Source organism: Microcebus murinus, chromosome 19, assembly GCF_040939455.1.
Source record: "Microcebus murinus isolate Inina chromosome 19, M.murinus_Inina_mat1.0, whole genome shotgun sequence".
Classification (NCBI taxonomy): Eukaryota; Metazoa; Chordata; class Mammalia; order Primates; family Cheirogaleidae; genus Microcebus; species Microcebus murinus.
This window is the reverse complement of record NC_134122.1, coordinates 20,969,456-21,110,377: the sequence shown is the minus strand read 5'-3', so window position 1 is coordinate 21,110,377 and position 140,922 is coordinate 20,969,456. Positions and strand designations below refer to the sequence as shown.

General features: G+C 56.6%; 2 protein-coding genes across 2 annotated transcripts; both read right to left on the bottom strand.

The window, feature by feature from the left end:
* Window positions 1–68,665: 68,665 nt before the first annotated feature.
* Window positions 68,666–70,033, bottom strand: FOXL3 (forkhead box L3). The gene is made up of 3 exons (XM_012758883.2): window positions 69,927–70,033; window positions 69,461–69,629; window positions 68,666–69,219 (listed from the first exon to the last, which is right to left on the bottom strand). The coding sequence occupies exons 1-3, from the start codon at window positions 70,031–70,033 to the stop codon at window positions 68,797–68,799; spliced, it is 699 nt and encodes a 232-aa protein (XP_012614337.1). The 3' UTR covers window positions 68,666–68,796.
* A 16,670-nt stretch (window positions 70,034–86,703) lies between these two features.
* On the bottom strand, window positions 86,704–132,932 carry FAM20C (FAM20C golgi associated secretory pathway kinase). Its single transcript, XM_012759361.3, has 10 exons — window positions 131,640–132,932; window positions 129,741–129,919; window positions 120,809–120,887; window positions 93,017–93,109; window positions 91,402–91,517; window positions 89,757–89,937; window positions 89,488–89,597; window positions 89,131–89,212; window positions 88,442–88,501; window positions 86,704–87,780 (listed from the first exon to the last, which is right to left on the bottom strand). Exons 1-10 carry the CDS (start codon window positions 132,242–132,244, stop codon window positions 87,531–87,533), a joined length of 1,755 nt encoding a protein of 584 aa, XP_012614815.1. The 5' UTR covers window positions 132,245–132,932; the 3' UTR covers window positions 86,704–87,530.
* Window positions 132,933–140,922: the final 7,990 nt, after the last annotated feature.

Here is a 140,922-nt window from a genome sequence, read left to right as displayed (position 1 = left end):
ACTTGGAGTACCAGCAGGGCCGTGTCAGGGACAGGCCTCGGGAGAGAGACGGCCAGAGCTCTCTGATGTGGCAGCCTCGAGTCTCTGATGTTCCCACAAGCGGCCCAACGCCCTGTGGGAGCCCAGTGTCTGTCTGTCGACACCCAACCAACCCAGCGACGCTCTTGAGGGCAGACAGCCGCGTCCCAGCCCAGGCTGCCGGCCCCACGGCCGTCTGTCCCCATCACACAGCACCGCGTGCCGTCGGGAGGAGCCTCCTGGTCACCCTGCTTTCATCGGGAACTGAAATTAAGAGATACGGGGGAAAGTGACACAGCCCTCCCCAGGGCTCGGGGCTAGAGAAATGGAAGCAAACTTGGGCTACATGCCGGACTTGGCCCTGTTAGGTGCCGAAACTCAGGCAGGCTGTACCCTCACGAATCCCAGGCTTCCTCATCTGGATTGGGCTCCCCTCCTGGACAGCAGAGGGTTGAAGGACAAGGAGAGCCACGGACAACCTGGGATAGGGCAGGAGCCCTGGACAACCCAGGACAGGGCAGGAGCCCTGGACAACCCAGGACAGGGCAGGTGCCCAGAACAATGGCTTTGTTTGATTATTTGCCTGTTTGTTTCTGGATTTTTCCACCTCATTATAATAATAATTATTATTATTATTATTATCATTGCTAACCTTGAGACCAGTCCTGTTTACTGGGGCCTGTCGCTGGAGTCATTGGAGTTGGTGGAGTCTGGCTGGGCCGTCTCGGCAGAGCTCCCGTCCAGCCCGGCTGCAGGACCTGCTGGGTGACGGCCCGATGCTCAAAGCCCTGTTGCTTGGGTGGCTCTGACACCACATCTCATGCTCGGTCACAGTTTTCCAAACCCGTAACTTTTATGACGCTCTGTCCTCAGACATGCAGTAAAGTTATGTAACGGGAAGGGGAAGAGCAGAGAGTCTTTCCAAGCCATTTTTTTAAAATAAATTTTTCAAATTTTGAGATTACTGTAGGGCCATATGCAGTTGCAAGAAAGAATATGAAAGAAGAAAGAACGTGCTCCTAATTCTCCCCCATGTCCTGTGACATCTCATGCAGTGATAGTGCCCTGTCACTACTCGAGTACTGACGTTGCCTGAGTTTCCTCGATTACTTGGACCTGTGTGTGTGTGTGTGTGTGTGTGTGTGTGTGTGTGTGTTCAGTTCATGTGGTTTTATCTCGAGGGTGGGTCGGGCTCCCCAATCACAGTCAAAATGCAGACCCTCCCCATGAGGACCTCCATGCTCCCCCGTACCCTTAATCCCCACGTGCTACTCTGTCTTGTAATTCTACAATTTTGTCATTTCAGGAATGTTGTGTAAATGGAATCTTACAGCAGGTATCCTTTGGGGATTGTTTTCACTCAGCATGATCCCCTAGAGAGTCATCATGCATCAATCATTTGCTGTTGCATGTATCAATCATTTGCTCCCTTTTAGGTCTGAGTAGTACACCTGGCACAGGTGCACCGCAGTTTGTCAACCACTCATCTGTGGAGGGACATCTGGGCTGTTTCCAGTTTTTGGCTATTACAAATAAAACTACTTTAAACTTCAGCATACAGGTTTTTGTGTGAATGTAAGTTTCCCTGGGATAAATGCCCAAGAGTGCACTTGCTGGGTCTCATGGTGGTTGCATGTTTAGTTTTTTTGTTTTTTTTTTTTTTTTTGAGACAGAGTCTCGCTTTGTTGCCTAGGCTAGAGTGAGTGCCGTGGCGTCAGCCTAGCTCACAGCAACCTCAAACTCCTGGGCTCAAGCAATCCTGCTGCCTCAGCCTCCCAAGTAGCTGGGACTACAGGCATGTGCCACCATGCTCGGCTAATATTTTTCTATATATATTAGTTGGCCAATTAGTTTCTTTCTATTTATAGTAGAGACGGGGTCTCGCTCTTGCTCAGGCTGGTTTCGAACTCCTGACCTCGAGCAATCCGCCCGCCTCGGCCTCCCAGAGAGCTAGGATTACAGGCGTGAGCCACCGCGCCCGGCCTCATGTTTAGTTTTTTAAGAAACTACTGAACTGTTTTTCACAGTGGCTGTGACATGCACTGATACATGCATGCATCGTTCCCACCAGCAGTGGAGAAGAGATCGTTTCTCCACATCCTCACCAGCACTTGGTGTTGTTGCTGTTTTATACTCCAGCCAACCTGATGGGTGTGCAGTGATAGCTCATTGCGGTTTCAATTTTCAGTTCCCTGATGGTTAATGACATTGAACATCTTTCCTAGGAGGAAAGCATTTGGTCCTTCACCGTCAGGTGTGAGGGTGGCTGGGGGGTTTTTTGAAGATGATTTTCACCAAGTAAGGGTAGTTCCTACTATTCCTAATTTGCTGAGAGTTTTTATTGGATGGATATTGGGTTTCATCAAATACATTTTCTGCATAGATTGATGTGGTCACATAGCTTTTCTCTTTCAGACTGTTGATATGGTGGATTTTAGCCTCTGGCCTTTCAGTGTTGAACCAACCTTGCATACTTGAAATCAATGTCACTTTGTCTTGGGGTATAATTCTTTTTATATATTATTAGATTTTATTTGCTTATATTTTGGGAGGATTTTTGTATTTATGTTCATGAGCGATATTGGTATGTAGTCTTTTTTTTTTTGTACTGTCTATTTAATTTTGATATCTGGATAAGGTCAACATCATAAAATAAGTTGGGAAGTGTTTCTTCCTCTTTTATATTCTGGAACAAATTGTGTAAAAATTGGTGTTGCTTCTTCTTTAAATATTTGATAGAATTATCCAGTAAACACATCTAGTTCAGGAGATTGCTTTTTAGGGAACTTTTAAAGTATAAATTCAATTCCTTTAATGGTTGTAAGACTGTTCAACCGTTCCATTTCATCTTGGTTGAGGTGTTTTTGTTTTTATGTTGACAAATATGTGTCACTCTGTTACCGAGGCTGGAGTGCAATGGCATTATCGTAGCTCACTGCAGCCTTGAATTCCGAGGCTCAAGCGATCCTCCCACCTCAACCTCCTGAGTAGCTGGAACTATAAGTGTGCAGCACCACACCTGGAAAATGTTCCTATTTTTTTTTAGAGATGGTACATTGCCCAGGCAGGTTTCAAATTCATGGCCTCAAGTGATCCTCCAGCCTCGGCCTCTCAAAGTGCTGGGATTAAAAACGTGAACCGCTGCGCCAGGCTGGTTGAGTTTTGATGGTCTATGGTTTTCAAGGAATCGCTCCATCTCTTCTAAGTTGTCAAACTTGCAAGCACAATGTTATCCACAACAGGGTTTTTCTTTTATCCTTTTAACAGCTGTGGAATCTACAGCGATATTCCCTGTTTTATCCCTGATAATTGGTGATTTCTGTCTTTCCTTTATTTTTGTCACTTGCTAGAGATCTATCCATTTTATTGACTTTTAAGGAAACAGCTTTATTTTTATTGAGTTTGTCTATTGTTTTCCTGTTTTAAATTCTATTTCACTTCTGTTTTTAACTTTATCATTTCCTGCCTCCTGCATGCTCTTCTTTTTCTAGTTTCATAGAGTAGAACATAGATGATTGATTGGAGAAATTTTCTCTTTTCTAACCTAAGAATTTGATACCATACATTTCCCTCTGAGCACTGCTTCATACGACTAATGTTGAGATGTATTTTTATTTCTGTCCACACTGTGGGTTTATGTCTTCCATCAAATTTGAGAAGTTTTCAGTCATTTCTTATGCAAGGACTCTCTTTCTGAAGATCGATGGGTCTTTTGTTACTGTTCCACTGGCCCCTGAAGCTCCGCTCATTTTTATTTACTTATTTTTTCCTTTTCTGGCCTGTTTTCTCTCTGTTGCTTGTATCGGGTCAGCTCTGTGTTCAAGTCACGAGTTCTGCCCTCTGCCATCTTCACTTCCCTGAGGAGCCCAGCCAGTGGGTTTTAATGCCTGTTATTCTATATTCAGTTCTATGTATTCCGTTTGGTTCTTTTTTATAATTTCTGTTTCTTTGCTGAGGTTTGCTATTTTTTTTTTCATGTGTTTCAAGAGATTGTAATTGCTAGTTGTAGCATTTTTATGATGACAACTTTAAATTCCTTGTTGATATTCCAGCGTCGTGTTCATGCTGGTGTTGGTGCTGGTTAACTGTCTTTTCTCACTTAAGTCGTTATTTTTCTAGTTCTTGGTAGGATGAGCGACTTTTGCTGGCCTCCGGGCATTGTGGCTCTGATTTAGAGACTCTGAGTCCTCCCACTGAAGTGTTTTATTTTAGCTTGCAGCCACCCTGCAGGTTAGCACGTGGGGCCTGTCATGGGCTGTGGCTCAATGACATCGATTTTTTGCAGACGCTGGGGCTGTTTGGGCACACTTGGGTGGTCTGGTGTGGCTAGGGCTCTCGCAGGTGCTTCCCGAGGGGCTGGTGACTCCCAGGTTGTGTGGGGCCAGGTGTGGGAAGAAGGTTTCTGCCCCGGGAGCGCTTCTGTGCCAGCCCACCCCTGCGGGATTCCCCTTTTGAAGCCGCCATGTTGCTTGGTGGGAGAGAGGATCTCAGGGCACGGGACGAGGGGCTCCCCAGGCAGGTGTGTGCTCCGCTGAGCCCCTGCACTTGGACTGCCCGGGGTTGCTGGCAGACCCTGTTCCAGTGGGTGGAGGAGTGAGTCTCCCCGGGCCGCCTTCTCTTGCTAGGCTGCGGTCAGGAAATGCTGGCCTGGGTCCCCTCTTGTGTTGGGGGTTTGCAGGTGTCTCTCGCTGGGACACTCTCACCATGTGGAACCTCTTTAGCCTTGGCTCTTCCCAGGGTTGTAGCTGAGCTTAATGGGAGGTGCAGGAAGAGATGAGTCTGGTCCGGGTGGGTGTCTCCTGACATCTCCTCTTAAGCAAAACCCTGGTAGATCCCTTCACTGTGCTCAGTGTCCCCACCCTTGGAGGCCCGAACCTCCCTGGTGGTTCTGAGACAGTTCGCGAAGGCTTACTCTCGACAGCTCGTCCACCGATGCTGCCTGCCAAGCCCTGCACACATAAGGAAGTCCAGGAGGATGGGGGAGGAGGGGAAACTGAGGCAGCTCCAGGATGGTGGGAGGTGGGACAAAGGGAAGGTAATTGTGAACCAGGGGTTGTGGAGGGGCTCTTGCTGCCTCAGGGGTCCAGCAGTGCCCTAGCTCCCCAGCTGTCGGGAGCCTGTGGAGAGGGGCTGAGAGGTCGTCGCCCAGCTCCTGGAGGGAAACGTTCAGTCCTGGATGCAGAGGAGAGATGAAAGGGACTTCAGAGCAGGGCACCATGACCCCCACCCCCAGCCCAGCCTGGGCAGCCTCTGCCTTCCACATGGGTCCCTTGTCCCTGTGACCTCCTCTTGGCTGGAGCCCTGGATGTCACCTGCCGTCCCTGGCTGCAGCCACCTCCTGAGTGAGGGCTGCTCTTGGCACGGCCTTGGCGGAGACGTCGGTGGCTCCAGCCCTGGCTCTGACCCGGCTAGACAAGCAGGGACCCTGCCTCCCCAGGGCTCACACCGAGGGGCCGAGTACCCCACCTGCAGGGTTGTGGGTGAACACCCATGGGCCACCGTCACCAGGGGGACTTTGGGGGATGAAGAGGGGCCGGCGGACAGGCCAGCTGCTCTCCTGCCTCTTTCCCGGGTGACAGCAGGCCCCGAGTGGCCGCCCAGATTGGTCCCGAGTGGCTGGTAATTGATTGGCCGTTGTGTGGGGAGGCTGCGTCCTCCCCGCAACTCACCACCTGAGAACTCATTGCTAACCCAGCGCCCACTAACCCTCCGCCCACTGTGGCTTCCCACCCCCTTCGTCTCTTGCCTGGCTGCACCCAGGCAGGACGGCTGCGGGTCCGCAGCTTTGCCATGACATCCGTTTCCCAGGGATCCCGGGCGAGGACCCTCCTCTGCCCTCTCTGTCCTGAGGACCAGGCACCCCGGGAGACAAGCCCCCTCCCCACTGACCCCCAACACCTCTGCTGTGGTTGAGCTGCGTCCCCCCAGAAACGTGTGTCGGGTCCTACCCTCCAGGAGCCCAGATGCGACCTTATTTGGAAGCAGGGCTGCTGCAGATGAGGTCAGGATGAGGTCATGCTGGAGCAGGGGGGCCATGTCCTTAGAGAAGGGAAATTTGTGCAGATGGGGTGGGCCAGGGGCAAGCCCTGGGGAGGAAGGAGGCAGGAGCCCAGGGTCCAGCTGGCCTGGGGGGTCCAGGCGGGGCCCCAGCTCACCCGGAAGCCCTCTCCAGAAGCTGGCACCTGTGGGAGGCTTCCCCTCGGACACCTCCCTCGCAATTCCCGGAAGTCCCTGTGGCTCTCACCTCCTGAGCTGGACTTCCCAAAGATGCTTATCTCGGCCGTGTCCATGACAGCAGGGCCAGGCTGCCCTCCAGAGGGGACGCTGGCCCCGTGCAGCCCACACCCCTTGGAGGGTGCGGCCCCCAGCAGGGCCGCTGCCCCCCGCCCCCCACCCCACCCCTGCTTCCTCCCTCCCCCGCCACTCCGGGCTGGGCCCTTCCTGGGCCATTGGCCTCTCATTGTGCAAACGGGGAAGCTGCAGCCGGGTGGGGAGGGCCCACCCAAGGTCACCAGCAGCCACCACAGGCACACCCTAGTCTTTGGTCTGCCCTGAACCAGGGTCAGGTGCCACCTCCCAGACCAGGAAACCAAGCTCGGGTAGCATAGCATCAGGGCTGCAGCAAGGATCCCTCGAGTTCTCTACGATGTAACGGCCGCTTTTGGAGCAGCCTCTGGTCTAGGAACCCTGGCAGGCACCTAGCCGACCTCCCAACCCCCCAGCCCCGCCAAGAGGTCCTGCAGTGACTCCCACTTTACAGAGGAGGGGACCAGGCTCAGGGCAGGCATCCTGTGATGTTTGGTCCAGCTCTGGGTGACTCCAGGAGTGTCTGTGACAAGAGGCTAGCTGCCTCCTGCTCCAAACAGGAGGACTGGGCTGCACCTGCCGCCCATAGCAAAGGTCCTCGGGCCTCTCTGTTGTCCCTGGACCTGCCTGCATAGTGGCCCACACCTGGGCAGCCACCTCAGTCCCCCTCGCTCTGGGCCCCGCCTCTCTTGCAGTCCTGCTGTGATGTCCAGAGGTGGCGTAGGCACAGTGACCACAGCCAGCGAGGCCCGAGCCTGCCTGGTGCTTTGCTGTGAAGGACATGGTCCCTGTGGCCAGAGCCCCACGGGCTGCAGAGAGAGGAGCTGCCCCCACAGAGACCCACGTGACCTGAGGAAGAGTCTCAGTGGCCAATGGCCCGAGGACCCTTGGTGGGCAGGAGATTCTCCTGGAAAAGAGGATGTTCTTTCCCAGGCTCCGGGACTCGGCACCTGCTGGCTGTCAGGCAGCAGGGAGCGTGTGATCCTGCCTCGCGGCACAGGGCAGAGGCAGCCTGAGAACCAGGGTCTGAACCCCACATCCAGGTCAGGGGATGACTGCACAGCCTGGCTGGGTGACCAGGGCCTTCTCCTCTCTCGGCCTTGCTGGTGTCACCTGCATGATGGGCTGAGTCCTCTTCCCCAGTGAGACGTGGGTGTACCTGGAGCCCAGGTGTGCAGTGGTCCTGTGACTCCTGTGGTGGGCACAGACAGCCCCCAGCATGGCCATGCACATGGGATCCAGGGCTGGGTGGTCACCACCACTGGCCAGGCGGGAGCTGCCTAACCAGGGGCTCTGTAGGGCCTCGTGGCTTCCCTCTCGTGCTCCAACCCTGTTGCATCTCCTCGGACTTTCTGGAATGGAATCTAAATCCACGAGGAGAGGATTGTTGCTGCTTATTGCTGTGTTCTGAGCAGTAAGAATGACCTTCCCAGGGAACTTATGCTTTCTTCCCATTTTGTATATAGGAAAACTGAGGCTTGGGAAAGGTAAGTCACTTGCTCAGGCTCCCACAGCCAGTGAGTGGGGACCCAAGGTTTCCGGAGTCTGTGACTCCACACTTCAGCCTGTGGCCCGGAGGCTCGTGCCCAGGGGCAGGTCTTTCCTGCTGTGGATAGGTCACCTTTCCCTGGCTTTTCTGAGCCCCCTGGAGACGCCCTCCTCCCTCCTGGGCTCCTGTGAGCTGGCAGGAGGTCCGGCTGGGGGGAGAGTGGGCGTGGCCGGTGTGTGCACAGAAGCCTCAGGTCACAGTCCCCGCTGAGCCAGGAGAGGAGCCCCCAGCTGCCCCCGGCCTGGCCTCCCTCCCCTCTCATGGCTTCTCCTGTACCTGGCCTCAGGGGCACCCGGGTGTGGCTGGGTTGGAGGTGGCCTTGCCTGCCCTCCTGGGACAGGGCACCATGTCAGCCTCGCCAGCAGCTCCTCCTCTCGGCAGAGGCTGGTTACCTGTAGCCACTGCAGCCAGCCCATCTGTTTCCTACTTCTTCAAGAAGGCCACCCGCCCTGGCCTGGCAGCAGGGCCCTCCTGTCCCGCCCCAAAGGCCCCTCTGTGCCAAGCCGGATCCCGGCCGAGGGTGGGGGTGGGCAGGGGTGTTGATTGGCTCCTACAGCATCCTCTGCAGTGGGAGCTCCGCCCGCCCCCTTCCACCCAAGGCCCCAGCCTCCCATCCACATTGTCCTTGGCCAGGAGCAGGGCGTGGGCCACTTCGAGCCCCGGCCGTTAGCGCTGATCTGTCTTCCTGATGTAGAACAGTGACAATGACGGCCCCTCCCACGGGCACAGGGGACCACAGGCTTTCCCAATCCTCAACCCAAGCCAAGAGGTCCTCCTGCCCGCCAGGGAACGGAGCTGGGACTCTTACCCCGCATTACAGAGAAAGAAACTGAGGGGTCCGGAGCCGTGCCCACCGTGCTGAAGGCTGCACCCAGTGGAGCCCCAGCGAGCACGAGGCCTCCAACTCAGCCTGGACGCCTTCCTCTTCAGCGTTTGTTGCATCGGTTGGGAGGGACTTTTCATTCAAGGGTTAAAAGGCCCCTTTGGCCAACCTCAGAATTGAGAGCTCCTTTTGGGGCACAGCCAGGGAGCTCCTGGGGAAAGGGACAGGGCTCTTGGCCAACCAGGGGAGCCACCACAGACACAAGCCAGTGTGAAGGTGACTCACCCCAGCTCCATGGGCTTGAATTCCAAGGTCCTGCGGTTCTCTCTCTCCCGGCTTTGCAGACCCTGCCTAGCACACAGCATGTTCTTCTGTCACCCTGCAGATAAGTACAGGGCCTGCCCTGGGCCAGGCTGCAGACATGGGGTCACAGAGTGCCCTGGCTCATAGGCACCAGACCCCAACCAAATGAACACCCGAGAGAGACACAGCGGCTGTGACATGAGTCGAAGCTGAAGACTCAGGACTGGGAACTTGCGGCATGCAGACCTGACGGAGCTGCGGGTGGCTCCTTGTGGCTGTGACCTGAGCCCAGCTGTGAGGGGCTGGTTGGTGTTGAAGGGAAGGGGGAGCGCCCAGTAGAACTGTCCACAGTGATGGAACGTTCTGGGTCTGAGCGATCCAACACGCACCCAGCTGTCAGATGTGACCTGGAAATTGGCTTGTTCACTTTATTGAATTTTAATTGTTTCAATAGCCACACATGACATGTGGCTGTGGTCTTGGGCAGCGCAGTTCCTGCAGATGGGTGGCTGGGGTGAGGATGCTGGGCTGCGCCGGCCCACCAGCCCCGAGAGGCCGCAGTAAGACGGAGGGACAGGAGTCGGCGTGGCACCGTGCAAGGTGAGGTTGGTGGGGTCATTTTGATTCTTAGGGATGTGTTTTTGGTTCCTTTGGCTCTTGGAGTTGTGCCTCAGTTGTGGTTTGTCACCCTGAGTGATGGTAAGAGGCACTCAGCTGACCCTGACTCCAGGGAAGCCCGCCCCACTCCCTGGAAGAGAAGAAGTCAGGAGGAAGCTGTGGAATGGACATTCCAGAAGGCAGGTGCCAAGTTCTGCCTTAAATGTGCCAGCCAGGAGCCTCCCACCGCCCCTCAGCCGTGTGCCTCAGGCCCTGGGTGTCGGGCCTGTAGACCCTCTACTCCAGCCAGAGTTGACTGATCCAGGAAAGACAGCTGTCTTAGTCCGTTTGTGTTGCAAGACAGGAATACCTGAGGCCAATCTATAAAGAAATGAGGTTCATTGGCTCACGGTTCTGCAGGCTGTACAAGAAGCCTGGTGCCAGCATCTGCTTCTGGTGGGGGATTCAGGCCGCTCCCACTCATGGTGGAAGTGGGGGGAGTCGGCGTGTGCAGAGATCACACGGTGAGAGCGGAAGTGAGAGATAGGGGTGGGGAGAGAGAAGAGGTGCCGGGCTCTTTTTAACAACCAGCTCTCGTGGGCACTAACAGGCGGAGTACTCACTCATTATCATAAGGACAGGACCAAGTTATTCATTAGGGATCCACTCCACGACACAAACACCTCCCCTGGGCCACATCCCCAATGCTGGGGGTCAAATTTCAATATGAGGTTTGGAGGGGAAAAACATCCAAACCATACCAGCAACCAACCCAAAGACACAAGCCCAGAGGCCACCCAAAGACCAGTGACCAGTAGAGGGAGGCTCCCAGCAGTGACCAGACACTTGGAACCTCTCTGTCAGGGGGGTTGGACTTGGAAATGTGAAAGAATTTGCCAGCTTGGTGGGGGGGGGTTGCCCCTTGACGCAAAGTCAGGGCCTCCTGAGAGGCGGGGACAGGAGGAAGCAGAGGCCGTGAGGCGGGGACATGTGCAGACACGAGTCCTCACTGGGACCCAGAGACTCCCTGAGCTGCTTCCAGGATGGCCCTTCAGCCTCACTCAGACCAACCCAAGCTGCCATTTCCTCAGGTCACTGGAGAGACGTGAATACGCAGCCATAAGACTCTTCTGACGCTTAATGCGGTGGGGGTGGGGGGGGTGTCCACTGGACTGACACAGAGTCCACAAGAGGGACAGGGCCAGCTGGGGTCAGGCACTGCAGGCTAGGGCTAGACCCACAGGGTCACTCCCAGTGTCCTGGGAGACACTGCCTGACAGCTGCCCATCCTCCTCCCCGCAGCCTGGCCTGTCTGCAACACAGCCTCATCTCTGCAGGGCCAAGGGCAAGGCGCACCACAGCCGTCTGCCCCAGCAAAGGGGATGGGACTCGCTTGGTTGGGCCTGGCTCCAGGAACAGGTGAGTACTCGAGTGATTATTGGCAACAAAAGAGGCTGGGCTCAATCCTAAATTCTCCTCTGGAAAGTCTGTATCTTTCATTTCTCACAAAGATTTCCCCTGGTGTCTTGGACTAGGTGAATACATAGTAGATTATATGCACAGGAAATACTAATGAACTAAATGTAAGTATCCAACTATCCATTTCTAAATTTTCTGAAGTTCTGCTGCACCATCCACCCACCCATCCATCCACCCATCCATTCACCCATCCATTCACCTATCCATCTGTCATCCATCCATCATTCATCTGTAACTCACTCATCCCTCCACCCATCCATTCATACATCCACTCATCTACCCATCCACCCATCTATCCCTCCCTCCACCCACCCACCCACCCACCTATCCATCCATCCACCCATCTACCCATTCATCCATCCATTCACATAGCCTCTAGGGATAAGCTGTGTCCACTACCTTGGATAAGGTAAGCTTCATAACAGGCTATTGGCCCATTGCTCAGACAAGAAAGCTGAGCTTTGGGGAGAGGAAGGGACTGGCCAAGGCTGCTCAGGTCCTCTGATCCCAGGTGCTATGTGCCTTCGGACCTGGCACAAGCCCCAACTCCTCCCCTTATCTGGCTTCTCTCTAGGGCCCAAGCCTTGTGTCCTGCCATCCAAGCTGCAGAAGTGTCCCTCTGTTCCCACAGCCTACAGCAGGCTAGTCCCAGGGCAGACATCCCATTGTAAGCCTGAGTACCAGCTCACAGACCCCTTTTCCCACAGGGCTTCACCCTGACCTGCAGTGAGGACAGAGCAGCGAGATAGTAGAGTGTGGGTGTGAAGCCAGGAACCCAGGGTGTGTGGAGGTGGGGAAGCTGAGCCTGGGGTGGGCAGGGCCTGGGGCTGAGAGTAGGGGGCTGGGGGCGGCCGCTGGCAGCTGCATGTCCCGAGCTCACGGTGTTTGCCCAGCCAGGCAGCCCCTCCAGCTCTAACAAGCCACTGCCTGCAGCCTTCCTGCCTCCCGGTCTCAGCCTGAGCCCCTGCTGCGTGTGGGGGCCACAGGCCTCCAGCTGGCTTCCCTGTCCTGCGGCTCATGCCCACAACCCACCCTCTCCTCCTCCCATTTCCAGCTGCAAAAAAAGAAAAACATCTTCCACTGAAGGCACCCACGAGGTGGCCTGGCCCCCTGGGGCTCTGCAGCCACAGCAGGGCTCTTCACTGCTGGGGGCTTCCCAGGGCCATAAGGTCCCTGCGGGGAGCTGGAGTGCAGCCCCCAGGCACGCTGTCCCTTCCTCCATCCTCAAATCGCCCTCCACCTCCTGTCTGTCTGCCACACCAGGCACACCCCTTTGGGTCTTTGCACACAAGGTTCCCACGCCCGGCCTGGCTGTCTCCCTCCTCCCCGTCCTCCGAGGCCCTGTCAAGTGCCACTTCCTCTGGGAGACGCTGGCACTTGAGTGGCAGTGGGAGCCATGGAAGGCTCTTGAGAGGGGAGAGACGTCGGAGGGAAAAGTGTGGGGTCAGCGTAGGGAGGGGTGAGTGCAGGAACCCCCCCCCCAGCTCCCGGGCCCTTCTTCCTGGGGTGGCTCCCTGCTGGGTCCCAGCCAGCCGGTGGCTGGGACTCCTCCCTCTCAGGCCCAGGGTCTGTCCCTGCCGCCCTGTGGGTTCTCTCCTCCTCGCTGCGGTTTTCCCACGGTCCCCGGAAGCCATTCCGAGGCACAGGCACCGGATAGTCCGTGAACTGCAAGTGAACTTTAGCATCTTAGGCGGAGACATTCCTGTATCTCTGCGGCCGAAGCTCCGCATTAGCTTTTCAGGAGCTGCCGCAGGAGAGCAGCTGCAGGCCCCGCTGCTTCCCTGAGATCCTGGCGATGCCCTCCACCACCCCCGCCCAGTCTGATGTGTGGTCTCCGTTCTCCATCTGCAAAACGGGGGACCCCTGCTTGTCCCCTCCCAGCAGCTTGTTCCTGGGGGCTTTGAAAGATCCCAAGGAGGCTGCAGTCCTGTGCTCTGGGCCCTTGCACGACCAAGGAAGGAATCTCCGTACCTCCAAGCTGAAGTTCGGGTCCGGGTCACGGAGAGTCAGAGGTCGAGTGGCCACCCTGGAAGACCTGGCTGGGCCAGGAGGCTGCCCTGGAGGGCAGAGGGCCCGTCTCAGGGAGGGCCACTCCCAGAAGTTGGCTCAGTCCTGGGAGTGGGCACTGGGCTGTCCCTTGTACAGGGGCCGCTGGGGTTGAAGACGGCTTCTGCACCACGGTCTTCCAGTTTGCCTTGTCACGCCCGGGGACTGCAGCCCCCGTCACCTGGAACCCCACATGGTGTCAGCAGCAGGACCCACACCTGTCCCCCCACCACTTCCCACTCACACGTGCACTCCAGCTGGAATGAGACGGACCTCCCTGACCCTAAAATCAGCAGTCTGGATGGACACAAGAAAGCCAGCTCCCCGGGAGAGACTGCCTGCAATGGACAGGTGGGCCCTTCCGCCCAGTCTGTCCTGCTCCGGGGCCACACCTGCGTTCCTCCCCACAGCAGGGACCCCCAGCCCTCACATGTCACCCCCACCCCACGGCTGGGACCTCCAGCCCTTAATGTCACCCCTGCTTTGTGGCCATGCTAGCCGTTCTCCCTTCTGCCACCCTGGCGTCTGGGGACAGGGCTGATGTGAAGTGCTAACCTGACTTATAATACCCTGTTTCCGTGTCTCTCCCCCACCAGACCATGAGCCCCTGTTTCCAGGGGGGTCCCCCGCCTGGCCCAGGGCAGCAGTGAGGAAGGGTGGGAGGGGCAGCGGTGGGTCCCTGTGGTGGGTTCTGGTCTCAGTTGGCCCCGTTCAGCTCTGCACAAAGCCGCGTGTCCAATGTGAGTGCAGGAGGGAAAGGTGCAAACTGGATTCAGCAGAAGTGGGGGTGGCAGTGAGCTAGGTGTGAGGCTCGGAACAAGACCGCCATTTTTCTGAGACAAAATGTGTTTGTGAGAAACATCCAGGCCCCGTGCTTTGGGAGGTGGCTCTCCGTCGGGAAGTGGCTTTTCCGCTGGGAAGCCACCTTTCAAGGTGAGAGAAGGATCTCTGGGGCTCCCAAGCCGAGTGGGGTGTCCCCCGGGCTGTCCCTTTGCTCCAGGGCAAGGAGTGGGGCTCACACGCATTCATTCGTCCACCGACTGTTCACGCCTCTGGCCTCATCAAATAAGAGGTAGATCCTCCAAACTTCAAAAAGTGTCAATGGGAACTATTTTTTTGAAATTTCTTTCTCCTTCTTTGGTTCTTTGGTGAAGCATGTTCACAAGTCCCAGCCTGGCTAACGTGACCTGAGGCTGTGCTCTCTGAGACCAGGCAGTCAGGGAGGGGATGAGCAGGCACCCAAGGTCCCACGGCTGAGCCCTGGCTTCGCTTAACCCTCTCCTGATGTCCCCACCCTCAGCTGGGCGGGTAGGGGTCCTGCCTCTGCTCCCCACTTGGCTCTGGGCACAGCGTTTGGGGGAGGGCCGGGCACCCAGTCCCTGGGATCCGAGGACCAGGCCGGCAGTGGGTCAGCTGCGCTCGCTCGGGGTGTCCAACTCAGATCAAAGGCGGGAGGAGCGAGCAGCCCCAGCCCCGTCTGGTCCCTGCAGTACCGCGGGGCCCTCTGGTCACAGAGCACAAAAGGCCCTGCGGGAAGCCGTATTTACTCGCTCAGATAAAGGGACGGCACATTCTCAGGGCCACAGCCTCGCCACAGAACCACTTGTCACACATGAAACGGCAGATTAAGAATTTCCTATTCTATTTTTACTGCAAATTTGCACTGGGAAAGGGCGTTTGGTTTGGAAACGCTTTCTCCCCTTGAGCTGCTTGGCTGCAGATGAAAGGGTGGCCCAGCCGCGGTCAGGCCGAGGGGACATTCACAGCGTCCACAGCCTGCCTGGCTGAGACGCCAATACGGGATCAAAACCCCTTATCTCCTGTTTTTCTTATGCCCAGTAACATTAAAGAGGTGCTGGGGTGGGGACTGGGCCATTCCTTGAGTTGGGGATTGGTTTCGGGGGGAACTTGTTCTGTTGGCACCTGGGGAATCCTTGTGCCTAAGCCCAAGCTCCGCAGCCAGATGGGAGGAGGCTGGCAGCTGGGGTTAAAGGACACAGTGAGGATGCAGGGGGATGAGGACGCAGGACAGCAGGATGGGGACAGTGAGGGCAGGGGCACAGGTGATGGAAACAGGAGGACGGGACAGGAGAATGGGGACACAGATGATGGGGACACAGATGATGGGGACAGAAGGACAGGGACAGGCAGACAGGGACAGGAGGATGGCCATCTTACATGCAGCTCACACACTGCCTGCAGGGCTTGGTGTTCGGCCGCCCAAGCTGCAGCCCAGGCAGGTTCTGGGACTGCAGAGTCACTTTTCCGGGTCCAAACCCTGCCGGCAGAAGCCGATCTGCTCACTGTGGTTTCTGTGAGGGGGCGATGGCCTTTCCTCCCTTCAGGGCTGTCGTGGGAGGCAGCGATGCCCTTCATAGATTTGACCTCCTAAACTTCTGTGTGGAAAGCACCATTAAAAAGTGAATAGGCCGGGCGCGGTGGCTCACGCCTGTAATCCTAGCACTTTGGGAGGCCGAGGCGGGCGGATCGCTCAAGGTCAGGAGTTCGAAACCAGCCTGAGCGAGACCCCGTCTCTACCAAAAATAGAAAGAAATTAATTGACCAACTAAAAATATATATACAAAAAATTAGCCGGGCATGGTGGCACGTGCCTGTAGTCCCAGCTACTCGGGAGGCTGAGGCAGTAGGATCGCTGAGCCCAGGAGATTGAGGTTGCTGTGAGCCAGGCTGACGCCACGGCACTCTAGCCTGGGCAACAAAGTGAGACTCTGTCTCAAAAAAAAAAAAAAAAAAAGTGAATAGCTAGGTGTGGTGGCGCCTGTAGTCCCAGCTACTTGGGAGGCTGAGGCAGGAGGATCGCATAAGCCCAGGAGTTGGAGGTTGCAGTGAGCTGTGCTCGCACCCACTCTAGCCTGGGTGACAGAGCAAGAGCCTGTCTCAAAACAAACAAAAAAAAGTTAAAATACAGATGGTAGGATTGGAGAGTATGTTTGCAACAGAGTTAAAACTCCAATTATAGAAAGAGTACCTACAAATCAATGATAAAAAGAGAAAGTATACGCATGAATGGATTAATAAAATGTGGTATATGTATAGCATGGAGTTCTACTCAGCCACAAAAAAACAACGGTGATCTGGCACCTCTTGTATTATCCTGGATAGAGCTGGAACCCATTCTACTAAGCAAAGTATCCCAAAGAATGGAAAAACAAGCACCACATGTACTCACCAGCAAATTGGTATTAACTGATCAGCCCCTAAGTGCACGTATAGGAATAACATTCATCGGGTATCAGGCAGATGGGAGCAGGGAGGAGAGGACGGGTATATACACGCCTAAAGAGTGCCGTGCACACAGTCTGGGGGATGGACATGCTTGAAGCTCTGACTCAGGTGGGGAAAAGGCAATATATGTAACCTAAACATTTGTACCCCTGTAATTTGCTGAAATTAAAAAAAGAGAGAAAGGATAGAAGAGTGAGCAAGAGAGGGGGCCGTTGCCACCTGGAATTTGCTTTACAGAAGAGAGAAACGCTCAACCTCACAGGCCGTCTGGGAAATTCATATTGATCTCACAAGCCGCTCCCCAGCCCCTTTGCGAGTGCAGACTGCTAAATCTCAAAGGCGGAGACGGGGCTCTCACGCCACGTGCGTGTGCAAGTTGATCACGCCCTCCCGGGGGCGTTTCAATTGGTGCCTGTGGCATTGAAAGCACGAGTTCTCAGTAGTCCCATTTCTAGGGACCTATCTCACTGGGATTCGAGTGCACCAGGATATATGCCCGTGGCTAATCCCTGGGCGATTACTGATAAAAAGCAAAAGTAAGTCGGAACCCATTAGTAGGATGCTGGTTAATGAGTTTCGGTGATCTCTGCGAAGGAATACTGTGCGGCTGGTGACAGGAGTGGGTGGAGCTGCCCGTGCAGACGGGACGTGGTCAGGGACACGTTCTCAGGCTAACAGGCCAAGCTTGCAGGGCAGGGCCCGTGTAACGACATCCCACGTAGAAGAGTGCGCACGCACACCCGTGCACGTCTGGGAGGATGTACATCGGTACGTGCCTGGCGTGTTCCTTACTTGGCATCACACACAGTTGACTGCTTGGCTGGCTGTAGGATTCTAGGTGGAAATCGTTTTGCTTCAGAATTTCGGAGCCACTGTCAGTTCTGTCAACTCCTGTCCTCCCTTGTTGGTGCTGAGAAGCCCAAATCCATGTATCACTCACCCTGCATGTGAGACCTGGGTTTCAAGGTTGTCGTTTGTTCCCGATACTCTGAAATTTGAGAACCACACGCCATAGTCATGGCTGGCGCTCTGTGGGGTCTCCAGTCTCTAAACACATCCTTCGGTTCCAGAAAATTTCCGCAATTGTTTCTTTAATGATGTCCTTCTCTCCATTTTCTCTATTCTTTCATTCTAAGCTCCTGTCTGGGTAACTCACCTCCTGATCCGGCCGTCCATGGTTCTAAAAATCTTTTCCCTCCAGTCCAATGTCGCCTTGTCCTTTGGCTCTGCTCTCCGGAGATGCCCTCAGCATTACCGTCCAGGCCTTCTAGTGAGCTCTTCCCTTTCACCATCATAGTTTCATTTCCAGGAGCCCTTCTTTGTCCTCTAAATGTTCCTTTTTAGCGCTGTCTATCACTGCACTGTGACCACAATATCTTTCCTCCTGTTGGAGAATATTCCTGTCAATTTCTTTAGAAGGAAGCTACCCCACTGACTCTGTGTCCGTGTCTGTCCTGGTCTCTCGTGGTGCCTGGCAATCCCGGCTGTGGGCTTGGCGGGGGGCCATGGGGCCACCTGCCTGCGGTGCCCCCACGGCGCCTCCCTGGGGGCCCTTTGTGGGCTCTGTGTGCAGACTGGGCCACCCAGCAGCCACCCCGGCTGTACCACAGGCTCCTGTCCCACAAGCCAGCCTCACAGCCAGGACGGCAGGAGCTGCACAGCCTGCCTGTGTCCTACCTCTGCTCCTAACCTGCGCCCAGCACTGCTGTGTTGCTTTTCAAAGTGTTTTCTTTGAAACAAAGAGTCTGTTTATTACTTTTTATTAAAGGGGCGTGGACTCCGTGCCAAGAGTCCAGGTGGGCGTTGTGCCCAGGTGGGCCTGGGTTGAATCCAGGTTCGGCCGCTTTATAACCCACATGACCTTGGCCAGCCCTCCCTCTCTGAACCTTATCTGTCTAATGGGAGTGAAATTCCCACCTGGCAGGCTGTTGTGGGGCACCGGTGAGATAACACGCCATAAAGTGCTCGCGGAGGGCTTGGCGCACAGCTGGCGAGCAGCCGTGAGAGCCGCCTGCGTGGTGTGGCGTGTGCAGGTGTCCCTTCTGCAGGCGAGCTGGGTGGACGGTTCATCTCTGCCACCAGTGGGGCCGGGACAGGGTGTCTGGGGCTGACATGCTCCAGCGCAGCCAGCCGAGGTTTCAGGGCCTCCTCACCTGCTCTCTGGGGCGGCATGGGGCGGGTCCCCAGGAATGCGATCAGTCTCCCCAGCCCTGGGGGCTGATCCTCCGCCTCCGATAGGCCACCTGCAGCCTGGAGAGGCCGCCCTGGGCCGGCCTGTCAGCACCGGGAGGGGCCGCCTGCCCCGCAAGACCAGGCCTGTGCCGGGACCCACATCCGGAATCCGGCAGGAGCAGCTTCCTTGCAGCTGAGGCCCTGTCTGCTCTTGCCCAGGAATGTCTGCACCCCGCCCCCCTCAGTTGTCTGCTCCTAGGTACCTTTCCCTCCGGGCCCCCACTTCGGGGACAACTGGTTTAGGAGAAGAACAGTGCATCACATGTCCCTGCACAGCCCTCTGGGAGGACACAGCCCCGGCCAGCAGACCCAGCACCCGCGGAGAAGCAACTATGCCCAAAGGAACCTGAGAGAAGGGAAGGACCCTGGGCTGGGGGCCCCCTGGGTAGGGTGGCTCTGGGGTCACAGTGCATGGGGGGAGGGGCCCTGTGGATTCTGCAACATGACCCAGACCAAATAAAACCACACTGAGTCCCTTGGTGGCTGAGGCTCAGGGCCGCTAGCCTGGAACCACAGCGGGTGCCAGGCAGGAATTCTACTTCCAGCCAGACTCGGGACACTCCGCAGAAGACATCAATACTGCGGGGTCACTAGGAGGCGCTGTAGCCATGGCGCTCTCAAGGGTCACCAAGTGTCACCAAACGTGGCCAAGGCAGGAATCTGTGCTGGGCCCCCCAGAAAGGCTGCTGAGAGCTTAGATAAGGTCTCCTTTCCTTTCCACCCTCCTGGTGAAGTGCAGGTGCCAGCTGCCGGAGACACCACCAATTCCACGTGGCCAAAGGTCAGACCAGACCCAGGTCTGGTGGACACATGGGGAGGTGGGATTGCTTGGGGCAACAGTTCTCAAGCCTGGGCGCCCATGGAGTACCCTGTGAGACTGTGGACAGGCTGATTTGACAGGCCCAGGAGCCCCCGAGGTCTCTGGTGACCTGGTGGTCTTTTAGCCACACTCTGAGGCACTCTGCTCTGAGCCTTGGGTATGGGGGACACGGGGTAGGAGCTCCACTGTGGACTTTTCTGCATGGCGACAGAAAGGAAAAGCTGCTGGGATTTCTAACGCCGGAGCAGATTTGGGCAACTCACTGTGCCTCGGCAGATCCTTCTCTCTCTGTGCCTCAGTTTCCCTACCTGTTCAGGTGACTGAAGTGACCTCCGCAGCCCCTTTCTTCATGAGACCAGGTCTCTCTATAATAGCCGCTCTGACCAGGTATTCCTTGTGTCTGACAAGTTGTCCAAACCACCTGTGGAGCCCAGAGAAATATGATCAATTTTATGCTCCCAAGGTCCTCCTAGCTTGTTGCTGGGGCTCCATCTGGTGAGGGCTATGGGGTCTCCAGCCCCAACCTCCCTGTCCTATCTCCTGGCTTCAGAGCCACCACCTCCTGAAGGTCAGTGACTACTGCCCCCTGGCACAGCCAGCAGTCCTGGGCCCTGCCCCCTCCCTGGGTGCAGTGTGATGGCAGCCAGTTGGCAGACACTCTGCTCCAGGGCCGGGTGCCTCCCAGGAGCGCCTTTCTCACCTCTCCTTTCCGAGCGGCAGGGTCTCTGGTCCTTGTGTGCCCAGTGCCCAAGGCCCTGGGCCCATGTGCAGGTGACCGAGCCATTCTTGGGGCTTTACGAGGAAAAGATGAAGTTCTTAAAACACAGCGAGTGCCCAGATCAGCAGCAGCTGCAGCAGGGCATGGTGTGGGGTCAACCGTCAGACAGGAAAGAGGCACAGCCTTCCTTCCTCTTGGCCTGGGCGAGCTCCCTCCTAGGAAATGGGCGAATAATCCCCGAAAGGATGCCAAGGAGGAGGAGTCAGGTCGCCTTGTCAAGCTTGGAGTGCAGCACCCGGCCTGTGGGTGCAGCTCACCGAAAGCCCCGAGTGGATGAATGCGTCTTGGCTGACATTGCTGTTGCTGCAACCCGGCATACACCGGGGACACACGTGTCTTTGGCAGACGCCTGGCGTCCTTGCTCCCCCCAGACCTGCCCCCACACGGGATCCAGGAAGAATGGCGGACACACGGTGGCGCGTGGAACAGGGCGTGGGCGTCTCCCCTTCTCCACTGCTCACGATGTTGAAACCTAAGTCACATTGCTCGCGAACGTCCTTTTCACCGCAGTAGAACGCACGGAGGATTATGTGGAGGGCACTAATCTTAGCGCCCAGGTCAGTGAGCTTTTACAAGACACAGAACATCTCCGGAGCCCCACAGGGTGCCTCCCGCGCGTCCTGGCCTCTGGGGAATCGCTGCTCTGCCTTCCAAGTGGCCTCCGTCCCGGGCTGCTGGCTCCAGCTCCCTCTGCTCCTAAGCCCCCTGCGCGAAGCCACACAGGGCAGCCACTTTGAGGTCTGGCTTCTCCCCGCAGAGGAGGCACGTGTGGCACGAATCTGTGGTTGGCTCTGCTCGTCGACCCAGTCAACGCATAGGGACATTTGGGGGCATCTAACGCATGTCCGGGGCGGACCCTGCTGGCTGTCAGGGACGGGAACAGCTGTCGGAAGCGCCTCACCAGCAGCACTCGGATATGGGTCTTTGTATATTGCTTTTATACACTTAAGATAAAAAAATCTTCCCATTAAGGACATTACAGGCTCAGATACCTTCACTGGTGATTTTTATCAATATATTCAAGAAACAAGTAATTCTACCCTTAACTCTTCCAGAGAACGGAAGGAAGGAGACAGTCCACAGCTCATTTTCAGGAGCCGAGAGACCCTTGACAGCCAGCGCTACCGAGAGCAGCACCAGGAGGGAGGGTGACGGCCCTGAGGGACAGTGACCACGCTCGACAGCACGTGGGCTGGGTACACGTGTGGCCCAGTGGAGTTTGTCCCAGGATGAGCAGTGGGTGAAAATCACAGAGACAACAACAGCAGCCTCCACGTCAGCAGGTGTAGAATCTTACGGTCATTGCGATAAATGATAAAAGGTGTTTGATAAAATTTGACGTCCATTCACGAGAAGGACTAGAGGGCACCTCCTCAACCCGATAAATGTTCAAAACCTACAGCAGCTTCGCCCTTGCAGCTTTCGCTCTAAGAATGAGGTGTGTGCCGAGACACCCTCGGTCTCACAGGCCGTTCAGGAGGCCCTGCTCAAAGTCGAGGCAAGAAAGAGAAAGCAAAGGTACAAGGACTGGAAAAGAAGAAATAGGACTTCAGTAGTCACTGAGGCCGTGATGACATGTGCACCAAGACCCGAGGAACGTCGGATAAGTTACAAAAATGAGTAAGAGGGCTGGGAATTTGCTGGATAAAAAATCGATTTGCTAAAAATCTGTTTTTCTCTCTACGTCAGGACAAACTGAAAGTTGTAGGAGATTTCACTTACAAAAGCCTGAAAATAGGAAATATAATACATAGGAAAAAACAAAAAATGTGTAAGATTCTTATAGAGGAAATCGATGTAAAAAACATTGTTGACGATGTTTGAGAAGACCCAAGTACATGGAGTACCGAGTAATTGTAGTCACTAACTGAGGGGTCCCAAATCGTCAAGGCGTCGACTCTTCTACAGACTTTGTATACAAAGTCTTTGATACAAAGAGACTTTGATGCAAATTTCTACAGTTTTTTTGGTGGTTCATGATGAACTGATTCTAAGATTTACATTGAAAGCAAAGAGCTGAGCTAGCTGAGCCGTGTTGGAGAGCAGAGTCCGGAGAGAACTGGCTTGGTCTGCCGTCGAGGCCTGTGATACAGTGGTGAGGTTCACAACAAGGTGAGGCCGAGGCTGGGACAGAACCACCCTTGGAGCGGGACGTGAAGGTGCCCCGTCACGACTGATGGCCAAGGCTGAGTGGGAAGGACGACTTTCCAATGAGCATCTCTGGGACTACCGGGTGTCCAGGCTTAGTTAAGTGAAAAATGCCGGGTGCTTCACACAACTAAGAAATAGACCCACATAGATCGAATGTCGAAACGTAAAACAAAACTGTAGTTAGTGGTCTTAGAAGGGAAGTTAGAGGGATATCTTGCTAACTTTGAGTTAGGAATGAATTTCTTAAACATGCTACAAAATTAACATTCACAAAGGCAAAGACTAGTACGTTTTAACAGATTAAAATTAGGAAATTTGGTTACGTCAAAATCCACCACGAAAGGCCTGAAAAGACAAACCTTCGACTGAGACGTCCGGAATAGAGAAAGGACGTCTGTGGGACAGACACGTGACACTGGTTCTGCTAAGGACAGGCCGAGGGCTCCGCCACGGGAAACCAGGTGTGATCGGTCCTCAGCTTTTCGGACTCAGGAAAAAGCAAGTTAAATCACAAGGGGAGGTCGTTACTCGCCTGGCAGGTTGGCACAAGTTTAAAAAGTCTGACGGGACCCAGGGCTGGTGAGGACAGAGCAGGGAAACCGTCCCGCCCTGATGGTGCCATTTGGCAGCAAAGCTCTGGGCCGGCTGAGCTGCCCACCCAGACCCCACCCCCGGCCTCTGCTCTGAGAGAGAGTCTTGCACGGTGGACCCGGACACTCCGTGGGGTGTCTGTGGCAGTGTCTTTCAGAAAGCAACACCCTGGAAAGCACCCGGTACACTCACAGCGGAAGACGTTACCCTGGACGCTCTGCAGGGGTGAAGCTGCCAATGTCAGCAGGAAAGACCGCCACACAGTGAGGGCACAGTGGGGCACAGGAGAACAGGTTGGGAGGGATTTGACTTCACTTTTTAGAAGTTAAGAAACAGGCAAAGCTACATGGTATATAGTAGGAAAAGGCGAGGCTGTGACCATCACAAAATCCAGGGCCATGGTATCCTCCAGGGAGGAGGGGTCAGGGTGTGAGGAGAGGGGCTTGTCCTGTGTCCGGCTTGGGGTGCTGGCCTGGGCTCCCTGCAAGGGGCTGTGCACACGCTACACGGACGGTCTGCAGACACTCGCTGGGAGTGCAATCTCTTTCACAAGTTTTAGAAATCTGAGCTTTAAAATAGAAAGGAATCGATTCTGTTCCAGGCTGGGATTGGCCTACCTGAGACACCTACCTCCTCCTTCTCCACTCTGCCCCGGTGAGGCCCCTGGGCACACTTGCTTCCGCCCCAGCTGTTGGCCAAGATGCACGTCCGTCCCAAAGTCCTCTCTCCCGCAGCCCAAACACCCTCGTCCCTCCTCCTCCGTGCGGTTTTCCCACTGACTTTGGCTGCCACAACAGACGAGCTGGCCACCTCAGATCCCTTCTGCAAGCGGTCAGGGTCGGAGTAAACACAGAGCCTGGAGCTGCTGCTGGACGCCCAGCTGGGCCTGCAGAACAAGCAAAGCTGCCCAGGAAGTAGCCTTGGCCGTGTCCCCAGGCCCCTTCCTGAGACCTCTGGCAGGAGAGCCCCCACCTGCAGGAGCCACTGGCCCTGACACAGGAGGTGCCTGGAGAACACGCCTGGGTTTCGGCCAAGCCTCGGGAGGGACTGGCTGTCCAGGGTTCTCGGCTCCACCCGCCACCTGGTGCCTGCACAGGCACCCTCTGGTCAGGGGCCGGGGCCAGGGATGGCCAGCGGTGGGTCTGCTGTGTGTGCATTTCATCCCTGAAAGCAAAGTGTGTGTTTGGCCTCCACAGAAAAAGCAGCTCTGCGCCATCTTGGAGAAAACGCCCTTTGGGAGGAGGCTGGGTTGGGGTTGCTCTGGCCCCAGCGCCACTGCCTGCCGGTGGGGTGGCCTTGGGCAGACTCCAGGGCCTCCCTGGGCTTCAGTTTCCCCATCAGTACAGGGAGAAGCTCAAACTCCACCCCGAAGCCCCTCCCAGGGCTGGCAGCCCCAGGCGTGAGCAGAAGTGGGATTTGCTCCCTCTGCTCCCCGGGCTGGGAGCACACGGAGATGAGAGGTTGGAGAGCAGGACCCTAACCCTAAAGCTCCTTGGAACCAGGCTGGAGGACGACGTCCCAGAGTCTGCCCCGTTCAGAAGACTTTTCCCAACATGCGGGTGCCGCACTGAGGGCGGGCAGCGAAGCCCCACCGGGGAGCCCCCAGAGCAGAGACCTGAATGACAGAGGTGGGGGCTGAGCTGGGCCCGGCCTGTTTCTCCAGGAGCCCTCTGGGGGCTGGGCTTGGGGCGGCATGTGGGGAGGCAGCCCCCAGGGGCAGGGGGCAGAGAACGGAGGAAGGGTCCCCCTGAGCCTGGGCTCCTACTGGACCCTGGAGGCCTCAGACTTTACCCCACTGACCTGCTGAATAAGCAAAAAGCTCTGGAATTCAAACGCAAAAAATGGTGAAATGTGTGTGAGTTTATCTATTGCTATTCGACAAATAGCCCCACAACTTAGTGGCTTAAAGGACAATAATAATGTGTCGTCTCTCATGGCTCCTGTGGATCATGGATTTGAGAGTGTCTGAGTTGGGCGTTTCTGGCTCTGGCCTTCCCTGAGTTGGCTGTCCTCTGACGGCCTGGAGGGCTGCAGGACCCCGCCAAGGTGGCCCCTCGAGGGGATGGAAAGTGGCTGCTGTCCATGGGGCCTGCAGGGCTACTTGAGCACCCTCACAGCATGGCAGCGCTTCCACAGTGCACACCGGCGGGAAACCATGCTGCCACGGCTTTCATGACTTGCCTGGGCAATCGCGGTCAGGGCGGGAGGGTGCTGTGCCCGGGTCCAGGATCACCGACGGCCGCCATGGGGTCTGGGTATCACACAAACGGACAGAGATTCTGATGGATCAGGAGAACTGGAGTAGCAAGGTGCTTCGTGCCCAAACCATCTTTGTAAAGTTGGCGGGTGGCAGCGATTTCTGTTTCAGTCACTGCTCCAGGTTGTGACAAGAAGGCCTTTGTTCTGAGGCATACCTGTGGGAGCCCCCACGAGGGGACAGCCCTGAAGAGGAATTAGGCATTGTTCTCCTCTTGGATGGGGCAGGAGCAGAGTCTGCTGTGTCTCTGGAGGGCTCTGTGTGGAGCCAGGGCCGTAGGCACTCGCTGGCCCTGTCTCCTGCGGTGGACAGCTAGGAGGGGCTAGAGGGGGCGGCCCAGGCTCCAAGGCTCAGCTGCTCGCACAGCTGGCTCAGCGCTGCACGACTAACAGGGCTGCCCGAAGGACCCAGGAGCCAGCGCTCCAGGGAGCAACCTTGCTCAGTGGAGGGCAGAAGCCCCAGCCCCTCGAGCCCTGCCAGGGGACGGAGCTGAGTGTCCTGCCCTGCTCAGAGTTCTCCAGTCTGCTCCAGGACACTGTCTGCTCCCTTCCCCTCTGCCACAGTGCTTCCGGGATCAGAGCATCCCACCTGCCCCTCAGGACTCCTGGGCACACAGACGAGACAGGTGGCGCTCAGGAGCCCAAATAAGAAGTCCCCCTGCCCAGGAGAGGAAGGAGCGATTCATGCTGTGTCCCTCAGCTGCCTGAGCCAGACCCAGCTGCCCCTGCCTGCACCTCTCCAGTGTGGTCACAGGTGGGTGACATGCCTTGCACAGAGTGCACCCCGGAGCCTCACTCCTCCTCTCTACTCGCCCAAGCCCAGCAGTGAGCAAGGCCACCGTGTGCCAGGCAGGGAGGGAGGCATCTGCAGGAGGATTTAGGGTAAATCCAGGAGACTAGAGTCCCAGAAGTCCGCCTGCAGAGGCAGGGGCCAGAGGACAGTGGGCAAGGCAGCCTGCAGAGGGCTCGGGACAGCCCATGGGGGCAGGAGGAAGCTGTGCCAGCTGCAGCAGTGTCCTCCTAGAGGACCAGCATGGGGCAGCCATGAGGTCCAGCCTCCACTGGCCGAGGGCAGGGGACCTGCTCCCGGACACCCCCAGGATACGTCTCTGGGAGAATGAGGAGTTGTGGGCAGGGAAGCCCAGGCTCGCAGGCACACGGGCCGCTGCTGAGATCCCAGCCCCAGGCTCTGTGCTTCAGAGCTGGTAAGGGGAGGTGGGGCTGCAGCCCCTCAGCTAGTTCCTGAGCTGTGCCCTCAACCAGCGAGCCATCTGTGAAGCAGAGGGCAGGATGCTCACCCCTGGCCACACCTGGGTCCCCCGTGATACTGGGAGAGGACAGTGGCATGTTGGATGATGGTGAATCCCACGCCCTCAGCCCTGCCGGGTTTGACGGTGCCAACGTGGCCAAGCCTGGACCTCCCTCTGTGCAATGAGACAGTGGGACGTGACCACCTCCAAAGACTCTCCTGGTTCCTGGCTAGACTGTCTGCGACGGGACAAATGCTGCCATTAATTTTTATTTTTTCTAGAACATTCCTTTCCAGAGAGACAGGGGATACCCTCTCTCCAATAAACTCACGACTTCATGTGCAAGAGCTAGCCATTTCTTCATCCATTAGGCCATGAAAGGCCCAGGAGCTTCCTAGGCCTGGACTCCGGCAGCCTCCAAAGGGCCCCTCTCTGGAGCTGCTCAGAGACCTCAGAGCTCGACTGCTCTCCACAGTCCAGCGAGGGCTCAAGACTTTGCCCAGAAAAGACTTAATTGCACACCCAGAGGTGTGTGTGCTGTAAGGGGTCATGCTCCCTAAGGACGGAAGCCCTAATCAAGGTTGTCGTTTATTATTCATCTACCCCCGTGTGGAAGCCATTGCACCAATGGTCTTACACGGGCCTGAGGAGCGATGTGGGACTCGCGAAGGCCATCGTGCTGTGGAGCGAGGGGCAGGATGGGGCCTTGTCTCCAGCACCCAGGCTGCCCCTAGTGCCCCTGCACCAGCCGCCCCGGCCATCCCTTCTCTGGCCCCTGCAAGGGTCTGGGGAGCCCGGGGACTGTGCCGGGCTCGGGCATGTCAGGGACTCACATTCTGTGGCGGCCAAGTGCAGTAATTATGCTCCCTCCTGGCATCCCACTCCCTGGCAACCCGCTGCGAGGCTGGAAGGAATGTTCCCGGAGCGCGCCGGGCGTCTGGTGCTTGTCCTGAAGGGCTTCCCCTGTGGGCGCTGTGCCCGCATCCTCCAGGCAAGACCTGAATGGTGAGCAGCTGGCCCACCAGCCAAATGCCCCGACCCCTTCCTTCCCCGCTGCTCTTGCATAGTTCGGAATCTCCCGGAGTCCTCGGACACTGAGGCCACACAGAAAGGGAACAGAAAGGGGTCGATGGCCCCAGAACCTCCAGCCCCCACTCAGGCCCCAGGGACAGACTCTCAAGGGCCCGCGTCCCTCTGCCGGCCTCTGGAACTGGGGCCGGGGGCCAGGGAAGCCTCGCACTGGAGAGGAGCCCCGGAGCTGTGGCTTCTACTGAACCTGGAGAAGGATCAGAAAATGCGTCCTGTTGACAGGGCCTCTAAGCACTGGAGCCAATCGATAGAGAGGGTAGCCTTGGGGGAAGTTGCTCAAGATCTCTGGGCCTCAGTTTCCTCAACAGTCCCTTCCAGATGGAGGGTGCAAGAGGGGAGCAGACCGTGTGCCCCCTCAGCATTTTGTCCACCAAGTGCAAGCCAGAGCCAACTGGAGGGAGGGACATCCAGGAGACAGAGCTCTAGGATGGCAGAGGGGGCTCCCCAGAAAGGAGCTGGATGTCCAAGAAGAGGTGAGGGAACAAGGTGCGTGGCTGGTGGTGGGGACAGGCCTGGCTTCAGTCTCACCTTAGAGGGCGTTTCGGAAGCACGAGTGCCTGGATGGGCCCAGAGGGCTAAATTCCGAGCAAAGGAGCCAGGCAGGGCCCCTCTCTGACAGCTACAGCCCTGGCTACTGGCAGCAGCCGGCCACAGCCAGAGGTGTAGGCAGACCCTGAGGACAGAGTGACATCCTCAGGGGAGGAGATGGCCAGGGGACACTGATTTTAACAAGCAGATCGGCCCCAACAAGGTCCATGGTCAACACAGGCAGTGCACTGGTCACCCTCGGCCTGGACGGCTGGCAGAGGCATCGTGTTCAATCCATCACTTGTGGGGCAGGTCGTGTGGGCACCTCCCAGTGCCAAAGGCCAGAAGGAGTCCTGGCCAAGACCCACACTCTGGCCCTCAGAGCGCTTCCGTCCAGCAGGGTTGGAGGACGGACACACGCAGGCTGGCAGAGGCAACAGGACCCACCAGTTGGCACCCTGGGCAAGGGGGTGGGTGGTGGGGGCCGGGTGGGAGGGCCTGCTGGCTCAGACGTGGGAATTGGGAGCCCACCACGGGGAGAAGCCGCTGAGATCTGGGGGGACCTGGCCGCAGAGGGCACAGCAAATCCTGGGCTGGAGCAGGTCCCCGGCAGAGGTGCCTGGAGAGCGGGGAAGCCAGGGATGGGGGCCGGGGGGAGGGGCCGGGATGTGCTTCTGAAGGGACCACTGGCTGCTGAGGGCAAGAGGGGGGCAGGTGGCGGGACAGGCAGGGCAGCTCCCGAGGGCTCCTCCCCAGCCCCCCCCCCCCGTTATGTCTGCAGGACTTGGTGACAGGTCAGGTATTGGAAGGTATGGGGTGTGGCAGATAGGGAGCTCACCTGGGGTTTTGAGATTCAATTTCTATTGTGAGATAATTGTGAATCCCTATGCAGTTGTAAGAACTAATAGAGAGATCCTGCACACTTTACTCAGTTTCCCCACCGGTGCAATCCTGCAGCCAGGACCTGACGCTGACGTGATCCAGACACAGACCCACATGGTGCCATGAGGCTCCCGCCACCCTGTGGAGCACACACCTCGGGGAGCCCTGGGCCTCTTCCCCTGGGCCTTCTGGTCGGCGTTCCTGTAAGTGACCTGCTGTTGCCCTGTAAGTAAGGTGCTATTTTCTGTAAGTAACATGGTGTTTTCCCCTCTGTCCCCTCCACTCCACTGTCAAGCCCATCAAGTGAGTTTTTATTCTGTTATTGCATTTTTCGGCTCTGCAACTTGGAGAGCTATCACCCCAGTTGAGGGTCCGGCAGTGGGGGTCTAGGAGAGGAGAAGGGAAAGTGTCCTCCAAAGCCTGGGTAGCAGGAGGGAGAGGTGACTCTGGGTCACTCAACCAGCCTGTGTCCGGCCTCTGGGATGGGCTGGGCCTCGCCCCAGGCTCCCCGGACACCCCACCCAGGTCCCCACACATTAGGAGCTGCTGAGAATCTTGTTCTACTGAGCAACTGGCCTTTATGTTTCTCCCGTGTCGCCCATGGCGTGCAGAGGCCCACGCAGGTGGCTCACCTGCGCCCCTGCGGGAGTGGCCTCCACGCTGTGCCAGCCTTCATGGCAGCAGCTCCTGCTGGCGAGGCGCCCCCGCCTGCGGTCCTGCCCACGGTCCTCTTTGAAGGTCTGCGGCTCCTGCTCCTGTGACCCCGCAGTGTGGCCGTGTGGCCTGCACCAGGGGGTGGGCACACGGGGTGCTCAGGGTACTTTCTGGAGGGTCCCCTGCGAGGCGCCGCATGGCTGTCCATGTCTTGGGGATGCTGGCGGGGCCCGGGCAGGGTGGCGTCGAGGGTGATGGACCAGTTTCCTGGCTCTGAGGCTGGGTGAGTCCGACACGGAAACTCGCCCGCCCCTGGGCTCTCTGTCCTTCTGGCCTCACGCCAAGTGTCCCAAGCGTCTCCGAGCCTGTGGCACCCCCAGCTCCTGCAGGGACACCCGTGTGTGACCCTGGTTCTCTGTTCCTTTGCTGAGTGACTAGGCTCTGAGCCTCTGCACTGGGAAGGGCTGGATCACAGAGACACGAAGGGAGAGGCCCACGGCCAGGACCAGTGGGACCCCGGGCTCCTCCTGGCAGAGCCACAGGCAGGGGTGAGCTGCCACGGACCGGACTCGAGTGCCTGGACCACCCACGCCGTTGGCAGCTCGGTCTCTGGATGCTGGTACTGACCAGGGGTCTCCCTCGGGGGCTGTGGGGCCATTCGCATGTGCACAAGGGGGACTGAGCGAGAAACCAGGAGGAACACCTGCCTTAGGCTGGCGATTAATTCAGGCTACATTAAAGAGAGACTGGACTTCCTACAGACACATCCAGCAGCAGGGAAAGGAAATTGGTTTTCTTAGGCCACAGCAAGAGTGACACTGACACTGAATGTCGGCCCTCCCCAGGGGCCCAGGGTGGGGGTCTCTTGGGTTCTGGGGCTAGTTCAGGCCTGGGACAGAGCTGTGGCCCAGGGCCACCCTGTCTACCCTGGAGCTGGAGGCAGCGTGGACTCGGGTAGGTGGTGGGGATCCAGCACCTGGCCCGCAGCCTGGGGGTGACAGCAGGTTGTGGTGAACAGCAGGTGGGGGGGGTTCTGGCTTTGTGGTGCGGACTGTGGGTGTGGCTTGGAAGGCCCCTTGCTCATCCCGCAGGTGAGGCCCCCACAGGTGCGGTGCCAGGTGTGCAGAACATTCTGGGAGGGCAGGGCCTGGCTTCTGCTCTGAGCACTCACCTGGTCGAGGACTTCATCTGCTTCCTTGAATTGTCAGGCACATCTTTACCTGGAAGGTGACAGCCGAGGACCTGCTTGCTGCCGTCCTGTAGGGCTGGACCCACCAACAGAAACCACCACCCTGAGGGCAAGAGGGGCCCGCAGGTGTGGGGTCAGCCTGTCTGTCTCACCCACAGGCCAAGGGGATGTCTAGACGGCCCCGTGGGAACTCCCACTCACACTGCTCAGCCTGTCCTTGTTTCCAAAAGGGGTGGGCAGCGGCTGAGTTCACATATCTGCCCGCTGTCCCTGTGCCCTCCTGCTTGGCTCCAGGCACCGGTGAAGCATCTTGTGGGGGTCCCCAGCCCCAGAGCACGCCCACTCTTGCACATCGATTCCAGAGTCACCCCAGGCAGTGGTGGGCGTGGACTTTGGTATTGGACATAGAAAGGTTGTTGACCCCACTTCAAGGCTGGGGGCTCTCCAGAGAAGCAGAGCAAACAGGCGACACGTGTGTGATAACAACGCACTGGCTCTGTGCTTACTCGGTAGTCCCACCGCCTGCCGTCTGCAGGCCGGAGACCAGGGGAGGTGGTGTGGGCCCCGGGCCCAAGGCAGGGCAGGAGGAGATGAGATGCCCCAGCTCAGGTGTGAGGCGGAGAGTGCTCCCCTCTGCCCATGGCCAGGGTGTCCTGGAGTCCTGAGAAGCCCCTCGAGAAGTCCCAGTCTGTGCCCAGGTTTTCAGCAGAGGAGGTGGGGACACTTCAACCAGGGGCAGCGTCTCCCTCGCCCCCCACGAGGAGTTTCAAGGCAGGGGCAGGGGCCAGGGTGGTTGGGACCCTCCAGACCTGCCCCGCTCCCCACTGAATTCAGAGTGTGCAGCAAGGTGAGGCTGCTTCCACTGCTCCCTCGCCTGTTAGAGACGCCGTGCCGACAGCTGTGGGGCTCAGAGCATGTCCCCTTTGACCATAATTAGTGGGGTTCTCTGAGTAGCCTGTGTCTCATGCTAGCCCCTGAGCATCCACAGGGCAGGGACAGGGTCTTCCTGGTTCACTGCTGGGTCCCACAGCACCGGGTTTGAGAACCAAGGGACCTGGTCTCTGAAACCCTGTGGCTTGGCCTGTGGGTGGGGCCTCCGGGTCGTCTACAATCGGGGCCTCGGCCTCCCAGTAATGATTAACATGGGCTGGCTCTGATCTCTTTGTTTCTCCAGGGCTTAGACTGGGGGTGCAGGTGGCTGGGGGCGCAGCCTCTCCCCCTCCCCACCTCGCAGCCGGGGGGCGAATGCCTGTCTTATCTCTGCCAGGCCTCTCTGGTTTCAGCCTCCTATTTGTTCTGACATTAGGTGGGGTTTATCTCCTGCTCCTGGCATGTCAACACAACCCCAGGCTGCTGGGAAGTTTCTCTGGGCTCTGGGGCCCCCTGCGGTGGGTGAGTGGGGTGTAGCCCACCGAGCCCCAGCTCGGTAGGCCTGAGCGACTGCATGGCCCAAGAGGCTGGGGGCTGTTTTCTTCTCCTTGCTTCTGTTTTGAAGGGTGCAGTTGCCCATGGCAGAGCAGGGAAGGCTATGTCCGTGGAGTCAGAGAGTGGCAGAGCTTGCCTGGTGGTCAAGATTGGCCCCGTTCCTGCCGCTGGGACATCCTGTGGGTTGGGCCCAATTTAGCAACTGTACTTGCTATTTGGGCTTTTGACTGAAAAGTTGCTATTTTTCCAAAAGGAAGTTTCTGGAAAGAGCTTCTCCAGCCCTTTCTTTCTCAGGAGCCTCTGCCCTGGAACCATCCATAGACCTTGCTGAGCTTGGGCCTGCTTGCTGGGCACACATAGAGAGGTATGGACGGAACCAGGGGCCCAGCTGGGGGCTCTTCCTACCCAGGTCTGAAACCTGCAGCCTGGACCCTTTCTCTGCCTGGCTCATTCCTGCTCCAGGCTCCCAGATCCCCCAGCTCTGTTCCCCACATCCAGCTGCCCCGGGAGCCTTCCCTGTCAGCTCAAACACTAACTCTAACTCCAAGACCATCAGGGACCACTCAACACCCAAGCCAGGAGCAAGAGTGGGCCAGGAACATGGCAGGTGTCATTGGAAGTCCGATTAGATTCTCCCTGGGGCTGGAAATGTAAATATTCAAAGAAGTCGGAAGAGTGGTGCTCTCTGGTCAGGTGTGATGTCATCCCCAGCACCTGCTTCTAGACAGAGCAAGTGACCTCATGCCAGCACTGCCAACGAGGGCTGGTAGGTGGAATCGCTGCAGGGGCTCCCCGGGGGCCTGGGCAGGGTGTCTGCTGCCCTGACAGCACCGACTGCTGGGTCCTGGCCTGCAGGACTCTCCAAACCCAGCTGGCCTGGCCTGGCCAGCAGACACTGGCCAAACAGTGAGCTGTTCTCCGGCCCCCGGAACTTATCTTGAGTCAATAGAAGCGCTGGGTGGTTATGGAGGCTGTTAACAAGGGCCAGGACACAAGGGCCGCATTCAGGCCACAGCCTGCTTTCCAATGAGCTCAGCTGCTCCACAGCTGGGGCCAGGGACAGACTCGCACCCCGCCTGCCAGGCCTGCTTTGCCCACTGGTAAACAAGGGGGCGGGGGATGGGGACAAGGGCAGGGTGCTGGGTGCCAGGGGAGCCAGACATGCATCCATGTGGAGCTCCCCAAAATGTGCCCAGGCCCACGCAGTGAGGTGCAGGGTCTCGGGAGGGGCAGCAGTCGGGGTGCACGGGAGCTGCCCACAGCGGGGCAGGCCAGCAGGGGGTGGCACACGGCCATTTCCTCCCATCCCAGGACTGACTGGGACGTGGTTGACAACACCTGCCCCTGCAGGACAGGGTTTCTGCAAAAACACGTCTGATGATCACTAAAGCGGGGACTCAGTGGAGTGAGCAGGAGTAGCCAGGAACCCCAGCACTGGGCCCAGGGTTTCTGGAGCACTGAGGGCCACAGGAGGACCCTGCACGGTCAGCAACATCCTGGTGTGGACTGGCGGGTGGAAGTAGATGTCACCCTTACAGCCGACACTGCCGGTCCTGTCCTGCCTCCTCGGGTGGCTCCAGGCCAGATGAAGACCACTAGGGACAGGTGTTATGGGCCAGAGGACAAACGTCCACTTATCTGGCCACATAGGCCAGCGCCTCTTGGATTGCAATGTGTGCAGAAATCAAGGGAGGGTCTTGCTAGCATGTGGCTACTTGTTCGGGAGGTTGGGTGGAGCCTGGATCCTTCCTTTCTCATCAGCTGCTGGTCAGGGACCCCATGGTGAGTAGCTGGGCTGAAGAGAGAGAAATAGAATCTTGGGCTTTGGGGGTTCACAGAGGCAACAGGGGATCAGAGCCTGGAGGTATCCAGGGACTCATAGCGGTAGCAGTGGAGAAAACTGAGGCTGTGGTGGGGAAGAGACTTGACCTGGGCCACACACAGGTGACATGCAGCATTAGGGCCCCCGTGCCTGGTTCCCAGGAGTACCTGGAGGTCACCTGGGCCTGAACCCCCCACCCCATCCATAGTACACTGACAGCCAGCCTGTGCCCCTACATTGCTGCCCCCACCGCACAGAGCAGGGATTTTCTGTGGCCTGCAGCAAGTCTGGCCCCCCCCTGGGCCTGGGAAGATGTGGGGGTGAGACGCCCCAGCTCTGCAGCCCTGGGAAGTCAGTTAACCTGTGTTTCCTTATTCAAGAAGGGGCTAGGAGTTCTCACGGAGCAGGCCTGCCAATGCCACTGCCCAGCCAGGCACCTCTGCAGGGCCAGGTAAATTGGCACATACAGACAGCTGCAGGGGAAGGGGACACTAGGTGGAGGGTGTGCAGCTCACGGGGTCTCCTGGCCCAGCAGCTGTGTCCAGAGTGGAAGTCACTGCCCAGACAGCCTGGTAGGAGGGCTCTAGCCTGGCTTGGCAGCCGAAGAGCACCCTGGGCCTGGGGTGGTTTCATCCCTGTGAATTCTCATGAACTTGGGGGCATCCTAATCCTATCCAGGCTTGGTCTGGAGCCTGGTTGTATCGTCCAAATCGGGATGTTCTGTCCCCAAGACCCAGAAGGACACCCAGAGGACATGGGTGTCCAAAAACACCCAGCAACTGGGCTCACTCTCACCCCCAGGCGCCCTCTGCCGAGTGGCACGTCCCCTGCTGCTGTCGGACACGGAGCGGCGGGATGCGCAGGGACTGTCGGGTCCCGTGTCTGTTAGCACCTGCCGGTTCTAGCTGCCAGCCTCGCCTAATTACTTAATTTGCACTAATTCTCATGCCATTAATACACACTGCCTAAAATAACCTTGCCTAGAAAACGAACTTGTCTAGGACACTATTTTTATCATTTTTGAGAAAAAAAGAGCATCACATTGTCAGCATTTCCAGATGTTTCCCATTTCTTCCCTTTTACTTGCTCTGTGTTGGTGTTAAACTTAGAGACAGAAGTTCTGGGGGAACTTTAAAGGGGTATCAGTCTCTCTTTCAGCAAGGTCTCCTGGGGTTAGCAAGCACCTGTCCCTGCGATGGACAGGATGAGAGGCTCCTTGTGGGTGGGAACATCTCGAGGGTGACATGCAGGCCATGCTGGATACGTGGCTCAAGAGTGTGCTCAGCAGTGCCCATGTGCCTGCACGCCTATTAAGGGCCAGAGCAGTGGTCTGCTCATGACTGCCCTTTTCACTGCTCCCCGCCCCTCTACTCCTTCTCCTGCCTCTTAAGGTCTCCTCTCAAACCACTTGCACCCAAATCATTGTCTCAGGCTCTGCTTTTGGAGGAAACCTAGACTAAGATAGCGTATCTGTTTGTATGCAACCACAGGTGCACTCCGGGCAGGGGCATGTTGCGTGTCTGTGTGCAAAACGTACATTACACTCACACATGCACAGTGGCAGGTGGAACATCGCCCCATCCCACTGGAACCTACACTGTTACCTTGCACAGAAGACTCTGCAGATGTGATTCAGGGTCTCGGGGCAGGGAGATGAGCCCTGAACACCATCTCCTGCCCCTGTCGACTGGTCAGCCCAGGAAGGAGCATTAGTGGGACCAGAGGACACCCAACTTGAACCACCTCAAGTGACAAAGGAGTCATGGCTCCTGAGACTGTGGGTGGGACTGGGGTGGGCTGCAGGATGTGCTTCGTTCAGCTCTCAGCATCGTTGTCAAGGACCTGGTGCCAGAACAGCCTCACTGTCGTGGTGACGGGACTGGCTGTCCACCTGGGCTGCCCAGTCCAGGACCACAGGCCCGAGAGTCTTGCCAGAAGCCCCAGCAAAGGTCTCTCCATGTCATTGGCTGTGTCTGGGTCACATGGCCATAGATGAACCAATCCCTGTAGCCAGTAGGTGGGACTAAGGTGACTGGCCTGGACCTGAGTCAGGTGCACTCCCATGGTGCCCAGGTGTAGGATGTTCACCTGGGCGGCACTCAGGGGCACCAGGAAACAGGTGAGGAGGTGGCTCAGCTTCGCTCTTGCTTCCCAAACAAGCTATGCCATCTCTTTCCTTAGAGATTCCTGTCCTGCAGATGCCCCGCCCAGAATCCCAGCACCGTACCCATTGGAGGGGACAGCAACGGTGGCCATAGCCTGGGCCATCTGCTCTGAGCAGGCTTTCTCCATACCTTTAACCCTGGGGGTGGGCTGTGTAGGGGAGGACACAGGGGTGTAGGAGGGGACAGGACGGCAGGAAGTGGTGTAGCCCGAGAGGGTGTCTCCACCTGGGAGTGCAGCCCTGCTCATGGCGGCAGCTCTACAGTACCCCTGGGTGTGTGGCCAACTGCGGGCCAGCCCCAGGCCTTGGTACTCATGGTGAGAGCAGAGAGCCACGCTCTTGATTCCTCGTCCTGCTGGCTGCTGTGAGCTCATGTGTATGCGCACGTGTGTGCACATGCGTGCCCATGTGCATGCATGTGTGCACACATGTGTGGATGCGTATGCACATGTGTGAGCCCATGTGCATGTGTTCATATGTGTGAGAGCCTTGTGCGTGTGTGAGTGCATGTGCATGTGTATGTGAGTGCATATGCATGTGTATATGAGTGCATAGGTGTGTGCATATGTGCACATGTTTGTGCTTGTGTGTGCGTGTGTGCACAGGGGTGGGGGCACAGGACGAAGATGTTCCTGGAGCCGGCACTTGTCGCACTGCCAAGCTGCCTCCATTGTCATGTCAACCAAATATTTTGAGCCTCCACGCCCAGAAGCCTCGTGCTCACTCACTGCCTCCTCGCGGCTCACAGCCCGGGGCCAGACTTCCAAACCGCTAGGCAGATTTCGTCTCCCTTTTTTTAGCTGCCGAATGAAAAAAAAAAAGCAAACACAAATCTGCCGATCCCAGGGTGCCTCCTTTCCTGGAGAATTTAATTTCTGAGCTTTGATCTGATACCAGGACCCAGAAGACTTGTTATTTCTAAATAATGAGCTGAATGTTTGTGCTCCAAGCCTGAACTTTTCTGGTTTGGGGAAAAATGTGACTTTCCGCAGATGCTCTTTGATGCGGCTGGGACGACGGCCTTCCCGGGGCTGGCGGCGGTGGGCGGCGGTGGGGCCTCAGGACACCGCCCGCCCCTCCCTGGAGAGCGGCAGGGCCATGCACTGTCCTTACACCCGCCTGGCCTGGGTCCACCTGCACTGTGACCGACATCCCTGGGGTCAGATGGCGCCCGAGGCAAGGAGGGACAGGTAAGGTGACAAGCCTTGGAGCCCACTGCTGCCGACCGGGGCGTCCTCCCACCAACTTCATGCCCAGGAACAAGGGGGGGAGGGCCTGCTCCAAGATGGGAACAGCTGAGCCACGGAGCCACAGAAGCGCAGGCAGGTGCTGTCCTGGGCCGAGATACACCTGCGGGAGGGCGGGGAACGGCGCCCCCTGCTGGCGGGCGCGGGCCGAAGGTGCCGCCTCCAGGGTTGGGGGGTCAGGAGTCGGTGGGCAGACAGGTTGGTTCAGCCTCTTCCCGAGCCGCTCACTGGGTGCTCTTGCGGGGTCCAAGCCTGCACGGCGGGTCAGGGAGACCCCAGCAGCCCCTCGCAGAACCGGCGCATGGCCCTGCCCTGGGGTCGGCTCGCTCCAGGGCAGGATCATTCCAGGTCGGGGCTCTGGGGAGCGCGGTGCCACCACCCGACCAGACACGGAGGGGATGACTTCGGCCTGGGATCGAATTCCTCCCCCCCCAAGGGGCTGGGCATTCCGCAGGCATCGTTCCTGAGGGACAAGCAGCAAGCGTCCTCAGCCTCCAGACCGATGTCAGCTCTTCCAGGCAGCCTGGAAAAAGCAGAACCGCTGCTTCTTCGCGGTTTCTCGGAGCTTCTGCCCTGGACCCCATCCCCTTCTTCCGTCGCCAGTGTGGCTTCTGTTGGGCGGGGCTAGGACATTCTCGGAAGCACGGCCGCCCCGCCAGTGTCCACACGGGAGCAGATGTGCGCCCCAGAGGGCAGCCCCGATCCCTGAGCTCGCACCTGCAGCAGCCTCACCTGGCCCAGGCACTCTCTGCATCAGCCGTCCCAGGCAGGAACCTTCCACCCTGAAACTTGATTCATGGGTCTATCTATGTCCACCCCTTGGCCAGTGTGGGGTTGGGGCATGCTTAAAAAAAGAAATAACCAACAGATAATTCAATCACATGGTTCAAACTTCCCCACAGGTTTGGAAACAGCAAGGAGCCCGTGGGAAGCAACTAATGAATCCAAATACGGCAGGGGCTTCAGGGAATGTAGCGTGTCAACACCGACTCATTAACCGTGACAAACACGCCGCACGCATGCGAGCTGTCCATGCGGGAAGCCAGGTGCCAGGAATGCTGGAACTCCCCGCTGCCTTCACAGATTTTCTGTAAATCTAAAAATATTCTAAAACAAAAGTTTTATTTAAAAAAATAGTTGGGGGAGATCGTATAAGATCTCGTAGCCCACTCTAAGGTTGGGACCCCGTAGGACACTCCAAGGTTTTTGAGTTTTGCTCTTGGTGTTGACAAGACTTCTGCTCTTGCAGGTGATGTGTCTCCAGGGAAGGAGGGCGCCGGAGGCCAGCTGGACGGCTGCGTGTGTCCAGAAGGGAGGACGCAGTGGCTTGGACCGAGGAGACGCTGACGCTGGGAAGAGGGTCCGATTCTGGGTGTGTGTTGCGGGTTCGGCCAACAGGAGTTGCTGACAGAGTGAGCGTGGGGTGAGAGGAAGGGACAGTCTATGCTGAGCCAGGTTCTCACCAAACTGGCTGGGAGGATGAGGCTGGTTCCAGGGCTAGGGAGCGGGAGGGCTGTGTTGGGAGGAAGATGGGAGTGGGTTTTGGATAAGCCCTGGCTGAGACACATGCTCGTCTTCAAGGTGAAGGTGTCAAGTCTTGAATTTAAATCTAGAGTTCAGGGGAGAGGTTGTCCGTCAGGGGTCCCCATGAAAGCCTCCCTCGGGTGTTTCCCAGGGACCCTCTGGCATGACAGGCCTCAGCCCAGATCGTTCTCTCTCCATCGTTGCGGGACTCCTGCTGTTCTGCCTGGGTTCTCTGCTCAGCCTCTCTGGCCCACTGTGCTGTTGCAAATAAAGAGGTACCCTGAGACAGCTGGATCCTCTTCTTCCTGTGATCTCGTTCCCCTGAGTCCTGGCTCTGTGAGATGAACTCTGATTTTTGCCTTCCTCTGACTCTTTGTGGCCCTCTCTGCTCAGCTTCCCAGAATCTTTGTTCACACCAGCTGTGAGTTTGCAGCTGCTTCAAAGGATGAGAAGGTCTGTGCATCTCAATGCACTCCCCTTGTCTGCAACGTCTTGGACCTTCAAGTCCTGGCCACCTTGGTAGTTCTCGAATGCATTCAAGCAGATATGTTCATTTGTTTTCTCCAACCTTGATCAAAGCCGAAAGCAGACTCTATTCTTTTTAAAAGTCATTTCAATTTATAAATCTATTATGATCAACAATCTCCCTACAATGGGCTTTCAGTTCACTATGAATAATGCTGCAGTGAGTAACTTCACACATAGACCGTTTCACCCGCATGCAATGGTATCTACAGGATAAGTAAAATTGCTGGGCCAAAGGGCATATGTATTTACATTTTTTATTGAGATTGCCAATTTACTGACCATAAAAGTTGCACTAACTTGTACTTTCCTCAGCTGTTTTTGAGATGCCTGTTTTCCCGAGAGTTTGCTGAGGTGGAACGTTATCTAGCATTTTGCTCTCTGCCAAGGTGATTGATCGTAAAACGGAATCTCTATGTAGTTTCAATTTGCATTTCTCCTGTTAAGAGCATGACTGGGCATTCTGCTGTATGTTAAAATGCCAGTTGCTTGTTCACATTCTTTCCCCACGCTTCAAATAGTTTGCTGGTCTTTGTGTTACTATTTTGTAGCTTTTTGCACATTTGGAAAATTAGCTCCATGTCTATTATATGAGTTGTTCATATCCTTTCCTTAGTATGTTGGCTATCTCTCAACTTTGGCTTGTAGTGCCTTAGTATTTTATATATATATATGTGTATATATATATATATATATATATATATATATATATATGTATATGTATATATCCTGCACTTTTCTCGTTATGCTTATTCCTAGAAACTTGTTGATTTTACTGCTGCCGAAATACACTGTTGAATTTAAGTTTGGTAACTCAGGCAGGACTACTGGAGATTCTAAGTCAAGTCGACCCAACCAACTGAGCAAAAAGCAAACACTCATTGAGCATCTATGTTGTCTTCACAATATCTTTGAATGCAGATGTTCCGTGGGCACTGCAGGGACAGGGCCTGGCCGGTGAGTGCCCCTCGGACTTCGTCTCACGGTCTTCCTTCCCCGGCCGGTCCCTCTTCCAGGGCTGTCCCTGAGCCTCCCTCCCAGCCAGCACCTGGACATTCCTGGGGCAGATGATTCTTCTTCCGTGGCTCCTCTAGCCAGCCGCGTCCCCCAGAACTTTATAGCCCATCGGGTCCTGTTTCCCTGAGGTTCTAGCTGTGGCCCCACATTCCCCATGTCCACTGGGGAACCTGCTTCCTATCTTCCCGGCAGGAAGAGGAAGCGGCCACTGTCCATTCATCCACCCACTCGGGCAGGGAACCCACAGCCATAATCCTTGGGTGCGTTCCTGGCTCTGGGCGCTGTATCACGCCCTGGGCACTTGATGGACCCAGCAGGTGTAGGAACCACGCAGAACTCGGGCTCTGGGGAGGAGGCAGACAATATCCAGGAAAGCAAGTCAATACGGGGTGTGAATCACGACCAATGCCACTGGGAGGGAGCAGTGGGGTTTGGAGCGGGAATTTCCATCAGAGAGGGTGTGCTACAGGGGAGGTGGCCTCTGGGCCCAGGCGTGAAGAGTGCAAAGGAGCTGGCATGTGGCAAGCGGGTGGAAGAGCGTCCGGGCAGAGGGAATGGAAGGGACAGAGGCTCCATGCAGGAAGGACTCAGGCTCTTTGGAGCTGAACAAAGGCTGCTGTTCCATGACCTGGGTCTTTGTGACAAAGCCCTGTACAACTTCATGTCTGGAACCAGCAATGACCACGTGTCACCCCCGAGTTTCTGTAGGCCAGGAGCTCAGGAAGGGCTCCGCTGGGCAGTTCCGGCTCAGGCAGGATCCACCCTCACGGGGCAGTGGCAGCGGCTGGGGCAGGGGGCATTTCTCCCTCCCTGTGGTCTCAGGGCTTCTCCATGTTCCGTGTGGGGGCCAGTTTGGGCTTCCTCACAGTGTGGTGGCCTGGGGGCGTCCAGGTGGCTACTGGGGCAGCTTGGGGCTGCGAGTGCCTTCCCCAGAGACCAGGCGAACACAGACACCTCCCATGACTCGAGCCTCCCCTGGAGTGGTAGTCCTGGCAGGCAGGACAGCAGGTGGACAGAGGTCTTGCCAGTCAGTGTCTGCGGGTGCTGAGGTTCAAAGGTCCTGAAGAGACACTTCTCGGCTGCCCGGGAACAGCGCACCAAAGGGAAGGGGGACACGGCAGGCCGGGTTGGACACTGCCGCAGAGATGGGGCACAGCCCTCCTGCAGCCTCCCCGACACACCTGGGTCCTCCCCCAGTGGGAGCCACAGATTTCCTTACACTCCCGGCCAGAATAAGACGATCATCTCCGTGGTGTAGGCCTTGCGAGATCTGCCTGCTGGGCCAGTCGAGATATATTCCGCAGAACAATACCCGGTGTAATTCAAGCAAAGACAAACATCTCCTGTAAAGCTCCCGCATTCAGATAAATGCAGGAGAATTCCTGAGGCCTGGCCTCGGCCAATCAGATAGGCCGCCCTGAGTTACTGTGTGTTGGGAAATGACCTAATAGCATTACAGCTTGTTACTGATTAATTCTGTTTGATGTGGGAGGCCGCACGGATTTTTAATAAGGGCTACTTGTAATTGCAGACCTACTGAAGCTTCCAGAATCATGAAGCACATTTCACGGTATTTTAAAAACAGGATACGAGGCTGTATGCCCGGCGCTCCACTGGAGATTAGACGTGAGATGGTGTGCAGGGAAGACCCGGGGCTCTCGTTAACTAATGACAGGAATTAGGGAGCCATTATGGCCTGCTGTGGGGGGGCCGGCTTCTCCCCGACTCCCAGCCTGTTGATTGACTCACCTCCCACCAAGAGGTGGAGGCTTAGCCTGTATATCCAAGAGGGCTGGAGAGGGGAAAATGAACACAGAGAAAACCCCAAAGTCTCCAAAGCCAGGGAGGCCCCTGGGCCCCCGACATCATGGCAGTCTGCTCTGCCCTTTTACAAGTAGCTGTGACAACAGCCACGGCAGCTACACAGGTGCTGGGCTGGGTTTACAGATGGCAATTACTAACTGGAGGGTCCACAGTTTCACGTGGGGACGAGTGCAGGTCTCTGTCTCAACTGCCCCTGGAGCAAGCCTTGTTTCTGGGTCTCCCGGGACTTGGCCATAAGTACCAACTAGCTGGTAGGCAGGTCAGTGGGGGGCTGGACACAGACAGATGGGCACACAGTGCCTGGTCACAGCTCCTGGGTATCTAGGAGAATGGGGGCACAGATGAAAATCAGCTGGAGCTGCAACAAGGGGAAGTTCATGGGTTAGGAAGCCACGTGTACTAGAAAAGCGAAATCAAACTGCTTTAACCAAGAGAGAATCCACTGATTCATGGGACTGAAGCTCTTGAGGCAGGGTGGACTTCGGGGCTGTTTTGTCTCAGCTCAACAATGCTGTCAAGGCCTCAACTTCTTTCCATCTCTGCCCTCTGCATAGTTGGCCTCATTCCAAAGCTATTTCTCCTTCATGGGCACAAAATAGCTGCTGTAGTTCCAGGCTTCACATCCAAACAGCACCCTGTCCAAGACAGAAGCTGTGTCTGTCCTAGCAGTCCACATGAGGACTGTCTTTACATGGCCAGGGGAGAGGACCATGTATGGATGTGAGTGAAGAGGATGTGGGCAGCTTGCCCTGCACAGGGGCTGGGTATACTGGGGTGGGGGGTGGATGCTGAGATAGTGGATCTGGAGCTGGAACCCAGAGTGGCGGCCTGAGGGAGCATGCATGCTGTGGCAAGGCATTTGGGTTCCATTTTCAAGAAAATCCAGAGCTGGGGGCAGGAGGGAGGGAGGCCTGAGCAGCCCAGTGTCTGAGCCAAGCTGGAGAGGAGGGGGTGGCTACCACCAGAGCCTGGCATGAGGCGCCAGAGGCCAGACCGATGTGGGGATGGGTGGGTGGAGGGGGTACAAGAGGGCTGGGTGGGACTGGGGCCTGGCATTCCTGCTACCCCCAGACACCCAGCCAGCTCTGCCCATCTGTGGATTCACTCTGTCCTCACAGCCATCTGGCACAGTGAGTGCCTTTGCTGCCCCCAAGTTCAGATGTGGGGACACACAGCAGGGTGGGCTCACCAGCAGAAGGAGGTGAGGATCAAGCCCAACCTGGGCAAGTGGACCAACCTGGCCTTAGACCTTTCAGTCTGAGCTGGCAGCAGAGCCAGCAGCTGGTTTTGCCTGAGCGAGGAAATTGGAAAGACTTTGAAGTGGGCAAATGACCACGTGCCCATCTCACACACCCCCTGGGTTAGTTATTGCTGCTGTTCATTTGTGCTGTTTCACAGAAAATAAACAATAATGCAAAGGTTGCGTGTCCGTAGAAATGCAGTGAGCTTTGGGGGAATGCGATCAACTATTGCTCTATGGACAGACCTGTTTTGCATCATTTGTAAATTCCCTTCAGCTTTCCTTATTTTCTGTGTAATGTGGCGCCAGTTCTATCTTACTGGCTTCCTTGTTAATTAAGGAGTTCAATAAAGTCCTTGATACTTGTTATATTTGTACAATAGTCATGAGTTTACCTGTAAAATATGACCCTTTAATACGCTCCTGTCATCGGAGGTGAGTGCGGAGCTCCGGAGAGGGCCGCATGGGGGGCAGGGCAGGGGGCTCCCGGGAAGGATGGACGGAGACGCCCCTCTCTTCATGCCCCACCCTGTCCACAGGTCCCTGGTCACAGCGCCCCAACGCAGGTCTCCCTGGATGAGTGAGGCTAGCGTGGTCACAGCGGGGACAGTCCCACCCCACCCTGCACTATTGGTGTCCTGGGAGGTCCTGCCCACACGGAAACTGCATCCCCTCCAGATTCCAGCAAGTCCTCGTACTACCATGTGAGTACTAAGGTGTTAATGGTGGTGGTGGCTTTCCGTGCAGTTTCTCAAACACTTCTGTGGGCATACCTTTAAAATCAGAGGACAGTAAATGTGTGACCTCCCCGACCAGGGTCTGGGGACACACCTCAAACTGCCCCGCCCAGGTTCAAAATTTCTCCAACATTTTGGTTTTTAGAATGGGATTATCATGGAAACTTTGCATTGTATGCCAGAGGACATCTGTGTTTGTTTTAGTACAAAACAATGTGTTAAATGGTTTTCCACTGTCAAAGGACAAAATTACAACGAATTTAAGGATCTCAATTGGCTCTGTTGTGATGCTAGAATAGGGCAACACATTATTCCATAAAATAGAAGGAGTGTCCCAGTGAGCTGGGCAGGAGAGGCTGGCTTCACAGACAGAGGGCTGAAGAAAGCAGAAACGGAGAACAAAGTGGATTGGTCCTTCCAGATTACTTTCCTTCTACGGCAGGGACAGGGAGGCAGAGCAGTAGAAAGATAACGATTGGTTGACGTCAGGGGACCTCAGGTTAAGGATTAAAATGGGGAACCTCATGTTATCGTGGGGATAGAAGATTAGGCTGGCCCGTTTGGAAACTGGCTGTCCTGTCTCCTGATTCCTGGCTCGGGTTTGGCGATGCAGCTTTTGCGCCAGTGACTCCATTTTGAGTTTTAGTGACTGTTGGGGCCTAGGACAGAGCGCAGTCACAACAGTGGCCTCCTGTACTTTTTATTTAACAACAGGAGGGAAGGGGACACTAGGGAGACAGGTCAGGATCGCCCAGATTTCCCAGGTGGTGGCTCCCCCAAAAGGGACTGTTTGGCTCTGAGAGGCCCCAACTTCCCCGGGACCTGGGCTTCCCCCTGCCTCGCCCCTCCTGCCCCAGCAAAGAGCCCGGCCTGGAGTCCAGGCGAGACCCCTCCTCGGCCAGAGTGGGCTCCAGGTTTGGCTCAGGGACCCTAACAGGATACCTGGGAGTTGGGGGTAGGGGAGCCCTGGGCTGCTGCACCTGGCCGCGTCCAGGGCCAGACTGCTGGGGTCCGGGGCAGGTGTCCCCAGGCCACAGAGCGGGCGGAAGTCCCGAGGAGCTGCGCTGGGCCGGCTGTGGGTCTACAGGGATCGGGGGTTGGGGGCGCCAGAGTCCCCCCAGGGCTCCGCGAGGGAGGGGCCGCCAGCGGGCCCAGCCCACCCGCCCCACCTCCCCTGCGCTGTTTTCCCTGAGCCCCAGACGTCCGGCCAGCGTCTGGCCTTTGTCTGGGCTTCAGTCCCTTACAGGGGTTGTTGCTTTAATGATTAAATGAGAAAATGAGTGTCAGGTGCTTAGAAAAGTCAGACCCGTTGGCCGAACCCTCCACTGCTGCCGCCAGCCCCCAGCTCCATCCACCGCACTGATTTCCTTTTAGAATGTCCCGCTAGCGATCCCAGACCCCAAACCAGTGCCCTTCGGCCGGCAGGAGCGCGGCCCGGGATGTGGGGAGGGGAGGAAGGTCTTGGGTGGGGGGCGGGGCCTGGTCGGTGGGGCGTGGCCTGAGCCATGTGGGTCGGGCCCGAGTTGCAGGGCCGGGCCTGGGCGTGGAGGCGGGGCCGAGCGTAGGGGCGGGGCCTGAGCGTAGGGGCGGGACCAAGTGTGGGGCGGGGCCTGCGCGCGGCGAGGTGGAGCCCAGATCCTGGCCATCTGCGCCCGCCCAGGCTGCTTGCGGCCGTGGGCCCGCTCGTGGCTGGCGCTCTGCTGCCACCTGGTGGCGAGGCGCGGCCGTGCGCCCGGCCGGCCTCACCTGCAAGGACGCAGGTGCGCGCATGCTCCCGAAAGACGGCTGCGGAGGGGCAAGGACTTGGCGCCCTCGGGCCCTGGGCGGGCGTTAGGGTTAGGGTTAGGAGGCGTGGTGGGATCGTTGGAGAAGGGTCAGCTGTCCGCCCCTCAACGTCCCTCCTCAGCAGGGGAGGGGTCTGTGACGAGCGCTTCGGCACCTGCGCTGGGAGCCCGGCTCAGCCCCTGGAGAGCCAGGAGGGGCTGTGCGTCAGTGAGCCCGGCCCTCGTTTTGCAGCTGGGGAAACCGAGGCTCCCGGGGGCGTCCTCCCGGCATCGGCTGGGTGCGGCCAGCCGAGCACGGTGTAGTTAATACACCGCAACATCGTAAGCACCACGTGACATTACTTCCTGCCGCGGGAAGCGCGGCTGAAAATGAGCGAGAGGAGAGAGGGGTCGTCCCGCGCTGCTGCTCTAGGCGGGGCGGCACCTGCGTAGACGGGGCACAAGACCAGAGGGCGGTGCCCAGACCCTGGGGCAGCGGGAAGGGGAGGGCGACCCCAAGCAAAGGGCCTTGGTCGAGGTACCAGCTTCACGAAGGGAGCTGCGGGGAAAAGGAGTGGCACGATGTGATTTCAAAAGACCCACTCGGGGCAGGAAGGCTGGAGTGGGTGGGAGACAGGTGGGGGACATGCTGTTCAGGCAAGCGACGTGGGGGGTGAGGGGCTCAGGGAGCAGGCAGGTCAGCATAAAGATGAAGGATTTGCTGTAGGGGTCAGATCCAGGGAGGATTAAAACAGACCGCCTAGGTGTCGGACTAGAATCACCCACAGGTGTGACGGGAACAGTGCCAGGTGACGTTTTTAAATGGCCCTGTTTTCGGGCCTCGTGTTACATTGCATGCAGTATCTCGTGTATTTAGCACCATAACCCTGGGTGTTCCTTTCCTTATCTCGCTTGATTGGCACAGCCACCTGTGAGTCAGGCGTTATTGCCCCTATTTCGGGCATAAGGAAGGGCTCAGGGAGGGAGGGCAGCTCAAAGTTTCCTCAGCAGTCGGGGCCGCGCAGGGACTTCACCCTGGGTCAGGTTGTGTGACTGTGTGTGCAATGTAAATTGAAGTTATAACTCCCATGACATAAAATTACCATTTTAAGGTGTACAATTCAGCCATTTTTAGTATATTTACAATGCTGTGTAGCCATCACCACTATCTACCTCCAAAACATTCACATCACTCAAAAGGAGCCCCCATCCCTGCTATCAGTCACTCCCCAGCCCTCTCCCCCAGCCCCCACAACCACTGATCTGCTGTCTCACCTGTTCCAGACATTTCCTCTGAATGAAACCCTAAGGTCTGGCCTCTGTGCCTGGCGTCTCTCACTCAGCATAACGTCTTCAAGGCTCATCCTTTTGTGCCACGTGTCAGTGTTTCATCCTTTTTTATGCCTGAGTATTACTGCGCTGTGTGGACGGACCACGGTTTTCCATTCACCTGCTGAGGACCCTTGGGCGGTTTCCACTTGTTGGCTTTTGTGAGTAATGCTGCCATGAACATTTGTGTACAAGCATCTGTCTGAGTCCCTGTTTCCGGTTCTCTTGGGTATACACCTAGGAGTTGCATTGCTGGGTCATACGGCAACTATGTTTACTTTTTTGAGAAAATGTCAAACTGTTTACCGAGGTGGCTGAACCGTTTTATATGCCAAGGGCAGCGCATGGAGGTCCCGCTTTCTCCACATCCTCTCCAGCCCTTGTTGTCCTTTTTAAAGATACAAAGGTATCCTTAAATCCAGGTGGTGTGGAGGGGTCTCTCACTGTGAGTTTGATTTGCAAGTCCCTGACTAATGGCATGAACACATTTTCATGTGTTTCTTGGCATTTGTGTATCTCCTATGGAGAAAAGCCTGTCCACACCTTTTGCCCACGTTTAGGTTGAATTGTTTGTCTTTCTATTGTTGATTCCTAGATCAGATTTTTTTTTTTGAGACACAGTCTCACTTTGTTGCCCAGGCTAGAGTGAGTGCCATGGCATCAGCCTAGCTCACAGCAACCTCAAACTCCTGGGCTGAAGCGATCCTCCTGCCTCAGCCTCCCGAGTAGCTGGGACTACAGGCATGTGCCACCATGCCCGGCTAATTTTTTGTATATATATTTTTAGTTGGTCGATTAGTTTCTTTCTATTTTTTCTTTTTTAGTAGAGGCGGGGTCTTGCTCAGGCTGGTTTCGAACTCCTGACCTTGAGTGATCCACCCGCCTCAGCCTCCCAGAGTGCTAGGGTTACAGGTGTGAGCCACCGTGCCTGGCCCCTAGACCAGATTTTAAATCTCACTGTCTCTCTGCCTCCTGCTGGAAATTATCGGGGCTACACATCTTTGTGGGGACACCCTCAGCAAAGCCCAGTTGCCTGGGCAATGTGTGAGTTCGGTGTGTCAGCTGGTGACAATTTAAGGGTGCATCATGGGGGTGGCTGTGGGTGACCCCTCCACACTCCCACAATCGTGGGCATAGCTCCCCACCCCCACCAGGACCTGTGATGTGAGACGGGCCAAGGTCCGGCCCCGTGCAGGGGCTCCTTGAGGCCTCACACTGTCCGTGCTGAGCTCCAGTACTTGTGGCTGGACCTCCTGTCCCATGAGCCGCCTGAAATCAGGGAAAATGTCAGCATCCACCAGTCTCAGGAGATGAGTTCAGAACTCGGCTCTGTAGCTGCCGGGCTAGAGCTGAACTGGACCACAGCTCAGCCTCTCTGCTGTTGCTTGACCCTGGACAAGTCTCCTAGCATCCCTGTCCCCTCACCTAAAACAGGGATGACCTAGAGGACTGACCTCCCAGGCTGGCTTAGAGTCCACCTGAGATCCGGCAAGGCAAAGACGCTGACCGCAGTGAACAGGGGGTGCTGAGACCAGACAACAGACACGTGCCAGGTGCATGTTCTGAGAGCGTGGAGGCCACGTCTGATTCTTTTGGCATCTCCCAGCTACTCGAGCACAGAGCTTGGCAAACACTCAGAGTTCAGTAAATATTGACTCGAACGTCTGTAGTGGATTCGGGGGAGACAGGCAGACAGTGCATAGAGCAGGATCCAATCCCGGCCACAAAAACTGGATCAAAGCATAGGTCTGTGTCTGGGGAGAAAGGCGTGTGCTGTATGGCATGCGAAAGGTTCAGGGCAGCTATCTTTGGAATTAGGGTTGTGGGGAAGTAGGTGAGTATATTAAACTGCTGTTCAGAAATATTCACCCCACCACCTCCATGGAAGGGGGTGCTTACTAGCCCCCTGTGGTTGAGCTTGGAGGGGAACCTCTTTGGACCCATGCTGTTAACACAGATTTGCAGTGTGCTTGTGCATGGACTGCCCTTTTGTGCCTCTGCTGCCAGCCTGGAATGAGCTCCCTGCCCCCCAAGTAGCTGCCACCCTGTAGCCTGAGCCCCAGAAAACACACATATGGCTGGCTGAGCCCAACCCATGGGGGGAAAAGCAAGCTCAGTCCCCTGTGAGCAGAGCTGCTGGCCACACCTGCCTGACCAATAGCTGCTGTTGCCTCAGCCACTGGGCACTGGGGCAGTTTGTTACTTGGCATTATTGCGGCAGGAGCTGACAGATACAAAAGGGAGGGTAAACAGGGGCTTTTTACCTTTTATTCTATTATCTAACAATTTAAAACAAATGTTAGAATACAAAGTGCTACATACAGACCCCTGGGGGTAGGGGGGGCTGATGTCATCTGAAAACATACCACTGGCTCCTGCACCCCAGGCCACTGTCCTGGGTAGGTGTCCTGCTCTGGTGCCACTTCTCTGTCCCTGCTCACTAGACTGCAAGCTGCTCAAAGGCACAGTTGCATCTTGTTCTCAGAAGCCTGCCTGGCCAGGTCAGGTTTGTTGATGGGTTGGACACCTGTGACATGAAGGTTGAATCTGGGAATCGTATCATTTACAGCAACATGGGTGGAACCAGAGGTGATTATGTTAAGCGAAATAAGCCAGACACAGAAAGACAAATATTTCACGTTCTCACTCACATGTGGGAGTTAAAAGAGTTGACCTCACGGGGATGGAGAGTAGAATGGTGGTTACCAGAGGCTGGGAAGGGTGTGCGTGTGGGGAGGATAAGGAGAAGTTGGTTAATAGGTGCAAATATACCGTTGGGTATTATAGAAAGAATAAGTTCTGATGTTCAATAGCAGAGCAGGATGACTCTAGTTAACAATGGTGTCTTGTATTTTAAAGTAGCTATAAGAGAGGACTTGAAGTGTTCCCAACGTATAAAAATGACAAATACCAAATGTATCTAGGGATGGGCCCCCCAGATACCCTCACTCGATCGTCACACAGTCTATGCATGTAACAAAAGATCGCATGTACCCCCAATATGCACAAATATTATGTATCAATTAAAATTTTTTTAATTAACAAAAAGCATAATAATAGTGAAACTGGCCTCAATGGGGTTGGGCTGAGGATATATCATGAGGCCCAGGAGTGTTGAAATTCCTGGGGGGCCTCTGGCAGAAGCAAATTGCAAACCTCCCTGAAGATACATCTTCAACACAGGCCACAAAAGATTTCCAGATAAAACTGTTGACAATTAACTCTTGATAAAAAATTTGCAAACCCTGCAAGGAAGAAATATTCAAATATGCAGAAATATGTAGTAAGATTATATCTTCAAAATATCATATATTGCAAAAATATGTAGTGAGATTATATCTTCAAGAAATTCGGATAAAAGAATTGTCAAATACCCAACATTAAAAAATTTTAACAATTAAAAATATGGAAAGAAGATATTTTTTTTTAATGAGTGAAGACCAACGTAGTATGTAAAAAGAACAGGCCAACAAGGAAAAGAAAAACAACAGAAACTCTCCTAAAAATTAAAGATACAGTCAATTTAGATGCAACTAAAGAGAGAATTCATAACTGGAAGAATGATTTGAATAAATCACTCAGATTTTGTGAAAATCCCAGGACAGCATAGAAAAACTGAGAAGGTACCGAGAGACTGAAGAATGATTCGAACAAGTCCAGCTCGGTGAGTTAGAAGAGTTATTAGAGGTCACTTGCAAGGATGCTTGATGCTGGGCAGCACAGGAATTTCTTCGACAGGAGCTCCTTGCATGCAAAATCCACCTCTGCCCACCCTGTGGCGTTGCTTTAAATCTCTTCCCAATGAGTAATGCAAAGTTTTTACATTGTATCTTTGCTCATTCACAGTGAAACAAATCACGCAGGTGCAGTATCTGCTCGTGCTGTCATGTAATCCATGCCATGCTGATGATATCACAATTTGTCACTGCTGGGATTTTCGAGTTACAGGTAGCTAGAGGGCACCCTAGGACAGGTAACGAAGTCCTCTAGCAGTCAGAGCCCGACCGTGCCGGCCGCTTCAAGGCAGAAGTACTGAGGCACCAAGGGAGTGCTGGGCACTTTTCCTGGGCCACTGCTTAGCCTACTTTGTACAATTTTGCTGAGCACTCCAGCCTGGCACGGTGCCTCTGTTATATGGTGAGGAACACGCATTTTTCCCCTCAATTACCAAGAATAACAGAGTTAGATAAAAATGTCATAATTTATGTCTGATTAGAATTCCACAGGGAAAGGAAATATTTGAAGAGAAAATAGATAAGAAATTTCTAGGATTGAGGAAAGTCATGAATCTCCAGATTTGAAGTTGTTAAGTCCTGAGCAGTTTCAATGAAAAGGAATTCTCACACAGACACGTTGCATTGAAATAGCAGAAAACTAAAGACAAAGAGACGATTTCTAAAAATAGCTAGAGAATTCTGCCTCTGGCCAACAGGGATTGAAAATTTATCCTTCCACCTAAAATAACTCAAACCAGACAGATGACATGAAACAAGGGCTGTCAAAGACCTCAGGTAGCAAAGTGCAACGATCCCTGAGAGATGGGAAAATAATGTGAGTCCTACGATCTCCCCAGCTACTGGCTCTGAGAGAGTTCCCAGCACAGGGCCCAGGGAGACAGAACCCAGGGGGGCCTGGCAGACTCCTTGATTTGAGGACATGGAAATGAGAGTTCAGGAAGACCAAGATAGCTAGAGTCCATGGGACAGAGTATAAGAGAGGGGAGAGCTGTGCAGAAGGAGAATTCTGGGTATGTGCTGAGGACTCCTCTGGAACATTCCACTAAATATTTATCAGCACATTTATGTGATTAAACTACTCAGGACTATAGCTAGAGCCACCTGAAAAAGTTAGAGGTATTAATAACAGTGCAGGTGTCACACTGGGGGAAGGAATAGTGCCTGTTTCCACCAGCCAGACTGGAAACCTCATGGTCCATGGGACATTTTGTAGAGAACACAGAGGAGTCTTACCTCAGTAGTGGGGACTGATTAGCCCTAAGCTCAGCACTGTTCATTCCTGTTCAGGATCAAATTGTTTACAAGTAACTTAAATTAAAATGCTGTAATATATGTTTGATTAGAGTTCCACAGGAAAAATTAGGGAAAGGAAATGTTAAAAGAGATAATGGCTAAGAAATTTCCCAGAACAAAGCACAAGAGTATTTATAGAAATACAAAAATATCCAAAATCCAACAAAATGAAATTCACAATATCTGGCATCTAATTAAAGATTACCACACATAAAAAGCAGGAAAATATGACCCAGAGCGAAGAGAACAATTAATCTACCAAAACCAGCCCAGAATTGACATCAGTGTTAGAATTAGCAAGCAAAGATATTAAACATTTATTATAAATGTGTTTTATGTGCCCCCAAAAGTTAAGCAGATATATGAAAGATATAAAAAAGGCCCAAAATTGAACTTTCAGAGGTGAAAAATATGATGTCTGAGATAATAAATAGATAAGATAAGATTCACAACAGATAAGACATTGCAGAGAAAAGATTAGTGAACTTAAAGACCTAACAATAGAAACTAGCCAACATATAACCAGAGAGAAAACAGAATGAAAAAATGACCAGAGCATCAGTGAGCTGTGGGACAACTTCAAGAAAACTAATGTATATGTAATTGGGCAGGGGGTGATACACAAAAATTTTAAAGAAATTTATTGGCTGAAAATTTTCTAAATATGGTGTAACAGTAGCAATAATCTCATAGACTGAAGAAGTTCCATAAACCCCAAGCACAAGAAACATGAAAAAAAATTACACCAAGGCAAATTATGGTCAAAATGTTTTAAAACAATGGTAAAAGAAACATTTTATAAACAACCAATGAAAAAAGACATGTTACACACAGAAGAACAAAGACAAGGATGACTGCAGATTTATCATCACAAACAATGTAAGTGAGAAGACAGTGGAGAAACATCTTTAAAGGGAAGGAAAGGAGGGAGGGGAAGAGTAAGGAATGTCGGTCAACTTACAATTCTGTACACAGCAAAAATATCTTTCAAAAATGAATATAAAATATAAAAGCTGAAAAATTTCACCACTACCACACCTGGACCACAAGAAATGGTATAGAAAAGTCATGCAGGCTTTTCCTTCAGGCAGTAGGAAAATGATACCAGATGGAAATATAAATCTATTCAAATGAAATGAAAAGCACAGAAATGGTAAATGCATGAGTAAATACACGAGATTTTTCTTATTTAAATCTTTTCAAGAGATAATTACTCTTTAAACAATAATAATAATTGTGGAGATCATAATATGGGTAAAAGTAAGTTCATGACAATGACACAAAGGGCAGGAGAAAACAAATTGAAGTGCACCATTGTAAAGTTCTTATACTGAAAGAAATGCAGTAAAATATTAATATTACTTAGGTATGTTGCAATAAGATAAAGAAGTATACTATAAAGCAACCAGTAAAATAACAAAAGAGTTATATCCAATAAGCCAACCAAGACAATAAAGAGAAATAATAATAAGAAGAAAATAAAAAATGAAGGCAGAAAGGGGAACAAGAACAGAAGAACAAACAGGACACAAATAGCAAGAGGATAGACTCAACCATATCAACAAATACATTAAAAGTTAATAGTCTAAATAATCCAATTATAGGGCAGATATTGTCAGATGAGATAAAAAAAAAAACAAGACCTAACTATATGCTGCCTAGCAGAAACACATTTTTAAATAAAAAGCAAATAGATTAAAAATAACAAGATGGAAAAGATATCCCATACTAACACTAATCAAGAGAAAGCGGGAGCTGCTACATTAACATCAAGAAGACTTAAAAATTCTAAATGATTATGCATCTAGTAATAGGCCTCCACAATATAGGTAACAATAGCGCCTGTAATCCTAGCACTCTGGGAGGCCGAGGCGGGCGGATTGCTCGAGGTCAGGAGTTCGAAACCAGCCTGAGCAAGAGTGAGACCCCGTCTCTACTATAAATATAGAAAGAAATTAATTGGCCAACTAATATATATAGAAAAAAATTAGCTGGGCATGGTGGCGCATGCCTGTAGTCCCAGCTACTCGGGAGGCTGAGGCAGGAGGATTGCTTGAGCCCAGGAGTTTGAGGTTGCTGTGAGCTAGGCTGATGCTACGTCACTCACTCTAGCCTGTGCAACAAAGCGAGACTCTGTCTCAAAAAAAAACAAAAAAACAAAAAACAATTACAACTAATAAGTGAGCTTAGCAAGATTGTAGATCTTATATAAGATCAATATACAAAATTAATTTTATATCTGTATACTACCAACGATCAGGAATTAAAAATTAGAAACATTTCCTTTTATTGCTGAACAATCTTACACTATATGAACACAACACAGTTTATCCATTTTCCTACATTATAATAGTATTTTTTTAAAAAGGAACTACTTGCTAAGATGTCAATTTTCCCACAATTGATTTATGGCTTCCACACAATTGCAATCATAATTCCAGCAAATTTTCTCATAGAAATTGTCAAACTGGTTATAAAATTTATTTGGAGTTGCAAAGAACCTGGAATACCCAAAACAACTTTAAAAAGGAAAAGCAAAGTTTCAAGACTAGCACTACCTGATTTCAATATTTATTATAAAGCCACAGTTACCAGTATGGTGTAGTATCTATGTCAAGACAGACAGATAAATTAATGGAACAGAACAGAGAGTTTAGAAATAGACCCTCACACATGTGCACAACTGATTTCCAGCAAAGACATCAAAACAATCCAATAAGGGAAAGAGACGTCTTTTCAATTAACTTAACTCAGGGTAGAACATATTATTAAATATAAAATACAAAACTATAAAGTCTCTGGGATAGTATCTTTACAACCTGAGAGTAGGAAAATTTCTTAAGACACAGAAAAAACACTAATAAACATTTCAGGTAAATTATACTTTATCAACTTAAAAATTTGTCTTATCAAAATGCCATTAAGATAATGAATAGGACTTTAATAGGAGTATGTAAAGAACTCCTGCAACTCAAATATAAAAAGATAAAAGCCCAATAAAAGAGGGCAAAGTCCTACTCAGCTGTGAAGAGGAACAGCCCAGGCTTACACCACGAACACCGTGAGCGTCAGAACATCCTGAGGGAGGGAAGCCTTATCCCCCAAAGTAAATAGCATGTGACATTCTAGAACGTTCAAAACTCACCTGTGCAGAGAAACATCAGAGCAGAGCGTTCCTCGGGGTTGGGATGACTGCCAAGGGCACGAGGGCACCTTGTGGAGTGAAGGAAATGTCCTGTATCTTCCTTCAGTTTGGGTCCCCGACTGTATGCATTCACGCAGACACATAATGTCACACTTAAAATGTGCGTGTCTCGCCCTAGGTGAATTTTACGTAAAAAATAAAACAACCTTGTAAACTAATGTTGAACTCTAGTTAGTTATATTCACACTAAAGTATTTAGGGGTCAAGTGTACTGGTAAGTGCAACTCACTGAAATTCATAACAAATTAGGTGGATTCGTGAACAGATGAAGGAATAGTCATGTGTCAAAGCAGCTGTCCCCAACCTTTTTGGCACCAGGGGCCAGGTTCATGGAAGATAATTTTTCCAGGGGCCGGGGATGGGGGGTGTGGAGGGGGTGGAGGTGGAGGCGGAGCTCAGACAGAGATGTGAGCGAAGAGGAGCTTCCCTGGCCTTCCTGCCTCTCACCTCCTGCTGTGCACCCCACAGCCCTGTCCCTTTTTCCTAAGTTTCACAGAAGACAATTTTTCTCCAAAGGGGGGTGGGGGTGACAGAGCTCTGCTGCCCGATCCCTGACAGTCCACAGACCACTGGCGATCATGGCTAAGGGTTTGGGGACTGCAGTGTTAAAGCAAATACAGCAAAGTGGTAACAGTTGAAGAGCCTGAATGGTAGGTATATGGGTGTTCACTGCACAACCATGTATGTTTAAAATTTTCACAGTATAATGTCGGGGGGAATGCCCAGAGAGGAAATGGTCACGACTGACCAGTGAATGGTCAGCAGAATCCAAACAGCCACAGTATAGCCAGCAGATGTGAGCTATAGACAAGCCTCATTAGAACCAAGACAAGGAAGAGGGGGCACGTTTTCAGGCTAGGACAGCGATATTACCACTAACAGAAAGAACTACTTAAGGATTTAATTCGGAAAGAAGCAAATTGATCCCAGAAGGAAGGAGTGAGATGCAGGAACAGAGGATGAGTGTAGAAAATAGCAAACATCTGGAAAAATCTATGCAGGTATTGTCTCTATAAAACAACAGAAAAAGCAGTGTGAGTGACCTGGGGTTGTAAGAACGAGCTGCAACTTGCATCGGTCACGACACTTGGCTGCAGTCACTACATCTACTCTAGCTGAGTGTGCGCAGAAAGCACTTACTTAACAAATGATGGGGCAATCGGACTCCGAATTTGCACGGCCAGAACAAAGCCTAGCACATGTGGGGACATCTCCACAGGCCTCCCTGTGGCTGGAACCCACCGTGTTGGGACAGCGTCTCTCAGCAGGACACGCCAGCACTTTGAGGAGGATGATTCCTCCTTGTGCAGGGTGGTCTCATTCCCTGCTGAATGACTGGCACCCCCAGTCCACACCAACACTTGTCCATGCACTCCCAAGTCACCACGACAATCGGAACATAAGGACCACACATTCCCGGTTTCTCCCGTGGGGACGGGATGGTGCCATCTTTGGTTGAGAACCACCCCACAAGAGTTCTGCCACGACGTCCCCAAGCACTGGATTCCTTAACACCGTGGCTGCCGGAGGCAAATTCCTCTGCGCTCAGCTGTCGACTCAGGCTGCTCAGTTACCAATCCAGCTACCGAGTGGGCGCACCTGCTCTGTGGGCCGCCGGGGCCACATGCCCGCACCCAGCCGGAGAGGAGGTTGGAGAGGTTGTCTCCACGTCTTCTACAGAGTCAGAAACCACGTGTGTGGGAGTGGGAGGAGATGTTCAGAGGTGCCGTGTGTCCGAGAGTGTGACGAGGGTTCACCGCTGCCTCCCTGAGTGCCCAACATTAACAAAGCAGCTTACGCTCCGAGGCGACCGCGTGTGCTGTCCGTTCCATTCTTCTGCTCGTTCAGTCTCGACCCGTGTCGACAGCCAGTGGCCTCAAATGTAGAGGTTGAACCCGCCACGCAGCCAGGTCTCCATCTTGGCACTGTTGACGCTATTGGCATTTGGAGCCAGGTAATGCCTTGAGGTGGGGACGGCAGGTGTTTGCCCGCACCTGTGCCCTGCCCTCCCTGGACACCAGTAGCAGCCCCCTGGGGACAAGAAGGAAAATTCGCACATGGAGATGGCTGTGGGTCTCTTCCGGGCAGATGACACCCCTTGTCCTGGTTATGAGCAGGGGAGTGGCATTTCCTCAGCCACTATCCATTTTACATTCCTGTTGTCCTGGGGGTTGGGTTCTTGTCTTCCCAGAGAGTCTGAGGGCTTGCAGGTGCAAGCCCTCAGACTCTCTTGTGGAGAAGGCCCCAGGACATTGGCTTCACCCACGCTGCCCCCTGCTTGGCACCTCCCTTTGTAAACAAGACCCGTGTCTGCACCGTGCACAGCCACACGCGGAAACCGAAATGGCTGCTCAGAACCTGAGCTTCCAAGTCCATCTTGCTGAACCTTTGTTAAATGCATTAATCTTTTAAAATGTTCACTGAGCTTCCCTGTTGTACTTTTGTTTCATATCTTGTTGTATTTCTGTTCTCATCTTTAGTGTTTCGAGGTGTCTTCTTTACCTTTTAGACCAAATACCTTACAATCTCCACTTTGATTTCCTCCCTGAATCACAGACTATTTATGAGTGTATTGTTTAATTTTTCAGCAGTTGAGGTTTTTCTAATTATCTTTTTGTGATTAATTCTTAGATTATTCTAAGAGCACATACTTTGATTGCAACCGTTTAAATTTTGTTGAGGATTTCAGCTTCCCAACATGTGGTCAATTTGGTAAATGCTCTGTGTGACCCTGGAAAGAACGTGCCTGCGTGCTGGGTCCCGGGCGGTTCCTGAGTCGGTTCGTCCCACGCCGACCTCTGCCTGCCCATTTCATCTGCTATAGAGAGGCGCAGACTAAAATCTCAGCCCCAGTTATTGTGGATTTGTCCATTTTCTCATTCTGACGGTTTTGCTTTGTATACTTGGAAGCCGCATACAGATTTAGGATTTACCGTTATGAAATGTCCCTCTTTAGAAAAGTTTTTGCTGTCATATCTGTTTTGCACAGTGACACGGCCACACCAATGTCCTATTGGCCAGTGATCGTATGGTATATTTTTCTCTTTTTACTTTTAACCTTTTTATGTCTTTAGATTTAAAATGTGTCTCTCGTGAGCGCTGTTCTGTTGTTTTTTTCTTAACCCAGTTTGACGGCCAGCTGGTTCTTAACGTCTGTTTACATCTAATGTGATTTATAGCAATCACCCCACCGTTTGTTTTCTTTTTTGCCTATTTGTTTTTTGTTTCTTTTTTTCTTCTGTCCTCGCCTTCCTTTGAATGGATCTAATGTTTATTAACATTTTCCTTCAATTACTTGCTGGTTACACATTCCCTTGACTTACGGTCTGATACAATCATTGCTGTTACAACTATTAATGACTGTTGTATTTATACTGTGATCTGGGAACCTTTGGCTTCTGCCTGCTCTGCTTTTTGCATTGTTGTTTTCTTGCACTTTATTTCCATGTATGGTTTAAACTCCACAAGACACATGATTGCTGTTTTGTACAGTCAGTGTTCACTTGCATGTACCCCAAAGAACAGGGTGCTGCGTGGACGGTCTCGGCCCCACAACGGTTGCAGCGGTGGCGCTGGGGCTGCCACGCGGAGCCGTGTCCCAACGAGGCCACCCAAGCCCCCGGGGATGAGCTGGGCTGGGACGCTTTCTGTGGGGACATTTGGAAAGTCCTCGTGGCAGTTTAAGGTGCCTCCTGGTGCCCACTCGGACTGCGGCGCCAGGGCTTAAGCATTCACACCCTCAGAAAGCTCGAGAGGCATCTGAGCAGCCGTCCCCTGGACACCAAGAGGCGTCCCCCAGAGCAGGGGGACGATCAAGTCTTGATGTGACTGTGGACACCCAAACAAACAAGCAACGTGATTTCTCCGCAGCCCGCCCGCTTCCCTGAGCGCGGGCGACCAGGCATGCCCACCCCCCAATTACATCTCAATCAGCGCTAAAAGGCACCTGACATTTCCCTTTGATTTATGTATTAACCTTTACATCCCACGCAGGCGGGCACTGATTGCTCTCGTCAGCGGCGCGTCCACTTCTCTCTGCTCTTCTCGGCGTCCCCAGCTGGGTGCAGCCTTGAGCACAGAGCCCACGGGTGGGGATCCTGGGTCAGCCACAAAAGCCAACGCCATGTCACCGCCGTCCCCACACCTCCACCGGGAGGAAGCATTTGGGGAGATCTGGGAGCTGCAGGTCCCACGGCTTCCTACACGAGTTTCTTGGCACAAAAGGGATTGAAAAAGGCGGTGGCTGCCAAGTTGCTTTGGTGTGAGAAGCTGTGAGGTCAGCAGCTGTCAGACCCCATGTTCCTGGGGGCTCACAACAGGGGGCGCTGTCCCCAGGGATCCCATCGCATGTCTGCACCCCTCCCACTGCCACCTGCCAGGTCCCCACACCCATGCACCCACAGAAACCCACACACCACACGCTCGTGTGTACACTTGAACGGGCGCACCCACAGCCACATGTACATGCTTGCACGAGCACATGCGCACACTGCACATGCATGCGCACACACCCTCACACCCGTGCACACTCACCCAGGGACACAGACAAGCTCACACACCCAGCGGACAAGCACACATGGGCCCTGTGCACCCCCGTACTCACACGCACACAGAATGGACGGAGGAGACACCTCGGGCCCCGCTTCTGCTTGCAACCGTGCAGAGCACTAGGACTTGAAACCACACCTGGCCGGAGGTGGCTGGTCCCCCCAGACAGATTCGAGACATTGGTGGCCAGCGAGTGTAAGTTAAGGCAGGTGTGCTGGGGGCCGGGGTGTCATACGGGAGCGTGTAGGCTGAACTGGGCGCCGACACAGAACCTGGGGAGAACCTGCCCGTGTGCCAGACTCCCCAGGTGATATTCACACGGCGGCTCGAGGGCCACCCTCGCACGCTGGGCCCCGGCCTGTGCTGCAGCCCCCTGTGAAGGCCCTTTAGCTGCTGAGTCTGTCTCTTCAGCCCTGACCCTACCATGTTTCTCGGGCTAAAGCATTTATCCCCCATTGCCAAGCAAATAGTGAATCACTTTTATACAAGTCAGCAGTCCTTCCGTTGGGTGTGTCAGACTCTCATGTCAAACTGCCCTAAGCCCAGTCAAGGATGAGCAGCTTCAGGCCTGGCTGCATCTGGGCACTGTAATTGTGCCATCAGGGGTCTGTCTCTCCCTGTTTTTGGCTCTGCTTTCTGCTGTGTGGTTCGTCCTCTGACAGGCTTTCCCAGGCCCTGGACGGTGCCCATGGTCCCAGACCACATCCCACCAAGCAGTGCACCCCCCTTTCCCAGGGTTCAGGTGAGGACTCAGGGCTGGGGTCTGTCCCCTTGCTCTTGGGTCACGTGACCACTCTGCAGTGACATCTGGGTCATGTGCCAACTCAAGGACGGGTGGGCCAGCCCCACCTCACCAGGAAGGGGCTCAGAGGGGGGCTCCTCCAAGCAGAGGGTCAGTCTCCACACGGGACCCCCCGTCACACACTCCCGGGAGGGCCCCGGGGCCCTGGCACGACAGGACCAAATGAAAGTCTGCCTTGGTGTGGTCGAAGCAGGTGGCGTGGAGAGGGCAACTCCAGAGCCAGCGAGGAGAAGCCACAGAGAAACAACAGAAGTCCCAAAGCTGCTGGCACAGGGGTCGGGCTCTGGATGCAGCTGTTGCCCCCCCAAGACTGGCCAGGGGCAGTGGGAAGCAGCTGTGCTGAGCCCCCAGGGATGGGTGGCTGGGGTCCAGAGAGAGCCTGGGTGTGGCTCAGGGCCACCCCTGCAGGTGTTACTCTGTGGTCTATAGAATGGGCTCAGACCCACCACCCAGCCTGCTTGGCACAGCTGTGGTGAAAGTGCATGGGGCACCGTGGGTGGTGCCTGGGAGGCTGCTGCTTCTGGAAGTGGATGGGGTCCCTGGGTTTGGGGCCAGGATGGTGGGCCCCCCAGAGTGCTGGTCCTGGGGGGCAGGCTGGGGCACAGGGCAGGTCTCCCCAGACAGCCCTGCTGGGACAAGCTCATGGGCCCTGCTGGGACTAGCTCAAGGAGAGGTGGCTTCCAGGGATAGCTGGGCAGGCACTTTCTGGGGTGCTGGGCTCCCCAGCCTTGGGTCTGCCCACCCATGGGGCCCAGACCACCTCCCTGGAAAGGAGGCATCGCCTCTTTGGGAAACAGAAAGCTTGAGGTCCCAGGACTGCAACATCTGCCTCTGTGTTGACAGGGACACTTGGAGCTGGAGTTTCCCAGCCAACATCTGGCCGTGTCAGTTAATCTAAACAGAAAGCAGTCGGGAAGATTGTTCCCAGCTTTCAGAAACTTCAGACACATGGGGCTCCTCGTCCTTGTGTCTGGGACAGTGACCCACATATGTGGCTGCTCGGGGACCCCCAGGCCTCACAGCAGGTCCCGGCACCTACTGGGTGGGTCCACTCTAGGCCCGGGGAGCAGAGGAGTCCTGGACCAGGGCCAGGGGCTCAGGGTCCCGGGGGCTCCCCCCTCCTCAGGTGGGCAAGGGCAGGGACTCTGCAACCAGCATGACTTGTACAAATCCTCTCCCACCTGGGGCCAGACGGCCCTGGGCAGTCCTGCCTCAGTTTCCTCTTGCGTAACGTGGGGTGAAGATGAGGTGTCCCTGTTCAACGTGGTTGCTTCGTCAGTGCCACGCCTGGGAGTGTGTGCCCAGATAGCACTGCCCTGCCCGGGGGCATGGGGGGCCGGACACAGGACGTTTGCATCAGGGCTGGAAAGCCGAAGGGGCTTTTACGAGGCTGCGAAGATGAAAACGGCATTGCCTGGAGAGGAAGCGCATGTGTGAGGGCGTGGAAGCGTGACAGTGGCAGGCAGACGGAGCCAGCAGCCTGACTTCAGCAGGACCATTTCCTCCCCACGCTGCAGACAGACTAGGTGAACATGCTCACTCTGCCAAGCACACATGCATGCATTTCACACTCTGTGTATATGGTGTGTACACACAGCGTGTGTGCTTGTGCATGTGTGCGGATGTGTTTGTGTGCATGCCTGTGTATGCATGTGCATACGTGTGTGCACAGGTGTGTGTTTACATGGCCACGTGATGTTCTGTCTCTGCACTTCAGGCCTGTGAGCGCAGGTCCCGTGGCTGGCGGGGCACGTCTGCGCTTGGACAACCGCGCTTCTTCTTCTTACCCCAAACTCAGGGACAAATCAGGGAATGTCATGTTATCTGACCTTGCTCTACAAATCCTATGGAACTCAGGAGCTGAGCAGATTTGGAGGGCGAGGCCCGAGGATTAGCAATTATGAATTCTAGGTTAGACAAGAAAGGACACGCGCTTGTTGGGGGCACAGAAGGACATGCTGGCTGACCCCAAAGGATGAGACGTGCTCGCTTGGTGAGCACATGGCTGATAAAAGTGGTTGCAGCAAGCGCCTAACAGCTTCCTGGGTGCCTGGCGCGTGGCGGGTGCCAGGGGGTGTGGGCAGGGGTCTGGACAGGGTGGGGCCGCCCCCTGTGGAGCCCCCATGGGCTGGGGAACGCTCTGTGGCTGCTCTGTAGCCTGCGTCCACTGCAGAGTGCAGGGGAAGTTGAGTGAAGTTCAAATGTTCCCACTCAATTTCCTTTTCTTTTTAAAAATGGCATAGCCGTGTGACCTCTCTTTGTTTATTATAAATCTAATACTGCAAGTTTCAGTTCAGTGAACTCACATCTTATTTGGAATCTGGGTCTAAAGTCGCCTAAAGCTGGTGGAAATGTAATTGTACAAAAGCAGACGAGGTCTGTTAATTTGTAATCGACAGCGGCGTGGCCTGACAAGCTTCGCCTGTGGTTCCGAGCGCCCGTCTCTCCCACGCAAAGCGCTCGGATCAGGCACATTTACATACGATGCACTTGGTATTTTTCACGATGGAAACGTGTAATTTTGCAAATGGTTATGGATTGTTAATTTGGCTGAATAGCAAACTCAAATTACAGGTAACAGGCTGGGTGCACTTTCCCTTTTCCTGGGTTTCTCTTGAAGCAATCACGGCGAGGGCCGCATACCAGGCCCATCTCGGCAGGGGACGGGGTGGGCATGGCCGATGCCCGCCTGCCTGGCAGCCGCAGGGAGGTTAGGCCCCAGGCGGGTTGCTGCCCTCCGGATTCCAGGTCCCTGGAGCCAGAATATTCCTGCCGTCCCGACACGTGCTCAGGAGTCAGACAGAGGCCCCACCTGGGGATGGAGGAGGTCAGGTCTGGGAGACCCCTCTGGGCCTCCGCTTCCTCACCCATGTGGGGGAGCCCTGGGGTCGGCCGCCTGCCCACTGGCCTGATGGGCGAGCGGGGCCCGTGGCATGGGGGTCATGAGAACCCTTGTCCTTTGCGTGTTGGCTCTGCGCCTCCTCCCCAGGACTGAACCTCTGGGGACGTGGGAGCAGCCAGGTCCTGCCCTGACCCTACTGCCCGAAGCCCACGCTCGGTCCCCACCAGTGGCCCTGTGGGTCCCTCTGGACAATCGCTGACAGATGTGGTCAGCCCTGATTCGGGTCCCGAGGGACACTGACCTCTGTGCCTCCCTGTGACCTCCCTGACCTCTGTGCCTCCCTGTGCGCCGGAGGCGTCACTCTCCGGACCCGATGGTGCTGGAGAGATGGCGTTCTCAGGACCTCGCGTAGCGCACCAAAAGCTCTCAGCAAACACCTGCTCTCTTGCCCTCAGGGGCCGGGCGGGGCCGGGAGTAGGGGGCAAAGATGGACCCCGGGGTCCCGCTTTCCCGAGACCCAGGTGATGCTGTTCATTTGGGGGCGTGAGTGTGAGAGAGCTGCCTCGTCCCCGTGGGACAGGCAGGCCACAGCCCCAGGCAGGGCCCATCCCTGTACAGGGCCTGTGATGCTCATTTTCAATTTCATACTTCTGGGGAGAAACAGGCCTGTTTTGGCTCCTGGTGTAGAATGTTTATGCAGATGCCAGGGTCCTTGGCATCAAAATAAACTTTCTCGTGCTTGGTCCTGGCCCTGGGGCAGGGGATCAGAAGGAGCCCAGGCCATGACTCCCTGCGGATTCACAGTCCTGGAGGTTCCCAAACCAGCTCCCGACCATGGAGGAAACTGAGGCAGAGAAGGGAGTGGAGGTTGGTGACCTCGAGGAAGGGAGTCACTGAAGAAGAGAGACTCACAAATCTGAGTAGCAGATACCTGGGCCTGTGTCTTTTTGTCTTGGTCCCAGCTCAAAGCTCACCCTGGGGCCACCTGAGGAGGCCCCGAGGAAGCTGGCAGTGCCCAAGGACAGACACGGTCCCAGCAAGAGACGCAGGGAGTCCTGGGGCTGCCTCCAGGGAGGGCGGTGCCCAGAGAACTGCCCCACTGCAGCTGTGTGGAGAGCATTTCCAGGGCGAGACTTGCTCAGTCCCACCCCAGGGATCCAGTCTTGAGTCGAGCAGAGGCAGAGGGCAGGAGGTGAGACAGCCCATGCACAGGGGAGGAGGCCCAGGCCCCAGGGGCAGGTGTCCAAGGATGCATGGCTGCCAGGCTCCAGCCTGGGCTCCTCCCTCTCCAGGGAGACCAGGGCCACCGCAGGGCTCCAGAGCCACTCTGGGGCAGGAGCCTGGCTGATTAGACATGAGGAGTGGGTGCAACTACAGATGCCCTCACCCAGCTTCACACACACTCACTCCCAGACACATCTGGATCTGGGCTTCCCACACTCAGTTCCCTGGGCATGGATGGCACTAGGCAGGGAGACAGGCTTGAGGACAACAGGAATGGGCTGGTGTCAGGAAGTCAGCCAGTGTGCAGGCCATGGGAACCCAGGCCCAGCACCCGGGCCATGGGAGGTGACTCTGCAGCTGGGCCCTGCAGGGACCAACAAACCAGGAGGAGCAGTGATGATGGCTAAGGCAGCAGCTGCGTTTCAAAGGCTGAAGCGATGGCTGGTGGGGGGGCGGGGGCCTGGCCGCATCTTTTGTGCATCACTACCTGTCTGCAGCCCCCAAGCCATGCCGGCCTTCCTGTCTGTTCTGCAAGATCTCAGCTCCTTTCACTACCTGTCTGACCCTCAGGGCTAGGGCTTGCAGGCAGCTAGAAGACCTCTGCACCCACCAGCGCTGCTCTCTGTCTCAGCGCAGCCCTATGCACACTTCCTTTACTTTCCGGGTATGTGCTGGCCACAGCCTGCGCCCGGCACGGGGGCCCACAGTCGTCTGCTGAATGAGCGAGCAGCAGCCCCCAGCCTGCCCAGTAAAGGAAGGAAGGACTCAGAAGGGAAGCAAGGCTTTTCTGTCTTCTGCCCGTGAGGCAGACCAGAGGCCAATGGATGGCAGCTTCCCAGGGTCCTGTTTCAGCTTGGCCTGGAGGGCAGGCTTCAGCCGTGGGGGCCTTTCTGGAGAGGCACAGCGATGCCGCAGCCCGCGGCTCAGCAGCGGGGAGGGGGCAGCATCTGGGGTCGGTTTGCACTCATGGACATGGACACGGCCGTGCTCTCAAATCGCCGCTCTCACCCCTCCACCGTGGGAAGGGATTCTCCATCCTCCTGCAGGAAGCTGGGGCTGTTGCCTCACTCCTGTGGCACCTGGTGGGGGCCCCTGGGCCCAGTGGCAGTGAAGGGGGATGCCCTCAGTCTCCTGGCAGCCTGGGAAGAGGAGCTCAGGGCCCGGCGCAGCCCGGCCTGGGAACTTCGGTCCCACGATGGTAATTTGCACACACCGCCTTCCTGAGCAGCGCTCCGCAGCGCCTCCCAACTTCGCTGATGGAAACCTGGTGATCCATAACCCGTGCATGGCAGATGCCTGCTCGGGGGTAATGTGGTGGTAATGTACATATCGATGATCAATCAGCAGATTTGCAAGAGAGGCATAAAGTATTTAATTATAATTGTGTTGGGCAAGTCTGCGTGGTGGCGGCGACATTTGAATAGGTCACAGCCAGCCCTCACCCCGGTGATGTTGTTGGTATTAAATGCCAGTCACTCTAAGGGCTGGGAACCTTTCTGAAGTTGCAGGATGTCATATGCTGGCAAATTGAAAATGTCCCTTTGCTTTTAAAAACATGATTGATATCCTTTGCAAAACAAACACTACACCTGCCGGTGCACAGATTTTGCCCAGTGCCACCCAGATGTGTGTGCAGAGGGGAAATGCCGCCAAGAAAGCACTTTGCTTTCAGGCTGAGGCCTCCAAACAGTGTCCTGTTTAGGGCAAAGGGTTTTTGGTTCCAAATCAGACTTTCCTAACCAGAACAAAATGCAGGAATAAAGCTAGAACCCAAAAGATAAAACATACATTTTATTTGCTCAGTTGGTAGCAGAAAAATATATCTTCAGATATTCTATAAGCCACATACTTACTTGTGCGTAAGACCATCTGCATCTTACCATCTAAATTATATCCAGTATAATTTAAATCGATGCTTTTAGCACAACCGGCAAAGGGATATAAATAACAGGAAGGCAGACAGACCCATGACACACACCCACGATACACATACACACACACACACGCGTGCACACAGCCACTGTGATAGCCTGGACAAGCCAGCCCACCTGGAGCCACACACCTGGGCTGTAGGTCCCCCATCCATAAAATGGGCCTGAGAGCAACACGCCCATCTCCTAGGGCTGGTATGTGGCCAGGGAGGCAGCACCTGTCCCAGGGCTCAGCTCTGTGTCCCACAGGCAGTAGGAGCCCCACAGGCTTTGGCTATTTGAGCAAAGAGTTCTGGAAACAAGCACCTGGCATTTGCAAAGGAGAGTTGTCGACAATACAGGCTCATGTCTGCCTGTAGGAAAGGGCATTTGAGGCTGGGCGCCTTGTCCTCCTGCCAGGCTGAAGGGCGGCTGTGTAGGCAGAGGCTGCGGTTGGCAGGGCCTGGTGTGAGTGGCACGGCACGGAGCCGGAGGCCAGGCTTTTCACAGCATTTGCCACGAATGGCTTTCTTCCCTCTTCCCAAGACAATTAAGAGGACACATCGAGTCTCTATTTACAGGGTAGGTGGGTGAAGGAGTACTTGGCTTTAACAAAATATCAAGCCTTCCGAACAGAAGTGGAGCCAGGGTTAAACGTGTCTTTTGCATGATTCGGGCCTGTCTAGCAGCCCGCCTGCCTTCATGGACTCCCAGCCCCTGTTTTTTAAGAGAGTCTGATAAAACATGACTATTTTATTCCCAACTGAGACAGCCAGCCTCCTTGGGTGTGTGTTTGCAGCTCACAAAATGAGCCAATCGTTGTCACCTAGTGAATCAGATTAGGTGTAATCGATACTAATGTTCAAATTAAGTCATGGAAAGCAATTAACTCTGCAAAAATGGGCTGGTGAGAAATGATAAGGTTGGTCAAATAGTTTCACTGTGTATAATTGTGTTTTTTAAAATGCCCATCTCTACACAGTAATTAAATCATTTACATTTCAAATGCAGTTTACCCACCTCGGATGCTTGTAATCGCACACGTCCTTAATTGTACACCTCACAGTGTAGCGGGAGTTTTATCAACAGCCTGCTCTCCGGCAGGCTGAGAAACCTGCTGCATAGAAGGTGCCAGAATAGGGGCCCCCTCCCTGCTCAGAAGAGTCGAGGGAATTGGGTTTGCCCCAAGGATCACCTCCCCCTCAGCCCGAGCCCCTCCCTCCCACCCTTCCTTCCTTCTTTCCTGTACAAAAAGTACAATGGATTTCCTAAACCATCATCAAAATATTCTGCCAACAGCACAAGGAATATTTGTCACTTCTGATCACATCATCTGTAATGGGGACACCGTCATAAACATTGGGGTCACTAGTATCAATTAGTATCAATCTTCACGGTGTGCATTTTATTAGTATTTTTAACTATAGGGAAGATGTTAACCAGCCTGACTGACAGTTTGCTGAGCACACTGGCAGCTTTCGGTTTGTGCTGTCTACGAAGGACGGTCTTAAACCACGGAGGAATTTTCATCACCTTGACATTAGGGAACAGGACCCTAGGTTCCCATTCCCCAGAGCAGGAGTAGTTGGTGGGTCTCCAGCAACCGGTAATTAACACTGGAACCCAGCAGGGCTTTCCCTGCAGGGAAGCTTTTTTCTGAATACACAAAGTCACAATCCCACAATAAATACCTCTCCTAAGACAGACCTCTGCCCTTCCCTCCAACCCAGGCTGATCTCAGAGAAGTGACAGCTGGTGGCAGCGCTGGGGCTTCCTGGCTCAGGGGAGGAAGGTCTGGCGGGAAGACCCAGAGTGATTGTGCAGCACCAGCTCACACTGTCCACAAGTGGAGGTTCACCTGCGGGGCCTGCAGCCAGGGGTGTCTGCCCTCAAGCGCCCCGACACTGGGCCCCGGAGAGGGGCCGGGCGCGGAGAGGATGTAGTCAATGCTGAACTTGATGTCCCTGGGGTGCGCCTTCCCAGGGTTGGCTGGGCTGGCTGCAGGCTCTCGGGGGCCGGCCACTCCCGCGCCGTCTGGGGCTGGGGACCCCCGCACAGCAGTCGGCTGGGAAGGATCCTGGGGCCCCTCGGCGTCCCCAGCGCACGAGCCCCGCGGCCCCTGCCGTTTGGGGCCACGCCGCCGCCGCCTCCGGCGGTAGTTGCCGTTCTCGAAGAGGTCCAGCAGCGACTCGCAGCCTCCCGCGAACGTCCAGTAGTTGCCTTTGCCCTTCTCGTGGCCCTCGGTCCGCGGCACCTGCGTAGCACAGTGGGACTCAGCGCTGCCGCGCGTGCGCCCCGCCCAGCCAGGTGCGCGCACCCTCACCGAGCAGGTGGAGGCGCCCCACTAGCCAAGGGCGGACTTCGCTGCTGCCGCTGTGACACGCTGAGACATCCCTCCCAGTCCCCATCCCCAGGAACAACTCAGCCCAGGTGTCACCGAGCTGGGGAGACAGGGGTGGGGGGACAGTGGTTGGGGCAGAGGGCAGGGAGCTCACCTTGATGAAGCAGCTGTTGAGGGACAGGTTGTGGCGGATGGAGTTCTGCCAGGCGCGCTGGTTGGCGCGGTAATAGGGGAACTTGCGCATGATGAAGTCGTAGATGCCCGACAGGGTCACCCTGCCCGCTGGGCTCTGTTGGATGGCCATGGCGATCAAGGCGATGTAGCTGCGAACGCCCCGAGCCAGGGTGTCAGTGACAGTGACTGCGGCGCGCTGCTCCCGCTCCGCCCCGCCCCCGCCCCAGCGGCTCTTCCCCGGCACCTGGGACCCTCCCCAGGGAGGCTGAGAGAAACTTCCCCCTCTACCCCGCCAAGTGCCCACAAATGCGTCCTTTCTCTGAGCCCCGCCCGGAAGCAGAAAGCCCCCCACCTTCCTCCTTCCCAGGCAGGTCCTGGCTACCTGAGCACCCTGAAGAGGAGGGTCGCTGTCCCCCAAAGCCCCTGCCATTGACCCCCGCGGTCACCTGTACGCGGGCCGCGTGAGCCGCTTTTCTTCGTCGGAGCTGCCCGCCGGGTAGTCGTCGGCATCGTAATTGAAGCAATTGTAGGGATACTGTGAGCTGTCAAACATCGCGATGTGCCCGGCACTCGCGGGTGCCACTGCTGCCGCTGCCGCCTCCTCCGCGCCGCCCGCCGGCTGCCAGCTCTGCGCAGAGGTCCTGCCAGCGCCGGCCACAGCGTCTGCACTGCGGGCTGCTCACGCCTGCCCGGGGAGCCTGGGCTTCTGGGGTCCCCCGCCGCCCCCGCCCCGTTCTCTGGCGTCCAATCCCTGCGCGGGGGAGGCCCCAGCCACCGGTAAAGCTACCGAGGGGAGCGGAGGGGGCTGTCTCGACGACCCTCTGACCCGCTGCGGGAGGAGGGAGGAGGGGGCGCACTGGGTGGTCTGACGGTGGGGCGGCCTCCCACTGCCTTCCCCGGGCCCTCATCACACCCCCTGCTCTCTCTGGCTGTCCCTGTCCCCAGAGTTAGAGGTGGAGCTTCTCATAGGTCCCCGCACTGGTGGAAGTTTCCTCGGAGCTCCCGGGTCCTGTGCTCGCCCTGGGACACAGTGGTTCTTCTTGCGGGCTCGGATCCAGACACCTGGGCGCTCAGCAGAGTGGGCCGCCAGGCCGGGGAGAGCCACCGTCACAGCCTCCCGCCCAACCCTGCTGGCCCCACCTCTTTCCTCTCCAGAGTGATGGGGTCTGGGCAGAATCTGCGGTACTGGAGCATCTTCATGCCCAGGTCCAGGAGAAGAGAATCCTGAATGAATTGCACATGTGGCCAGGGGAAGTTCAGACCCTTGAGGGTGGGTGCGGGTGAATCTGCACTGTGGTCTCCTTTCTGGGATCTCAGGACACTCAGGAGAAAGGATGGGGCAGGTAAGAGCCTGGGAAGCCTCCCCCCACCCCACCAGGTAGGCCTGGGGAGCTACTCGCAGGAGGTGCCCAGAAAGACCAACTGCACCTGGGGGGAGAGGGTGGGCACGGCCCCCTGCCCTAGGGAGATCCCTGCAGCTGAGGGAAGGGAGGACCCCTGGGAGCCTCCCATCCCCCGAAGAGACCCTAAGACCTAAGACCTTGGCTGAGCCAGAACCACAGGGAACACCCCAGACCTACACCCCACCTGCTGCCTCCACTGCAACTCCAGCATTCGTCCTGTAACAGGTGGCAGCATCCCACTGCCTGGGGAGGGCCTCGAGAGGGGAGAGGGACCTGCCCAGGAGCAAAGGAAGGTCTGATGTGGACCGCAGAGCAGACAGGGAGAGAGGCCTGCCCCCAAGGACCAGTGCAGCCCGTGTCGCACTGAGAGGGGCGGGGGACGTAAACCAGCTCAGCCAGACGAGAATGACCCGAGGGGCCCAGCAAACACAGGCTGGCTCCTCTCTGGGCACAAATACATTTATCTGTTCCTACAAGGTATACAGTTTTCAGCCCCAAACTTACAAGACACATAAGTAAATAAAAACAACATACTGGGCCAGGCGTGATGGTTCATGCCTGTAATCCCAGCACTCTGGGAGGCCGAGGCAGGAGGATTGCTTGAGCTCAGGAGTTGGAGGCTGCAGTGAGCTGTGATGGCACCACTGCACTCCAGCCTGGGTGACAGAGTCTCACTCTGTCTCAAAACAAAAACAAAACAAACAAACAAACAAAAACAGCCCCCCCCCAAAAAAAACCCCAGTAACAACAACAGCAAAACCACACTGTTTAGAGACAAAGCATTTAGTAGGCCCAGACTCATGGGTAAGACAAGCGTGGAACTTCAAGACAGGTAATAAAAATAACTACAACTAAGGAGCTAATGGCTCCAGTGGACGAGGAGAGCAATGTGACAATCAGATTGAGGAACCTCGGCAGAGAAGTGGAAACCATGCAACAGACTCAAACGTGACCAAGGAAGAACGCGGTGACAGGGATGAAGGCAGCTCCATGGACAGCCTGGACATAGCAGAGAAACACCAGCAGGCCTGAGGGTCAGTCACTAGGACTTCACAAACTGAAACAGAGGCAGAAAGGAGAGGAAAGTGAGCAACCGGGCACGGTGGGACAATGCTGAGTAGGTAACAGACGTGTTAGAATCCAGGAGGAACGAAGGAGAGAATAGGGCAATAGACATATGTAACGAGATAACAGCCTAGAAATTTCCAAAGTCAATGAAAGACTCAAACCTCAGATCCAAGCTTGGAGAACAAGAAACACACACACAGGTTTCCAATAGTATTAACATCAATCTTTAAAAAAAGAAATAAATTTAGTTTATCAAACAGCATAATCTGTTCTTATAATCCAGAAAGAGACTAGACCTTTGTGTTTTAAACCAGACTCTTTACACAACAGCATTGCTGGAGAACATTCCTGCGCAAAATGAGCTTTTTCTCTTTTAAAAATGTATTTTTCTGTTTTTGCAAGTAGGAAAGTTAGCAGTGAAGACCGGGCTTTGAGTTCGTACTCTCACACCACACGTGTGCTCCAGCCCCTTGCAATGAAGGATAAACGCCTTGAATAGTCACTGATGGCCTCTGAGGACCAGAACCATGAATGCCCATCAGGGACAGAGAGAGGTGGCTGCCTCGAGGGAGGTGCCGTGGCCTGGGGACAGTCTTGGTCTCTGGGGAAGAATGTCGTCTGTGTGTCATCACCCAAAATGGAGCCTCTACCTCTGAAAGGGAGTTAGAAAAACCCGGTGCGCCCGCTGAACCAGCAGCAGTTGCAGGCCTGCACGTGGCTCACGGGAGAGGCCCTGGCAGGTCCCGTCTTTTCCTGTGTCTCTGCTCAGACAGGGCCAAGGACACAGAGCCGGGGAGGGAAAGGCGCTTTTGAAGTAGGGAACAAATGAACCTTAAAAACAGATGGTGGAGAAGCAGCACACGTTGTTTACTTATTTTGTTGAATGGAAAATACAGTTTGGTTAGTTAGAAAACCTTTCTGGCGAATTTTGGTTTCTTAGAATTCTGAAACATGTGCTTTACTTAGTTCTGAAATAACTTATTGATTCATTGGGCGCATGGCGGTGAGCAGGATGCTTCTCTGATGCATCAGAGATGTCCCTAAAATAGCAATAATAAAAATAAGATTGCTAATAATAATGTAGCACTCTGGGAGGCCAAGGCGGGCAGATCATTTGAGGTCAGGAGTTCGAGACCAGCCTGAGCAAGAGTGAGACCCTGTCTGTGCTGGAAGAAAGAAAGAAAGAAAGAAAGAAAGAAAGAAAGAAAGAAAGAAAGAAAGAAAGAAAGAAAGAAAGAAAGAAAGAAAGAAAGAAAGAAAGAAAGAAAGAAAGAAAGAAAGAAAGAGGGAGGGAGGGAGGGAGGGAGGGAGGGAGGGAGGGAGGGAGGGAGGGAGGGAGGGAGGGAGGAATTAGCTGGACAACTAAAAATATATATAGAAAGAGAAAGCCAGGCATGGTGGCACATGCCTGTAGTCCCAGCTACTCGGGAGGCTGAGGCAGGAGGATCGCTTGAGTCCACGAGTTTGAGGTTGCTGTGAGCTGGGCTGACACCACGGCACTCCACGGAGTCTAGGCTGACTCCACAGGCAACAGAGTGAGACTCTATCTCAAAAAAAAAAAAAGGGCCGGGCGAGGTGGCTCACGCCTGTAATCCTAGCTCTCTGGGAGGCCGAGGCGGGTGGATTGCTCGAGGTCAGGAGTTTGAAACCAGCCTGAGCAAGAGCGAGACCCCCGTCTCTACTATAAATACAAAGAAATTAATTGGCCAACTAATATATATAGAAAAAATTAGCCGGCACGGTGGCGCATGCCTGTAGTCCCAGCTACTCGGGAGGCTGAGGCAGCAGGATTGCTTGAGCCCAGGAGATTGAGGTTGCTGTGAGCTAGACTGACGCCATGGCACTCACTCTAGCCTAGGCAACAAAGTGAGACTCTGTCTCAAAAAAAAAAAAGAAAGAAAGAAAGAAAAGAAAAGAAAAGAAAAGAAAAGAAAAGAAAAGAAAAGAAAAGAAAAGAAAAGAAAAGAAAAGAAAAGAAAAGAAAAGAAAAGAATGTAGAGCAGCAGCAAACACTCACCTCCCCACACTGGCAGGTCCACAATCGTCACCTCTGCGGACTTGCCTCCTCTCAGGACGGCCCCGAGAGCTGTCCCCATTCACGGGGACAGGGAGGCTCATGAACTGTCCACAGTCGAACCACCTGCGTGTGAGGCAGGGTTGGACCGGGCACTCTGGCCCCAGCCCCAGGGAGGGCTGAACCCAGCAAGCGAGTTCCAGCTCTCAGAACAGACCATGCGGAGCCATGGTGGGTGCAGGACCCGCCAGGGAACCGCCACCTCCCCTTGGGAGTGTTCACGGAAACCCGTGTCCCGTGACTCACAGACACATCCACTGACATGTCTGAGTTCCGACCAACACGGACGATGGGATACCACGAATGGACACTGAAACAGAACAGGGACGTATTGTTCCCGGCGCATACATATGTGGCCTAGCAGAGAGATGGCAGAGGGCACAGGGACCTCAGAACCATCTCTGTGATCTCTTGCGGTCTTGTACTTGTTTGTTTTTGTATTTTTCATTAAAAGCAGTGTTTATTATAAAAGTTTATAAAGTAGAGAAAGGTGTTTAAAAACCCACCTACGTTCAGAGCTAGCCACTATCCGAAGCCTGACACATATTTTTCTGAATTTGGAGTGTTGGTGCCGTTTGCAAACTGCTGTCACATAACCTGTTTCGAAACCTTGATTTCTTTCTTTTTTTTTTTTTTTTTTTTTGAGACAGAGTCTCGCTTTGTTGCCCAGGCTAAAGTGAGTGCCATGGCGTCAGCCTAGCTCACAGCAACCTCAAACTCCTGGGCTCAAGCAATCCTCCTGCCTCAGCCTCCCTAGTAGCTGGGACTACAGGCATGCGCCACCATGCCTGGCTAATTTTTTGTATATATATTTTTAGTTGGTCGATTAGTTTCTTTCTATTTTTTTTTTTAGTAGAGGCGGGGTCTCGCTCAGGTTGGTTTTGAACTCCTGACCTTGAGTGATCCGCCCGCCTCAGCCTCCCAGAGTGCTAGGGTTACAGGCGTGAGCCACCGCACCCGGCCTGAAACCTTGATTTCTAATGTCTACACCATAGTGAGTAGGTCAGAATTCACTTATAAATCATATTTTAAATGTTTCTGGGGAGCACGTGATTTCAGGCCCCTCGTGATAGAATCGCCACCTGCCAGTTTGTCACTAGATTTGTTAATGCCCAGTTTCCTCAGACATCAGACCCAGGTTTCTTCCAGGAACAGAAGCTCCGAGCTCCTACGGGGCTCTGGCCCCGCCAGCTGCTCTTCCGGCCTGCCGGCCACGTGGCGTCCCAGACAAAGGCACGGCCCGGCCCTCCCGCGGACATTCGTGTGGCTGCACACCACACGGCAGCAGAGGGAACACATCCCGGTCACTGTGGGTGATCGCGCACTGTCGCCAGCGTAGACGCGGGCCATTGGCGTCTGTGCCTCCTTCCTGCAGAGCGGCCATCACTGCTTTGACGTCAGAAGCAAAATGCAGCGTCGACGAAGTCCAAGATTAAAAAGCTCCTTTGCGGAGCCTGCATTTCGTGCGATTAGTAGGTGCGGAGAGGGCACCCCTAATGGTGTGAGCTCTGCCCTCAGGACGGGCTGGTGAGCTGCCCTCCTGTCACCAGTGTCCCCCGCCCTCATGACACCAGTGTCCCCTGCTCACTCCTTCCCGCCGAGAACCTCCCTCCTGCCGGCCCAGGGTCCTCCTCATTTCTCACTGGTTGGGAATCACCTCTCGCCCTCAGTCGTGACAGCCAGGGCTACAGTCCTGTGCCTGGAAATGCCAGGCCCGGGACCCCTCTGCGGTCAGCCCTGCACAAGCCGGGGACTGCGGCTGGCCCGGGGATCCCCACACAGGGCCAAGGTCTGTTTAAAGAAAGAAGGAAGGGAGCCTGGGTCCCTAAAATATCGATCCTACCACGTTTTCCATGCAGCGGGGCCTTGGCACCCCCAGGGCAAAGAGCGTCTTGTGAACGACCAGTGGGTTGCACCGGGCCCTGCAACCCCTGTCACTGGGCTACCTCCCTGGACTGCCGGTGTCCGTGCAGAGTGACTCTGGCCCGATGATCTGACCTGGGTAATGTCACATCTGAACCCCCACTGGCACGCACCAGACCACGTGTGCACATCTGGAAAGAAACACGGGATCCCGGCCACAGCTCTGAGGGTCGGGGAAGAAAAAGAACTTTTTGGCCAAAGTCCAGGAGTGATTTCTCCTCGCCGCTTCAGCATGGGGACGTGTTGAAAACACGTTGGGAGACTCCGCCAAGCTTTCTGGCCCAGCGAGGGGGGAGGAATGCCCTGCCCGCCTTCCGCATCCGAGCTAGGGCGCAGGGCTGCAGCGCCAGCATGCGCGCCTACTCCCGACGCGGGGACCGCTCCTGCAGCGTGAGAGGCAGTGGGCACGGCGCAAATGCATGTCCCGGAACAGCCGGGGCAGAGGCTTTGAGAGGACTGGAGACCCCGACGTACACTCCTGAGCCTCACTGCCCCATCTGTACAATGGGTACAATCACCCGAGCTATTTCGACGGTTGCTGACGTAGGATATGTAGCTCTGCTCAGCACAGGGTAGGTGTTCTGTAGATAGTGCAGCTGCTGAAATGACGTCCGCTCACCTCAGAAAGGACGCAGGGAGAGCTCCTGTTCACATAAACGACAAATTTAAGGCGTGGGTGAGCGGGGCTTGGTGGTGGCACTGATCCCCAAGTGGCTGAAGTATCACTGACCTAAACTGGTGACGTTTTCTCCCCGCTGAAGAAGAGAGAGCCATGAGCACAAGTTTATAAAAATTACTGTCATTACACACTTCTTTTGAGAATTTTTTTTTTTTTTTGAAATATACAAGTATGGCTGCAATCAGCTGAAATTCTAAAATCAAATAATTCGAAGTGAGGAACTATTTTCCAGGAATGAGTATTTCATTGTATTTTCTAAGATGCATGCCTCCCTAGGAGCTGTCTGGCTCAGAGAACGGCCCGGCAGAGCGGCAGGAAGGACAAGCGTCCCGGCAGCGGGGACACCGCATCTGCTGTGTCCTTTCCCTGCTCCTCCCATTCCCACGACACAGATCCAGGGACAGACATGTAAGGATTCTCCCTAAAGGGCTGCGGGATCCACAGACCGCCCAGCCTCCAGCAGGAGGCCGCTCAGAGAGGACGACGTGTGGCAGTGCGTCACACCTCAACATGCCAGTGACTGGCGACCAGCCACTGTCCCGCTCAGCCGGCAGCGCAGACCCAGCGTGCCCAGGGAGCGCGCTCCATCCGCCCAGCGTTCAGTGAGAGAGACAGCGTGCATGGAGACCTGCCCGAGCCTAAATCCACGGTGTCCAGACTTGAGCGGCTGCACGCTCCCCCTCCCAGGCAGTCTCTGGGCAGACAAGCATGCAAGTGGAGCCGCCGCGGTTGGAAGCGTCCAGCCAGTTTGAGTTAGAGTCAGCATCTGCTGTTCATTTCCCTTTCTTTCCCAAATCTTTAGAAATAACGAGAAAAACTTAAAAACACTGACTGTACTACAATGTGCTACGACTATAAAATAAACCCATTTAAATACACGCATAGACATCTCGTGCACACTCGTAACGACACGTGGTACTCAGCTGTATGTAAGAACGGATACACCCCGTGGCCCAGAACCCATGGCCCCCTCAGAGACGGGATCTGTTGGAGTCTGTCGCACAGGGACAAGGGGCGCAGGCAGGGCTACCGGAGCCGGGGCGAGGGACAGCTGTCTGTATCAGAGGAGGGGCCCTGCAGAGAGCGGGGTTAACAGGGTAGCTGAGCAGACAGGCAGGCGGGAGGGCCCCTGCCCGCTGAGCCCGGTAGTCCAGGTCAGGGCACAAAAGAATGAAGGAAGGGTTACCAGGTAAATGCAAATAAAACTAAAGTACAAGTGTTGACCTCAACCTCAGCATAAAGTTAAAGTAAAAATATTAACAAAAGGAGTCATTTCATGTTCATAAAAGGTATACGCTTCAGAGAAAACATGTCACATACTTTTTTCTGAATTATTTAGTCCCCAAATATATGAAGGGAAAATGATAAGAGATACAGAAAGAAACAAACAGGATGCGCTTATGGTGCAGAAAACTTAACACGTCTTCTCAGCCTTTCTCAGGCCAATTGGACAAAACCCAGTAAACTCTATAGTTGGATTATTTGGATAATTAATAAATTTGAATAAGTAGGCATACAGAAAACTTTGTCTCCTACAAACAGTGCATTTCTTATTGCCAAGGGTGCATGGCAAGTTGAATTAATAGGTATATAGAAAATTTTGTCACCTACAAAGAAAATAGTATTTTCAAATATTCCTGAAATATTAGATGATGCACCAGCTAAATCACCAAAAATAACAAAACCAAGGGAACCTCAGTTGTCTCCAAAGCAAAAATAATGCATTTCACCTTTTAAAATTACAATGCAATCAGACTAGAAATTGATGATAAAAGTTTAATTTTAAAAATGCTTTATCAAACTAGAAATGAAGAGATACTTGGCTAAACAACACTTGGATTGAGGACCTAATTAAAATACAATTTAAAGCTTTTCAGCAAATATTATAAGCAATAATATTTTGTATCAAAGGTCAGATCAGATTTTTAAATGCTTCTATTATTAAATAAGAAAGTATTACATCTAATCAATTAAACATTAAACTAAAATATGTACACATACATATGTATTTTTCAATAATTAAAATACCAACCGTTACAAAGAAAGAAAGGAGGGGGAAAAAAAAAGACCAAAGCAAAAACTAATAATTTTTAAAATCTAGAGAATCAGTAATGAGTCAAATATGGGGTGAAAAGAAAATTATGACACACAAAACAAAATAAGATAGTGTGGGCAGTGGGGAAAGAGGAGAAACACAACACATAAAAGAATACATTAATAAATTGGATTTTATCAAAATTAGAAAATCTGCTTTCAAAAGACACTGTAAAAAGAATGAAAGACAAGCCATTAGCAGGAGGATCTTTGAAAAGCGTGTATCTGATAGAGGACTTGTTTTTAGAATTTACAAAGGACTTTCACAATAGATACATCAGTGAAAATGATGCAATGGGGAACTCCAGAATCCATCTAGTCACAAAAGCAATAAATAAATGGGCAAAAACTACCCAAACCAACTTCCTTAGAAGTCTGCGCACTAATGAAAAGCTCACAGCAACCAGGGGAATGTATAATCAGGAAAAAAATAACTGAGTCTCAGTAAGAGCTTTGTGGCATTTTACCTTGCCTTGGAGCCATCACCAGCTCACCAGCTTGGTGAGACCCTGAGGACAACAGCACACGTTCCCGACGCACGCACCCAGCACCCGGAGAGAGCGGGAGAGACCTCATCCTCAAAGACCTGTGGGTGGTCGCTGTGACCTGTCTGGTGGCTCCCTGATGGGCCAGCTCAAAGGGCTTGCCTTAGTCCACACAACCTGGAACTCACTAAGGACTCAGGTGTCTACCCTAGGGTCACCTGCTCTGTCTCTCCCGCTTGGGTCCTGCTGCCCTCTGGCTGTGCTGTCTCCTGCCCCCACCTCTCCCTCCGCCCGCCCGGGGCCTGGCCGGAGGGCACCGCATCACCTCCGCACAGCCAAGTTCCCAACACGCAGGACGAGTCTCTCTCCTCCGCTGCAAAATGTTAGCACGTGGCCAGTGGACGAACGGATGGACGCAAGGCCAGGCAGAACACGCGAGGCCCAGGGGGTGCTCAGGTTCGGAACTGTGGCCTTCATTCACCCTGGACACAGGGCATGGTGCTCTGTTTGGGGACTTTATATTTATAAGCTTTATGACTGCGGCAAAGGGGAACGCTGCAGCTACTTATCAGGACAGGATTTTCAGCTCTCTTGGCTGGTCTGTGCTTTTCCTCAGAAATAAGGACTTCTGTGCCCCAGGGGACAACAAAATCAGAGCGTCACCATAGCCATCAGTCACTAACAGACGTTTCTTCCCCAAACACCGGCCAGGACAAGCGTGCGGTTTCTAAAGGACCGGTTAGCGGGGAGCTTCGCTTCGGGAAGGCTACGCCGGATGTGAGCCGTGATTGGCAGAGTTAGTTCGTGTTTATGCTGCATTTTCATCCAAACATCTCTGAGCTTTTCCATCCGACCCAGTGTCTCTTGTGAACGTTCTCCCCCGAGGGGAGAGTGGCGCATGTCATCTGAGTTAAGACTCCTGGCTCGCTTGAAAACAAAACTGACTGAGGTGTGAAAACAAGAGAGATAGCATTCACCCGGATCAGGGAAGCAGGGAGTTAGTGTCGCCAAATTCACACCCACCCAGAACCTCGGAACGTGACCTGATTTAGAAATAGGGTCTTTGCAGATGTAATTGATTAAGACTCTTGAGATGAAATCATCCTGGATTTAAGGTGGGCCCTGATCCAAGGACTGAGTCTTTACATGAAAAAGGAGAGAGAGAGTGGGACACAGAGAAACACCCAGGACTGGAGACAGAGACCTGGAGAGAAAGGGCCAGGTGATGGAGGCCGAGGTGGAGCCATGCTGCCAAAGCCAGGTTCGCTGGCAATTGCCAGAGGCCGGCGAGAGGCTGGGGCAGATTCTGCCCCAGGGTCTCCAGAAGGAGCCAACTCTGTCTACACTGGACTTCAGACTTCTGAACTCCTGAACTGTGAGACAAGGAATGTGTGCTGCTTTAAGCCACTAAGTTTGTGGTCATCTGTTACGGCAGCCCCAGGAAACTGATACAAAAACTGCCCATTGGAAGGCAGAGGGGCGCCTTCTAGAGTGTGCAGTGAAGGAGAACAAATGGTCCTATAGTTCAGTCATCGCACGGATCTGTGCAGTAGCTCATTAGAAACAGACATAGCTAAGGTGTAGAAGTGTAGCCTGAATGAGCCTCTCCAAATTCGGTGGCTTAAAATAATAATGGAGACACATTTGTTGTCTCACGGGGTTTCTGAGGGTCAGGAATGCGTGGGTGGCTTGGCTGGTGGCTCTGGCTTCACGAGGCTGCAGTCACGAGGGCCTGACTGGGGCAGGAGGACCCCTCCTGAGACAGCGCCCACACATGGCTGTTGGCAGGAGGACACAGCTCCCCGTCCACGGGCCTCCTTGTGGAGCTGCTCACACACGCCCGATAACGTCTCTACAGCGAGAGCCGAGGGACAACGGGGCGGGGCACACGAGGTGGGGTGTTCTGTACCCCAGCTCTGGCTGCGGCCACCACTTCCGTGTCTTCTGTTGGGCTCACAGACCAGTGTGGGGCAACCCGGGGACTCACAGGGGATGAATACAGGGAGACGTGGACCCCTGGGGTCAGCTTGGGGGCCGCTGCCACACGCCGGGAGGTAGGAGCCCCCCAGCGCCAACTGCAGCGGCTGAACGGGAAAGGAGGGAAAGGACTGGCAGATGACGGAGCACTGTGATGATGAAAGAAGACAGCGTGGACCACCGTCCTGCCCGAGAGCTCAGGGCTGCAAGGTCCTGCCTCGGTGGGGCTCCACAGTGCTGTGGAGGAGGCAGCGGGACAGGGCGGTAGGGACCAGGCCCGGCGTCTGCTCAGCGTGTCCAGTGAGGGCCTCTGCGAAGAATTCCACATTTTCTCTTGCTCTCTGTTTAAAGGAGAGTGCTGCAAACACTTGCTGGAGTGCGGGTGTGCAGAGCTTGTGTCCAACGCCCGTCAAGAACGTACGTATTGGAGAACAGGTATTTGTGAAACGCCGGGACTGTGCCAGGTCCTGGGGTGACATCGGAGGGCAGGACTCACAGGCCCCCTGCCTGGGGCTTTGATCCAGGCTGTGGGAGAACGGTGGGGCCGCCCAGAAGCCCTGCACCAAGTCTGTGAGATCCCCTGATTGCTCCTGCACAGCCGGGTGTGGGTGGTGTCAGATGCTTGCTTTCCCTCAGATGTCCTCTAGATGGCGGAAGGGGACCAGACATGAGCAGGTGTCCCCGCGAGAATTGGCTCACCTGCAACGTGTCTATCCTGGGATGGCCCGGCTGGCTGGCCCAAGTCCCCACGGCAACGTCACTGGGCTACCCCTAACCTGGGCCGAGGTGGGCTGGGAGCAAGGTTGGTGTGGGCCCAGCAGGCCCCGTGCACCCCACACCCAGGCCCTACCCCGCAGCTGGCCCAGGGCCTCTGGGCCTCTCCCCTCATCCCAGGGACTACCTGAAGGCAATGCTGAGGCCAGGAGCAGCCCCCACCCCTGCCTGAGGACGCCCTCCCAGCACCACCCAGCTAGCCCGCCAGCCCTTTCTTCCAAACACAGCTCTGCAAAGGGTGAGAAGGACCCCCTGGACGTACAAGGACCTCACACACACACACACACACACACACACACACACACACAGGGGCTTTGGGGTTCTGCTCTTCTGACAGAGGCCCGTCTAGGTGACCCTGTCTTCGCCCACCATCCTCCACGCCTACCTGGGCAGGCCAAGATGTCTGGGGCCTTCTCTTCTGCCTGCCTTGGCCAAGGCCCTCTTGGGGGAGTCCTGTGGTTATGGGCAGGGTGCGAGCAGGATGTGTGTGAGTCTTTGCTCAGGTGAGTGCCTGGGAGGTGGGGATAGAGCTGGAAGCCCCTGTGTCCAGGCCACCTGGGAGCCAGCTGAAAGCGTCTGTTCCCTGCAGCTGGACTGGGCTGGGGGGCCGGGTAGGGGGGCTGGACCCACTACTGGTGGCTATGGAGCAGGGTCATTTGGGCCAGCAGTCCTGCCTTCCACAGAGTGGCCCTGGTGCTCTGGGGGGTCCTCTCCCTGCTGGGGTGGGGGCGCGGAAGTCGGGGCACACCCACCACCTGCATTCCTGGCCCCTTTTCTCACGTTTTGTCCCCTGTGGGCCATGAGGGCAGAGGCCACACACTCTGCTCACTTATGTATTTCAATTCAGAGAGGTGCCCCGCCCTCGGCATTGGCCCCTCTTCCTGGCTTGACCCCAGGCAGGAGCCCTGGTGAGCTGCCCCCTTCCTGCCTCTGTGTTCTCCGGGTGACATCCCAGGCTGACCCAAGGTGGGGCTGTGTTTGGTTTTTCTTCCCTGTTTTTAAAAAATCATGCTTGAATCCTAACCCAACATTTCTCGTAGGCCCCTGCAGCGAAGGCAGGCAGCCTGGCTCTCTCGGGACGCAGACTGTCACCGAGGGGAGGTGGCTGAGAGCCTGGGTGCCTGCTCTCCACTCGGTCTCAGTGGGAGTCCCCGGTGGGCTTGTGCTACCAGCAGGGTGGCACCTGCGTAGATTCTGAGGGCAGGTGGGAGGACGAGGACTCCGGGGTTACAGGCACAGTGCAGCCCATGGGCCACCCACTGAGAAGTCGCGACACCCTCTGAGATACGGTCTCCATAGCTGGGAGTGGGCAAAGTGGGCGCCACAGGCCAGCCGTGAGGAGCAGAGAGAGCGACCGCTCTGGGCGTGGCGCTGCCACCGTGGGGCCTGGCGGGTCACCCCACTCGTCTGCGCCAAACTTCCTGTTGGATTTGATCAAAGTGATAGAGAAATCGTGTTTAGAAAGTCTCGAGTGAGGCCACAGGTCCAATCAGGGAAAACAGCGGGCCCTGTGGCAGAGACCCAGGGAAAATCACTCCTGTGTTTTGCTGGGTGGGTTTGGTTTTGTTTTTGTGTTTATCTCCCTGTTTCTAAATAACGATGTGACTTTTTATTTTGAAGCTTTGCACAATATGCACCAACTTTCCACCTTGAAAGAGGATTCAGTTCTCCTCCGGCGTCCTCCCCCGGCACTCCCCTCGCCGGAGCAGTGACGGCGCCGTTCCCTCTCTGGAGGGTCGTGGCCATGGCTGACATGGCCGTGTACCTGTGAGCGTCACTCACGCCGCACCTTGGGCCTCCTGCGCCTGCGTTTTCTTCCCTGGCAGCTCCATTCTTCCGGGACACGACAGTTCTCCCCCGTCCCGGCTCGGTTTCCCAGGCAGGCGCGACGCCTCTGCCGTCCGCTCCGGCTCCACACGCTCTGGTCCTCCCTGGAGCCTGCTGTGTCCAGGAGCCCCTCAGCACCCCGGGCCTCTGCCACCCGGTGGGGCTGTCCCCCTTTGCCTCGATCGTGTCCTGGTAGGGGGGAATCTCTGTGCCACACGGGCTCTGGGGACGGCACCACCATGGGGGCCAGCGCTGTGAGTGACACGCATGTCCTTGAGCCCCGGCCGGGTCCTGGGTGTGCTGGAGCTGTGAACCTCCCTTCTCTAGGCTCTAAATTTCCGTGGCAGTGTCTGGGCCTTTCTGCTGTTCTCCTTCTATTCTGTGGCAACGCGGACAGTTTGGTCGGGAGTGTATGTCTTTCTGTCCAGGCTAAGTTCGTTTATTCCTGTTTCCTCCTGCTTATTTCCTCACTTCCATTTTCTCTCCTGTGTCTGTCTCTCCTGCTAGTTACCAGGGGCCTCCTGGCCCGAGCTCAGTTTGTTCCTAGTCCTCTTGTTCTCCAGCTCCGGTCTCCCTGCTGGTCCCCAGGAGGCCTCAGTGTCACCTCCTGTTCCCTCTGTCGGGTTTTCCGTCTTGCTGATTTCTCCCCATCGTCTGGACACCAAATCCCCACTCTCCGGCCCTCTCCCCCCGGTCAGCTCCCTGCTCCCCCAGGGGTTGGCTCCCGCCTCAGTGCATGTCTCAGGGTTCCCCAGGGTCCTCGGGGCCCTGCCTCGGTGGGCGCCTTGCAGCTGCTGAGTGGTGGCTCTGTCTCTGTAGCCTGCACATGCAATGGCTCTGGTGGCCGACAGGAGGATGCATGTGGTCCCCACGATCAGCCCCCCTGAAACCTCCTGGACCCCAGCCCCACCCCCAGCCTCTGGCCGTCCCCTCTCCTTTCAGGTCACCCTCCACCCCGGCTCCAGGCACTGAGGCAAACCAAGTGCAGACCACCATGGACCCCCTCCCTGCCATGAAGGCCCACCTGCGCTCGTCCTCCCGGCCCCTCCCCACCTGTGGTGGCTGCACAACGGCCACCTCTGCGCCGAGCCTTCTGCTCTGTCAGCCGAGCACAGACAGCACTTGCCTAAACACTACGTAAGGCCTTACCTTCCCCAGGCCTGTGGCCCGTGAAGACCACTGCTGCCGGGCGGCCGTGGGGGCAGCAGGTGGACCTGGCGTTTCTCCACCTGCTCTCTGCCCGGCCCCGCTCGCAGCATCCTGGCCCCTCGTGCTCCAGGCATTGAGAAACACCCCCCAGAGGCCTCCTGTGCTGGCCAGCTGGGCTGCCACACCAGAGCCGCCGACAGGGCTGGGACAGCACGCGTCCTCGCGTCCTGCAGGCTGGGCGTAGATCAGGGTGTGGCAGGGCAGGCGGCGTCTCCCTCCGTGTCCTCCCGTGCGGTCCTGTGTGTCTGTGTCCTGATCGCCTCTCCTCCTAAGGCCCCTGGCCACATGGCATTAAGGGTCACCCCACTGACCTCGGTTTGCCTTAATCACCTCTGTAAAGACCCAACCTCTACACTCAGACACATGGGGGCTGGGCTTTCACAGTGGATTCTGGGAGGCCCCTGGCACCTCTCTTCCTGCCCTGCATAAAGGGTCCACCTGGGTTGTCCTTGTCCCCGCGCAGCCTCATTGCTATGCAGAGGGGGCTGGTTTGTGGCTAATTTGTATTTATCGTGAGGCCGATGAGGTAACGACGGAGCCCTGACTGTCGGGTCCCCTGTGCAGCCCAGCCTCACAATCGGTGCCCAGAGTGTCTGCCTTGAAGGACAAGGGAGTGAGTGCGGGGCCTTGGAAGGGGGGACAGGGTGACAGCGATCAGCTCACCGAGCCTGATTTCTTGGGGCTCCAGGGCTGTGTGGCCCTGGGCATGTGGCAGCCAGGCTCCCACTCAAGGCTGTGACATCCTGCCCAGGCAGCCCGAGATGGGGGCTCCGGGCTCCTCTGGTCTGCTCAGGCCACATGGGTCCTCCACACCATCCTGGGCTGCCAACCCAGCCCTTGAACCTGGCTCTGCCCCGGCCATGCCCTTGGTAGCACAGATGCTAAAGACTAAAGGACCCTGCAGGCCTTGTCCCCCACTCTGCAGCCCTCCCTGGGAAGAAGGAGGATGTGGGGTAGGATTCCCTTGGGGGGAAAGTTAGAGAGGCAGAGAGCGTGTGCTGGCCCCAGGTCTGGCTGGCAGATGGCAGGAAGGAGGCCCAGGTGACCAGCGAGCCCGAGCCCTGGGACACCGGAGACAGCTTTCAGGGCCACTGTGTTGCACAGCCCATTGGCCAAGGCTCTCCCTCAGTTTGCTTGTGCAGGGAGCCTGCCTCATCCTGGGCTCTGCCGGGGACTAGGGTCCAGCACATGGGGTGTCTGGCAGGAACTTTGCCATTCCAGGAACTACACTGACTCACAGCTAAGTGGCTTTCTCTCTCTCAGCCTCAGTTTCCCCTTCTGTAAAATGAGAGCAATTGACCTTGCAATTCTGCTTTAGAGACTAGAAATGATTTACTGACTGCTTTGCGGGGGGGGGCCCAGCACACATAAAGCAACCACTGTGGGATCATGTGGAGCCCACGGCCCGTGGGGCTGTGACTTCCAGCACTCGGACCCTGGGATTCTTGTGCCTCCAGAACACTGAGGTCTGTCTGCAGTGTGCCCTCAATCGCAAGCTCTCCTAGGAGCCCCCGCTCCCTCGAGGGCTGGTGCCCAGGTCCCGCTAGGACTTGGTACCACATGGAGCTGTGTCCAGAGGGCACCACCCTTGCCTTGCAGAGCTCAGCCTTGTCCAGCCTGCTTACCGGGGCTTGGCGGACGCTCCCTCCAGGGCTCCAGACACCCAGGCCCCCTCCAGAGCCAGGGCCCGGCCACGCGCAGTGTCACGACTCACTTTTGTGGCAGGCAGGCGGGCGGGCAGGCAGGTGCCGGGGTACGAGGGGCCCCGCCCCAGTGCGCTGCCAGCACACACTTGCCGTACCTTTATTGCACATTTACCACATTGCAAACTATTCCACGAAATGCTACGAAGGCAAGCCTACTGCTGCGGCGCACGCGGGCCCTGCGCCGTGTCCACACCACCGTCCAGAGCAAGCCCGGAGGCTGGGCCGCTGGCCGCGACAGACAAGTGAGTGACTGGTCCTTTCGTCACCTGAAACCCACATTCGAGGATTCGTCCCTCGACACGCAGGCCGTGCCGTCCCTCGGGCCCCTCCGGCCCTGTAAGTGCTGAGGCCGTGGGACGGAGAAGAGTCTTTATTTTAAATTAGGTCTGGGCCGGGAGAGCACTGGCAGGTGGATTTGCCGTGAGGGGCCCCGGAGCCCGTGGGGAGGACGGTTCTCTGTCAGTTGTGCAGGTGACCTGTGTCTGCATATGCGCCTGTTGTATACACATCCACCGTATATAAATACAGAATAGTGAATGAGGCGTCCTTTCCCGACAAAAGGGACGGAGCACCCCGCCACCAGCCGTCTCCGCCCTCGAGCACAGACAGCGCTTCCTTCCCAACCTCTCCTGGTCTCGAAAGCTGGCACAACGTGCGTGACCCATCAGACCCTCCGAGGAACGACCCCAGCCGTCCAGGGCCGCAATTCACAGCGTGGGGACCGTCCGTCCAGTCTCTGAATTCACTGAATTCACGACGCGGCGCGTGGGGTTCCCTGAGCCCCGTCCGTCTCCTCTCGTCCAGGCAGGCGGGGTGGCAGCCGGCGGGTCACTACCTCGCGGAGGCGGCTCTGTGCTCGGCGTCCAAGTCGTCCTCCACCACGCCGCGCAGCCCGTCCCTCTCGATGCAGTCGCGGACGGCCTGCAGCACGATGCGCAGCCGCCGGTCCAGGGCCTCCAGGTGCGGCTGGTACAGGACGGGCGCCACCTGGTCCTTCTGCAGGGACTCCACCATCAGCAGGCTCAGCTTGTACTCCTCCCTGGCCAGCAGCTGCAGCCGCAGGTAGGTGGACTTCCTGATCCTGGGGAGGAGAGACGGGTCAGGCCTTCGCGGGAGAGAGGGAAGAAGCCTGGCCTTTGGAAATGGGGCAAGGAGGAGAGGGAGAGACAGAGATAGACAGAGACAGAGAGATGCACAAAGGGACTAGAGATCAACTGCCCCCTCGGCGCCAAGCTGTGGGAGCTGCCAGGCCACTGCCTCTCACCTGCACAAGGGATCAGGGTGCCACCTTGCAGGAGCGGGTGGCCTCTGTGCCACCCAGAGGGGCCCAGCGGGAGGATCGACAAGGATGCCTGCTCACTGTCCCCAGCCTAGCTCGTCTGTCTGGGCAGGCGTCTCCTTAGAGAGGCACAAGCCAAGGTGGCCCACAGGCCTATGTCCCCAACCGCAGCAGGAGGGAAGCGGGTCAGAGAGCCCTGCAGAGGGACCAGTCTGCAGCCACGGCCAGGAGAGCGGGACTGTGCGTGCTCCCTGCACATGGGACGTCAGCACTGTCCAGGAGCTGAGGCGTGACGGGCTCCGTCTGGACAGACCCAGGGGGTGCACGGGGTGTGTGAGCCCCGTGCAGTGGGGTGAGTCTGCCTTTCTTTTCTCGGTGTGACAGCCAGGGCAGGGCAGGCTCTGGCCTCATCTGTCCCTGCACAGGGACGGGCAGGGGGTGGCCGGCAGGGTGGAGGCTGTACCTGCAGCACTGCTGTAAGGGCACCAGGATGGAGAGCTCGTCGTGCGAATACTTCCCAAACCTGCCAGGAGGGAAGCAGAGTCATCCAACGGCCACGGCAGGTCCCCAAGGGGATGCGGGAATGGGAGGCTGGCTAGCATGTCCAGTCCCCCAGTGTGGGGTCCTGACCCCCCGTCTAGGCCAACACAGCTGTGTCCAGACAGCATGGGGGGCCGCCAGCCCACGTTTAGCCACGGGAGCGTCTCTCACAGTGGCGCACGGTGGCCCACGCACAAACTATCCAGGTGCCCGAAGCTGCCCGTGCAGGCACCCACAGCTGGTGTGGATGTCCTCCGCCTGCGTGGCTCACTTCCCTGCCTTGTTAATCGGGGCCACCAGGGTCTCCCGCAGGGGCAGGGAGGATGTCTGTCCGTGGCTGATGGTGCCAGGTCCTACGTGCAGGTGGAGGCCCCGTCGGCCCCACCCGCCCTGCTCTCCTTAGCCAGCAGCCTCTCCAGACCTCAGTTTCCCCGGTAACACAGGCTTACTGTGAGATGGGGAAACCCAGCGCTCCCAGGTGGCCCTCCCTGCGTCTCGCACTGAGATGGGCCTTTGGGGCCATGCAAGTCCTCCCCCACTGTGGGCTGCTCCCCTGGGTCTGGGCGAGGCGGTGGCCAGCTGCTCGAGGGTCTGTAGCAGGAGCAGGCTCACCCTCTGCCGTTGTCCAAGTGGATGATGAACGTCTCGTTCCCAAACTTCTCAAAAGTCTCGTAGTGGTGGCGGTCCATGTTTCCTGTGGGGACAAGCAGGAACGGCGGCAGCTCAGAGGCCTCTGCTCTCTGCAAAGTGGCATCTTCCCTCCCTCCCGGAACAGGGCCTCTGCGCCGTAATAACACAGCGAAAGCAGGGACCCCAACCCTAACCCCTCCTCGGACCACGGGACCGTGGACAGGTCGCACCGGGCAGCTGCCCACCGCAGAGCCCTGGGTGTCATCTGGTCTGTGCAGGGTCCGTGGGAACCCACACGCCTCGTGCACATGGGGCGGCCGGCACGGCCGCGGGACGTACCCATGAGGAAGTCGAAAATGGTCATGTCCATGATGTCCAGGACGCGGTGGCGGCTGTCGTAGGGCGGCGTCTGCTTCACCTCCTCACAGTAGTCGGGGTCCACCTCCCACCTGCCGGGAGCCGCGTGAGGCGTCTGTGCGTGCCTGCCCTTCCACCTTCCGGCCCGTGGCCGCCGGCGATCCCACACCCCTGCCAAGCCCGTCCCCTGTTCCCTCACTGGGGGGACAGAAGCCAGCCCCACCCCTGGGGCCCGCAGCCCCCGCACTCACTCGGCCTTCTTGCGCTTGTGGTAGGAGCGCCGCCAGGGGTTCCGCCACGTCTTCCTCTTGGCCAGGGACAGGTCGGGCAGGAAGGCGGCCAGCGAGCCCTCTATCTGGTCTGGCTTGCCGCACAGGGCGTGCTCGGTGGAGCAGTAGTAGGAACACTCCCCGTAGAAGCAGATGTTGTTGGCTGTGGGGCAGACCTCCGGTCAGGTCACGGGGGCCACTCAGGGCACCCTCCAGGCAGCCCCTGCCCAGAGCTTCCGTCCAAGCCAGGCCCGTCTGCTGGGACCACCCCACGCTCTCCCAGGGCCGTGCCCGGCTCTGCCTGGTGCTTCTCGGGGCAGGAGCCGCCCACAGCTCTCCCATCCATCGCAGCAAACGCCACCACCCTGCGCTGCAGAAAACCGAGCCCTGCAGAGCAGACACCCAGGGTCGCCCACCACCAGGAGGCAGAGCTGGGGCCTGAACCTGCTGCTTTCTACTCAGCCTCTAAACTCAGGGACTGGAGACTATGGAAAATCCAGATTCAATGTTCAATGGCTTAAAAAAATGCACCGATACCATAAAAACCATGAAGACACAACCCACAGACTGGAAGAAAGTATCTGCAAGTCCTATGTCTGACGAGGATCTGGGAGAGCTAAAGAACTCTTGCAATGCACTCGAAAGACAAGTAACACAAGCAATAAATGGCAAAGGACTTGAGTGGACGTTTCGCCAAGACAAATAAGTGTCCAACAGGCTCATCGGGAAATGCAAACCAGATTCATGAGGAGATGGCACCTCACACCTGCCAAGGTGGTTTTGATGAAAAGAACAGATAACAGCAGAGTTTGGTACATTCATCTGAAATACCTACGAGGAACGAGCTTTTAGGTTGAGTTTTTATGAGCCAGCAAATCAGGGGCCTTGAGTGGATTTTATCTGCATGAATTAGGGGCAGGTGGAGAGGCGCTGAGGCCCCCGTGTTGGGAGCGATCAGAGAGCATTGCTCCCATGGCAGGGCCTGCGCTTTGTGGGGTTTCCCTGGTGGCTGTGGGTCATTTCATTCCCTTTGGCCTGGCGTTGCTTGGACCACATGCCAGGTTTAAAGCAAGCTGGGGCAGGTAACTGAGAGCATCGGCTGTGTCTCCGTGCGCACGTAGGCGTGTCAGGAGAGCCCGAGAGGTTTTTATAAACGTCAGCACCCAGCAGATGTGTGTATTTCCACTACCAGGCTCATTCTCAGCTTGCCCCCCACCCAGGCACCCACCACCCGGTGGAATCGAGCAAGGGGAGGCCACCCGGCCCCAACTACTCGAGGAGGGTCATGTGGGGGTGTTTTTAAGCCTGGGGGGGAGGGTCCCCCCTGGTCATGTCATGCTACCTGGAGAAGACTCCCTGGAGAGGCTGGGAAGTTCCAAAAGTGAATCATTTTGCCTTTTAAAATAAACAAAGGGTAGCAGTAGCCTCCCCGACAGCACAGGGGATTGGAGAGAGGATCACTGCATAGCCAGTCTGGCAGCCCTAAGCCCATGTGCCAGGCCACATGTGGCCGTGGAAGGGGCACATGAGCCTCCTTGGCAGGGTGGGAGCAGCTCTGCACCTCTTGAGCAAGGAAGCCCCAGCCCCCAAGTCCACTAATCCGCTGGGGCGGGCCGTGTGAGGCTACCTGGAGAGATGAAGAAGGTTCTCCACAGCTTCTTGTCTCGCGTGACGTCCCGGATTTCCCTGGTCATGTTGACCATCCTGCCGGCCACGGGAGGGACCCGGCGGAAGTCCAGGATCCTGGCGAGAGAGAGGCAGAAAAGGGCGTCTGTGCTCTGGGGCGGCTCCCGGCAGCAGGTGGGCTGCACCGCGCCGGTCTCCCCCTCCTTTAAACCCAGCGCCAGGATCCCCAGTGATGGGGCAGAAATGCACCCCAGAAGGGCGGAGCTGGCCATGATTCAAGGACTGGCATCGCTGCCCCTGTTTCGGGCTGAATTTAAAACACAATTAAATCAACCCCTTTTAATGGGACTCTCTCTGAACTGTGTTGCCGCATGCTTAATTACACGAGAGGCGGGGCGTGGGCTCTTCTTGCTGACACAGGACGTTGTAATGGCCCCGCACAGTGTCCTCCATGGGGGCTGGCTGGACGTGCCGGATGGAGGCCACCCATGCTCAGCACGGAGCACCAGCCACCTCTGCCCCAGGCAGGCTCACCAGCTGTCCCACTTCATGCACAAGCCAACCGAGGGCTCCACGGGTCCCGATGAGTGACCCTCACCAGCTCCGTGGCCACTATTTATCTTTTCACAGAAAGGCCCATTTCTGGATTCGGGCTGTTTCTGGATAGTTGAAAATGTTGACTCCTGGGGATTTCTATAGTTGTCACGTAAGATTTCCATCTCACAAAAAGCTTCCAAACTTCAGTGTCACTGCATTCTAACCAGCCCCAGGAGAGGCCAGCCCTGCTGGCCTCGGCCGCAGCCTGGGCTGAGATGCTGTCCGGTCAGGATCCCAAGATGCAGGCCAGGGGCGCCTCCCCTCCGCTGTGCCTGGGGCGTCTCTCAACCCTCTGGACCCTGCGAACCAGGGTCGAGCCTGAAAACTGCCCCTCAGCACAGAACGCTGAGCCCCAGGGGTGCCAAGACGTCCACGCACAGGGTCGCCTGCCGCCCCTCCCCCTACAAGGGCCAAGCGGAGCCTGAGGATGAGTCCACGTCCTGTTGGGCCTCTCACCACGGACACTGAACACCGCTGCCTCCAGGCAGCCTGCTTTGGTTACTGCTTCTCTCTCCACCCTCCCCATCCTCTTTCCCTCCCCTGTTCCCGCTGCCTGCAGCTGCCCTCTGTGCGGCACCGTCACAGGTGCAGGAGGGAGCCTGACTGATGGCAAGTGCCTCGAGGACAGGGCGTCTCCCGCTGCATGAGAGGCATGGTGGGGAGCGTGGGACTCTGGGCAAATAGTTTCTCAGAGTGCCTCTGTTTTCCCATCTGTGAAATGGGCACAGATGGTGTCTACGTAGAGTGCTGTGAGGGCTGAAGGACTGAGGTACATACCGTGCCCCAAACAAGACAGCCGCTGGGAGAAGGTGCCCAAAGTGTTGCTGTCACTGGACGCTGCCGTCCCCCGCCCAGAACGGCCTATGGCTCAGGGAGGAGCCCAGAATGGATCTGAATGAAGGACATGTGACCCCTGCGCTGGCAACAGTCCTCAGGGGGAGCGGGGGAAGGAGGCTCACCTGTCAAGGTGGAGGCTCACCTGTCAAGGTGGAGGCTCACCTGTCAAGGTGGAGGCTCACCTGTCAAGGTGGAAGGCGGCGATCTCCGCATTGTGCCTCTCGTAGTCAGAGAAGTAGAAAAAGTCGGGGGGTGTCTCCTGTTCCCTTGTTTGCCTACAGAAATGGGACAGAACCGGGAAGGGTTTGTCACCAAGACAGCCCCAGGTACAGGGTGTGTGCCCTGGTGTGCTGGCTCCAGCTCCAACCAGCTTTCGAGACCCATCTGTTAAATTTCCAATAATTCTGCAAACCATTTAAACACAGTCATCATTAGACGTTAACTTACATGAACCTACAATTAAACGCATTATAGTTTAACAGTGAAAGGTACTCAAGTCTCATCTCTTTCCAGTTGGCCTGTTTGCATCCCTCGATCCGCGAGCACCTCTTCCCAACTCCTCGCTGGTGGCCCCACCACACCGGCCATGGAGGGAGACCTTGCCTCACAAACCCGCAAACTCCGTGACTCAGGCCTGTCCCCTGGAGCTGGTTAACATGTGTCCACCACCCCACCCCATCCCCCGTCCGTGCCACCGCCTGACCCCTCAAGGCTGTTGGGCAGAAGCCACTCTAGCCTCAGAGCCCAGACATGTGGCTGAGCGTGGCCCCGGGAGAGGGGAGGACCCACCCTCGGCTGAGCAGGGGGCACCTGAGGGCCGGTGCCAGGCACGACAAACTGTCCCTCAAAGCGCCCTTAGCCGTCCCCTGGAAGGGAGCGACCCCCGGCAGGACGTGAGGGAGGCTAGGGCTTTCTGCCCATGTGAAGTGGACAAGAGGGACCCAGGTTCCCAGCCTGCCCGCTTCCCGCCCACAGGGGTACCGGCCGCCAGCCTGCTCAGCCTTCCTCCGTCCCCTCCCGGACTCCAGTTGTGACCAGCTGCTGTTTCCCACGCTGGTCTCTAGTCCTCCATGCTCCTGTCTCTGCTCACACTGTTCCGCCTTCCTGAACACCCTTCCTGTCACGTCTCCAGAAGGCTAAGTCAGCATTTCTGAATGCGTGTCCCTTGGAACTGGGCCCAGGACCTTCCAGCACACAAGGAGTCCCTAAGTCATGGGACTGGCGGATGCGCTGCCAGGGGTCTGAGCCCCATGAGCTGCTCTCGGAGGTGCTGGCTTCTCTTGGGGCCACCCCACGGCCCACCTGCTGCCCAGTGGGACTCTCGCTCCCAGCACCCAGGCCTCGAAACCTGGTGAGGGGGGCACTTCTGTGACGAAGGAAACCTGGACGCCATGCACCCCCACCTCACAGATGGGAACACCGAGGCCGAAGGGGAGGGACATCCTCGGAGCCCCCTGCTGCTGGTGCCAGGACCCAGCCCAGGGCTCCCGCCCTTGGGGCTCCGTCCATTAGCGCAGCCCACAGGCCGAGTGCTTGGTGGTGCTGGCGTCAACCCGGCCCTGGCCAGATGGAGGGTCCGAGCCGGAGGTGAGAGGTGCCCAGTTTCACTTCCTATCCCTGTCCCACTGCCGAGGTCCTGCTCACACAGTCCCTGGACTTTGTGTGGGCCTGGGCTGGGGGAGCCAGCCCACCCGAGACTGAGCCAGGACCATCAGGCCGCCCAGCCCAGGCCCCCTCTCAGAGGACGGGGCCAGGGGCCCCAGGATGCAGAGCAGGACGGCGCTGGTGGCGGCTCAGGTTAGCCAGGGCTGCCCAGAGAGGGCGGCACGGAAGCAGCGGGACCAGCACCCAGGGGAAGGAAATCTGCATTTAATCAGGAAAACAGGCCGGCGGACGCCAATCTCCCCGGGCTTTCCTCACCAGTGATTTAGACATCCACGTGCACGCACACAGGCCTGGCCCCGCCGGCCTTAGCTGGACTCTACTGAGTCTTACTCAAACCCCAGGTTTCCTCGGCCCCCACTGCAGCGGCCTGAGACCACCTGTACCTTCCCCTACAGTGGCGGAACCCGTCTGGTCTGCTGAGAAGTTTTCTCGTCTGTAGAAGGGGTGACGCTCCGCCTCTCCTCTAGGTCCCTGAGCCTTCAGGACGGCGGACACGGCTGCAGGCGGGGCTGGCAGAGTAGCTCAGAAGCTTCGCCCGTCCCCGAGCCCAGTGTCCTGGCAGGTGCGGGCTGGGCCCTCTGTGTGCACCCCAGCACCGCCCTCCTTCCCTGGGCTTCTGCAGCCCTCCCCCCCCAGAAGGGCTTCAGGACCCCCAGGCAAAGTGGGCACAGACAGCCCAGGGCAATGTGGCACCTCCCTGTCCCTCTCCCCCCCCCCCCCCCCCGCCAACAGCTTGGAGCCACATGCCAGACTGCTTCTGAAAGGTCAGCACCATTCTCTGAACCCTGAAGGTCTCCCTTATCTCAGGCTCCGGAATGTTCAACAAACTCCAGGGGAAGCAGGGACACTCTTAGGTCTCTACACACGCAAGCATCTGGCCTTAAAAACTCGGAAATGTTAACCTATCGTTGTGCAAAGTCACGTCTCACAGCAGAAGTCCTTCCTGAGTGAAGTCTGCATCCACTCTGTGTCCCTGCCGCCACCTGCAGGGGACAGTGCACCCCAGGAGGTCCTCCCAGGCCAGGCCCAGGGTGGGAACTCAGCCCTTAATCCAATAAGAATTTGCCAGAATCAAAAGCTGGTGTCCTTTCCAGGTGCTGGGAATCACAGATCAGGCCGGGCCCCACACGTGGCCCAGCCCAGGCTTCCCATGCAAGGTGCGGCCGTCCGCTCTGGGCCTGAGTGACAGCTCCCGAGCCTCCATCTCGGGACACTCCTCGCTAACCCCTCCTGCCTTCGGCCTCCCTGGCCTGGGTCCTTCCTTCCAAACGTGCAGCTGAGGTTAGGGTTAGGGTTAGCCGAGCCCCTCTGAGCTCCCAGCCCCCACCACCAGCCAACGTTATGGCCAAACAACTGGGCTGGCGCACAGTACGCGGTGGTGGGTTCCTTCCCGGGGAGGTGCTTTGCCCCTGGGGCAGGACCACGTCCAGGCCTCGGGCCCATCCAGCCCCGTCAGCCGGCACATCCCTCCCTCCCCGGGTTCTCAGAAAGCCGTTGCCAGCTCTTCTCTGAATTCCCTGGACGTTACTTGCCCCCATAAAGGACATCCGCCAGCCCTTCTGGGAACCAGTTTGGGATGATGGCACGCAAGGACAGACTCTTTTTTTTTTTTTTCTTTTTTTTTTAATGTACTTAGTGCCTATATGGATAGACTCTTTGTGACACGCCATCCTCGCCTTGACAGGACTCTGGTGAGGAAAGGCTCTGGCCTTGCACCCGGCCCCGTGTGAGGCCAGAGGGCCGTCCTCGTTCTGTTAAGAGCAGAATGCAGGTGCCGCACCGATGCACAAGGGACGCTTTCACTCAGTGACCTCGCCAAGCCTGGGGTCGTGGCTGTGGCGCATTTTCACCATGGCCAGGGTGGAGGAGGCTGCTGGTGACAGCAGGTGCGGCCGCACACGGAACGTGCATGGACACCTTGCCCACGACATCTCTGGAGGTGGCTGCCCCTCCTCCGCCTCTGGGGCTAGAATCTGGGCCGGGCGGGGTCAGTGGCAGAGCCGAGCAGAGCTGAGCTGTCAGAGGGGTCTTGGTGAGAGGGGCCGGGACCCCGACCCTCTGATTTCTCCCGTCATAGCCTTGCAGAGGGCTGGGGCAGAGCACCAGTGGCCGAGGAAGATGGAGTTTGATTTCCTCAGAGGAGCAACTTGCCGACTTGAGCAAACTGCACTAACCCGTCATTAAAGCACATCCCACCTGGCGGCTGCTGCCCAACCCCACGTCCTGCTGGTGGGCCACAGGCAGCAGGCAGACAATGGGGGGCAGCTGTACACAGCCCTGCTCTGGGGCCAGGCTCCCCCACTCCAGCCCAAGCCCTCTGGGCAGTGCTGGCACCAGCAGGGCAGACCCAGGGTGACAGCAGGAGGGAAGCAGGACCAGCCCTGAGGGCAGAGGAAGAAAGAGGCTGCCAATCGTCCAACCCCTTGAATCCACAGGGTAGGGGACAGTCTCACCCCCAAACCCACCCCTGCCCTTCACACCCTCACCGCAGCCCGAGGCTACTCCTCACTCCCTCTGGAACACTGCTCAGCTCCCCTGCACCTGCCCCCACCTCACCCTGCTGCCCCCTCCCAGGGAGGACATGCTCAGGCACGTGCCCAGGTCCCCGGCCTCCACATGTGTCCCCACCTGTGCCCCACCTGTACTTCCCCCCACCCCAGCTCTGCCCTGATCTGTCCCAGCCCCGTGGGGCCTCCCCTGGTGGCCCAAGACAGAACACAGCTGCCCCCAGGAGCACGTGGCACGCGAGACACTGGGTGGCATTGTTTGCCAGACTTGGGGGAAGGGCCTGGGGGCAGGAGTGTTCTGTCCTCAGGATCTGTGCCCAGCCAAGCGCTCGCTTCAGAGCCGGTGTTTCATGACAAACGAATGAATGGGGGATTGAGGGAGGACGCTCAGAGAGGGCCCAGATCTGTCTGCAGCCTCCAGCCCTAGCTTCCCACTTCTTCAACCTCTGTCACCACCATCACCACCACCATCATCACCACCATCACCACCATCATCATCACCGTTGTCACCACCGTCACCACCATCACCATCACCACTGCCATCACCACTGTCACCACCATCATCATCATCACCACCATCATCATCACCATTGTCACCACTGTCATCATCACCATTGTCACTACCATCACCATCATTGTCACCACCACCATCACCTCCACAGTCGCTGCCACCATCTCCTCATGAATTCATGCTGAGCTCACTGCCAGATGGACAGTGACAATATTTGTGACGCTATTATAAAAATCGACCAATTCTATCTGCCAGCAACTTGGCCTTTGTTTCTCCCTCCCTTGCCCCTGCCTACTGCTCTATGCAGTTCATACACCTGGAGTCCAGGTGCTTCCAAGACCTGCTGCTCTGAGAAGGGTCCAGGTACTTCCTCAAGGCTGACCTAGTTCCAGAACAGTTCCTAGTTCCCACCTCTCACACATCAGGGCTTTCCAAGGACTTACCTCCTTCGGCTGTTCAGGGAACTAGCAGCCAAACCCCCAGGTGTCCCCACGATCAACCCAGAGATGCAGCCTCCAGCCCAGGAGCCAGCGTGGGAAGAGCAGCCTGTAGCGTCAGAGCCTGAGGGGCACCGTGTCCACTAGGAGCCTCCAACAGGAGAGGGGTCTTGCTCCGAATCAGGGGGCTGGTCTGCTTCACCCTTTGGAGACCCTGGGTACCACAGCCAAAGCCCCCACATCTTGCCCAGGCCAACCTGCTCTTGGCCTGCTCCTCAGAATAGCTCACGGTCACCCCAGCTCAGAGCAGATCTGTGCAACTCCTGCGTCTGTCTGGTCCTAGGTCTGTGGGGGGAACCCTAGCACCAGGGTGTTCAAAGAGGGTCAGAGATATATATATGGGGTCCAACATCCCCCAGGTAAGGTCCCAGTGGTGGGCAACTTCCCCCCTCTTCTGATAACACCCTCATCACATGCCGTGGGTCATCACGATGTCTGGGAGAAGTCTGACTGTGGTGGGGTGTGTTTTCCCCTCCTTACATAAATCCATTCTGCACCTGTGCTGAAGAGAGTCAGTCCCCGGCTACCAAGGGCTTCGGGCTCCTCAATGAACACTGCAGACCCCAAAGAACAAGACATGGCTTGGCATGTGCCTGCCCATCCTGGCACTGAATTCCGACCCTCTGAGACAGGGCATCTTATTATCCCCCCAGGCAGGCCAGGCACCTGTGCCCAAGTCACACAGCCCCAAACTTGGCCTTGAACACCTCAGGTTTGTTGTAAAAACAAAGAGACGGTCAGCCTCCTGTGCTGAGGTGTGACACAGGCACACTCCAGCCACCAAGGAGGTGAGGAAGGTGCTCATGCACACTCTTCCTCGCAAGGTGACTCCCGGGTGCTCAGAACAGAACCTGCTGAGACCCCCACCTCCAGGGCCAGCTGCTGTCAGACAGGGGACCCCGCCTGCCGCTCACCTGCTCCTGGGACTGCCCAGGCCCTGTGGTGCACTGGATTATCCTAAGGTCTCCCCGACGGGCTCCCATGGGATCAGGTGTGTCAAATGCAGCCTGCAGCGGCCAGGCGTCCTGTGAGCCTGTCTGTCTGCCGTCCACCTCAGCCTGGCATTGGGGCTGCCCTCACAGGGCCCAGTGCTCTAGCCTGTCTGGGGCATCCAGGGCCTCTGCTCTGGGGCTCAGTCCTCCTTCGTACCCCAACTTTCAGCTCCTCCCATCAGACCCTCCACATGGTAGCCAGGGTCTCCGATGGACAGCCTTCGGTGAGGCTGCTGCCGGACTGGAGGTGCCTGAGTCTCAGTGGTGCCCGCACACAGTGGCGCCTTCACGGTTTGAGCACCTGCTGGACCCCAGGGACACCCTGGAATCCCCAGGAAACGGGAAACCTCCCAGGACCAGCCACGCCCGAGAACACTCAGGACAGAATTCCCAGAGGTGCCAGCAGGGAGCAGGCCAGGCTGAGACCACGGCCAGCCCCGACCACTGGGTCCCTTCCAGACGTCGGGTCTCATGTGGCCACCCTCAGGACACATTCAATGTCCCAGTCCTGCCCTCAGGGCCACCCGGAGGCCCAGCTCTGCCCACCGGGGGAGGCATCTGGTGAATGCCCCACGTTGCAGACACCCCACCCAGCACACCCAGCCCTCCACCCGCGCATGGGCCAGACCCTGCTGGAGTTCGAGCAAACTGCAAACCCAGAGGCCCCTTTCTGGCCAGTGGACCTGTAAAGATTTCTGTTTTTAGGGCGCATATCAGGTACAGATCGTGTGTGATGGCCTGACACATGCACATAGCAGGCGACCAACACCCCAGGCGAGACATCGATTCCTTCCACCCATCTCCCCGAGCCCCCACCTGGGCCTGTCCAGTGGAACCCCCAGGAGCCGGCTGCGGAGACTGCTAACACCCCAGATGATCACAGCTTTCCAGAACATCCTCAAGTGGAGCTGGTGACAGCCCCCCACAGGAGAGGGCCCAGGCCGCCATGTGCCTGCTCATTCCCACTTGTGACGGAGCCACATACCACCCCACGTGCACGCTGCCCGTCCACATCTGTTCGTGCACGCCCGGCTGCTGCTGCTCCCCGGCAGTCACAACCGGGCTGTGGGCCGGGCTCCTGGGACAGACACCCGGGGAGAAGCTGCAGTTGCTGGGGGGGGGGGGTTTCTCGGGTTCCGCAATGGTCTTTGTGTGGCCTCCCTCCCGCCTGGCAGGCGACCCTTCTCTGCATCCACCCAGGGACACTCGGCCCCTCTTCCTCCAGGCCTTCGGTGCTGCTGGGAGCTGTTTTAAGGCTCCTATGGGCTGTGAGCATCTCAAGGCAGGGGCCAAATGTAATCACCCCGAGGAGGCCCTGTGGACAGAGCTGGGCACCCAGGAAACCCGCAGGGTGGGCAGGGCCTGGACACTCCCGCCCAGGGCCAGCTAGGGATGTGCACAACGCTGGAAAAGGAGGCTGGTCCCCCCTCCCTGCCTAAGGTTTGCACCAAAATAGACGAGGGGTGTGAAAACTGCCCACTGCACACAGCCAGTGACGACAGAGAAGGCCGGAGTCCACTCTGGCCCCCAACTGCCCACGTAACGTGGTGAAAGGACAACCTCCGTGCACCGTCTGTCTGCTGAGCACTAGAGGCTACCGTTACCAGCAGGAAACGACTGAGAAGAGAATCGAGGGTCTCAGAGCCGTGTCGCTACAGGGGAGGTGTCTCTGGCCCAGAGTCACGCCCGCCCGGCCACGCTGGCTTCTCAGGCCCGGGCTGCCGAGCAGGAGCGGCGCGGGACGTCTCTGGAGTTGCCAGAAGCCAGAGTGCCGGGGCCACCCTGGGAGACTGGGGCTTTTCTCCTCACACCTGCAAGGGCGAGGGAGAGGACGGTGGGGGTGGGGAGGAGAGGTGGCCCCGAGGAGCCCGCAGGCTGGCTCTCCCCTCCGTGGGAGGTCTCGGCCCTCGCTGCGCACAGGACAGGAGGTGCGGCCACTGATGGCCACCGGGGAGAACACACTGGAAAAGTACTGAACCCGCTAGATCGGGCGGGGGTGAACTTTGCCGAACCGGTCACCTGGCAGCCCCTCCTTTCTTGGGGCATCCAGACGGAAGGTGTGCCCAGGTGTGCACAGGTGCCCAGGTGAGGAGGGCAGGTACAGGGCTTGGCGCTTTTGTTCCGGGCCTGGAGGGATGGAAATATGGAAAGATGTTATCTGGCCCTGGGGCTGGCAGAGCACCAGAGCACGCAACTGCCCTGACCCGGGGGGTGGGGGGAGGGACAGGGCAGCTGGGGACGCACATTTCCTGTAACAGAAAGGGTCTGTCCGAGCTCCCTGGGAGGCCAGGGCCCAGGCCTGGAAGGCACAGTCCTTGCCAGCGTGGCCAGCACCCCAGGAGACAGGGAGGGAGGTGGCAGGTGGCACTGCGGGCCCAGGCAGAACAGGGCTGACCAGCGAGCCCGAGCCCTCTTGGGCTCTAGATGCGACTGCTCCCCTAACACCCCACGCAGGAGGAGAAGGCGCTTGCCCACCTGGGACCCCCTTGCCGAAGGATTCAGACTCATAGTCTGGCTTTGCTTTCTGTGGGATAAGTAAAACATCAAGTTCAGAGAAGAAAATTAGTAAAAATAAATCAATAGATCGACTATGTACAGGGTGGACATAAAGAGAACCCCCTGCCAGGGCCTGTTGGGGGCAGACTTACCCTGAAACTCACATAACCAGAGCCACACGCCGGGCACAGGGCTCCCCCAGGCTGCAGGACAGAGCCCCCCAAATCGGCAGTTCACGTGCATTCTGTGTTTGCGAGGGAGCAGACGTGCCGGCTTGTGGGAGGCAGAGACACCAACGTGCTAAGTGGCTCAAATCTGCCACGGCTTGCACCTTTGACGTTTCTCTCGTTGTCGACCAGGCAGCTCTGAGGATCGAGTGCCCGGGCTGCGGCCCATCCTTGGCATGGCCCACCTGGCCCTGCTGGCCCTGGGAGGGGGCTGGTTGGGGTGTCCTGGGGTGGGTGCAGGAGCTTCCTTCTCTCGTCCTGGAGAAGGTCTGAGCTCCACAACCCTGTGGCATGATGACAGCTCATGGCCCCGCCGAGGACAGGGGCCGGACACTTGCCCTGAAACTCACATTCCCAGAGCCCCACAGGACATCCGTGTGGCTCTGCCAGAAGGAAGGAGCCTCAGGAAGGGCAGAGCCCAGCAGAGGCTTTTCAATGCTGCCTTTCTGTTCTTTGTAGGTCAACTGTGCCCGAAGGGCCACGTGCCAAGGGTCACTGGGCAGATGCTAGGCCCAGGTGGGGTGGGGGGAGGCTGGTGCTGGGGGTGCAGGGAGGGCACAGCACCTGCTCCCCAAGACTCTTGCACGGACATGAGAAATGCCTGCACCCTCTGCCAAGACCCCCAGGGAGACCCCAGTCAGGGGGAGACTCTGGATCCTGCCACAGCGGACCTGGCCCTGGGCCACCACCCCTCACACAGGCCGCCAGGGCCCTGCACCACTGCCTCTGAGGTCAGAGCCACCGGTACCTGGCCCCACCTGGCCCCACCTGGGCCCACCTGGCTCAGGCCTGAGCAGGAGGAAAATGAGGTTTAAAGGCTGACTTCAAAACTGCCCACGGGGCTGCTCCCAGCCTGGTAAAACACCGGCAGAGGAACGAGGTGCGAGCCACAGCTCTGAGGTCGCCGTTTTGGTGAGGGGCGAGGGGAAGGCAGAACCTGGTGAGATTCAGCAGGGCCAGGTCCCAGGAAGAGTCCCGGACACTCCCCCCTCCCAGGAAGGCCCCACAAGCTTCACCCTCTGCCTGCCTGGATGTGCCCCACACTGCCCCAAAGGCCACTAGAAAGGCCGACACGGGAGGGCGGCCCCCGAGGCTATGCCAGGGCCAGAGAGCTGTCACAGGGCTGTCTCCAGAGGCCACAGCCCTGGGGCACCCTAGCCAGAGCCAAGGGCCCAGGCACAGATGGGAAACTGAGGCCAGAGAGGGGCAGGCCAGGCATCAACCTTTTGTTCATGAGAGAAAACTACTGCCAAACCCAGCCCTGCAGGACAGGCAGGAAGAAAACCAGGCACTCGACAGGCCCTAAGCTCGGGTAGTCTGCACACATCACCAGGCGCCCCTCGGCCGGAGGCACACGCGCCTCACCAGGTGCTCACCTGTGCCACAGCCACCGCGCCCACTCTCGCTCTCAAACAGGCAGAGGAATTCCCCACCAAGCCCGGGCTCCCCGGGAACACCCTTGCCAGCCCAGGCTGTGCGGTGTGGCTGCAGGATGACCTCTCCAGGGACTCTCCTCCCAGGGGGACCCCACCCAAGGTGTGTCTTTCAGCACCACCTGTCCAGCAGGTAGCATCTCCGGCCCTGACCCCTCCAGGCTTCACCAGGTGAAGCTGCTTCGTTAACACCCTCTGGGACCTCCACCTTCCTGCTCCTTGAATGGGAGAAGCCTGCTGGAACCTGCCTGTTCCTGCCACAGGACCTTTGCACTTGCTACCCCCCAGCCGGGAACACTGATGCTGGTCACCCAGCACCCTCTCCCTTGTCATCTTTCCTGAGGAACAGACTTACCCCCATCGCAGGTGCAGGCCAGGAGTCAGCCAACTACAGCTCGCAGGACAACCCCAGCCTGATGCCTGGTTCACGGTAAAGTCTCACTGGAACACAGCCTCGCTGTCTGTCTGTCTGTTGTCTGTGGTCACTTTCATGCCCCCGGGGCAGAGTCAAGTACTTGTGATGGAAACCGTCTGGCCTGCAAAACTGCCACAGTCACCACCGCACGCTTTGCAGGAGTTCCTCGGCCTGCTCTGAGCCACCAGCTGGTTCTATCATCTTGGTGCCGACCCTCTGAGGTCACATGTTGCTTGGTGTGGGTTAGTCACCGGCTCACAGCAGGTGCCGGGGCAGGGGTGTTGAACGGATGAATGTCGGTACACGTTTGTCAACGGCTATTGCAACTCCCACCAGTGGCTCCATCAAAGAACATGGGTCCTAACCGATTCCAACAAAAAGGTCGCCACTTCCAAGACGGACACTGTGGGAACACCCTGCTGCCAGTCAGTGACTGCAAACTGTAGGGCCCCGCCATACCCAGGAACGCTGCTGGCGGGGCCCACTGGGGCTTGTAAGAAGATCCCCAGCAGGTACCTGGGTCACGGTAACAGCCACAGTAGCAACACTGTCTGTCGGACACTTACTTTGTCTCATTAAATACTTACAACCTGGGAACGTGATGTCGTTGTTTCTCCCATTTTACAGATGGGGTATCTGAGGCACAGAGAGGTGAAGTAACCTGCCCAAGGCTAGTAAGAGGCACAGGCGAAGGCTGCCCCAGCACTGGTGACACTCAGAGCCTCAACATTTAGGCCCCAAGCCGTGCTGCGTCCATGGGGTGCTGCCCTGGTCTGAGTACAGGGATGAATGTCTGTGGCCTTTCCGAGGCCCGGCTGGGATGAGCCACACGGCAACACCTGGCAGAAGAGCAGGAGGACCTGGCCGGCGACCAGCCCGCACCCCACCTGGACCACTCCTGGGTCTGGCAGCAGGTCCACACTGCAGCCACGTTTACGTGGCCCATTTCCATCCATTTATGAATACATACATTATTCAACATCTTATTGATAACACAAACTCTTACACAGAACTTTCTATGTGTCAGGCTCTATTCTCAGCGCTTCGTATATACCCACTCACAGAAATTTCACTATCTATGAGGCAGGTGTTTTTCCCAGATCCATTTTACAGATGAGAAAACTGAGGCTGGGAGAATTCAAGGACTACTCAAAGTCACCAGCTGGGGTGAGGCTTGCCACCTGGACAGCTCAGCTACACTGAGCTCCACCTGCCCACCGCCGTACACTTGAGCCCAGAGAGTGGCTCTTTGCGTTCCAAACAGTGGGACACAGAAGGTCCGTTCGCAAGTCTCCTGTGGCTGCCGTGACAAAGAGCCACAAACTGGGGGACTCAATTGTGCAGGGATTAATCCCACCCCAGTTCTGGAGACCAGAAGTCTGACATCGAGGTGCTGTGGGGCCTCCTCCCTCTGTAGGCTCCGGGGGAGGGTCCTTCCTGTCTCGCCCAGCTCCTGGGGGCTCCCGGTGGTCCTGGGCTCGTGGCCTCCTCTTCTGGTCAAACCTCCCTCTGCCTTCCTCTTGTGAGGACACACGATTGCATTTAGGACCTAGGGTGATCTCCTCGTCCCAAATCCTTAACTTAATCACATCTCCAAAGACCCCTTTTCAAAACAAGGTGGATTTATAGGTTGCAGGGATTGGGACCCAATATACTGGGAGTGCGTCCCAGACTGTCACAGAAGGGACGAGGGACCTTGTCCCCTCCGCTCCCCTCCCAGGGACAACCTCGGGGAGACAGGAAACCAGATAAGACAGAGGCTCTTTTCCTCCCAGACACTCGGCGATCCCTGACTCACCAGAGGAAGGTGGGAGGCAAAGCTCAGCCTCTCTCTCTTGGATAACCTTCCCATCACTCACACAGCAGAGAACCGCCACCTTGTCATTAACGAGATATATTAAGCTGTTTAATACCAGGTTTTCAGCTGGTAGATGTTCTGGAAGGTGGGGGGCTCCCCGGCAGTGACTTCGGCGTGACCTTTCGGTCCGGGAGCGCACCGCCAGTACCCGCGCTAATGCTGGCACCCCCTGCTCCAGCCCGAGGGGTGCGATCCTGTCTCTGGCACCTTGCTCACTCACCAGTCTCAGCTGCAACCTGGACGTGTTGCGCCAGCCAGGACTGGGGCCCTGAGCCCCGGCCGCCACAGACGGGGCCCCACTGAGTCCGCGCCGCCCATCACAGGGGCTGCTTCTCACCCACCGCGTAAGCAAGTCACAGGGGGCTCGGCGATGAAAGGGCAGTGACGCACCTGGGCTTCTAAACACCTGCTAGAGGACACCGCAGTGAGGTTCCCAGAAGACTGAGTCCTTACGGGGGCCCCGTGGCAGTTGGGAAGGGGGGGAGGGTCGGGTGGGGTGCAGCCTGACCACGTGCTCTGTGCCCTGCTCACCCGGCTCTGATCCCGTCTGCGACTGCAGATGAGACGGTTGGCAGATGGGCTCGGAAGCAGCTTCCAGGGCCGAGATTTGGGGGAGGGGGGTGTCCCCAGCACGGAGCTATTCTAGGTCAGGACTATGAACTTGTTGAGGAGGCCGCCCAGGACGCTGCCTGTGCCTTGGCAGGAGCTGCCTGAACTGCAGCAGGGCCACTCTTGGTGGAGGACAGGGACGATGGACCTGTTACCTGGTCAGGTGCGGCGGAGGCCGGGGGCTCTGCCGAGACTGTAAAGACCTTAGCTCCAGCAATGGGTCATCCACACCTGCGGCTTCACCTTTGGGTGCCTTCATTCCCCGCTCAAGCCAGCCCCAAGGAAGCTGGTGCCCTCCCGAGAGCTGGCTGTGAAGCATCGCCCCATCCTCCCCTGGCCCTCCACGGGCACCTTGTATGATTGGCGATGGGGATGCAGACAGGCGTGACCCTCAGGCTGAGCTGTGGCACCGGCCCAGGTGGCCAGCCTCCTGCCGCGGTGCTGGCTCTGGAGGTCTCCCCACCCCAGCAAAGGGGCCTGAGTCCTCACCGAGTCTGAGCCAAGCCACGCTGACCTAAGAGCCCCCCCAGAGCATGTAAGGACTCGGAGATTTCTGAGCTTTTCTGACAAACCCACTTTCTCCAGAGCCAACGGTGCAGAGGCACCAAGCCGCAGTCGCGCCAGGGCCCGGCCACACAGGAACTGCCAACAACTCCTCAACTCAAGATGCAGGAGGAGAAAATCTCTCACTTCCTTGGCTCAGTGGAAAATGAACTCAGAAGAGCCTCTTCACCTCTTGTGGTCAATTTAAAGAAAATCAATTTTAAAAGGGTTCAAAGATTTGTAACTATAAGGAAAGTCTGAAGTCATTTCTATTTAAAATAATTGCAATGGCTTAGACTTGATGTCCAAGCTTGAAAGTCGAAGACCTGCTGTGTGTGTGAACACCCCTCTGGCAGCCCATGCAGCACTCAGCGAAGTGGACACGCGTACGCGTGTGCCCCGGCAGACCCAAAACACAGGCATGCGCTGCGCCGGGTGCCGGAGTCCCTGAAGCTCATTTTATCAAAAGGTAATAAAAAGGCAAACTGCTGTTAACTACTAAGCCAGGGATTAAATATTTAGCACCAAGGTTACTGCTATCATCTTGTTTTTCCTCCACGGAGCCCTAGATGTTTAAAAAAATATCAGTGGGAAAAATAAACTAAATCCAGAGTTAGGGGCTTGCATGTTAGCCTGTGGTTTAAGGAGATCTTAAATCTGCAAAATTTCCATCTGGGGCATTAAAAACAAGCAGACCCCATCAAACTGCTTTTGACCCCCGAATTCCACTGTCCTCCCAAGAACCAACAAGATGAGAAGCATATTTTCTTCCCCTCCTTCCTTTGGGAGGGGACAATTAGAACGTCAGCCCACACACCAGCAGACACCTCGTGACCGTAACAGCCGGAGAAAAACATGAAAAGATACTCTTGATAATGCTGTTTTGGAGAATTTGGGGAGAGAATGATGGCTTGCTTCGACTCGCAACAGGGAACCCCCAGTGATCCACCCACAGTGCGTGGGGGGCTGGCCAGGGAGGCTGAAGAGTCTGAACAGAGAGGCCACAGGAGAGGCTGGGGGGCCAGCTTGCTCGGGGCTCTGCCAGCTGCGGAGACGGCTGGTGGAACAAGCCTTGACTTCCCCCATCTGTAAAATGGGCCTGCAGCTCTCTGAAGGTTTTACCGAGTTTTTACTTCATCTGTATTCATTTCCCTGCCAGGTTCTCTGAAACTGTTATATAATTGCGAATAATTTCCTTTTCTTTTTATCTTATTAAGCAAAGACATTCCCAGCTGCCAAGTAAGGGCAGAAGATGGCTAGCCTCGGTGGCCTGCTGGAGTTAATGCAGCTTTGGCCACCAGCAAACCAGCGAGGGCTGGACGAGTCAGGGTGATGATCGGCAGTGGCTGGGCGGTGTGACCCCTGCGCCCGTCCGCCCAGAGCCTCGGAAAGCACGTCTCTACACGGGTGAGGCCACGCCCCAGTCCCTGCTCTGCAGCTGGGTGGCCGTGGGCAGCGATCCCCTCCCTGCGTCTGTGGGTCCTGCCTGCGGCCAGGCCAGGCTGCAACGGGCTCTGCTGTGCCCCTTGTGAGGGCCGGCGGGGAAGCCTTGCAACGTGCATCTTTGCATCAGCTTCGGGCACGGGGGAGTTGCTGTTATTGCTGTCGCTGTTTCCAAGGACCCGCTCCCACCCTGACGATCCCGGGTTCTCTGGGCCGGGCAGCTCCTGGCCAGTCTTTCCCACGGACTCAGACAGCTCAGCGGCCAAGAGGCACAGAATTGTGTTCCCTGCACTGGGACACCAGCGAGAAGTGGCCCAGGCTGCACCAGGTGGGTTAGGAGGAGAGACTCCTTCTCCAGAGGCCCCACCCACATGGCGCTCCTGGCAACAGACCCCCCCAGCGAACCCAGCAAGCCCCCAACCCCTGGTCTGCCCCAAGGGTCAGCTGCCTGCGCCTGCTGTCCCATCTCAACCAGCTTGTTGGAATCCAATTTGTTCTTGATGACAATGGCGCCTGCAGGGCTGAGAGCTGTCCTCCGAGGGTGCCAGGCAGGCCAGGGTCCCAGGCAGATGCAGGACAGTCCTGAGCCGAAGGCTGGGCAGCTCAGGGGGGTCTCAGAGGCTCGCTGGGGGTGGTACTGCTTCAGCCTCCTCCGTCCAGCAGGGCCGGAATCTTCCTGCTTCCTCAACGCCTGGGGAGGGCTCAGCAGAGTCTCTCCAAAGCTCATTTCAGGATTGTTGTTTATTTGTTTTTCAAATTAATAAAGTTCATTTTTTTATGACTATAAAAATAATCCATGGAACTAGAAACACCCAAGTGTCCCATACCTGGGGCCAGCAGACAACAGCAGTATCACCTACAGGTCCACCCTGCTCCATAGCATGGGAGACAGGAAGGCACCAGGCAGGGTCCCCGAGGGACTCAGCAGCTGCCGAGAAAGCTCCCCCACCCCCGGACGCAGATGACCCTCTCTGCAGATGTCACCTACTGGGACTCGTCTGCCTCACAAAGTCTGCTCTGCCCACCCAGACCTGGGCACCTGCCTCTGCTCCCTCTGCCTCGGCCTGGCCCGCAGCAGCCAGGACAGCCCACGGAGCCAGACAGACCCACGCCCAGCCAGGTCCCTGCTCCCTACTCACAGCGCCCCACTGAGAGCCTGCCACGTAGCTGGTGCTGGGACACAACGTGGAGCTGCAGTGAGACTCAGTGCCTGCCATGGAGCTCATGGCCCAGCGGGCAGCAGGGGACCGGCTCATCCTAACTGCCCCCACACAGGCTTACACTCACACACACTTGCACACCCCCATCACACAAGCACACACATATACACATACATGGGTGTGCACATACCACATACATGCACACATGTGAGCACACATGCACACCCATATACATGCATATACAGGTATGTGCACATATGCACGCACAAACATGCAAACATGCACACCTACCACCACACAGTCACATATGTACACGTGTCCACACCCACCCCACATGAATACACATGGGCACACATGCACATGTATACACATATGCACATACATACATGCATGTGCATGCCCTTCCACAGACATTTACACCCACCCATGTCACACAAGCACACATGCATACACAAGCATACACGTGCATACCTATCCCCATGTGCACACATACCCACACACACATGCACATATGCACATGCAGGCACTGCACCCCTGGCACCCACCTGCTGCTGTGTACCCCTCACACTGGCTGTCCTCCAACCCTTGGTCAGCCCCATGGGGTCCCTCCCTTCACCCTTACTGGGATCTGGCCCCAGGGTCTCAGGGCCCCGAAGATACAGCAAGCTCCCGTCTCAATGCCACACCCAGGCTCCAGGGCCCAGAACACTCCCCACTGGCCCTCTGCTCCCTGTACTGGCACAGGGCAGCGGGCTCCTTTCTCCAGGGCCTGCAGGACTTGGCCCTGGTGGGAGGCTGCAGGCGGCAGCAGCTGCTCTCGAGACTTCCTGCTCCCCTAGTCTCCATCCTCATTGCCAACACCTGGGCTGGGCCTGCCCTGACCACTGCAGGCCGCCCTCAGACCATCACCCACACCCAGCTCTAGGAGTGCCCTCCCCTTGGCCTCCTTGAGTGGCCACATGGCCCACGAGGCCCTGCACGGCCTCCAGCTTGCCCCACAGGCCCCATGTTCCAGCCACCCCAAACCAGTCCTGACCCTAACACCCTCTTGCAATCCCACACCCTGCACATGCCACTCCTCGTGAGCTACCACCATGGTTCTCTCTCGAGGGTGTCCAGGGAGTGCCAGAGCGAACGAAGCAGCCGCCCTGAGCTCCTCCTGCTCCCACCACCAGAGGCGGAGCACTCCAGGCAGGAGCCTCTCGCCTCCCTCCAGCCTCTCGGGCCTTGCAGTGGGCTCTGACTCGGACACCGCAGGCCCCTGGCAAGAATATTCTGTTTCCAACCCCGCCGCTGGGGCCTCAGCTTGAGTGCCACCTCCGAGTACGTGGCTGGGGCAGCGCGTGCACAGAGAGGCAACGTGCCTGCTCTGCAGAGGGCCAGAGCCTGCACAGGGGAACCCGACTGCAGCCCAGCCCTGGGCTTCAATCTGCTCCTCAGGGTGACCCCTCTCTGCAGAGCTCCTGCCAACCTGTCCCCAGGTTTGTTGACTGTCCCTGCAGGAATTTAAGCTCCATGTGAGGTGGGCCCCTGTGTGCTCTGGTCACTGTGGAATCCGGGCTGCCCAGTAGGTGCTCAGCGAGGACGCGCAGTGACCGTGGCTGGAGAGGGAGGGAGGGTGGACCTGGCCTCTGCCGAGGACCCAGCTGCCCAGATCGTTAGGGAACACTTTTCCCACGGGACCAAAGAGGTGCCTCGTATGCCCGAGGCCAACAGCTCAGGCGGGATGCCACCGTGGCCTGGACAGCATTGGGGCACAGGCAGCTCCCTGCTGAGTGCGTCGGGGCCCCTGGATCCCGGGCGGGTGTCCCCGCAGGAAAGACGCAGGAGCTCAGGAGAGCCGAGGGCCCGGCCCAGCCAGGGCCAGTGCGGGCAGCTGGTGTGGAGGCGGCCCACGCCCAGTGTGGACACAAAAGGGTCCTTGTCCACCCCCGGTCAGGCCTGGCCGCTGGCGGCCGCACACCCACGACGCCTGTTGGGCAATCTGTTTGCCTTTGGGGGCTGGTGAGGGCACAGAGGACAGAAACATGAATTACTTACTTATCAGCAGAACAACAAACCTTGGAAATTCCAAACCAGTCACTCACTGAGCCTCAAAACCATTTGATTTCCCCAAGTCTTACCCTGAGGGTCATGTGCCTAGAAGGCTTTCCACACGGCTGCCCTGGGAACTCCAGGCCACCCTGCCAAACCCACTCAGTGCCCTGCTCACCCCAGGACCCACTTGAAGCGCCTCTCCCGGCACTGCTCAGATACCTTCCTTCCCCTCCTCCCACCATGCACAGCCCTGGCCACGGCGTCCCGCGGCCTCTGCAGAGTCCTGGTACCCTGCTGCCTGGTCGCTCACTCCCAGGGTGTTCGGGCCAATTCTTGGCACCCCGCTCAGCAAACACAGGAGCAGGCCGGGCCCCAGGTTCTTGCTGCAATCAGTGGCTCATCCTCTTGAACAGTCTGTCCTCGCCCCCCCCCCCCCCGCCGCCCCACAGCACACATCCATGACACCAGGGCCCCTTCAGGTCTCTGGGCCCCTGTTTCTCTGGAGGACCCTCCTGGCTCTGTTGGGTCGACGCCCACCAAGGCTCTCCAGGTTTGCATCCGGGCCCAGGACCGCAAGTCCACAGAGGAAGTCTGTGGCCCAAGTGCCACCAGCTGCGTCCACCGCCAGGCTAGTTGCTCTTTGCATCTCCAGCGGGTTAGGCATTTTCTGAGGGTTCTTAACCGCACCACATGCACTCAGAGCTGGTCCGTGTGTCCCCTGGCCACCCCACACCCTTCCACAGCCCTGCCAGAGGCCCAGGGAGAGCAGACAGGGAGAGCCAGCTGGCCGCATGGCTCCCAGCCCACCTCTTTGGCCACTCCTGTTCTGGGACCCGGCCCACGCCAGGCTGAGCTCTGCACCTCTCTGCCTCTGGCAGGGGCCACGTCCACTCCAGCGCTCCTGAGGGGCACTCAGCGCTGCAGGCACCCGGCCAGCCCTGGACACTGCCTGCTCCTCCCACTCCCCGGACAGCCCTGCAGGGGCCCAGGGCCCCTCCCAGCCAGCCCACGCGCCGGGCAGGAAATCTAAGTCAGCCTTCAAGAGCTACCGCGCCTGCACCCAGTGCCTGGGCCCTCCGCCCCGCGGCCGCTGCCTCCCAAGCCCCCGGGGCAGCACTTGGTGGATGGATGTGTCTTCTCCAGCCCCAGGGGCCTGGAGTCCCAGGTCGCTTCAGTTCTGCTCGGCCGTGTCACAGTGTAGTATCAAAGGGGCGTGGTGCGAGCCCTGCGGGGGGGTGAGCAGGCGGCATCCAGAGTAGGGCACCAGCGGCCTGGGAAGGGACGGGACCAGGCGGGTGGGAGAAGAGCTGCTGGGTGGCCCCGACACGCTGCCCACGCTTAAACACTACTTCAGTTCAGGGGAAACAGAGCCGGCGAGGCGGACATGCACCGCCCACAAGTGCACGTCCTGCTTTGTGACTCCTGTGACCCACTTCACACGTGAGGACGCTGAGGCCCGCACCCGCAGGTGGCAGGCCCAAGCTGCCAAGCCCGGCCCCCCTGAGCCGCCTCACACGGACACCCCGCAAAGCACCGGAGCAGCCAATGGGGCAGCCCCTGTCCCTGCCGTGCAGGTCCCTCATGGCTTATCTACCGAGAACATCAGCAGAACCTCAAATAAAGGCAGGGCCAGCTCTCCCTCTCCCACGGCCTCGGAGGACAGGCCCTTCCGACCCCAGCCCCGGCTCTGCCCAACCTCTCCCTGTAAAAAGGAGAGAGGAAACAGTCTCAAGGGCACAGGCTTTTATAGTAAGGTATGGGCCCCTGTCACCATCGAGCCCTCTTTCTAACATGTGTTTCGTCCTCCCCAGATGCCCATGCAGTGGGGTGGCCACGAGAGACCACGGAGAAGCCTGGCAGAACCTCTGCCTGCCCGGAAGCCCAGCGTGGGGGAAGAGGAGGCAGATTCAGGGAAAGCTGCACCTCCCAGAGGCCTCTCTGCACTGGGCAGCTGTCTGCCACCACACCTCCTTCCAGGGACTGAGCCCAAGTCTGTTATATCAGACACCCCTGCTTGTCACCTCCCAGAGCAGCTCCCGATACCTGGTCCCCAGGTCTGGGTGCAAGTTACTCCTCACTGCTCATAACAGCCGGACAAGGCTCCTCTGTGCAACAGGGCACCAGGGAGGGGCCTAAGGTCAGGTAGACCTGTCTGTGGACCACTGTGTCACTACCCCAGAGGAGCCGGGACACCGACCCAAATAACCCCCCAGCTGAACACTGGTCCTGCAGAAGCCACGCACAAGCTGTGGTTTCAGCTGTGTCTGCCTCTCTCATGGGCAGGTGTAGTGGCAGTTGCCCCATGTGTGGTCCCACATGTGGCCCCAGGACACCCGCAGAAGCCGTGGCCAGGCTTCTCTGCATCTCTGAGCTACACCTGCTCAGCCCTGGGGCCAACCAGCCACCACCCTCCTCTTGGCCCTTCAGCTCGGGAGAGGAGGCATCGGCAGCGGCCCCAGAGCTATGCTTGGGTCGTGGGGCACCTCTTGGGCAGAACGAGGCACCTCTTCAAACCCATGAGATATTACGGGGATGACACTGTTGACGGGGCTGTTCTCCCGCCCTTGCTGCCCGAGTGAGAGCTGGAAGGAGGGCTCGGGTTTCTGCATTTAGAAATACCGTCTCAGCCTGCAAATTTTTCTGCAGCTGCCTCTGTTTATACATCTTGGCGAGAGGAATCCTGGCCTGGGAACAGCTGTTCATGGCGGTTTCTCTGGGAGACACAGATACACACTCTCTCTCTCTCTCTCACACACACACACACACACACACACTCACACACGCACGTGTCTATTCTTTGTAAAAGGAAAGAAAAGAAGACACAACAGCAGGGAAATTCCCTGCAGCCCATGGGACCCTCTGCTGGGTTCACTCAGTCGCTGGGCCAAGGGCTGGACCTGCAGGGAACAGGCAGGTCAGGGGAGACGGGCACGGGGCTGGGACCCTGCCCTGGGAGCTCTCAGCCAGCTTAGCAGACACGAGACAAATGCGAGTATTTAAGGCATGTCCCAGTGGATGTGGCTCTAGAAATTCCAGCCGGGAAGGAGCAGGTAGGTCAAGAGCCTCCTCAGAAGAGACAGCCTGGCCAGCACCCGACTCCGCGGCCCAGGCTGCCTGGCTTCAGCATAATGTTCCCCCAGGGCCCTGGACCCACAGTCAGGGACCTGGACTCACGTCCCCTGAAGCCTGCTCGCTGTTAATGTCAACACTTTCTGAGCCTCACTTTTCCCCTCTGTGACGAGAGTTGATGATAGAAATAATACCCACACCTGGGTGGTTATAAACATCAAATGTCAAATGACATCATGTGTGCTACACAGCTCTGTCAACCACCCACAGCCACCAAACGCCACAGCCACCCAACTGCCCCCAGCCACCCAACTCCCACAGCACCAAACCTGGCTGGGTTGTGGGTTCTTGTTGGGTGCATGTGTGTACTCAGTTTGCGGGGATTCACTGAGCTACTCACTTACGATTTGTGCACATTTCCATATGAATGTTATAATTCAATAGAAACGTAAATTTTAAAAAGGTTAGAGAAGAGGAAGAGATGGGGGAGTTATTATTTGTTGGTGAAATTCAAGTTTTACTGGATTTTAGTAACACTTATAATATTTAATCTTGATCTAATGCAATATCTCTTTGTGCAACATACAGAAAGAGCAGTCCCAACAGAGAGCGGTGGGAGACTTGATTAACCGTAAAGACTGAAACTCTCCTCTACCTTTGGCACCCCAGGCACTGAAAAAAGATATTGGGTGTAACATAGAATATATGTCTTACTGGGGTGTGGTAATGGGGTGAGCTGTGTCCCCCAAAAAGATGTGGAAGTCCTAGCCCGGAACCTCAGAATGTGGCCTTATTTGGGAAAAGGGTGCGCTCTGAGGAGGCTGCAAGGAGCCTTCAGACCCGCCAGGCCAGCCCAGTAGGGGCTCCCAGCCCCACACAGCCACCGCTCCAGGGCCCCAGGCTCCCTCTTCCCACTAACAGTGGAAGTGGAAACTTAAAGCCCAGGAGTGTCCAGACATGGTCAAAGAACAAGGATTAACCCTGGGGAGGGAACCTCCATGGCTCACGGAGCTCCTGCGGAATCCACCACTCAATTCACCCTGGGAATCCCGACCTTTCCTCCCCTGAGATGCGACAGGGCCGGCAGGGACGTGCGACCTCATCCCCCAGCCTCCCAGGGCCTGAGGAAACCCTCAGGCCCGGACGGGCAGCCCGGACGGGCAGCAATTTGACGAGGTGCACAGAGGGCATGGACGGCCTGGGGTGTAACCCGGAGTCTTCTACTCTTCAGGTGCCACATGGCTCTGCCCGGATGTCCCAAGTGGCCCGGAGCCCTCACTCCCTCAACACCCAGCGGATGTGCTTCTTCTCAACGCCTCTTACTATCCCCAGCCTGTCCTCGCTGTCTCCTCGCCTGACCCCACACAGCCTCCCGCCTCTGCCTGCACCCGTTCTGCACGGCGGCAGGAGCTGCCTCTCGCTCCGCCAGTATGGGACAGCGAGGCCCCTGGCGCCGTGGAAACCATTCGGTTTTGGAGTCAGCCGGCTTTCACGAATACGGGGTGCTCCTCTGGCCTAGGGTGAGGTGACCTTCCGTGGACCTTCACGCTGCCTCTCAGTCCTCAGCTACAGAAAGATTTTGAGACGCCTTCCTGAACACCTAGCGAGCATAACACCCTCCCCAACGGTGGGCGTGTCTCGGGTGCTCCCCCAGCTGCTCATCGTGTCACTCACGCTGTGCCCCTGTGGCTGCGACTCTGAAGCCTGCCCCTCACTCCCTAGGACGCCTCGGACCGGACACACGTTGCGTGAGCCCCCCGTAGCAGCAAGGGTGTGATGGTGAGCGATGTTAGGCGCACCTGGACTGGGGCGTCCCAAGCCTGGAGGTCTGAGCCCCTCGCGGCTTCTCCAAGGGCGCCGGGTCTGAGTCACGTCTGCAATTCCAGCCCTTGGCGCGAGGCCAGGCCCGGGAGCTTGGTAAGTGCTTTGGGAATGGCCAAATGAACATTTCTGCCAGGAGGCAGCCACGGCCAGCGTCGGAGCAGCCGCGGGCAGGCCTGGAAGCTCCTTTCCGAGAAGCAAGTTGCAATTTGTTGCCAAGAACCCACAGGGTTGGCTGCGCCCACCCAGCTCCCCTCCCACCTGCTCCCCCAGCCCCACGCAGCCAGATCGCTGGAGCCGTCTCCTCAGCCAGCTCCATGGTGTTCAGACCCGGAAGTGGGCTCGAGACCTCTTTTGACAATGCCCTTGTCGACAAATGGGTAAACTGAGTCCCGGGGAGGTGAAACAGCGGGGATGGCTGCCTCAGGCCTGTGCGCTGTGGATGCACCACTGTTTCCAAAAGCCAGCCCTGTTCTGCTGCCTGCCACGTCCAGCAGCACTGTTTCCCCAACATATATATTTTTTCAGTGTTAAAACTTCCGTACTACACCAAAAGCACAAGCAACAACAATAGCTAAATAAGTCTGACATCCTAAAAATTCCAAGCTTATACTTCAAAGGACACCATATTTGGGATAAGTCTTGCATTCAGAATATATAAAGGACTGTTTCAACTCAATAACCAAAAGACAAATAACCCAGCTAAAAAATGGAAAAGCTATGATTAGACATTTCTCCCAAGAAGATATACAAATGGCAACATGTACGTGGAAAGATGCAATCATTAGTCACTAGGGGCCGGCAAGACAAAACCACCAGGAGAGACCACTGCACACCCTTCAGGACGGCTGTAATTACAAAGACAGGTCACAGCACGTGTTAGCAAAGGTATGGAGAAATTGCAACCCTCATACGTTACCGGTAGGATTATAAAACGGCGCAGCCACTGCAGAAAACAGACCACCAGTCCCTCCAACAGTTAAACACAGCTATCACATGATCCAGCAGCCAAGAGACCCAAAAACATATGTCCACACAAACATCTGTACAGACACCCACAAAGCCACGTTATTCATAATAGTCAAAAAGCCGGAGCGATACAAATGCCCATCAAGAAATGAAAGGATGAACACGTGCGGTCTATCCACACAATGGAATATTATTCGGCAGTAAAAGGGGTGCCGTACTGACACATGCTACAACACAGGTGAGCCTGGAAAACACCATGTTAAGTGAAATCAGCCAGGCACAAAGGACTGTATATCACATGACCCCGTCTCTATGAAAATCCAGAGTAAGTAAATTATTATTAAAGAGCAACAGAAAGTAGACTAGTGGCCGTCTGGGGCCCCAGAGGGGCTGCGGGGGGGGGGGGGGGCGGGGGCGTTTGAGCAGTGATGGCCAAATGGCCAGGGTTTCTTTCTGGAGTGAGGAAAGCGGACTGGCATTGGCCGTGGTGCGGGCCGTGCAGCTCTGGGAGTGTGCTGGAAGCTGTCGAACTGCAGACTTTCAGTGGGTGAACCGCATGGTATGTGGATTGTATCTCAATAAAGCTGTTTTTAAAATAAAAGTAAACACTTACTTTAACTCTAAAGCAAGAACATCTAGGAGCTCATGGGCTAATGTGCTCGTTATAAATGTTTATCTATGTCTATTAAAAATATATAACCTGGCCAGGCGTGGGGGCACAGGCCTGCGGAGGGAGGGTCGCTTGAGCCCAGGAGTTGGAGGCTGCAGTGAGCTGCGATCACACCACTGCAGTCCAGCCTGGCGACAGAGTGAGACCCTGTCTCAAAAAATATTTTTTTAAATAAAATAAAAATATATAACCGCTAAAACTTTAAATGGTCGCCCTCATGCCACATACGTGACACTCTGCGGGACCCCCGGGTCTGGCCCCTCCTTCAGACTCTCCAGTTACATCCTTTAAGATCCCAGAGGAAAAACAGTGTACGCATCTCATTATTTCATAATAGTGTATTAAGAACTTGCAAAGCTATTATGAGCTCATAGAAGACAGTCCTTTCTTAAAGAGAACTATTAATCATGGAATTTAATTTCTTAATGCCATGGTCATAAACCACAGCTGCTTCTGTATTGAAACCACAGCCACTGGGGAGCAAGAAACTCGAGGCCCCCAGGCCCTGGCCCGGCCCGAAGGTCACCGGGTGTGAATAGCTGCAGCAACAGGACCACAATCCACCACAGGCCACGGTCGGCGGAGGAGGGTCTGGGTGCCACAAAATGCTCAGTCTGGGCGGGCCAGTGTCGGTGGTTTGTAAAATGCCCATCCTCCAGCCCACGGTGTGGAGACCCCGCTTCTGCCCCCACCTCCCCTGTGCGCCCTGCGGGAAGAAGGGGCCAGGCTGGCCTCTGGACGCCCATGGCCTTGCTCTGCCTCTGACCAGCCTTGAACACCTCCTTTCCCTTCCAAGTCTCAGTTTCCCCAACAGCTGCAGGACTCTCAACCCTATTCCCACAGCCACAGTCTGACCCAGCCTCAACCTCCCCACTCAGCCCACGCCTCACACGGGCCTCCGAGAGCGCTGGCACAGCCCCGCCCCAGACTGCCCGTGGCCCCAGACTGCCCGTGGCCCCAGACTGCCCGTGGCCCCAGACTTGAGACCAGCTGTGGGGCTGAGGGAGCTCTCCCGGGGGCTCTGGAGAACTCGGCCCCTCCTGTGGCCACGGTGGGGAGGCCAGGAAGTCTGGGCCGGGCCTTGGGCTCCGCCCTTCGCAGCATCAGGTGAGGGTGCGGCGACAGAGCACAGAGGTTCAAGTGCTGCGCCCTCAGCACAGAGCCCGGCCCAGAGCGCAGCTCACGTGACGCCATCGTCGCTGCTGCTGCTGCTGCTGCTGCTGCTGCTAACCGCAGCTGGACGTCCTAACTTCCCAAAGGTGAGAAGCGGAGCCTTGGGGATTCTCATAGGGAACCAACAGGAGCAAAACCAGAATTGGAACCCAGCCCACCCTGTTCCCCACCGGGTGGGCGCCCTGAGACCCCATGACGCATGGTCCTGTCCCTTGGGGTGGCAGGGCCACCCTTCCAGCCAGGAGCAACTTCCCCAAGCAGCTCCAAATATACCTGACTTTGGAAGACGCATCTGCCAGACGAGAGGCATAAAAGCGTCTCTTGAAGCCTAGCCTGTGCCTTTGACGCACGGCTGAAGGGGACATGGAGACACTGTCACTTAGGCCAACGTCCGATTCCTGCGGTTGCCCTGGACAGGCCTGGCCACCAGCAGCCTGTCCTGCCTGCCCTGAGCTCCACACACCACGTCCTCATAATGAGGTTTCTTAAAATAGCTCAGGAGTGTGAGCTGCCGTCTCTCTCTCTGACCCTCCTCACCCAGGCTCAGAGCCACAGGGCTCGTGCGCAAGGCCGGCTGTCCTCATGGTTACATGGCCAGCGTCCAGCTGTCCACCACCCCACCCCAGGCCAAGCCCACTGTGCCCCTCCCAGGCCAGACACGCTTAAAGAGGGGATGAATTTCAGTTCCTCACACGGAAACAGGAAAGGAAGCATCCACAACCTCACGCCCAACATAGATAGGCCAAGCCCACCGCCACCCTCGGCCAACAGCTCTGGGCCTCTGCACACTCCTGGCGCCTCCTCAGACCTGCAGGGACGGGCAACACGCTCAGCCTGGGGCAGGGCATCTTCCCAGAGAAGTGAGAGCCCGGAAACAAAGCCCGGCTGCAAACACACGCCGTCAGCCACAACTCTCTATTTTGTTTGACCGGCAAAGTATTCATTTTAAATGCTTCTGAATTAGTTACCACCATTTTTTAAATTTGAAGATTAAACAGGCGAAAAAAAAATCCATGTTTCCAGCTTATCTTGAAAATTAGGAAAATCAGGCCACATGGCCAAGATGTGGTGAACCAAGAGACAGCTGGCACCGAGGGTCCCACACCCTGCAGCTTGCCGCAGGCCCCCCCCGGCCAAGCCCCTCTCCTGACGACTGGCCTGTCCTTGCAGGTGGTTGGGTTTGCAATGACTCTCTCGCCAGCACAAAGTGGCCTTGCCTGGGGCTGGCAGAGATGGCAGAACAGCCTTGGACCCCAGGGTACCCGAGCCCACGTCACACACCGCAGACCCTGAGTCTCCCAGGTGGCTTTCAAATTCCCCTCCAGCAAACTTTCACGTGTCACGCAAAACTATGATTTTGGTGACATAGTTTCTGTTTTATCCAGAGCATGGCAAACTGGCCTATGGCCAAACGCAGCCTGTCATCTAGTCCCACGAATAATCTAGTCCCATGAATAAGCCGTGTTGGAATACCCCCCCTCAATCGCTTCATACTGTCTGGCTGCTGTGGGGCCAGGACGGCCCCCTGGACAGTTGAGAGAGACCATGTGGCCTCAAAGCCTGGCACAGCTACGGTCCAGCCCCTCATCGGTACCGAGGGCAGGCCCTAGGGTGCACGGGAAAGGTGCAAAGCTCATCCCTTTCAGAGAGGCATCCTTTGGTGTCTGTATTCCAGGTTCTTTTTGTAAAATGCAAATGTTTATGCTCGACCCAGCAGTGGGTTTCCAATCCCATAACTGAGGGTGGGAGGGTGTCATGGAGGAGGAGAGGCAGTGGGGACTCGAGTCACTTGCCCAACAGGCACTCGGCGCCTGCGCACTTCCCGCCCCTGCACTGCCAGCCCCACCCTACGCCCCGTCCCACCGCCCTGGGCACTTACTTCATGGGCTTGAACAACGCTTGTCCGTGGTTCCGGAACGTCATGATCAGCTTCAGCTGGGTGCCGCCCGACTTCATGGCTGCAGGGAGAGAGGGAGAAAAGGTCACGCGCTGCCCGCTGACCCTGCTGGCCCAGGCCAGGCCAGCTTCTCTGGCTGGGCTGCAGGGCCCCCGTTCCACCTGGGAAGTTTAAGGCTTTCTGCAATGACCCTCCTGCCCTGGCTGGTGCAAACTCCCCCACACATTTAGGGGCCCAAGCTGGTGTGTCTCCTATGGTTAGACCCCAGACCAGAAGGTCTGGCTTCTAGAAGGGGAGACAGGTGTATTTACCTGCCAGCAAGACCTGCCCCTACACACCCCAACACACCTACACACACGCACCTGCACACACCTACCCACCTGAACACCCTGACAAACCTACACACACCCAGGAAGGGCCTGGGTGTGCCACCAATCATTCTCGAGGATGCCTGATTCGCCAAGAATTCTCTAACCTCAGTTTCCTCCTCTGTTAAATGGGGCTCAGGACACCTGCACGACCTCCCTCATGGGGCCGTGGTGGGGCCAACATCAAAGTGGAGCATGCATCATGAGGCCCGTCAGCACCTCTGACAGCCGGCCTGCAGGGTGGGATGGTGACCGAGCTCCATCCCAGGACCTCCAGGAGGGCTAAATGAGCACCTAGACCAGCTGCCACACGGTGGGAAGTCCCTCAACATTCCCAGCGGCTCTCGCTGCCCCTGAGTGCACAGCCCAGGCATCAGCCTGGCCACTGCTCGTTCCCTTCCAGCCAGTGTCTGCTCTGGCCGCTGTCCCAAGCTCGCTGCACTGTGCTTGACAGTGCCGCCCCCAGTGCCCAGGAGACTTGGGTTGGACGCAGGGCCCCAGAGCACTGTGTGGCCAGGTCTCTTGGCGACACTCTCTAAGGCCGTGCCTTCCTCAGGAGGAGGAGGCCGGCACACAAAGCTCACCCCACCGCATGCTGGAAATACCCTGAGTGCCCAGCCCTGGGGGCAGGCAATCGACTCCTGTGACCCTGCGTGGAGGAAGGCTGCCCCCCTTCCCAACCAGCGCCGGGCATTCTGAAGGACTCGGCAAGCTGCTTATGATTTTATCATTGAGCCAGCCAGCCCATGGATCATTTACACTCTATGAGCCATTCCCTTCTGGAAAACACGGATACAAGTGCACGGGCTTCCAAAATTGGGATGTGTGAACAGGCCCCTGAGGCCCAGTGTCTACCTCTCGAGAGCGGAGCTTCAGAAGATTTTAATTTTCTGTTTTTTCCGTAACTATGCTTTCTAAATTTCTACAATGAACACACACTATATTTTTAGTAAGATTTTAAAAAGTGACGATTAAAAAAAATCTGTGGCCCGATTAAGCCCCATTTGATGTCCCCTACCATTTAATAAGTGGGGTCACTGGAGTCGACTGTTCTTCCTGGGACAGCTGGGGACGGCACATCAGCTCCTTCCTGGCTCGTAACCCCGCTTTGCAAAATAACAAAGTATTGTGCAAATGTGGTCGGTGTGGTCATTCTTGCTCTGGAAGCGAGTCCCGTCTGCACTGCCCTCCCCCGCCACCGGAGCTGTGGCACTGCCAGCCTCTCACCACGGGACAAACACACGCCTAGAAATTAGCGGGCACCAGAATCTCGCAGTGACTAGGGACTCGCCACACTTCCTGCCTGGGCCCACCACTTAGTCGGTCTACTGCCAAAAGACATTCGGAGTTCTCTAAAATCAGGCCTGGTCTCCCTGCAAAAGCCAACGTCCGAGCTGCCTGGAGGCGTGGCACAGGCCCACGGTGTTCCTCGGGGTGGGCGGGAGACGCAGCTGCCCCCAGCCTGTGCGCCAAGCGGATAGTCCCCCCTCCGCCACTGCAGAAGGGGGCCCGGGCAGGTGGCAGAGCCGGGACACAGACCAGGCCTCAAGGATGAGGGCACAATTTGGAGTTTTCTTCTTAAAGATAAGACCAAAGGTCATGACTGGAGGGAATCTTGCCTGTCTCGTGGGAGAAGCCCAGGCGTGGTGGCAATGGCCCCAGCTGGTGGGGACACCTTCCCTGTGGGCCTCTGCTCTTCCCAGCGGACAGGGGTCAGTCAAAGCCTGGCGGCCCCAGCCTGGGAGGGACCCACCTCAGGGGCAATCCCACCAAGGCCTGGGTGGGATGCCAGGCTGGGGCAGGGGTGGTCCTGATGCCCCCAAAGTCACAAGGCTCTGTGAACGAGCCCCTCAGGGAAGTGGCTGCTGGATTTCCCTCTCCCTGCTCCCCACAGCCCCAGCTGCCTCGGCAGCCACCACCAAGTCTGGGTCACCACCAAACCTCCAGGCCTGGCTCCCCGGTCCAACCCCACCCACGGCCACACCTGCGCTCCATGCCCGTGGGGAGGGGCCCACAGCCTTTCCTACGCTCTTCCCCCTCCCTGGCCACCTGCCATCTGTAGGCCAAACACAGCAGCTCTGCGTCTTCCCTGGCACCCTGTCCCCAGACAGACGTGAGCAGACACGACTAAGGAACACTAATCATCAGCAACGTGCAGCACTCGCCACACGTGTGGACGCACAGTAACAGAGCGTCCCGTGCTTTTGCTCCAACCTGGACGCCAGCGGGCTCTGCTCTTTCCCTGGAGTGTGGCACAGCACGGAGGACATTCTCACACACAGTCGCCCCCCCCCCGGGCATGGTGACATTTCTCATGAATATAAACTTCATGCATAAAAGAGTAAGATTGTTATTATAGAAATGTTGATGGGCTTGGGTGCCTGGCCCCAATCCGTGTGAGCCTGGCCGGTCACCGGACCCCCAGGCAGCTCTGCAACCCACCGGGAGTTCCCCAAAGGAAGGACCAAGAGCAGCCCTGGGAGGAGAGAGACAGCCCTGAAGGAAAAGTTGTGTGGCCCGGAGCTGAGGGATGGAGGGTGACCAGGTCCTGGGACATTGGGCGCAGCCACCACTCAACCTTGGTTCCAGTGGGAGCCACCACCAACTGTCTCCGCATTTCTAACAAGAACCCACCTATATTGGGATGAGCCATCCCCTGACTTTTAAATTAAAGAACCCCATATTTAAAGGCCTGTGGACCACACAAACGTGTCCCAGGTGAGACACTGCCCAGGGGTCAGTGGGGGCCTCCAACATTGCTGCTGTTGGCCTTGGTCATCTGATCTGTGAAGCTAACCGGTGACTGTCCTTGGGGGTCACAGTCAGGTGGTCCAACTTTTTCACAGCCACTGTCTTAGGGTCACGGGGAAGCATCATTATTCCAGGAGATTGACTGGGCCCCGTCTCTGCTGGAAGCAAGGGCCTTGCCCAAGGATGGCTCCAATTTGGAGAATGACGACCCACGGCAGCTGTCTCTGCTCAACCTGGAGGAGGCAGGTGCTGGGGGGCTCCGCTGATGGAGGATGGGGCCCAGCTGTCTGCTGCCTTCTCTGCGCAACACCGGAAATCGCCGTTTCCGGTGGGGGGTCACTCTCCTCTGGGCACAACCAAAGCTCCTCAGCACCAGGGCTTTGGGCACCCACTAACGGGGCATCTTCAGTTTTTGCTCTCCAGGTTGGGGGACCCAGGCCCTGGGACTGTGGCCAGCGGTGGCAGCGGGTAGGGGACCATGCCCTCTCTGGGCTGGAACTGCCTTCCCAGAAGTTCCGCCTCTGACTAATTAGACTGGAAGCTCCCCCAGGTACCCACAAACAGCTGCCCCCACTGAAGGCCTTTGTTCCTCGAAGCCCGGCCGGCCAATTAGTCGCAGATTCTAGCTGGACTCATTCTTCCCCATTTGGCAGATCAATTAGTGTCAGGGACTTCTATCCCGTGGAGTCGCTTCCCTTTGTTCAGCTACGTTCTCCCAACCTCGGCTTTGTCCGCTCCGGGTGGAGCAGTCGTGAAGCCTGTGTTTCAGGCCGGAGGCTGCCCAAATCCTCACACGCCTGCATGAGTTGTTTTTTGTTTTTTTTTTAAGTAATTCCAAGTAGAGAGTTGTTAATTGTGTCATTTATTCTTTGCATCCATAATCGTGCATGATAGCGATTTAATTATCACCGGCCCAGCCGAAGGCACTACACGCCTGATTCCAAGCTGAACAGAGGTAGATACTGTCGTGAGCCTCTTCAAAGGCGGCAACGCCAGTTACCAGGCAGCCAGGAGCCAGCTATAAATAAATCTCTGCTGGCCGTAACCGCCGTGCTGCGGACCACACAGAGCTCCGTGAATTGGATCAAGTGATTCTGAACAGGGGAGATTTAATGGAACCATTCTGAGAAGGCTCTGGAAACTCACAGGCATCACTTTCCATCACAACAATATTTCCGAGTGCACATTTAATAGTGAGATGAATAATTGAAGATTAAAGTGACCACCCGGGGGCTAGATGGCCATGAGGACGAATCCCAGAGCCAAGAGCAGGAGGTGCTAACCTTGAGCAAGTCTCTCTTGGAGGCCGGGTTGCCCCAGTTGTGGAATAGTGGCTGGAAGGCAGGGCTGGCCTTCGAGGGCTCCACCTGTTCTGGGTCATAGCAGTGCCGGAGTCTCCGGGCAGCAGGCCGCTCCTGCCCAGGGGAACCAGCTCCACGCCTGCCTGGCAGCTCAGCCAAGCCCGGGGCCCAGCCAGGGGCTGCTTTTGCAAGCAGCTGGGTTTTCACCAAAACCTGCAGCTGGACGTCCACACTCAGAAGGACCCTCAGAGGTCCGCTGGGCAGCAGCCAATGGGAGCAACCCCTCTAGGAGAGCCTGTGTCCCCTGGGGACGCCACTGCCGCAGACCAGGAGACCTGGGTCTCGACGTGGCAGCAGCTCCGGTCCCACTCTGCTCTCAGGTGAGGGTTTCCTGCTTTCTCAGGAGACAGGCCTCTGCACAAGTACGAACTCACCTGTGGGGGTCCCCAGGCCCAAGGCACAGGGAAAGGAGGGCCCAGCGTCCAGGCTGAGACCCTGACAAGGAAACAGGCGTCCACCCAGCCCTGCTTTCCCTGGGAGAGGAGCCCAAGAACACCGCTCCCATTGGACCTGCCTGGCAGGTGGCCGCCAGGCTCTGCTGTCCCGTCCTTACTCAGTTGCTCGTTTCAGCCTCTCAACGACCCATGAAGCAGTTATCACAGGTCCATGGTTTTATTTTTCAAAATCTTTGGAGGCAGAAGGATTTGGGAGATTACAAACGCTCCAGATGATGCAAAGCACCTGTGGTGTGTGCCTGCTGCAGACCACGCAGCGCCCCAAGGAGCCTGGGCGGAACCCCATAATCAAACACACGCCTCTTCCTCAGAGGAACGTGTGAGATTCACTCTAGGAGTGAAAAAATACGGATTTATAACAAGCCTGGACAAATGAGGTTTTGCCTCCAAATAAGTTCAGGTTGAGTCAGGTTTTGCTGTCAAATGGGTTTCGTTGGGATTTCAGATTTGCAAGTCAGAGGTTACAGGGTCTAGAGGACAACCACCCCCATGTTCCAGGTGAGAAGCCAGAGGCACTAGAGGGTTAATCGATTTTCCCAAAGTTGCTCTGGCCGGTGACTGGTGCAACCGGGCTGCACATCAGACCCTCTGGTGCAGATCCTGCCACCCTGCCTTCCCACACTGCCGGGCACCTGCAGAATGACAGAACAATCAGCCAGTCCTCAGACGGGCCCCACCCCAGGGAGACTGGATGAGAACCAACTTGGCCAGCATGGTCTAGGAGATCAAAGGCGAGCAGCTTGGGCGGCCCCTCTGTAAGCAGACAGGCACAGGATGTAACCAGGGCACACTGCCAGGCCCAGGCCACGCCAGCGCCCCGGGGCTGGGATTCCCTGGCAAAGGGCTCTGTCCACCGTGCTTCAAAGTCAGGCAGCCTGGGCATCATTGCCCTGGATAGTTGGATAAAACGGGTAGGGGTGCCCCAAGGCCAGCACATGGGGACAGACAAAGGACCCCCAAGGTGGGCAAAGCTGTTCAGAGGCCCAGGAAGCTCTGCCCTCTCCCTGCACTGCTCTCTAGCTCCTGGGCACAGAATCCCCACACCCCTGCACAGAGCAGTTGCCCAGTGTGTGTTGGGAGGCTAAGAGTCCCCGAGGTACACAGGGCATTGTAGTGCCCCCTAAGGGCCTGGAGTCCATGAAGCCCCCTCTATGCAGACCCTGCCCTCATGCACGAGGGTGGTGGTGGAAGCCCAGAGCACAGGCACTCGTGGATGTTTTACAAGCTTGCTCACGTGCACCACCTCACCCCATCCTTTCCATGCCCCCACACAGCAGGACCCCATCTGGCGGATGGGGAAGCTGAGCTGGAAAGAAGCGCTGTAGCATGAGCACAGCACTTCCCCAAAGCCCTTTCCACCTGCGCGGTGCTGCTCTCATCCCCACCCTCCTGTGACAGGTGCCTTTCCTTTTGCTGGGGAGGCTTCCTCACCCGCACCCAGTGGAGCCCTCTCCTCTCCAAAGCACCTGGCACCTCAGTGTCTTCCTATGACTGTCAGGTCCACAGAGGCAGCAGACTGTGTTGAGGCTGAATCCACCCTCAACTCCCCACTACCCAGAAGGGACCAGAAATGCAGAGGGTGCCCAGTAAAATGTGCTGGAGGGACAGGCAAGCAGGTCAATGTAGCAGATATTCCCTTATTGTCCACGCCGACTCTCAGAGCAGAAGAGGCACTTGGCTGTGGCTCTGTGAGACTGTCCCCAGTGTACCCCCCAGCACAGCCCCAATGCACCCCCCAGCATAGTGCCCAATGCACCCCCCAACACATCACCCAATGCACCCCCCAATACAGCCCCCAGGACAGCGCCCAATGCACCCCCCAACACAGCCCCCAGCACGCCCCCAGCACAGCGCCCAATGCACCCCCCAGCACAGCGCCCAATGCACCCCCCAATACAGCCCCCAGCACAGCACCCAATGCACCCCCCAACACAGCCCCCAGCACAGCCCCCAGCACAGTGCCCAATGCACCCCCCAGCACAGCCTCAATGCACCCCCTAGCACAGCCCCCAACACAGCGCCCAACGCACCCCCCAGCACAGCGCCCAATGCACCCCCAGCACAGCGCCCAATGCACCCCCAGCACAGCGCCCAATGCACCCCCCAATACAGCCCCCAGCACAGCACCCAATGCACCCCCAACACAGCCCCAATGCACCCCCCAGCACAGCCCCCAACACAACGTCCAATGGACCCCCCATCACAGCCCCCCATACAGCCCCCAGCACCCCCCAGCACAGCCCCAATGCACCCCCCAGCACAGCTCCCAATACAGCGCCCAATGCACCCCCCAGCACAGCGCACAATGCAAACCCCAGCACCCCACAGCACAGCTCCCAACACAGCGCCCAATGCACCCCCAACACAGCCCCCAGCATAGCTCCCAGCACCCCCCAGCAGAGCGCCCAATGCACCCCCCAGCACAGCACCCGGCACAGCCCCCAGCACCCCACAGCACAGCCCCCAACACAGCGCCCAATGCACCCCCCAACACAGCGCCCAATGCACCCCCCAGCACAGCGCCCAACACAGCCCCCAGCAGAGCCCCCAGCACACCCCAGCACACCCCAGCACAGCCCCCAACACACCCCCAGCACAGCCCCCAACACAGCCCCGAACACAGCCCCCAGCACAGCCCCAACACACCCCCAGCACAGTGTCCAGTGCACCCCCCAGTACGGCCCAAAGCCCTCTGGAGACCTGCAAGGGGCAGCAGGGAGGCAGAGCCTCTCATGGGGAAGCCTGGGCTAGGGGAGATGTTCAGATTCCTCCTGCGCAGCAAGTAGGGAGGGAGGAAGACCACTGCCTTGTCCCTGCCAGCCCTCTTCCAGTAGGGCACACTGATCATGAGATAGCCAGGAAGCTGCAGGTTCCTACTGTCTCCCCACAGCAAGGTGAGTGCCCAGCAAGCAGCTCAGCACCAGGCAGGAGAGCCAAAAATAACCTCTGAAGAAGAATTTGGGAAAACCCACTTGCCAGCCAGATAGGTAACACCTAACTCCCCCGTGTCAGCAACTGCATGGAACCCCAGGTTACAGGACCTTCCAGTGCCAGAATCGCTTTCAAGACACACATGAAGATAGTGCCTGCCCTCCGGTTCCTACTGGCCCCCTCCATCCACCCACAGCCGTGTGCATGCAGGGCAGCTCCCTGCAAAGCCTGGGGGAGCAGTTCTTCCCACCAAAAGGCCTCAGCCCATCCCCCACTACCTCTCCAAGCCACTGGTGACTAATGGGGACCTTCACAATCGCCTACAAGCTCAAGAACAATGGCACCAAACTCCTTGCTCAGAAACTGCTGCTGATACATTTTCCTGAAATCAGCAATTGGATGCCCTTTTTTGTCTGAGTCAGCAGATCACAAAGTACTTGGAGATGTTGCCTTCAAACTACTCCATCCTGGACAGCCAGGCCTCCGTCCTGCAGAGTGGACCCTGCTACATCTGTCCACAGGAAGCTGCAGGGCACCTGGCTGAGCTCTGATGGGAAACTGGTTCAAAGCCACGAGAAGCAGCCTCCCTGGCTCTCAGCCGTGTCTCCCCACCAAGCCAGGGTGCGTGCTGAAAAGCAGAATGAGAGCCCTGTGCACAGGCTCTTGAGGGAGGGGAGCCACCAGGCATACCCCTCCATTCCTTCACCTGTGGAGAGGAGACCTTGGGGTCTAATTGGCCGCCCCCAAGGACCACCCCGCAGGTGAGGGAGCAGAGCTCAGCACCAAGTCAGCTTTGGCATCTCTCGCTCGCTCACCTTGCAACAGAACGGCAGCACACTCACTGCTGAGAGCCCGTGAGTGAGCCACCCGTCCCTCCTTCAGACGCCACGCGGGCTCCTCAGCCCCCACCACCTGTGCAAGCTGCCCCCAGTGCACTGGTAACGAGTGATGGCTTCCCAGCTCCCTACAAAGACAAGCCAGCTCGAGCAGCCCTGGCACTGTCTCCAGCACTCACGCCCCCCACTGCACATACGCCAAGGGCACCTACCCACACTGGTGATCTTCTGCGAGCTGAGATCGTGCAGCAGAGCTTCGATCGCCGGGTTACGTCTGGAGTACAGCTCATATCGGTTAATGCCGATGTGGAATTTGAGCCAGTTGGGATAGGAGTCCGCAGCCGCCTCCCCAGTGCTCAAGAGCCCTTCACCTTCGGCACCTTCATGTGGCCTGTTGACAATGAGACGATCCAAAGTCAACAAAAAGGACAGAGCAGCAAGAGCTCAATGAACGCGGGGGCTGATCACTGACACCCACGTCTTGAATAAGTGCAGATTTATGGAAGGTGCCTCTGCTCAAGGCAGGCCCTGCGATGTCTGCACTTTCTCCTGTGACTATTGTTCTACCAACTAATAACACATCTGCAGGCCTGTAATTCTTACTTACCCGTGGGAGACGCCACGGACAGCTCTAACTACAGCAAGACTCATCCCAGAACGTCAGCACCTTCCTGCTACCCTGCCATGTCTGTCTTGGGGTCACCCAAACTGCCCAACTAGTATGATGTCACCTGGGGGTGTGAGGGGCTGCCAGCACTCCCCGGGAGCGGAAGAGAGAGCCTATCTTTGACCGCAGACACGCCCCGTCTGTCAGAAACCTTGCCTAAGCTCTCTGCTTTTGTTCCGACAGCCAGGGATGGGAGTGATGCAAGAGGCTAAATTTGATTTTAATGAGGGCAGTCTGGGTGGGGAGGGAGCGAAGAGGCAGCCGTTCTCTCCAGCCCAGCCTGCAACTGAGGGTTTGCAGCCCACGGGGCCTGCCCTCACATCTCTGGGGGCAAGGGACTGCTCTAGAGGAAGGACAGACCCTCCCCTGGCCTCCTGGCTTGGAAGGAAAGTGGATCTTGTCCCAGCTCTAATTCACCTGCAGCTGAGACCCTTTCGGCCCAAGTCTTGTCCTGCAGTGGACAGGAATGGTGGGCTAGAAGCCTCCAGGCTCCACTTTCCTGACCATGCTGGGCAGCCCGTCTCCTGCTGTGAGAGCCACAGGCCTGGGGCCACTGCTCCAATTCTCAAGTTTCTGAGCATTCCCTTGAACCTGGCCAGCAGACACTGCTCAGAAGCTACCAAAAAGCCCAGCATGCTCAGACAGAAAACACCAGGCCTGGCCAAATTTCAGGGGAGAAAGGATTTCCAATGAGATGTTTTGGAAGCCTGGCCTTCCCTTCCGTTGCTTGGGTAACCTCTTGCAGGTAGTTATTTATTCTGACCTTGCTGGCGGTTAATATTTCACTATTCTGGGTTGCAGCATCTGCCTGTTTTGATCTGTGCAGCTGCGGGAAGGGCCTTGGAGGAAAGAGTTTAACCAGGACAGTTTAAAAAGATGCTCCTAGGGTGGCTTCTCGCCATTTGTTGGAGCCATGGCCTCTCTGCAGCGGGCACCCGGCCTGTACCCTTGCTGGAGGGCCTCTCTGTTGTACGTACTGCTGCTGGCACAGTCCCCTGCTAATGCTGTTCTCACTGAGGTTTTAAAAAACTTATTAGGCACATCAGACCTTCTCTGAGGTGTCCACCAAGACCGAGGTCGCCAAGTACCTGGAAGCCCGGCAGCCAGCACCTTCCCAGGGAAAGGCAACTCATTCACTCACTCCCCAGGTCCCCAACTCATTCATTCATTGCCTGACTCCACTTCCCAAGCCCGGCTGGCCAGCACTCTTTCTTCTAAGCCGGCCGAGTACTGCCCTGGCTCCCAGGGTCCTGTCTGCCTCCCACAGCAGAAGCCACAGGGACCAGCAGCCTTCCCAGGAAGTCGGACTGGAGACAAAGGCAGTGCCCTGAGCAAGAGGCATGCTCCCAACCCCACAACATTCCCCTGTCCCGGTCTCTGCGTGGGGGCTCCCACCCTGCGGGTCTCTGAACCAGTGTACACAATACCTTGGACTCTCACTCACCAGTCCGGGTTCTCTGCCACCTTAGGGCTAAACCTGGCTTCGCTGTTCACATTAAACAAGACGTCGTCCTCCGTTAGCGGCGGAACAGCCACCTGGTAAAGTGGGTGTTCAAACAGCCTGGCCAAGAGGGAACCGTCCCCGCCAGGGCCAGGAGGCGGTGCCGCCCGCCGGGGGCCCGGGTCTCCAAGCAGGGGCCGGTGCTCAGGGTCTCGGGGTCGCGGGGCGCCGGGATCCTGGCCCCGCACCGCGCGCTCAGCCGGCTCGGCTGCAGGCGGCAGTTTCTCCAGCGAGTGGGACGTGAGGTTGGAGGAGGGGTCGGAGCTGAAGTCCTGCAAGATGCGCAGCGTGTGCTTGTTGGGCCAGCCCCCGTCACCCGGGGCTGGAGCAGCGGCCGGGGGCTCCCCGGGGCGGCCCCGCGCCTTGGCCCAGCCTGGAGCTGCCACCTCGGCAGCGGGCTGTGCGCAGGAGCAGCCGGACTCCCCCGAAGGCCGCGTAGCGCGCCGCTCCAGTTTGGGCAGCAGGTCCAGCACGATGTGCAGCGCGCAGGCCACCAGGAACACCATCAGGATGAGCACGCGGAACCTGCGCACCAGGATCATCTTCATGGCCGCGCAGGTGAGCGGGCCTGGGACCCCAGCAGCTTCCTGGAGCGCTCTCCACCCGCGCCCCTCTAGCTTTGGCTGGTCACGAAGGCAGCGTTGCCTCGCGGGTCAAGGTCCATCCGGCGCCCAGGCAGCTACCAGCTCCTAGGCTGTTCCTGGGCCCAGACAACGTGCAGGGCTCCTGCCGCCGAAGCGCCGGCTCTCCGAGCCATGTCGGGACCGTTCCCTCTTAGTCTCTCCCAGGCGGCCGCGCCCTCAGCTGCCGGGACCACTGGCCTGCGTCCTCCTCGGAGCTGGGAGCGCAGGGAGCAGCTGGCCAGGAGGCAGGGGGAGCAGCCGGGTAAGGCCCCGCGCACCCAAAGGCCAGCGCGGGTCTCTGGGGCTGCGGCCGCGCTCATCAGGAGCGCAGGGGCCCCACGCGGCAGCCCATCCCGGCTGGGGACGGTGGTGGCGGCTGGGCGAAGCGACTCGATCCACAGCGCGGTCCTTTCCGCGAGCTTCGTGGCCCGCGCTAGGCGCCGGGCGAGCGGAGGAGATGGGGCGTCTCCTTCGGGCAGGGCTCTGCTCCTTCACGCTGCGGCCGGGAGATGGGGACGGGGAGGGCTCAGGGCCGCGGGGACAGAGGAAGGGGAGGGGGCGGGGAGCGGGAGGGGGCGCACCGAGCAGCCGGTGAGGTCTCCGGCAGGTGCAGCGGCGGTATCGGAGCGCAGCTCCCGCACGGCCGAGCCTTGGCGCCCCGCGCCCCGGGCGGGCAGATATCCGAGCACCGCGGAGCCGCCCCCCGCGTCAGCGCCCGCAGATTGGCGGAGCCGCAGCCCCGCGAGTCACGGCTGGGCCCGGGCCGGCTCTGCTCCCTCTCTCCTTTCTCCTCCCATCGGCCGCGCCCCACGATGCCTCTGCAGCTCCCGGCCCGCTAAGGAGAGGGCGCCTCCTCCGCGGTTGGCAGAGCCCGGAGACTCGCGGGAGGCGGGAGGCGGGAGGGCGCGGCGGGCGGGCCCTCTCGGGCGGCTCTCGGCCTGGCCACTGCGCTAGGACCTCCGCGCGCCCGGCGCCGCCAGCTGCAGCCTCTCGGCTCCTCCCCAGATGAGCCGAGGCCCAGAGCCCCGGCCAAGTCCCTCCCCGGAGCCGCTGGGCGTCTGCGCCGCCGGATGAGCCCCCGCTGGGAGGCGACCTTGTGCCCCGCGGCCGGTTTCTCGGCCCCACAGCGGGCGAGGAAGAGGAGGAGGAGGCAAAGGCGACACGACTGCGGGCACCGGAGAGGCCAGAGGAGCGCGACTTGGGACCCAAATCCAGAGGGCACAAGCAGGCGGTGAGGGCCCTGCACCCGGCTGGGCCCCACCCCACCCCAGGGGGACCACGCCTGCGCCTTAACCCTGGCGGCTCCGGCAGTGCAGCTGGGATTGCTTGGAGAGGTACCCTGTGTGTGCTGGGAGCAGCACCTCCCTCCTCTGGGCGGAGCAGTGTGTGTGTGTGTGTGTGTGTGTGTGTGTGTGTGTGTGTGTGTGTGTGTCTCAACTCCCTCCCCAATGCCCAAATCGGTCCCCCACACGTATGGGAGTGGCACTTCTACACGTGTCTTCTGCAACTGGCACTTCTGGGTCTCCAGCCTCCAGCAGGGAATATTAATTAACGTGAATGCCAGCCTAAAATCCTAGGTAGGAAGGCGCATGTGGGAGGAGAGGCCGCCCACCCCCTGCCCAGCAGACAGGCGCTCTCCCAGTGTGCCTGCAGATTTCCAAAGCAGGGAGGTGAAGAGACCCTCCCCACCCAGCAGCCCATCAGCCCCATCTAGCAGCGCTGAGAGTGGGGGACCCTGGGGGAGGGCACAGGGCTGGAGCCCCCTTCTCTTTCATTCACTCACTTGCTGTTCAACCTCGGCCCTCACTGCCCTCTCTAGGCCCCAGATTCTTCTTATGTGAATTTAGGACACTAAGTACATCATTCCTGTGGACTCCGCAGTGAATTTCAGTACCTGGCCCAGTAACTGACATTCAGTAGGCGCCCACTAGATGAGTGGCGCCCACTTGTTGAGTGAAGGAGAGGGGTCCCAGGCAGCTGGTCCGTGAAACAGACGACTCAGGCCATTGGAAATCAGTGAACTCCTGCAGCTGGAGCTGGAGGCTGTGTGGGGGGAGGGTGAAGGTCGGTTTGACCTGGCAGTGGCCACTCAGGGGACACAGTGTCACCCCTGTGAGCGGAGCTCATCCCTTCCTTTCTTCCATCCACTCACATGGACAACACATGTGGGTGTAGACAGGGCTACCCAGAGAGCCCAAGGGGATGATGGAGGGTGGGAAGGAAGCCCCCCACCCGCCCCACCCTCTACCAAGATCGGCTGCAGATGCCTTGTGACAACAGGGAGCGTGGGTCCGAGGCTGTGTTCACCCCAAGCCAGCAAGTGTCTCCCCTGGCCTTGGGGTTCTGTGGGCTCCCAGCCCTCCCACTCCCCCTGTCCACAGCCCCGGATAGCGGAGCCGTGGCTCCGGACAGGCGTGGGGGTGGCCTGACCTGACAAACCGTCTCCATCAGGTGCGGGGGGCTCCCTGCACACTTATTTTCACTGCCCCAGCCGGGCCCTGCCTGCCCAGAGAGTGGATTCCGTGGGAGCCAAGGTGACGTCTGGACTCTTCCACTCACCACTGGAGGGCTCCCTTCTGCGGCTCTCGGTTCAGCCCAGCTGTCGCCTCCTTAGAAAAGCGTGGCTGACTCACCAGGTCATTCTGAGGTGCCGCCTTCCTCCCTGCCACACTGTCTGAAGACACTTTCTTCTGTTCCCGTTTATTGTTTGTCTTGCCCAACGCATGCCCTGCATCGAGACAGGAGCCTCCAGTGATGGCTGGGGCTGGGCACACAGAGCAGGCGCCCAAAGGAGGGACCACACATCACCACGCACCCTGGGACCAGGGGTGACAGGCCGAGGGAAGACATATGACAACAGTCTGAAGACAGAGCACACCCCACAGGGGGACTGAGCGGCACCCTTGGCTGGATCTTTCTGCCTGGCTCCTTTGTGCAGTGCTCTGAGGAGTAATTTGATTTGGTTCAATCAGTAATTTGATTAGGGAATCACAGAAAGCAGACACGGCTACACACACAGACACACACAGTGCTACACACAGACACACACAGATGGTTACACACACAGACACACGAAGCCACACACAAACAATAGACACAGAGACACACGCACAGGGCCTGGACCTCCCTGAGGTCTCTGCCTTGTGGCTCCGTGGACAGAGGCCTTCCTGGCCCGGCTGGGCTATCGGGGAAGGTGGCTGGAGGTGAACACATGGCCCCCATCAGGGACCACATGGGTTCTGGGAGCTTTTTTCTTCCAAAGGATCCAATAAGCCAATGTAAAATATGCCGGATGGAGACAGGAATTATGTAGAAACATAAAATTGGGTGTGGCAGGAAAGGTAATAAATTCTGGGTGTGAGGAGATGGCTATTTTATACCGGTTGGTTTCTGAGCGAGTGACTTTTTTGAGACAGGGTCTTGCTCTGTTGCCCGGGCTAGAGTGCGGTGGGTCGTTATAGCTGACTGCAGGCTCACAGCCTGGGCTCAGAGAGTGGCTGTGAACAGAAACTTGTTCCTGAGGAACTAAGTGGCTTGGAGGTCTGCAAGCAGAGTCCTTAGCAGAGAAGCTGAAAATGCAAAGACCCAGGCTGGGGCTGCTCCAGGACACACTTCGGGGGTGTAGAGCCAGGGCTGTGGTGGCCAGGCCATGGGCTGGGCCATTCAAGGGCTGGGGACCGAGAGGGAGATGGTCCCAGATGGGGGAGGCTCGATGGGCAGACGCAAGGAGACCAGATGGGAGCTGGGCCACAGCCACGGTGGGATGAGAGACCAGCTATGCAGCGAGGGAGGGGGAGGCGATCCAGCCAGAGCCCTGGGGAGGAGCCACCCTTATCCGGCTGTTATCTGACGAGCAGCTTTTGGTGCTGGGGATTAGGAACTTGACCCTGGACTATGCGTCCTCAGAGCATGCAAAGCCGGGGGGTAGGTGGGCTCCCTAGGAATGAGGGGCACAGAGGGCTGAAAACAGTTCTGTCCGTCCTGAGTGGTCAGGAGGCTCAGGAAGCTGTGACTGTGGCCCTGAGATGGTGAGAAGCCGGGAGGGGAGGGAGGATGCTGACCATGGGCCGGCGAGGCCATGCGAGGTCACTGGTGGTCGTGATGGGTGGTCTTGCCATAGCGTAGGCCGGTGTCACAGGGGTCCCGAGGGAAGCAGAGGCCTTTGCAATAGTCATATTCTCTTTTCCATTGGTAGATCTGAGCAGGGACAGACCCTGGGACAAAAGACAGATTAACAAGATAAAAACAAGCTTAATAACCTGTGTGCCTCCTGTATGCATGGCAGATTCTCAGGGAAAAGTGAGGACATCTCAAAGACATGGCTCTGAGTTCAGCCTTAAATGCCACATTCAACTGAAACAAAGAGAAAGAGGTATGGGGACGGCCCAGGAAATCGCCACAAATAAGTGGTGCCTGCTCCGTGGGTGAGAGCCCTGGTGATTCAGGGACAGAGTGGGAGACACCGTGAGTGGAGATTTCCTTTATAGATGTGAATTTCTCTCACAAAGGGTCACGTCCATCCTGTTTTCAGAGCTTCTGCGGCTGCAGCTTCTCAAAATAGGCAGCTCAAAATAACCCTAATGCCAAAGAGGCATATTTTGGGGAGGCATATTCTAGTCTCCTACAGTCACATTCTGGGGAGGCATATTCTAGTTTCCTACAGTCACATTTTGGGGAGGCATATGCTGGTCTCCTCCGTGTGAAAGGTGCAGAGAAATGGGGGTGAGGGCAGGACTGACACCAGCTCCTGGACCCGAGTCTTGCTGGGGTTCTGAGGATGTTGGAGGAGGAGCAACTGCCTCCATCGAATCATCTCCTCACCAGCTCATGCCAAGGAAACCTGCCCAGGACACCAGGGCTTGGCGAGGTGCGGCAGCCTCCCTGCAGCGGCCAGAAGGAGGGGATGAGGCGTCCAGGGTGTGCAGGCACTGAGTCAGAAGGTCACATTCAGAGGCCCCAGTGGACCAGGGCAGGAGGAGGAACTCGCACAGGAGGCAGGGGTGGGGTCCATCGCCATGGGTCCCTGGGAATCATGGCCAGGACAGCTGCCCCCTTGCTACCATGGAGGGCAGCCGAGAAAGCACACGACTCCTCCGATGAACCCAAAGCCCCCAGCCAGCCCGTGGGAGCCCCTGGTGACCTTGCCAAGAGAGAGCTGCTGGTGGTCAGCGGGAGGTGGACAACAGGGAGGTGAGCCCTGTGTGAGGAAGGGGAGGAGAAGCACGTCTGCAGACAGTTGCATGGGGGATGGTGGAGCAGAACTGAAGGGGCACAGTGGTCATGTTTGGGCGCCGGTGCTGCGGGCGAGGGTGGGAAAGGGACTTGGGGCTGTGCAAAGGGCTGGGAGGAGGAGGAGCTGGAGCAAAAGCACCCTGGAGCTGCAGGCCGGAGGGTGAGGCTTCACCACCCCAGCCCACCCCTGTGTCCCCAGGTCTTGAGGAGGACCCACCAGCTTCGGGGGACAGGCTTTCCTGCCCAATGGCCCAGGGCTCCTGGGGGTGGGAGGAGAGAAAGGGAAGGGGCCCAGCCCGAGGGCCTGGGAGTGTGGAGCAGCAAGGCCCACGCAGCTCAGGCCTGGCACCTGCACTCTCCGGATCCACGCTGTTTTCCCAAGGATTACTCATCCGGGACCCACCCGGAGGCTCCGGCCTGTTTACCACAGGCCAGCCCTGGCCACAGGCTATTCTGGGAGCTCAGGGGCAGCTGGCTGATGTCTGGAGGAGGCTGGTGCTTTGGGTGGCAGGAGGAGGGCCAGGCCATCACGTCTTTACTGCGCATCCACCCTGCACCAGGTGCTGAACCAGGGCTTTATGGGGCGTGTGATTTAATTCTTGTCTGGAGCCAGTGAATGTGACAATATTAGGGCCTCCCTTGTGGCCACCGTGGGGCTGGGCCTGGTTGTCAGGGCTCACACTGGGAGTCAGGGGGTCACTTGCAAGAGGAAATGCTGTCACAGGAGAGGGAGCCGGCCGGGATCTGTGTCCTCTGAGCTGCATCTGAGAAACACAGGGGACGGCTGGAGTCTGTTCTGTGAATGAGCGTGGCCTCGTCCCTCCTGCCACCATCACCGGCCAGCCAGCCCCTTCACCTGCCACAGCCCTTCCTGCCTGGACTTCTGGTCTGTTCCCTCCCCAACCACAGCCCGAGGGGGCTTTGAAACTAGAATTTCTTTTTACTAATTAAAAGCAACAACAGATTACCAAGCCAAAAACCTGCAAATAAAACAATTAAAAAGCTTGACTTTATTTTGTATCCCTCAAATACACAATTTATATAATTTCTATTATACATGGAATAATCACAAAAACTGACCATTATTTTGATCATAAGAAAAATGTCAAGAAATTCTAGCAGGTAGATATTGACAGTCCATTTACTGGATCTACAGACATAGGTAGGTGTGTACAGGTGTATGTGCACACACAATCCACAGTTTGTTTACTGGGTCTGCAGATGTAGACAGGTGTATACAGGTGTATGTGCACACACACAATCCATGGTCTGCTCATGGAACACATTGCAGGGTAATAAGGCAGCAGCTAAGCTTTAAAAATATTTCTATCTGGAAATTAATGTCACAAATATAAACTCACATGTAATTTTGGGTTATGAAGGAAACCAAAAGGGAAATTACAGACTATTCTAAAATGAGCACAAATGAGAACCTATTATAATAAAACTGCAGGATATCACCAAAATGGCACTTGGAGGAAACTTGGAGGGGTAACTGCATTTATCAGAAAATGATAAGATAATGACTAAAAATGATAAGATAATGACTAAAAATACATGAACTAAGCTTTCCGTTCAAGAAACTAGAAAAAGAATAAAGTAAGCCTAATACAGAAGGAACAAATTTATAGAACAAACCAAAAACAAGTTCAAAGGAAAACAAACAATGGTGGAGTTGGTTAATGAAGTAAAGATCGTTTTCCAAAAACACTAATAAATCACACTTCAAGATTAACACTTTGTAAGATTGAGGAGAGAAAAATTAGTGCCTTTAGCAATGAGAAGGGAACAGGACTAGACAGGAGAGGGACATTAAAGCAGTCCCTACCACCCCACATGGTAAGATTTGGTAATGTAAATGCAGTGGGTATTTTTAAACCAGAATTCAAATTACCAAAATTGACTCAAGAAGTACAGGTTGAACATCCTTAATCTGAAAATCAGAAATCCAAAGTACTCTAAAATCTAAAACTTTTTGAGCCACAACATGACACCACAATGGCAAATTCCACACCAGACCTCATGTGACAGGTCGCAGTCAAAATGCAGTCCAAACCTTGTTCGTGTACAAAATTGTTAAAAATATTGTATACAGTTACCTTCGGGCTCTGTGTATAAAGGGTACAGGACACATAAGTGAATTTTGTGTTTAGGCTTGGACCCCGGCCCCAAGGCGCCTCATCATGCGTATACTCATATTCCAAAATCTGAAAAAATCTGAAATCGGAAACACTGCACTTGCATGCAGCTCTCAACACAGTTTTCAAAATATGTCCCCAAACCAGCACTCCCGGCACCTCCACTGCCAGCTGAAGTCTCCGCCCTCTCTCACCTGGATTAGGGCAGCAGCCCCTCCTCTACCACCGGAGTCATCCTGTTGAGACAAACAGAACAGATCTTCTGCCCAACGCCCCCCCACCCCACCCCCCCCCGCCAATTGCTCCCCATCTCAGAATGAAATCCAAATTTCTGGCCATGCCTACAAGACCACAGAGCAGCTGCCCACGTCTCTGCCCACCTGGCCACCAGGCTCCCTCCCCGGGGCCTTGCATTTGGTGCCCACAGCCGTCCTTCCTCACAGCTGGCACGTCCCCGCAAGTCCTTAGACCTCCAGGTTGGACCCCATCACACCAGCAGGGCCCTCCCTGGCGCCTCTGCCTGCCAGGCCCTCTGTCCCTCACCCAGCTTCTGTTCCTCAGCGCTCACCACCAGCTGACACTACTTGTGTGATCTTCATAGTTTTCACTTCTATGCTACGTATTCCTCCATCTGCTGCTTTGCACTTATTTTCATCACATCCCACCAGCCATCGTCCTGCAGAGAAACAGCCCAGAGCCCGCCAGGCAGCAGAGACAGACCCTGGAAACGGCTTGCTTTTGTACTTTATCATGGAAGAAAGCGAACTAATAGTCATAACTTTATATAATAAAATGATGTTGGCCAGGCGTGGTGGCTCATGCCTGTAACCCCAGCACTCTGGGAGACCGAGGCGGGTGGATCGCTCAAGGTCAGGAGTTCGAAACCAGCCTGAGCAAGAGCGAGACCCTGTCTCTACTATAAATAGAAAGAAATTAGTTGACTGACTAAAAATATATAGAGAAAAAATGAGCCAGGCATGGTGGCGCATGCCTGTAGTCCCAGCTACTCAGGAGGCTAAGGCAGAAGGATTGCTTGAACCTAGGAGTTTGAGGTTGCTGTGAGCTAGGCTGACGTTATGGCACCCTACCCCAGGCAAAGAGTGAGACTCTGTCTCAAAATAAATAAATAAATAATGATGTCCTAGAATTTATAAAATATTAATAATCACTCTTTCCTTAATAGAAAAATAAAGCAAATTCAGAGGACTGTGGAGTGGTAGGCAAGGGTTATAC

Coding starts and splice junctions, on each gene's coding strand:
- FOXL3 (XM_012758883.2), bottom strand. CDS start 70,033: ATGTTTGACAGCTCACAGTATCCCTACAATTGCTTCAATTACGATGCC. Junction 69,630..69,926: donor CTCACGCGGCCCGCGTACAG/GTGACCGCGGGG, acceptor GGGCGTTCGCAG/CTACATCGCCTTGATCGCCA. Junction 69,220..69,460: donor TCAACAGCTGCTTCATCAAG/GTGAGCTCCCTG, acceptor TGTGCTACGCAG/GTGCCGCGGACCGAGGGCCA.
- FAM20C (XM_012759361.3), bottom strand. CDS start 132,244: ATGAAGATGATCCTGGTGCGCAGGTTCCGCGTGCTCATCCTGATGGTG. Junction 89,213..89,487: donor CATTTTCGACTTCCTCATGG/GTACGTCCCGCG, acceptor TTGTCCCCACAG/GAAACATGGACCGCCACCAC. Junction 88,502..89,130: donor CACTTGGACAACGGCAGAGG/GTGAGCCTGCTC, acceptor CCCTCCTGGCAG/GTTTGGGAAGTATTCGCACG.